Source organism: Mytilus trossulus, chromosome 14 (genome assembly GCF_036588685.1).
Source record: "Mytilus trossulus isolate FHL-02 chromosome 14, PNRI_Mtr1.1.1.hap1, whole genome shotgun sequence".
Lineage (NCBI taxonomy): Eukaryota > Metazoa > Mollusca > Bivalvia > Mytilida > Mytilidae > Mytilus > Mytilus trossulus.
Window position 1 is genome coordinate 37862417 of NC_086386.1, and position 144179 is coordinate 38006595.

The 144179-nt window shown below is 31.8% G+C and overlaps 6 protein-coding genes across 6 annotated transcripts; all 6 read left to right on the plus strand.

The window, feature by feature from the left end:
- Window positions 1-5105: 5105 nt before the first annotated feature.
- LOC134697716 (protein FAM133B-like) lies at window positions 5106-5552 on the plus strand. The gene has a single exon (XM_063560001.1). It carries the CDS (start codon window positions 5106-5108, stop codon window positions 5550-5552), a length of 447 nt encoding a protein of 148 aa, XP_063416071.1.
- Window positions 5553-13038: 7486 nt separating this feature from the next.
- LOC134697717 (heat shock 70 kDa protein 12A-like) lies at window positions 13039-18480 on the plus strand. The gene is made up of 6 exons (XM_063560002.1): window positions 13039-13065; window positions 13739-13879; window positions 14185-14484; window positions 14882-15106; window positions 16198-16354; window positions 17189-18480. Exons 1-6 carry the CDS (start codon window positions 13039-13041, stop codon window positions 18286-18288), a joined length of 1950 nt encoding a protein of 649 aa, XP_063416072.1. The 3' UTR covers window positions 18289-18480.
- Window positions 18481-31680: 13200 nt separating this feature from the next.
- On the plus strand, window positions 31681-36849 carry LOC134696037 (heat shock 70 kDa protein 12A-like). The gene is made up of 4 exons (XM_063557588.1): window positions 31681-31967; window positions 32698-32922; window positions 33188-33344; window positions 34415-36849. Exons 1-4 carry the CDS (start codon window positions 31785-31787, stop codon window positions 35587-35589), a joined length of 1740 nt encoding a protein of 579 aa, XP_063413658.1. The 5' UTR covers window positions 31681-31784; the 3' UTR covers window positions 35590-36849.
- An 11828-nt stretch (window positions 36850-48677) lies between these two features.
- On the plus strand, window positions 48678-49667 carry LOC134697274 (uncharacterized). The gene has a single exon (XM_063559440.1). It carries the CDS (start codon window positions 48926-48928, stop codon window positions 49544-49546), a length of 621 nt encoding a protein of 206 aa, XP_063415510.1. The 5' UTR covers window positions 48678-48925; the 3' UTR covers window positions 49547-49667.
- Window positions 49668-58757: 9090 nt separating this feature from the next.
- On the plus strand, window positions 58758-62198 carry LOC134697719 (neuropeptide Y receptor type 2-like). Its single transcript, XM_063560003.1, has 2 exons — window positions 58758-58894; window positions 61052-62198. The coding sequence occupies exon 2, from the start codon at window positions 61068-61070 to the stop codon at window positions 62196-62198; it is 1131 nt and encodes a 376-aa protein (XP_063416073.1). The 5' UTR covers window positions 58758-58894; window positions 61052-61067.
- A 7146-nt stretch (window positions 62199-69344) lies between these two features.
- Window positions 69345-98678, plus strand: LOC134697720 (centrosome-associated protein CEP250-like). The gene is made up of 15 exons (XM_063560004.1): window positions 69345-69431; window positions 71140-71203; window positions 71739-71794; window positions 82399-82515; window positions 84737-84952; window positions 86156-86284; window positions 87433-87705; window positions 88553-88717; window positions 90792-91097; window positions 92299-92499; window positions 93071-93139; window positions 94206-94413; window positions 95878-95985; window positions 97243-97308; window positions 98302-98678. Exons 2-15 carry the CDS (start codon window positions 71144-71146, stop codon window positions 98602-98604), a joined length of 2277 nt encoding a protein of 758 aa, XP_063416074.1. The 5' UTR covers window positions 69345-69431; window positions 71140-71143; the 3' UTR covers window positions 98605-98678.
- The last annotated feature ends 45501 nt before the right edge of the window (window positions 98679-144179 follow it).

Consider the following 144179-nt stretch of genomic DNA (forward strand, 5'->3'; position numbering starts at 1 on the left):
CAGAGCTATTGCTAATGAGAATGACAGACGAATAATAAAAAGAAAGTGTGAAAAATTTACAATTAAATTTGAAAAACTTCTAATTACTATTTTTACAATGACAAGAATGCAAAAGAAAACAGCTAGCGGTCCACTTCGACAAGTTACATATCGTATTATCCATATATCATGATGACAGCGGATGCCATCTTGATGTGTATAGTTATCAAGGTATCCGGCTTATAACTTGATCCGCCACATAAGCATCAGTGACGCTCAAATAAAAAAAAGTTAGAAAGCCAAACCTGTATGAAGAACCGAAAATTCCAAAATTGTACGCCAAATACGGCTAATGTAACCTATGTCTGGGATAAGAAAATACCTAGTTTTTTTTCGAATAACTCATATTTTTGAAAACAGAAATTAAAAAAAAAATCTCCATATAATTGATATTTATGTCAACACCGAAGTGATGACTACTGGACTGGTGACAACAAGACAGTGACAAAAAATACTTCAAAAATATAACATTCAAAACCTAAATGAACATGCAAGGAAATGTATAAAAAAACATGTGAAGAATGTCAAAAAACAGAACAAAAAGCAAAGACAGTAATTCCAGAACTATGTCCAGTGCCTTGCGAAAAGAGAAAATGGAAGAACATAGAGATTGATTTGATTTATATATATTAATATAATTTTTATCCTGTATATAAAGCATGTATGATGTCATTTTTGTTTTAAATAATGAGATTTAAATAAACCATAGAAACTAAACAAATTTTGTTCGTTGATAAGTTTAAATGTGACTCATATGGCCATGTTATGAGTATCATTGTGTACACTGTATGGCTGTCTGTGACTATGAAATTGGTGAAAAAACTGTGAAAAGATGTGCGTTCGAGTTCGAATTCACTAATTGACAGTTTGCGATGTTTTAGATACTTTGGAATTAAAAAAAAAATATATTTCTTTTGCAGAAAATTAATGTTTTTTTTTGCCATGGCATTGCTTTATAAAAAAGAAGATATGATGTGATTGCCAATGAGACAACTATCCACAAAAGACCAAAATGACACAGACATTAACAACTATAGGTCGTTTATTTTCAATCTATGAGATTATATGTCCCTCTGGTATCTTTCGCCCCTCTTTTATATCTATGATAGACTATGTTTCTAAATTGCTGGAATACTAATGAAGCTGATATTGGTCTTGTTTCTGCGGCACCAGAAAATGATTTGTCTGTAGAAACTATAAAAGAACTTTGTGTAAGAGGAAAACAGACTGAAAATTTTATTAACACACTTATTATGCTCAATATCAACAAAAGGAGTATTACATGTATTATGATAAACGACAAAACGTAGATAATAATTTGTAAACGATGAAAGGACAAGGTACTTGTAATGAATTTCCGTCGAAAACATGGGTTGGGAACTGTGGAACAGCACAATTAAGATACGAAGAGCCATATACATTATAGTGTGGAAAGAAAAATTATCTAAGACTGACTTAGATACTAGTAGCAGAAAAGAATTCGGTCCATATAACCAAAAGTCTTTAAACGTATGAAATGAATCACATTGTAAATAAAGGCAACAGTAGTTTACCGCTGTTTAAAATTTATACATCGATTGAGAGAAATCAAATCCGGGTTTCAAACTAAAACCGAGGGAAACACATCAACTATAAGGTAGAGGAAAAGGTAAAAATCACAAAAATACTGAACTCAGAGGAAAATCTAATCGAAAAGTCCATAATCACATGGCAAAATCAAATAACAAAACACATAAAAAACGAACGGACAAGAACTATCATTCGTCATTTGGCACAGGCATTTTCAAATGTAGAAAATGGTGGATTGAAACTGGTTTTAAAGCCCTTAACCTCTCACTTTGATGACAATCTGATCAAATGTTAAGCAAAATTTATTTACAATGAAAAAACGAATTAACACTGAAGTGTAACAAAATCAAAACGAAAATTCAGCATTCATAGAAACGGAATATTAGATAACAACTGCATTATTCCTGACTTGAAACAGGACATTTTAAGAAAACAAATGTGGATTGAACTTGGTTTTGTGTCTAGCCAAACCTCGCACTTGATAGAAATGTTAAATTCCTGTACCAAGTAAGGAAAATGGCCATTGTTATATAATAGTTCGTTTCTGTGTGTGTTACATTTTAATGTTGTGTCGTAGTTCTCCTCTTTTATTTGGTGCGTTTTACTCAGTTTTAGTTTGTAACCCGGATTTTTTTTTCTCAATCGATTTATGAATTTCGAGCTGCAGTATACTACTGTTGCCTTTATTTAAACATACTAGACTAAGTACCGCTGAAATTACAATATTACATAACAGGTACATGTAGATGCTAGAATACTCAGGGCAGGGTAATACATTATACATAAATAAGAAAACAGTGCATTTCGACAGGGTAATCACAGTAACACCGAATACCTAAAATAATTTATGACATAAAACAAAACAGCATAATAGAATTACGTACTTTGTGTATCAACGCCACAAACCGTGATACCACAGGTAATTTCCAAAGCTGGATATATATATATTCTACCACTGCATCGTGTAATACGATTTTATCCACTCGAGACAGTTTAATTTTCAATTTTAAAACGCGAGGCTTTGCCGAGCGTTAATCTAACTGTCGAGAGTGGATAAATATCGTATTACACGAGATTTGGTGGTAGAATCTGTTTCTCTAATGATTTTTAAACAATACGCAGGCAAACCTATTCCTTCTTTGCGACTGATCTGCAAAACGATGTGTTCTTTCTATGTGACGTCATCAGGCATGGTCGTCTTTTTTCATGCCGTCACAATAGGAAATTCAGAGAAAAGTAAGAAAATTAGTCGTCATAATCGATTTTAACCAATGAAGAACTGAGATCAACGAACCACACGTTGGTTAAATTTGTTTATACAACGGGTGCAGAAAGGGATAAATTGACGAAGAATTAGAGAAACATCGATATTAGTTTGTAATTATGGGTAAATTTTCAATTGATTTAAAGTACTTATTTCCATCTCGGATAATTTCGATATTACTCGTTACCTGTTTGTACAAAAATGTATCGTTCGTAATTTAATCGCATTTGATTGGTTAATAGAAATACCTGTTCACTAAATTATATATTCCCTGGTCATATTGAATAATTTACTGATCAATTCAACACGTTAAAGTTAAACATATGATTATCATTACTTACAAAAAATGGAAGCGGATGGAAAAAATCGATCAAAATTTATATTTTGACTGCTTACCCCATAATTTACTTCTTTTATAATTGAAGGCATATGGCCTGTCAAATGAGGCACTTAATTTAATTGATAATTATTTATCAAATAGGAAACAGTGTGTAAAAGTCGGTGCATGTTTTAGTACCTGGCAAAATATCTATAAAGGTGTACCACAGGGCTCGATTTTGGGTCCTGTGCTTTTTAATACTTTTCTAAACGACATTTTCAATTTTGTGAAAGAAAATGAACTGTACAATTATGCAGACGATAATACATTGTCATACTTAGGACCAGACCTAAATTGATTAGTTAAATCTTTGGAAAAGGAAAGTGCTGTTTTAATTGATTGGTTTGCTAATAACAAATTGAAAGCTAATCCAGATAAATTTCAGGCTATTGCTGTTGGGAATAAATCAAAATGTGGGAATATTAAATTCAATTTGGATGGGAATGAAATTTAATGTGACACTGAGGTAAAGCTCCTGGAGGTGACAATAGAATATCATCTCAAGTTTAAAACTCATATCTCTGATATTTGTAAAAAAGCATCAAGGCAGTTAAATGTTCTTAAAAGAATTGGAAAACATCTATCTAAATTGGGAAGGTTAACTATTTATCATTCATATATGATGTATAATTTCAATTATTGTCCTGTGGTTTGGCATTTTTGTGGGGAGGGTAATACTAAAAAGATGGAAAAAATACAAGAACGTGCCTTGAGGTTCATATATGAAGATTTTGATAGTGATTATGAAACTCTGACTGTTGTTAAAATCTGGTTTACCTTCTTTAAAAATAAGACGCCTAAGAATGATGGCAATAGAAACTTTTAAAATATTACATTAAGAATCACCGGTGTATCTCCATGATATCATTAATTTTAAAAATTGTATCTTATACTTTTAGAAAACAACAAACTGTTGAAATTCCACAGGTGAGAACCACACATTTTGGCCTTCATTCATTAAGATATGCTGGAGCTACACTATGGAATGAGTTGCCTGACACGATCCGTGAACAGACAAACCTAAACCAGTTTAAAAGTATGATCAACAACTGGAATGGCAACTCATGCAGGTGTGGCTCCTGCAGATCTTAATACCTTTATTTTATTTTGTGTTAAATGTTTGTTCCATGTAGCTTACAGAAATTAGTTTGCTTTATTTATTTCATTCTGCTTTGCATGTGTTTATGTTTCAGTTTTAGTGCTTTGCTTGCATGTGCTATGTGCTTTTTATCGATGAGCTTTATATGTGTGTTTTATGTATCTTAATATGTGTGTTGTTATTGTTATTAATGTCGGCAAAAAGCTCTACAGAGCTTATGTTTGTATTTAATGTAACCCCGACTTGAAATAAAATTTCTTATCTTATCTTATTCGAATAGTTTACTGGTCAATTCAACACGTTAAATATATGAATTCATGGTTTGGTTTACTTCTTTGTTGGTTAATTGTCTATGCATTGTGGTGTCCACGCTGATAGCTGGAAGATGACAGGATTGAATGTTCATTTTCTCCCAACCTGAATGATGCAGTTGTAATGCCGTATGATACACGAAAGGTTCAACGCATTTTAAAACTACAACTCATTACATAATACTGGTATTACTGGTGATTCGAATTCTTCGCTAGAAGATTTTTTTTGGCTGTTTGCTCCATTATGTTCTCCAGGGAAAGTGACAAGTTCAGGGCCGACTAGACTTAGTTTGTTATCGTCAACATATTTTCCGGCAGAGGGCGACATGGATGAAGTCAAAGAAATAGTGTCTGGTGGTCTCGATTCTAATGACGAAAAGGAAGATGATAAGATAGGGGCCGAATTGGCGTTGGTTTTAAAAGAAAAGGAGCTGATTAAAAAAGATGCGTAGTAAAAAGTTAAAGAAACATGACGAGGCGGTCGATGGCATGGTTGGCGGGAAGAACGGCAATAAAAAGGAGAAAGAAAAGAGGTCACAGAAAAAGAAAGATTCAGGTAAATTTTTGATAAAGCAAAATTTTGATATAAATGACCTAAAGTCCGACAAAAAAATATTAAAAGCTGTACATGAACAATTAAAGAGGTATCAGTTAATATCCGATTCAAGTCAAACTAGTGGTTTCATTTCGGGAGATTCCGATAGTGAAAGTTCTGTTTTATCAAAAAAGAAACGGAAAACTCGCAGTAAAAAACACAAACAAAGTCAAAGATTTCGGAAAGTTCTCTTTCAGATAGCAAAAATTCAAGTTCCGAATCGGCAGTTATACAAGGAGCATAAACAAGAAATACAAAAAGAACAAGAGAAAGTCGGGATTAGTGGTATCATCTAGACAAAAAAAAAACACCAAAGTATCCACAGGACTGTCCGCAGTCAATGTTATTTGATGTATTTTATAACAATAAAAAGAATTTTAATATAAAATTATTGTGCAATTATTTGCACTATCCAACTATGTCGGCCTTTCTTACAAATCAAACTGTGTAAAACTAATAAATCCTGTACACATAGTTGCTTTAAATTAAAATCCTACAAATGCACAAGGTGATTAATTATCATGACTTTTACATAGGAATAAAACATTTTTTATTTTTTTTTAACTACAAATAATGAGATGCAATTCAATATCCGATCAGAATTACAAATAATATAAAAAAAAAGAAGCTGAGGTATGATTGCCGATGGGACAACTATCCATAATAGACCAAAATGACAGACATTAACAGCTATAGGTCACCGTACGTTCTTCAACAATGAGCAAAGCAAAATTACTAAACTAAATACATAAATGCTGGATAAACAAATGCCGAGACACGTCTCATAGAAATGCCAATTCACATTCATCAAAACAGTCATGTTCGGGAATAGGTCACGTTAGGTACTTCAAAGACAAGACAACGTAAAGGGTAATCCACAATCTAAGACGTGGTAAAAATCTCCCCCATTAGGTTAGACACAGACACATTGAATGAATCAATCAATTCGTGATGTTGTCCATAATGTTTCCTGTGTAATTTTTAATCTTTCCTCCCAATAAATTTGTTGGAGCAGTTTCTGCGTAAGGAGTACACTCCTGTATATGCAGTCCGTATAGTGTGATCATGCACGAGCAGTACGTATCAACTGAAATAACACCAACATGATTAGACAGAGGAAATGTTACTGCTGAAAAATGGGAAATTGATAATTGGGAAGTTGAAATCGTCCCGTTTGTTATAGATTTTTAAAAGTGTGAAGTCCTCAATACTGAGGACGAGATCAAGGTATGAAGTAGTCCTTCTAGTATCAGAATTATCTTTAATTCCAATGTTCGTTTTCATTTTGTCTTTCAGAAGGTTCCAAATGGACTCTGCTTCATACCAGTACGTAAACAATCGACAAGCAGGAGTGTGCAATTAGTACCTATTGGAATATCGACTGTCTGTTGAATTATCAATTCTCCAAACTCAAATATTATATTGTCGATTTCAAAGTTAACGCTGGTCAACTTTAAAATTACCAGTTGTGCTATTTACTCTAAGCTGTTTTATGAGACATTGCAAATAATGGTGTTTACATACGAAGACAATATTATTAGAGACTGTACCTGCTGGAACAACGACATTTTGCCATACAAAGAGAATAAAGCATCCACAATCTCAGGGTTATTGAATAGGTTAAAAAATCTTGCGCTTCTGAATGTATTATCTAATAGCTTTGATCCATTCAGACAAAGTGTCCAGTTCTGATTCGTCTGGTTTGCGCTGACAACGCCATGGCTGAAAACGAAAAAGACAAATAATAGTACAAAAGTCACAACATAATATACACTTAAGACTCAGCAACAAGACCCCCCCCCAAAAAAAAATAAATAAATAAATAAATAAATAAATAATAGGGATGACCTCAAGTGCACCGGAAGGATAAGCAGTTCCTCCTTCACATGTTGGCACACGTCGTGTAGCTCATGTTATTAAAAACCTGGTAAATCGTCGAATTCAGTAGATCATATTCATGAAAAAAGAAGGAGATTGTAGTTACGACTTAAGGAACATATCCGTTATCATATGTTGAACAGTAATTCCATAACTTTCTTGATGGGTTCCGTTAAATTTACAAAGGGATGATTTTGACTTCATTATTTAGAACCCTTGTGAATAGCAAACCTCTTTCAAGGAAATCATGATAGGAATAACAAGCCATGGAATATTGTGTCAATTGGAAGATATAAACTCCGTATGCGTTGAGTCAAACTTATAAAAGAAGTTAAACAGTCAAATAATAGTACACAAGACATAACATAAAAGAATACTACCAAAAACTGGGGGTGATCTTAGGTGCCCCAGGAGAGTAAGCAGATATTGCTTAACTTGTGTTGCTCATGTTAGTACAAACCCGGTATAAGTTAAGTCTGCCAATTGATATTTTATCGTATGTTTTTATATGTTGTGATGTTATGCTATTGTTTCAGAAAAAGGGAGAAGGTTTGGGCCCATTAAAACGTTTAATCCCGCTGCAAATGTTTGCACCTGTCCTAAGTCAGGAATCTGATGTACAGTAGTTGTCGTTTGTTTATGTAATATATACGTGTTTCTCGTTTCTCGTTTTGTTTATATAGATCAGACCGTTGGTTTTCCCGTTTGAATGGTTTTACACTAGTAATTTTGGGGCCCTTTTTAGCTTGTTGTTCGGTGTGAGCCAAGGCTCCGTGTTGAAGGCCGTACTTTAACCTATAATGGTTTAATTTTTTAATTTTTATTTGGATGGAGAGTTGTCTCATTGGCACTCACACCACATCTTCCTATATCTATATAAGAAGTCTTAATTCGGAAGGTCATATTTGTGAAAAGGGAACGAGGTTGTAGATACGACATAAGCAATTGAGCCCGTGCAGAGTGAAATTAACGAGCATAACGATTATATAACCTTGTGTTTATTCAATGCTAAACATATGGAAATTTTAAGCCTTTCCCATTGTACTCTAATAGTTGATAATTCGGTAAAGAGACATTAATCTAGTGGATACAGTGTGTTGTATATAATTTTTTCTTTTTTTTATTGGTGGAGGACTTTAGAACAGATATATCTTTTTTTTTTTTTTATATAAATAATCCGTGTATATATATATTCTTGGTGGAGGATAACCATATTATTACTCCCAATAAGTGGAGGTGTGCCTTTATTGGCAGAAGTTAGACAGATACAGATACAGGTGCTTAATAGATAGAAGATTATTGCATGCAGGGCTAGCAATAACTACCTTAAAACAAGTTCATAAATTACGATATTGGTTAAAACAAATATGAATATGGAGCTATTCAAGTACATCTTATTTTAGGGTGTGCTTGACTTTAGTGACTCAGCATGATATTTTAAAGAATGTGGAGATTATTTAGGACTTTTGTAAAACATAAACGCTTACACATTATAGAAAATATAATGAGGCAATCTATGATAACAATTTTATAAAGAAAATCTCTGTTCACAAGTCTGTAGAGGATTTTTATTTAGAAAAATCTTGGTTTTATTTGACAAACAACCCCCCATAAAACATTGATTAAAACATTTATTTACCTGTTTTCCTCTTTTTTAAGCAAACATTGAATTTAATTCGATTCAAGTCATTAAGAAGTTTTAAATTTTAATTGTATTTCATTTATTAGTATTATTAGTGTCGATAAAAACAGAAGCCCGCTGCTCAAACATAGGAAAATATAAATTTCAAGTGTAATCGAGGAGGCGTCTTTGAAATGTAGCAAAAATAAACAAGGCTCTTACTGCAAGATATTTAACGGCAATTAATATCTTAATTAACATTGACGAGAGTTACAGATTTACTAGTAAAAATTCCCCTCGACCCGAGGACGCAGTTTAATACTTTGATACAATATACTAGTATGTAAATTGTCGGAATATTTAAAATTTATTTGTATTAGCTTTAGAAACAGGACGAAAAGCGAGCCTTAGCTTTTAACCTGTTCCGTAGCGAGTACAAATACATTTTATATTTCTGACTATGTATTATATACATGGTTTATATCCTGCAATTTACACCTGGAACACGAGCGTGTGTTGTTTACATCCAAATCATTGCCTCTGATGTTTTTTTTTTTTTTTTTTTTTTTTTAAAGAAAACAACATAAGTTGAAACGCGGACCGCGAAGAGGTCCCAAAATGAACTGTTACCCAGAAAGTTTAAGATATATATCAATATTACCGCTTGCTTACATGTACATTTAAGCGGGAAACAGGAGACTAAATTTGTACATGTACAAATACATGTACAAAAAGAAAGCAAACATATATTTGTGTAGCTGTTACTTGTACAATAGATGCTGATTGCAGGATGAATTATCTTTGACTTGTGTTGATGTAGCTATGGAACCATAGCTTATAGTCCTTTTGGTATTTTTGACAATGGTCCGCAAATTGTCAAAAAAATATCATAAGGACCTTATGAGCTACTGACAGTTTCTCCGATGATGTGGTTGCTGTAAACACTTATATTATCAAGGTAACCAAACAAAGCACCACTTTTAAATACTGAACATGTCACCACGACAAAGTTATTTTTGATTCTCAACAATTATATATCAAACTAGATTTTTTTTCTAATTATCTTGGGAAATGTATACTGTTATGTAATAAATGTGACGACTGAATCAGAACCATTGACTGTCGATAGCTTTATAATATCAAACATATGTTTATTAATGATCCATGCGTTGAACAAACAAACATTCTAGCATGCACCCAGTCACATCGAAATCGATTAAAGCGAATAAAGGAAATTTGTTTATTTGACTTTTATAAAGTTGATCAAATAGTCTAGGCTATTTTTAAAATAGTCTGTGGACTATTTGACGAACTATTAGTTATCACTTTTATTATAATGTTCTTTAATATCATTACAGGCATCATTCTTGATTGTTGTTTAACTTTCAGTGACAAGTATTTCAACCGTAGTCAGGACGTGAACAATTTAAAAGTCAAATCATATAGGAATGTACCCTTAAAAGAGCTGTTTTAGTTTTTTTAAGTATAAAGAGAACGTGGCATATTACCGTCACGGGTTATCGGATTTAAAGTCTATTTTTTGACCGGACGTTTATTAACTACAATTAATAAGTGTACAAAGTCATATATAAAGATATAATAGATTCATACCGCTGTACTGATTATGTATTTTATGTAATATATAAATCAGATAAAACATCTCTTTTTAAATATGATCCGGTTTGATCTTTCTTATGAACTATTCTAGTCACGAGTAATGATCTTATAACAAAATACCAACTCTCTCTTCTTTTGTCCTGCCCTTTAAAGTAGCTGTTTACAATATCTCGCTTCGGTAATTTTATAAGTACACATAGATTTACCTAAAGTATTTTGTATTAATTTCTTATGTGAAGTTATATGTCTTATATTGAGTTCAACTTGATGCCGTATCTCAGGACTGTTCTAGCAAAACAGGTAAATTGTTATTCTATATTTTTATGATGGTCATGTAGTACCATAATTTGATAATAGTAACACTACCGTTCTTTCAAATGTTTCTGTAATACATGAATACCGTAAAACCTCATGTTTTTTTTTCCGCGTTTTAATGTCATCACAATACCAGGCACTGATTGTAGACTACCTTGATTGTTTCTTTCGTTGAATAATAAAAAGGAAAGATAACTCCTATTTATGACTCGATTGGGACTCGGGACTCAGTCCGAAAGTAACCTACAGTTAACAGATGTCGGGTATGGGGGTGTTAGGTTTGCGGAACCGGATAAGTGGTTATGTTATTTTTGTATTCATACTCTCCTAGACATTACAGAAAAAATCTTCACATATTGCACATCATATGAAGGAATGTTTTCATTTGTATTGACATGGGATCTTGGTAAAATTGAGAATAATTTAGGACGGTGTCAGCCTTTTGTAATGAACTCCAGAGCTCATACACTTGCATTTGTAAACCCAGATAATTTGAACTTGATATAAGAGATTGCACGCATATTGTAGTTTTGCACCTTGTGTTAGGGGATTGTTTTTTAGAAATCCCCCCAAGTTTAAAATCATTACCCGGAATTCTCCAAACCGACAGTAGTATCTTTTAAAAAAAATACCAATGAGAAGTATTCGTTTGACTAACCAGGATGTATAAATACGCTGTCACGTTCCAAGACGTTACACAACAATTAGTCATGTGTTTGTAGGATGTCTCGTTGCTTCCTCTATCCAAAATACCTTTTTCAATATCAGCCTAAATTACCTGTCGAATGAATCATTTGCTGAATCAACCTTTTCAACAAAATCTTTTGTCATACATGTGAATGAAATACTTGCCACTGAACTTTAAGAAAATTAAATTGTCAATAACCAAATCAAGATGATCGAGCGTTAATCATACTACCCAAAATCGGTAAACACATACGAAATGAAAACGTGAAAAATGATACTTAAACATGTAACGCTGTATTCTTTTTCTATACTCTGATTTCGACAATAGGATGACTCATTGTAAATTATACGATACTATATATAACCGAGAATACATTCACTAAGCCGCTTTAAAACCTCTTTGTTTCGTGAAATGTCAATGAACAATACATATAAGCTGGCCAGGTCAAGATATATCCAGATGAATTAAATAACAAATATACCAAAAAAGATCTTTATTAAAATTTCAATATCCATTTTCATTTTCACTCGTAAGTTCCATGCATCCAATTGAGATTTATTATTAACATCTTTTGCAAACACACATTAAATTAATTTTATACAAAATTATTTACAAGTCGTATAGTTGTATTTAAATATATAAACATTCAAAGGTTGAGCACTGGATTTTGTGTGAAGCATATTCGGTTTTAAAATAATAAAAAAAGGACATTTTATATGTTAATGAGAATAATTCACAGGTACAAAAATTTAGTTCACCGTAACTTCCTGAAAACTAGAGATACATCAATTTCATCAAGTTAAACCTGTTTTCAATTGGCTTTTTGTTATTGGGACAGATGGGAATTTACTACCTGAAAATCTTTTATAAAAATACCAATGATTCATACAAGCTATACTGTAGTCTGAGATGTAGATACAACGAATAAATCACAAAAGATGAGATTTTTAGAAAGGGGAAAATGACAGTGTAAGAAGGGAAATCAACTTGCATCAATAAGTAATTAACGTTTGTTTTAAGTTATAAATTAAATTTCATTACTGCACGCAAGATTTACTCATAATACTGTATTCAGATAAAGATTGACCTTGACCGTTCTATAATATACTGAAATAAGTCCATCACACTAGACCACTTGGTCAAGTAAGCTTTATCGAAAACAAGATTGTCGCTAGTCGAGTGATGGCTTCCTCGTCGGGTTCATTTTGTGATATGAATCAGTAAATGGTGTCTGTTAGACCTTGCAGAAAAGTTATTACTTTTGTAAGTTGTGAATGCAGTTTCATCTATACATACGCGACTTTAAATGGCATTATTTTCTTTTTCTCTAGATAAACGATCATGGGAAATTGTATTTCAAAATCACACGGAGAAACAGATTGTGTAAGTAATTAATAAAAGCTAACATCCTTGAGAGTTTTCGCATTAAATAGACGTTATTTACCACATATTTGTTATGAATACCTTGGGTTTTGCAGTTGCAATAACCTCAAAATTGCTTCATTATATTGTTATAATTAACTGTTTTTTTCTCTCTTTTCTGCAGAACTTAAATATGTGATAAAAAGATTATAGCATGTCTTTTCCATATTGGCCCGGGTATCATCCCTCGACCCATATCGGCCCTCTGATAAAGCCTCGAGGCTGTTATGGGAGTCTCGAGATGGAACCAGGGCCAATATGGAAAAGGGCATGTAAGAATCTATACATATTCAAATAATTATTATTTCATAGAATGTTTAGAAAATTATTGAATAAATGAGTAGTGCCGATATGTGTTTGTTGCCAATTAAGGAAGTCTGCTGCTCAGTTTCATAATAAATAACTTTCCATAAAACTAGTATATATTGATAGGAGATTAATTGAAGAAGCAAATAAGAAAGAAAAAAATAAGGGGTCAATGTGCTTGTTTTTGAGATATTAGTCATTGTAATTTTGGCGGGAAAATGGTCTCACTTGACTTTTCATAGCTTTATCATTGACCAGGCAAAGTTCTCAAAAATTATCAAAAAGTAAAATTGCTTTTAATTATACATGGAAAAGATATATAAAAAGAAATAAGAGGGTTCATGGGCAAAGTTTTTTAAGGCATTGAAATGGATAAAACCAGAGAATTTCGAAAATCTGACAAAAACTCCAAAACATGACAAGCAAACATCCTTAAACTTATACAGTGCTGTAACAATAAATCATTAAGACTTATCGTGCTTCCTTTAATTCCGCCAAAGTACAAATGTACGTATCTATACGATTTTGTTATTTTACATTATTTTCTTATTTAAATTCTCTTCAATTTTATTATGCTATGAGTATTTATGTATTCTTAATTTAACCATTATGTTTTATCATTTGGTCCATTGCAGGATATCAATGTTTCCTGTTACAATGACCCAAGTGACGTCTATGTAACTATAGATGATAACGCAGTAAACGATTTTCAAGATAATATACATGTAACAGAGCCAGTAAATACTGATGAAAGCAGTATACCGGTATATGACCAGGTAAATGTTAAAGTCACTATGACTAGGTAGAAATAACAAAAACGAAAAAAGAAATACATTTTTTTCTAAATCGTAACTTTTCTTGTCATTATCGTTAATTGTTTTAATTCATTTTCGAGTTTTGCATTTGCAAAAAGAAGAGGTTGCATAATAATAATTCACGTTTTAGTAATTGATAAGCACTAGCCTTTTTATATGATCAACATATTTCAGATCCTTTCATGGTACCGTAAAATATATCAAGATAATCAGCTATAGTACAAACAAGTTTAGTTTTTTTAAATGTTAATTTTATCTTACTGCAGTTATTTTCAAACAACCATATTTTGGTGGCAGCGATTGATTTTGGAACGTCGTATTCTGGATACGCCTTTTCATTTCGACACGACTATCAACGAGATCAGCTTAAGATATCAACCAATCTGTGGGCACATAACAGCGGGCTATCACCAAAGGCTCCATCAGCAGTTTTGATTGGTCCAGATCGTGAAGTTAAAGCATTTGGATATGAAGCACACAGTAAATACAACGAATTAATAGAGAGTGGTTATGAGATAAATCATCTTTATTTTGAAAAGTTTAAGATGATTTTGTATACTGTCGAGGTATATATATATATATAGATTTATAATTGTCATTTCTGTATAAAAGAAATTTCTATCCAATTATGAAAATCAGTTCAAATACATCTGGAATTTTCATCCAGTCATATATTTCAAGGAATCATGGCTGCAAACAAAATTCACCGTAGATCTATTATAACGATTGTTATGCTCTTTAGTCGTTTAAAAAGTTTGACTTCTCAAATATTTAATACAGTGTACCTCAAAAACTCGTGTTTGGGTAGTTATTATATTTATATTTTTAATAGGTGTAAAGTGTTTACGAAAAAGCGTATTAACTTTTCTTAATATTATCTTGACTGCACCTTAAACCTCTCCAAAGAGAACTATACAGGTGCAGCCAAGAATACTTATTACATGTATGAACACATTTTTCCAGAATCTCAACAACTTAACTGTAATCCAGGATATATGTGGAAAAGAAATGCTTGCTATTGATGTGTTTGGCTTGGTCATCGAATATCTTCGAAATCACCTGCTTAGTCGACTGGAGAGCCAAGACTCTAAATCAATGCTCCATGAAGATATGATACAGTGGGTACTCACTGTACCTGCCATCTGGGGCGAGAAGGCAAAACAATTTATGCGATATGCGGCTGCTAAGGTACGTTTTTTTATTACAACATTACAAAACAAAAATCAAATTAAATACCTTTAAACACAATTTTTTAGTTTGATTGCCCTTTGAGCATCTTATAACAATAAAAGTAATAAAATTGAGAATGGAAATGGGGAATGTGTCAAAGAGACAACAACCCGACCAAATAAAAAAACAACAGCAGGTCACCAACAGGTCTTCAATGTAGCGAGAAATTCCCGCACCCGGAGGCCTCCTTCAGCTGGCCCATAAACAAATATATACTAGTTCAGTGATAATGAACGCCGTCTAGAAAAATACAAAATTAATTAACACCTGGTATTAAGCTACATGCGGGTGCTGATGTTATATATATATTTTTTTGCTACTTTAATAATATAGAAAGATCACAGTTTCAAACACTAAGTCATATCGCTTGTCTTAAAGCATGATCACTGGTATAAAAGCAGTCCAGACTTTCGTGTTTTGGTTTAAGTATGACCCGCTAATTGTTGACGAAAATTAAACTTAGATGGATTTGGCTATTTGTTAGGTCCTTTTTGGTCATACAGCTCCTTAACTGTTTCGATTCTTGTACATCAGTGGCTTTCAAATATAGAGATTTGGGCGTTTCTTAATAAATACATAAAAGCGCCTCTGACACAATTTACGAAGTACTAGTATTGTTTTCATGTTGTGTAGCCTTATTTCATAAAAAAGTAGAAGATGTGGTATAATAGCCAATGATACAACGTCCTAAAAGAGACGAAAACTACACAATTAACACCATAGAACACCGTACTGGTTTCAACTATGAGTCACCGAATACTAAATCGATCGAAAGGATATTGTATAAAACGCAGATTTAAAGTTGTAGGATATCTCTGACATAAATCTATAGTTGTGAAAAAATTTGAGTTTTGTGGAATCTGTCGATTACGTTTTTAGGACTTTGGTTTAAAAAGGAAAGGACAGATTAACAATTACATGCATATTTCGATATCGAATAATTGAATAAAGAGGACGATGCTTTAGAACGGGAAATGTAGCAGGTTTAAAATACCAATGTTCACAAATTATGATGCTCATCAAAGTGTATATTATCCTTTATATTTCAGGGAGGCATTCCAAACGAACATTTAATTCTCGCTTTAGAACCAGAGGTTGCGTCACTTTACTGTAGACATTTTCCACTAAGTCTAACAATTTATGGAACAAGAAGTTGCACAGACTCATTAGAAAATGGATCAAAATATCTGGTGTTGGATATTGGAGGTACTATTAGACAAAAAAAAAACAGAAAAAAAATTACACCAATCTTTTGTTTTGTAATTAAAACGAGACAAGGGTACAGTATGAAGAATGAATGATAACTTTAAAGCATAAACAAGCAGTGTTGAAGATTTGAGCGTAAAAAGAGGATGAATCAAAAGATTTGGTGTATTAATCTATCATGACACGATATTCCTACACGCTGCTTACAAAAACCAAATAAAAAAGGAATATTGGTCCTTAATTGCTGTTCTTCTACCTTTACCCGCTTGATGTATAAAAAAAGGTCCATATCACTCATCTGCTAGAAGTTAATCTTGCTACATATTTATGAACATAAAATAAGAAGTATCAAGTCGAATGAAAGTATAGCAACCAAACTAGATTGGATAAGATAAATATGGTTATTTAAGTTAGAACGACATCCATTCGGTTTTTTTGCTTTTTGGTTTATAGCTCTTCATATTTTCATTAAGCTTTGGGTTTTCAAATATTCTGACCACGAGCATAACTGAAGGGACGTTGATTGTCGAAATGCGCCTGTGAGTCAGATTTTTTTTTTATATTATTCTAATAGTGTTCAGTGATCAAGAAATGCAAGTATGATCATTTTAAAAAAAAACATATTTGTAGTAGAAGTTCATAAGTGAGTTTAATTTTTTTTTATTGCATATTGTATTATATTTCAACTCTAAAATGTGAATTTAAACGAACTTCAACCATCCTCCGTCTATACCGTTTTTACAGTGACAAACAGAGAGGTAGTGCTGGATATAAAAAGTAACAATTATGCCTATTGAGAAGCTGTTTACAAATCATATTTTGTTTTGCTTGTAGGTGGAACTGTTGATGTGACAGCGCATGAAATACAAAGTGATGGAACACTTAAAGAGTTGTACCAAGCCTCTGGGGGCTCGTGGGGTGGTACAACAGTAGATAACGAATTCAAGAAATTACTTATCACGATATTTGGTTCTGAAGTTATTGCTGAAACAACTACTGACTACCCTAGCGAAATGGTTGATATAATGCTAGATTTTGAAATGAAAAAGAGAACGTTTGAACCGGGCATTACTAAACACGTGAGTTTAAAATGTCCCACGTGTCTATTTTCTACTTATCAAAAGAAAAACAATGCCAGTATTGAAGAAACAATCGTTAACACCCCAATCGGTGACAAAATCAAATTTTTGAGAGATAAGCTTATTATAAATTCAGAGAAGTTTGAAAGTTTGTTTGATAATACTGTTAACAAACTAGTAATGCATCTGAGAAAACTTCTTCATTTAGAACATTTGATGGATATAACAACAATCCTTCTTGTTGGTGGGTTTTCAGATTCCATTATCATCAAAAACAGTATTTTGTCCAACTTTCCAAATATACGTATCATTAACCCTGAGGATTGTTCTCTGGCAGTCCTAAAAGGTGCCGTTTTGTATGGACACAATCCAAAGGTAATAAAATCAAGAATATGCAAGTTTTCATATGGAATCGGCATTCATGTCAAGTTTGAGGAAGGTGTTCATCCAGAGGAAAGAAAACGTACAATAAGTGGTAGTGATATTTGTGATGACGTCTTCGATGTTCACTTGAATCTAGGAGAAAGAGTTGAAATAAATACACCAAGATTAGAAAAAGTTTACCATGCACAAAATAATCCTGCCAATATCGCATACCTGGACGTATATGCTTCTACTTCTGAATCGCCCATGTTTGTGACAGATGAATCGTGCAATAAAATAGGATACGTCATCTTAGAACTCTCAGGAGATAAGGAGACAAACGAAAGTACAGAGGAAACAGAAACGAACATAGAGGGGACAGAAACTAGAATATTTGTCAGTTTTCATTACATTGGCTCCGAACTAGGAGTGGTTGTTAGGGAAGCAAAGACAGACAAAATGTTAAGAGCAAAATTTGATTTCATGGGATAAATATTGCAAGTTTGGGCTTAATATGAAAAAATGTCTTTGCGTGATTGTTTTTAATCTTTAATAGCATGCAGTACTGTATTGAGGTAACTGTACTATTAAGAGACTCTGGTTATATAAAGTGTTTTTACACGAACATCTTTTTCCATACTTGAAAACAAAATCCTTTTTTTTATTATTCGATTTAGTAAGGAAACCGACTAAACTATTTGAAATAATTAAATGTTATACTTTTGTTTATCTCTTATTTTTTTGTCTATAATATAATAGTATATATATGCTCTGGAAAAATTGTAAAGTTGTACAATTTTAGTACAAATTAAAATTTGTACAGTATTTTTGTACAAATTATCAGAGTTTTCTGATCTCTTTACATAATTAGATAGAATAAGCAGTGTCTTTGCTTAAGCTTGAAACTGTTTTTTTCTCGATATTTTTGTTTTATATAAAAACTAGTGTTGTCAAATCGTACATTTTTGCCTAACCGGTTACTCGGGTAATCGTTCGACCGATTAACCGGTTAACCGGTAGTTTAAGTTGATGTTTGAAGGCCTTATCTATAGTATCCTATACATAGATATAAGATGTGGTATAAGTGTCAATGTGACAACCTTCCACCAAGTCATACATTTTCGTTTTTATAATACGATAAAATTCAGTTTGTCCCTTGGTATTAGATGGCTTGTCTGTGAAGATTCCTGACGAAATTTGACTTTTGATCATCAAATTCACCGTATCAACTATGGCGTTTGTTCTATTTTCAGATTTAAAAATAAAACAAAAAATCTTGATCTCGTAGAATTTAATATGTCTGTCTGAAACCGATGATTCTCTCATTTCTCTTGTCTCCGAAAATAATGTGAAGTGTTTCGATTTCAAATTAGTGAGCCAAACTTGTTACTCGTAGTATCAAGTATACATTAGTTTGCATTTCACAATTTTAAGTTAGCATTTCATTGAAAGTATGACAACGCGTTGCACGATGGAGATTGAACATACGGAATATAAGGGGGTAAATGAAATAATAAGTAAATCGTAAAATTTAATTTTATTCCTGATTTAATGTTAGTGTTAAAAAACATGTATACTAATTATGTTTCTTTAATATCTTGCCCCGAGCTAAGAGACAAGTTCTAATTAATTTTATATTTTTGGATTAACAATAGCAATCAATATACTGGACAATTGATCTGTTTAGTTAATTACCACGACAATTTATAAAGAAAACATAAACAATTTCAATACAAATTTATAAATATAAATCTATCAAAATTGAAAAACAGTTCGGTTAACCGGTTAGCGATTTTGGTATTCGGTATTCGGTCGTTCAAACGATTAACCGGTTAACCGTTGACAACACTAATAAAAACACTAAAATATATTTTGTTGACATAAAATTTGGAATAGGACGAAACATAAAAATAAAAACTAAACCAATCGGGTGTCCTCATTTGTAGTTTTATGACATAGAGGGCAGTGCTTGATGTTATGTTAAAGTATCTAAATTTGTGAGAAAACTTCGAACTGGATACTTATTGAAGATAAACTTGTTTCACCTGGTGAAAGAAGGTGTGTGTCAAAAGCCTTATAACTTTAAAAAAAAACATGTATACAATACATTATCATTTGTACAACATAATAATTTGTACACAACATAACTATATACTTTATATGTTAAAAGTCAACATTGTGGACGTTTTAACGAAATTTTAGATTACTTTATCAATAGATTTACAGCTGAAAGCCTATGTCAAGGTACCCATTATCTAACAATAAAAATTCTAAATGTTCCTATTATGCATCATTTAGAACTGATAAATGTCATGCAATTACCTTTGCTATAACTAAATAACAATTAAATAAAAATGTAAGCAATGCACAAGCTATAGTAGTTTTATCGAAACTTAATATGTTAATTGTCTATCAAATTTCTAAAAAGAAACCTGATAGTCTCATAAATTAACATCGTAACACTATCTTTTCATCTTCCTTGTTGTTGAGAATATATTTGTATATATTTTCATTCCGGTGGTTTCATAAGAAGCCTTCAACAAAGTTTCAGCGTAAATAGAAGTAAGTAATTTTTAATGTTATTTCTGACTGGAACCAGTAATTGCTGTACATGCTCACATTTGTTTTTAGAAATTACTATCCAAATCCTAAAACATTCATAATCGGCGTTTCACACGCTAATAGAAGGGAACCAGGAGATATAAAAACAATTTTAATATAAAAAAGAAGATGTGATAGGATTGCCAATGAGACAACTATCCACAAAAGACCAAAATGACAAAAACATTAACAGTTTTAGGTCACCGTACGGCCTTCAACAATGAGCAAAGCCCATACTGCATATAATCAGCTATAAAAGGCCCCGATTAAACATGTATATAGTATATAATGTATGTATTTTAAGGAATTTTGCAATCCATTGACAAATCAAACAAACCCGTTGTTGTTGGTTAGATTTTACATTAATCGAAAATAGGCAGTTTCGAATAAAATCCATTGCAATAATCTCCCTTGATATATATTTTTACATTTACGTTTAGTGTCTGAAACATTTTAACAAAAATATCTATGTCTTAGGGCTGTGATTGTGATTGTTGATTAGAGCATTCGATAAATTTGTTCTTTATTCAGATATAATTTTGATGTGTTTTTGTCATGTTTTTATTAAGGAGTAATAACATGATCATCTTTACATATACTGTAAACCAACTTATTTTCGCGAGCGATTTATTTTCGCGACGTGAAACTAAACGCGAATATAAATCGTCGCGAATATGTTAATTTTGGATCTTTCCTTATTAAACTTCATCAAGTAAATCAGAAAATCGCGAAATTAAATAGCTGCGAAGTGATCAAGAGAGGATAAAACGCGAAATAAAGTATCCGCGAAAATAATTTGTTTACAGTATATGAGAGCATGTCACTTTGTACTAGTAATTGTTTGGCTTTAAAACTATTTTGATAAGAGCGTCACTGATGAGTGTCATGTAGACGAAACGCGCGTCTGGCGTATTAAATTATAATCATGGTATCTTTGGTTACTATTGACAACATGAAATATCAATAGGAATTCACAACTAGATCTACACAAAAAACCAGAGAAGATTGCTGACAACGTTTTTGATAAAACCTTGAGTAAACACTAAGGTACAATCAGTGCAATTGTTTTCCTTTTACTCAAATTACAATTGTGTGAGATTCACAATTGATTGCCTATTACGATGAGGTGTCCTTAATATCACAGTAAAGTAACCGAATGTTCATATTTAGTTTCTTTCGGAATCGACATCTTAATCTATGGTTAATAAATAAACTTAATCTGTTAATTGTCTATCAAATGTCTAAAGAATGATAGTCATATTTTTATCGTATTACTGTATCTTTACATCTTCCTTCTTGAGAATAGAAATTACAATTAGACCTTTTTCAACATCTCTCGACACCTTATGATGAACTTGGCCCAGTAGTTTCAGTGGAAAATGTTATTAAAATTTTACAAATTTTACGAAAAATGGTTAAAAATTGACTATGAAGGGCAATAACTCCTTAAGGGGTCAACTGACCATTTCGGTCATGATGACTTATTTGTAAATCTTACTTTGCTGAACATTATTGCTGTTTACAGTTTATCTCTATCTATAAAAATATTCAAGATAATAACCAACTAGAGGCTCTAAAGAGCCTGTGTTGCTCACCTTGGTCTATGTGAATATTAAACAAAGGACGCAGATGGATTCATGACAAATTGTTAAAAAATTACTTTAAAGGACAATTAATCCTTAGGGGGTCAGTTGACTATTTTGGTCATGTTGACTTATTTTTAGGTCTTATTTTGATGAACATTATTGCTGTTTACAGTTTACCTCTATCTATAATAATATTTAAGATAACCAAAAACAGCAAAATTTTCATAAAACTACCAATTCAGGGGCAGCAACGCAACAACGGGTTGTTGGATTCACCTGAAAATTTCAGGACAGATAGATCTTGACCTGATAAACAATTTTACCCCCATGTCAGATTTGCTCTAAATGCTTTGTTTTTTGAGTTATAAGCCAAAAACTGCATTTTACCCCTATGTTCTATTTTTAGCCATGGAGACCATCTTGGTTGGTTGACCGGGTCACGCCACACATTTTTTAAACTAGATACATCAATGATGATTGTAGCCAAGTTTGGTTTAATTTGGCCCAGTAGTTTCAGAGGAGAAGATTTTTTGTAAAAGTTAACGGAGACGGACGACGACGACGACGGACGCCTAGTGATGGGAAAAGCTAGGCCAGGTGAGCTAAAAAGGTAAATACTGGACTGTCCGTATGTCCGTATCACACTTGTGAACACGACCAAATTGGTATTTTTCAACCGGTCTTCACCTTAGTTGATGTACATATTCAATTTCTGGATGGATATTCAGATATAGATTTTGAAGGTCTAAGGAAAGTATCACATCTATTTTTATTTTTTTTTATCAACGGCAGACTTCTCTGCTTCAAGACATTTTATTTGAGTTTATGTTTTCATGATGAATTTTGAAGAAAAAAAATAATTGACTTCTCGTTTTAATGTTACAACATCTACAGCAGTACATACTTTTTCGTACATACATGCGTATGAAATTTATAATTCAAGTTGTTAGTAAACACTATAGAGCTCGTTGACATTGCAAAATCAATATAGTCAGTGCTAGGCAGGGGCTTGGAGACCACCGGCTGATGTCTCGAAAACAACATATCTTGTCCCTTCGTCATAGTGTTCTTCTCCTGTTCCTGAAAATGACATTTTGGTTTCTTACAAAAAGTTGATACACTGTCATTGGTGTATTTTGTTTTGTTTTCACCGGGTCAGAATGTTTCTCTATATTCAATTTGCGGAACAAAGCTTTGTACCTTTTTCGGTTCTTTTTTTTTCCATTATTTATGACCATACATAAGGGATGTTTTGGATCAAAATAAGGAGAAATGGTCTGCTGCATTTTCCGGAGCCCTGTGTTCTCCTTAGAGACAAAGTTTATCCAAGTCGTCATCCTTTAGTTATACCATTTACAACACCTCAAATTAATCGTAAGCTATAATATTTGATAGAAAGAGCAGAAAATTTAATAGCGTGATTGGTGAATACAGAATTCAAGTGGAACACCAAATTGGTGAATTTAAAATATATAAAGTATTGGGTACATTATGGAGGTACCCAAGGCCAAAACTAACAGACACTTTGGAAACATGTGCCGCCTTTGTCAACAGACATAATACGTTGTTTAATTGAATTTTAACAACAATTTAGTATGCTTTGTTTTTTTCATTTTCCAAATTCCACCAGGACAGCTAGAAGCTCTACGTCTCAAAAGATAGACTAAAAAATATCCATGTTATTTGGACTCTGTAGGAAAGTTGTATCATTGTCAATGAAAGTAATCTAATCAATAATGATTTATTTTTTTTTAATTTTTGAGACGACCATTCACATTTTACCTGTCGTAGTCGTTCTCACCTGTAGGTGTCGAGAGATGTTGAAAAGGTCTATTCAAATCCCTAAACATTCATAATCGACGTTTCACACATTAGCAGGAGATTTAAAAACAGATGTAGACATGGTTATAGTATATAATATTTGTATTCTAATGCATATTGCAATCCATTGACAAATCGAACAAACCCGTTGTTGTTATTATTTGATTAGATTTTATATTAATCGAAAAAGGCAATTTAAAAAAGGTTCAATGACATTTAATTTGCAAGATTAATTGCAATAATCGCCTTTGTAATATGTAAACGTTTAGTGTCTGAATCATTTTGACAAAATGATCTATGTACTAGGGCTATTGTTCATTAGAACTTTCGATAAATTTGTTCTTTAAAGACAACGTTGGTTATAATTTTGATGTTTCTTGGTTTATTTTAATTGAAATACATATTTCCTCTACACCTTTATATGAGAACATTATACATTTGATAATATTAAATATCAATATGAATTCACAACTTGATCTTCATAAAATAAAAATGTTTGGTGACAATGATTTTGATAAAAACTTAAGGTTCTATCAGTACAATAAACTTAGTCTCAAATTAAAGTTGTGGTTTTTGTTATTATTTAAACTTCATTAATTTCGCATCGATCTTGTTTGAGTTAGGTGAAACCTCCATCTCAAAAATATTACCCGTTCGTATAACAGTTTTAGTATATTAGGATGTCATGATTTCATATCTGCATGTTCAGTTGTTTTCAATTTGATATTAGTAAATTTGGACAGGTTTAAACTTTGATTCAGTAATGTGCAGTTTGTTCTGATTGTACCTGAGGTTTTCGTATGGTCAGGAATCCCTTTTTATGTGCGCTGCCTTGTGACTCTTGTGTGACTATTCATGCTTGAAAACAAGTGAACGATAAAAATTGAAGAAAAGTTTCTCAACTTTTATAAAAAATCATTTGCAGATAAAGAATGGGGAATTGCATTACAAAACAAAGAAGTCATGGCTACGTGAGTAATAACACTGTATAAATACTGGGATTTTAATGTCTTAAAATTTAATTTTAATGCCATATTAATGTATATAAAATACCAATTAAAAAAACACACTTAATACAAATTGTGTGCCTCCGAAGCATTTGTTATGATTAACCGCTCAGCCAAAAAAGCATGAGTCAAGGATGTATGAGTATGTGAATAAATACCGTGCCCTATGAAAAAAAATCGACGATATCGGTTGCATTACGGGTGTTTTGCATACACAATTTATCATTTAACAATGATGAGATTTTTGCGAATCATACTTCCTTGATGGCTTTAATGAACTTTACATGGAAGACCTACCTTGTTTGTATTGGATACCCAAGCGTCACAAAATTTCGTACAAATAATGGTACATTGCTGGCTCACCTGCATAGTCGAATAAAGAGTTGTACATTTGATTGACAAAAATTCTGTCCGCCGTGAAAGAGGGTCCTCATAAATACTGTTAACTCGCGTAGTTGTATAAACCATATCTGTATTAAAAAAACAAACTCGAAAGTACTTCTGATAAGTTCTATCAAAACTTTTGACTTTTCAACCCTGTATACAACCGTTCCCCATGTGAAATTGAAAAATCGTCTAAAAGAAATAATCCACAATCTTTTCAAAATAAAAAAATAGTTGTATACGCTTTAAACTTATAATTTTGGGAAACCATTCGGCACAATTTAATACTAATGAACAAAAAGATAAAACATGATACACAGAGGAAGAAGGAATCAGTATGCTGTAGTTTCTTCTTGGCACAATACTTGTTGAATATGGAGGTATACTTTTTTAACAAATTGTCGGCATTTCAATTGGAACGAACTTGCCGATCTTTTTATTTTCATTGAATCAGAGTTCTTTCAGACACGTGTCAAAAACAAGAACATCTAAGAAGCCAGAACATTTACTTACGCATTTAAATATATTGCTGGTGTTCTTCCCAGCAACAATACAAACTTTTCTGATTTTTTTATTAATATATCCCCCAGAACAAGACATTAAAGAAATAACAGACACGGCTCCTTCCGCCTCAATTTTATACTGAAACCTCGAATTGACATACATGTTCATCTTCGTACCAGAATATATGATAAACGAGACGATTTTAATTTTGAAATTATCAATTGCATTAGTACATATTGTAGCAATTAAATAACTTCACATGCATATGCGATATATATTTCCCAACTAATTCGGGTATCAAGAGAATGCAGCTGCTGCTCAGACTTTTGAAAAACGTCACCAGTGTCTGCGAAGTAAATTGATGAACCAAGGGGTATGTCAAAGAACGTTTCGTCGTTTCTAAAACATGTACATCAGAAGGTATAAACACCGTGTTGTTAAATATTCTGTATAAGAAAATAATACATCATGGTGTTGCAGAATAAATTTTGGGTACTGACGTTGTGTATCCTCCTAATAACGTATATATTCTTATATTTGTCTTAATGAATATTATTTTTACTGCTACATCTGTTTTTGATGATATTCATTTGACGGGGCTCTATACTTATACATCCCGTCATTGTAATATTGGTCTTTGGTATTTTTTATTGTATTCTTATTTATCATTTCCGAAAATTTACTTTGTCCTTATGCCTTTTTGTGTTTCTTTGTTTTTTTGCTCGAAACTTATACACCTTTCATTATGTTCTTTGTCGTTTTGCCTTTTTGAGTTTCTTACTTGCATATTTGCTAGTGTTTATAGTGATAAAAATTTTAACAAAATAATGACTGATGTACGCCAATTTTGGACATTTTTACCTATTATATCTATTTGTTTTGTTAACATATCGTTGTCAATTTAATAGAATTTTATGCGACTGTAATACAATTTAGAGGTTAAGCTAGCTATAAAACTAGATTTAATCAACCATTTTCTATATAAAAACTGAAAAAGTCAGAAGCTTGACATTTTTTATCCCTTCGTTTTTCGTTTGATGTGTTTGAGCATTTGATTAGTGACTTTCCGTTTGGAATTTTCCTCGGCGTTTGATATTTTTGAGATGTTACTTTTAACATTAACTTTATAAAATACTTTTGCTATTAAAGTGTGTAAAACGTCTTTGATCCAATATGGATTTTACATTTGATCAAAGCAAATACTACTATTCATTTTCTGCAGGTTCTTTCCCTCGGATTTTGATTTATAATTTCAAATAAGAAAAAAAAGCAATAAAATATTTAAAGCCCATAAAGACACATCAAACAAGTAAGATAATAAAATTGAGAATGGAAATGGGGAATGTGTCAAAGAGACAATAACCCGACCAAAGAAAAAACAACAGCAGAAGGTCACCAACAGGTCTTCAATGTAGCGAGAAATTCCCGCACCACGGAGGCGTCCTTCAGCTGGCCCCTAAACACATATATACTAGTTCAGTGATAATGAACGCCATACTAATTTCCAAATTGTACACAAGAAACCACAATTAAAATAATACAAGACTATCAAAGGCCAAAGGCTCCTGACTTGGGACAGGCACAAAAATGCGGCGGGGTTAAACATGTTTGCGAGATCTCAACCCGCCCCTATAGTTTATTCTCATGAAACCATGCAAGTAAAAAGGTTAAAGAGAGTAGATCATGTATTGATCAGAATCAAAATAACTAAAATTAAAAATAAACATTTCAGAAATTATGTCAATTGAATGGATTAGACAGTAATCAGATTCACCACAATTTCATAATCTTCTCAAAATTGATATATTGGATTAACGCAGCATTTAGAAAATAGGTTTTTGGGAATAGTCAAGATACGTGGTCTCCTCATCAATAGGTATGACATATTCCCAGAAAAACATTAAGCAGACAAAGTTCAATCATTTGTTAATATAAAAGAAGAATTTAGTTTGAAGTTTTATAGAATTTCAAAATTATAAGTAGCTTTCTTCAAGTCAAAGGATTCATAAACGGAAGGTTGTACAGACAGCATTTTATATTCCAAGCTGTTTAGAAATTGTTTAGCATTTCACAGCGGTATAATACTTTTACTATAAAAGTTCACTACTTATTTTAATTAACTTTGTATCATTTTTGAACAGTTCTACCCTAGAACTGATTCTGACCTGTCCTATGACATTTTAGAATGGCTTTATGATAGATTATTCCGAAAATTCTGATATCCACTGTACATTGTACCATATGTCAAATTTAATTGAGTCAAGGCATTCCAATTGATATTATATACATGTAGTGTGTATTTCTGTGTTGTGATGTTGCACTTTTGTTTCAGATAAGAGAGAAGGTTTGGTACCATTTAATAGAGGCAACAGTAGTATACCGGTGTTCAAAATTCATAAATCGATTGAGGAAAAAACAAATCCGGGTTACAAACTAACTAGAGGCTCTCAAGAGCCTGTATCGCTCACCTGATTCTACTTGGGTTTTTGAAATCATATAAAAAAATATAAAATTTGGCTAAAAGTAACACCACAACCTCATAAGAAAAGGAACATTCAGGCTATGTTTGACTTCATTCAATTCAGTGGTTCTCTAGAAGAAGACTTTTGTATGCATTTCCCATAGTGTCCTATGTTAAACTAAGTCCTTTGTGGGCAGCCATATTGGATGATGGATCGGCTACAAAATAACAACACTTGGTCAGCACCTCATAAGGAACATTCAGGCCATGTTTGGTTTTACTCCATTCAGTGGTTCTCTAAAAGATGTCATTTGTATGCATTTCCCATATGGTCCTATGTTAAACTAAATCCCCCGCTGGCGGCCATCTTGGATAACTGATCGGCTACAACGTAACAACACTTGGTCAGCACCTCATAAGAAACATTCGTATCATGTTTTGTTCCATTCCATTCAATGGTTCTCTAAAAGAAGTCATTTGTATGCATTTCCCATAGGGTCCTATGTTAAACTAAGTCCATCGCTGGCGGCCATCTTGGATAATTGATCGGTTACAAAGTAACAACACTTGGTGAGCACCTCATAAGAAACATTCGTGCCATGTTTTGTTCCATTCCATTCAGTGGTTCTCTAAAAGAAGTCATTTGTATGCATTTCCCATAGGGTCCTATTTTAAACTCAGTCCCCCGCTGGCGGCCATCTTGGATAATTGATCGGCTACAAAGTAACAACACTTGGTCAGCACCTCATTAGGAACATTCATGCCATATTTTGTTTCATTCCATTCAGTGGTTCTCTAAAAGATGTAATTTGTATGCATTTCTCATAGGGTCTTTTGTTAAACTAAGTGTCCCGCTGGCGGCCATCTTGGATAATTGATCGGCTACAAAGTAACAACACTTGGTCAGAAACTCATAAGGAACATTCGTGCCATGTTTTGTTTCATTCCATTCAGTGGTTCTCTAGAAAAAGTCATTTGTATGCATTTTCCATAGGGTACGATGTTAAACTCAGTTCCCCGCTGGCCGCCATCTTTGATGATGGATTGACTACAAAGTAAAACACTTGGTAACCACCTCATAATAAATTTGTGCCATGTTTTGTTTCATTCCATTCAATGGTTCTCTAAAAAAAGTCATTTGTATGCATTTCCCATAGGGTCCTATGTTAAACTAAGTCCCCCTCTGGCGGCCATCTTGGATGATGGATTGGCTACAAAGTAACAACACTTGGTCAGCACCTCATAAGGAAAATTCATGCCATGTTTGGTTTCATATTCCATTTAGTGGTTCTCTAGAAGAAGTCATTTGTATGTATTTCCCGTAGGGTCCTATGTTAAACTAAGTCCCCGCTGGCGGCCATCTTGGATGATGGATCGGCTACAAAGTAACAATACTTGGTCAGCACCTCATAAGGAATAGTCATGTCAAGTTTGGTTTCATTTCATTCAGTGGTTCTCTAGAAGAAGTTCAAAATGTAAAAAATTAACGACGACGACGGACGACGACGGATGCCAAGTGGTTAGAAAAGCTCACTTGTCCCATCGGGCCAGTCGAGCTAAAAATGAGGGCAAGACATAAAACGTTTAATACCGCTGCAATTATATGCATATGTCCTAAGTCAGAAATCATATTTAGTAGTTATCGTTAGTTGATGTGGTTCATAAAAAATGGAAACAACACGTTTATTAATTTATTGCGTCCGATGCGCTTTTCTGGATTTACCTTCATCAGGAACGCTCAAAGCCAAACATATGAAATCCGAAGATGTATAAGTACCGAAAGTCGTTGAAGAGCTGTATGTAATAAAAAATACATAAAATAAAAAGCCAAATACATCTAAAGCCAACTTTGCCTCAAGGAGTTGAAATCTTTGTTTCATAATTTCCAAATTTATAAACGGACAATTTTAGTAAAGTTTTTAAAATCATGTCAGGACCGACTACTAAACTGATTATACCCTCGGGGACTGATAGTCCAACGGCAGAGATATCGACCCAGTGATGTAAAAAATGGAAAACAACACGTTTAATAATTTATTGTTAACGTTTGAAATCCGAAGTGCTTCTCGTTTCTCTTTTTTTTAATTGACTGTTCGTTTCCTGTTTGAATGGGTTTTCACTAGTAAGTTTAAGGGGCCCTTTATAGCTTGCCGTTCGGTGTATGCCGCGGCTCCGCGTTAAAGACCGTTGGTTTTTACTTTTATAAATTGTGCCTTGGATGGAGAGTTGTTTTATTGGCCTGATACTACATCTTCCTATATCAATGCATATAGTATGATTCATTTTTATTAGGAAGATACACACATACCTGATCCAGATTATCCAGATAATGATGAAATATACTCCAGAATAGGTGAGATGAACAGAATACCATGTGCAGAATCATTAGTTTTTCAGGTAAAATTGCAAAAATGTAAAAAAAAATACAATGTTTTTGTCCTTAAATATCTGAAGTTTTTAAATGTGTGGAATTGTTTTAAAAAATAGAACGACGATTGTCCAGTGTCTTTATTTTCATTCAGAAACACCCCATTTATACTATAATACTGGTTATCAAAAGTAACGATACACAAGTTGAACTGCAATGTATTATAAAATTTAATGAACAAGAAAAACTTTTAAATTATGCAATTTTAAACGCATAATGATTAAAACAATCTGACCAAATATTAGAAAGTAAAAAAAAACCGTGTTATTGCACCCAGTGTTCAAATTTATTTTCGGAAATGATTTTTGGATGAAAATACGATTTTTGAAATAACAAAAATGTTCCATAAGAAATAAAAAAAAGCTATCGCGTATGCGTTCTTGTGCGCTTTTGCATTAAATAGATGGTATTATAAGAAATAAAACTGTATACATGTATATCAGAACAATTTGGCAATTAATTTCATTTGTTCATAGTATTGAATTTCATAATGTATGGAAAATACATTACCTTGTTTCGTTTCTGTTGTTGACTGGCCTATAGTCATAAGTATAGTCTATAAAAAAAACACATACAACGTCATACGTACCGTATCGTCCAGAGTAGGCGATACTGCCCAGAGAAGGAAAGAAAAAATATGAGTGTTAAGATTTGAACGATACCGATAAATTATGGTAATATATAAAAAGGATGTTATAAAATCGTGTTGACAAATTACGTCTGAACAAATAACCTTCTTTAGTTTCAAATGTAATACAATACAATTTGGTTTGTATATGTACAGTGATGTAGATACACATTTTGTTTTATCATCGTGCACCAAATAGTACACAGAAAATAAACAAAAAATGTCATGTGAGCATAACAATATAGTTGTATACTAGCTAAGCTCTTGATGAATGCAATAATACAGTAATTAGATTCCAATGAATAACGAACACCAGTGTAAAGCACGTTATACAGAAAGATAAAGCAAGAAGAGGACCATCAACAAACTCTTGTACTTAATTAGCTGAAGTTTCACTTCTTACATCCGTTTAACACCACTCAATTAAATACTTAAAATATATATTCTCCAGACGCCATCAAAGAATTACATTTTGGTGGCAGCCATTGATTTTGGAACAACTTTTTCTGGATATGCCTATTCGTTTCGACACGATTACGAAACAGACAAGCTGAAAATATATACCAATATGTGGGCACATAACAGCGGGCTATCGACAAAGGCTCCATCAGCAGTTTTGATTGGTCCAGATCGTAAAGTGAAGGCTTTTGGATATGAAGCACACAGGAAATACAACGAATTAATAGAACGTGAAGAGGGCATGGATCATCTATTCTTCGAAAAGTTTAAAATGATGTTGTTTACCACGAAGGTATACAAATTAAATATGAACCAAATTAAATTGCTTAGATCGACAATTTGTCACGCTTAGTAATACCCTTCATCAGAAACACTAAGGGCAACGGTTTTGGAAGCACAAAATGTATTAATATATGAGAAAACAACAGTGTGTACTACATCAATTAAATACATGTACATTAATTCAATTTTCAATACTAATAGAAAAAAATATTACAAAGTTTTAACAAAATGTATAATGAAGAATACTATTTAAAAAATAAAAGAATGGCATCGCGAAACGTTCAAATATACAGCTTGTTACTTTTTCTCAAATGAATAATTAGCTTGAACATAAATCCAACCTGATATTAATTAACGCACAGGTCAACTGCAGTTCAAGAATAAATTGGTGTTTAGAATATGCATACTGTTGACCTAGACCGTATATATTTGTCAACTATAAAGGGTCTCAACCTGACATAATTTGAAACAAATTAAAACGAAAGAAACAAAGGGTTTTGATTTATGAAAAAAACCATGCAGTCAACGTTAAACAATTAAGACAAACAGCGATAGAAGAAAACCTCCAAATAACAGTCTAATATGCGGTATGCTATCCAATGGGACGACTATCATCCAGTGATCAAAGAGGAAGAAATTAACAACAATTATAGTTCACCGTACAGTTATTTCGTTTTTTGTCAAAACATGTACATTTTATCGTCAGTTCTTGCTGCATTATAGTGCAACACATATTTCAGAATCTAAACAACACAACTTTGATACGTGATATTTCTGGAAAGGAGATGCTTGCTATAGAGATGTTTGCTTTGGTACTTGGATATCTACGGAACCATTTAATGCAAAGACTTCAGAACCGTGATACCGATGCCATACTGGAAGAAAACATGATACAATGGGTTCTAACTGTTCCGGCAATATGGAGTGAAAAGGCAAAACAGTTTATGCGATATGCAGCGGATAAAGTAATTAAATGAATTTACATGAATATGAGAAACTAAGTTGTTAATGAACAAATTACCCAAAAGTTTTGTTAATGGATATTTTAAAAAACATTTAAACAGTTTTAGTTGAAATAAATTTTTAAAATTAAATTTAACAAAAAATTGTTCGTTATTGCTTATAATTTAATGTAACTGATTTATAATGAAGACATAAAGAAAAGATTAACTGTACATTTTGTATGAATACAGCCATTTTAAACTTAAATCGAATGTACTTAATTTTCAGGGTGGTATTCCGAGTAAACACCTTATTCTCGCTTTGGAACCAGAAAGTGCATCGTTATACTGTAAATACCTACCACAATGCATCACCATGCAAGGCAAACGAATGACTGAAAACACATTAGAAAATGGAACAAAGTACATAGTGTTGGACATTGGAGGTATTTAATTGTATTATCAGTGTACATATATACAAGGGGCAGGATATTTCGAAAGACAACATTTTTTTTCAATCCAAGTCATAAAAATAGCACGATGAAGACCCACGTACTTTGACCTCTAATCATTGTGGTTTACTTTAACAAATTTTGACTTGGATGTAGAGTTGTCTAATTGGCACTCATATCACATCTTGTATTTATTTCAAACGAAAAAACGACTAAAGAACAATTTACAACTTTTGAAAGACTACATAGAAATATATGACTAAACGACCAGCATACTACACAAAAAACCGTGGTAATCTCATGTAATTCTGTAGGACAAGCAAAATTATCCTGATCTGTAACGTGCAGAAATACTGGAAATTATGTGAAAAATCCAGGCCAATATGAATAAGATTCTAAAATGTGAATATCTCTTTCAGCATTTCGCTCTGTTTATCTATCAAGAACTCGAAATGCCCATATTATAAAATAACAGTTGCCTGTTAAAAATCCGTCTGTGTTAAGCAGCTATAATCTTGACAAATTACGTCTGAACAAATAACCTTCTTTTGTGTCAAATGTAACACAATTCAAGTTGGCTATGTACAATCATGTATATACAAATTTTGTTTTATCATCGTGCACCAAATAGTACACAGAAAATAAACAAAAATGTCATGTGAGCATAACAATATAGTTGTATACTAGCTAAGCTCTTGATGAATGCAATAATACAGTAATTATCTCTTACTTTCATTTATGTCAATTCATCGACGCAAATTCTGTAAAGATGCATGTTTTATGTCAGAGATATTTAGAACTATGTTGTTGCATTACATGTGTCATCGATTGTGATTGTGCCTTTGCTATTTATAAGACTTTTTCCTGTACTGATTTGTGTTGAATGTTCCGTGTATATGTTGTTAGTCCAAACATAATATTTCGTAAAAATCCAAATATCCCGGGGGCTGTCTTCTTCATAGTATGGAAAACCTTCTATCTTTAGAGAACTAAAAACGATTAAAATAGCTGACAGAATATTCGGCAAACACTAAAAGTTAGAATCTACTAATGTTATGTTTCAGGCGGGACTGTTGATGTAACAGCTCATGAAATACAAAGAGACGGAACTCTCCAAGAACTATATCAAGCAACAGGTGGTTGCTGGGGTGGAACAACCATAGATCTGGAATTTCAGAGTTTGTTAAGCACGATATTTGGATCCGATGTCATTTCTAAAATAAATGATGAACATCCAAATGAAATGATAGATGTACTACTCGATTTTGAAATGATAAAGAGAAGCTACGAACCAGGTGTAACCTCTCACATCAGTATCAAATGCCCTTCGTACTTTTTCGAGGTTTATGAAAAGAAACATGGTGTCAGCATCAGGGAAGATGTTAAAAATACCTGTACAGGTGAACAGGTGAAATTTGTCAGAGATAAGCTACTCATATACGCAGATACGTATGAAGGTTTCTATACTAAAACTTTGGATAAACTTGTCAATCATCTCAGACAACTTTTACATTTAGACACATTGTCAGACATTACAACATTACTTCTTGTAGGAGGTTTTGCTGAATCAAAAGTGATTAAAAACAGCATCATTACAAACTTCCCCCTACTTCGTGTTATAAACCCAGACGATTGTTCCATGGCAGTGTTAAAAGGTGCCGTGTTGTATGGTCATGACCAAAAAGCGATTAGTTCCAGAATTTCCAAGTGTTCCTATGGAATTGGAACTCACGTTAACTTTCATGAAGGAATCCATCCGGAAACAAAGAAGCGTATTGTTAATGGTATAGAGATATGTGATGATATTTTTGATATGCACATGAGGTTGGGAGAAAGAGTTGAAATAAGTCAACCCAGGTTAGAAAAAATCTACCATCGGCGCGTTCGTCCTGATTTTTCAACTACTGCCTCTCTGTATGTCTATGCATCCACTTCTAACTCTCCCATGTTTGTTACCGATGACTCTTGTAATGTGTTAGGATGTTTGTCTATTGCGCTTTCTGGTGATAGAGATGGAAAGGTACAAAAGGCGCTTCCTGTCGATACTGACAAAACAGTACAAAGTGCGCTTTCTAAGGATACAAATAACACAGTACAAAGTGCGTTATCTGGGAATACAAATACAACATTACAAAGTGTACTCGTCAGTTTCCATTACGTTGGTACAGAACTAGGGGTGCTTGTTCGAGTGGCAAAGACCGGGAAAGTATTAGGAGCAAAGTTCGACTTTCTTTGTTAAAATTCAATAGTTGAATTTGAAAAATAATAACTTCGGTCGTTTAGCTATATATATAACTATATAAGCACAACTCTGATAAACAAATGAATTATATACGTTATAAAAACAATTGTGAAGATATTGATGATTTTTATTTATATTTTGTTGATGTAATTGTCAGATTCATACATGTATATAAAATACACACTACTTAAGAAATATTTGGGTAACAAAGTTCATAATTCCTTTGCCAAAAATGGCAAAAATTCTACACAGTAAAGTATGTGGTAAACAAATATGCAATATGTCATGACACAAAATCCCAACATACTCTTGACAAAACCCATTAGTAAAGTAACAGTGCTTCATTACTTCCCTGTGTTTTCAAAGTCACAATAAGGTATATATATTTATTGCATTTTCCTTTTCTTATATTTACAAAACAGAAGAAGAGATAGGATTGAATAGGTCAAAAAATGAGTGCGTACATCATGGTCCTTTTATTTAATTCTAAGCAAATGTAAAAAAAACAAACATTTTTTTTAGCGCTCTGATAATCAATTGAATAGATCGTATTAGGAGAACGTCCGTCTGTCATTCCCACTTGTCATATCGTACGAGTTTAAGAATTGTAGGCTCGCCTAAGGTTCTAAACGCCTAAATCCAATCATACGTTTAACAAGCACAGGACTAAACTTTGTGTGTTGATTTAAAAGTTGAATACTTAAACTTTCTATTTTTCTTCTCTTGCATCAACATGTACTTTATTCTTTTATACTATTTAATTCCCCATTGAAAGGCCTCCAATAGACCGAATGACTGTAAATTCATTGTTATCGATAGCCGATGACAAACAAGTTAAAGGCAAATGATTAAGTCATATAATAATATTACAAACATAAGTATTGTGGTTGGCCATGCTGTAATGCAAATCATTCTAACAGTTTTAAACTTATTCAACATGATGAAAGCACTCCCATAACTGTCTCCCTTTTCTACTTTTAAGATTACTTCCGCGCAATGAAAATTTGTATAAAATTTATTATAATTTCATTTATAATAAGCTTATTTTACAACGTGTAAGCATAGATGTAATACCATACACTGGCAGTAATACGATATGTAAACTAGAATCATTTTTGTATGTACATGTATTTAACTTAGAGTCAGTTTCTTCGTGTTGTTTGTTTAACTTTGCAAATTTTGAATAAACTATTTTGCAATAAAACAGTTCAGCATTCTTTTGAAGGAAATACACCTGTCAAATAAAGACGAAAATGTACAAAGATATTATATATTATCAAATAGAATAGAATAGAATGTCAATATAATACGCGTGTCAAATTTGTTTCTGCTGTCATTATGCTAACATTCCTTTACTAAATGATAACGGTAACAGTGTCATCGGGGGAATGGAGGATGGAAGATTGTTGATCAAAAATTTGAATGATTGGCTTCAAGTTATTGGATTGTGTGATGCCCCTGACCACACAATGGAGGAACAATCTGACTGGTAATGACAGACGAATGACTGATTGGTCGAATTTTTGGGAACTTTGAATATGAAACTCTGGTTCAATTTTTGGAACACGCGATGTATCAATAATTAAATTATTCTACACGGAATACTTTTGTTATGGATGGTTTGTGTTCAATCTAAAGTCCTTAAACCAATCAGATGAAATAAATTTGTTTACACACAGTCTGTATATAATAACTAATTTGACATGAATACTGTACATATAATAACCGACATTTAAATTAAGTGATATAATTCCATGTCAAATATTATACTATTTTTAAAACTTGGAATAATAGAGTCAAATTGATAGTCTGATAATAAATAAACCGACATCTTATTTCGAATCATGTTAGTTTTAAAGTCCTATATCATCAGAAATATATTAAAATACGGAATGAATTAAACGACTAAACACAGTAAATTAAAGTTCAAAATAACAAAATTGGAAATTGCATGATATTGCTCAGTCACAATTTTTTGACTTTCTTGTATGGGAAAACTACTTTTAGAATTTGCTTTGTGCGCAACTGCTTAGAAACATCAAAAACCGTTCTTATCATGTCATAATCAATAATAATGATAATAAACCAAGGATTTCGTTAGAATTATTTTACGACAACTTTAACCAAAAATATTGAGAAGACTTCAGTTTCTCAATATTTGTGTTTTTTTTAATACGGTGACCTATAGTTGTTAATTTCTGTGTCATGTTGGTCTCTTGTGGAGAGTTGTCTGATTTGCAATCATACCACATCTTCTTTTTTATATTGAAAGAATGGTTCCTTTTGTCTAGAATTAAATTCAGAAAGGCGCATATTTTCGTTTAATTTCAATGCTTATAATATACCACCAGCAAGGCAAACAAGACACTCATAATAATCTTTTGGATAGTTGTCTGTGCCGTGTACACACATTTCTTGGCAAAGTACGTTATAAATATACAGGTGGTGTCAAATATTTTGTTCGTAATACTGTTTTGTTATCTCAAAACAAAATAATTGTAGTTTTAAAAATTGTGCACTATGTATTTACCTTCTGTTAATCAAAATTACTAACGAAACGGGTGTTCAGATCTAAGAAATGCACTTCATGGATGGATCTTTAAGGGGCTCATAGTCTAGGTAAACAAACTCAAATAAGAATGAACATAATATTCTAAGCAGTCTACTATATTAGCTTTGCCATAGTTCGAAAAAAGTGAATAAGACCTCAAGATGCAAATAAAATGCATGTTCATGTTTTCACTGTCACTTTATATATTAAATTTGTATTTACTAAATGATATTATATGACAATTCTATCGTTCATCTTCGATAATTATGATCGATACATTTACATAGATATAGGAAGATGTGGTGTGAGTGCCAATGAGACAACTCTCCATCCAAATAACAATTTAAAAATTAAACCATTATAGGTTAAAGTAAGGCCTTCAACACGGAGCCTTGGCTCACACCGAACAACAAGCTATAAAGGGCCCCGAAATTACTAGTGTAAAACCATTCAAACGGGAAAACCAACGGTCTAATCTATATAAACAAAACGAGAAACGAGAAACACGTATATATTACATAAACAAACGACAACTACTGTACATCAGATTCCTGACTTAGGACAGGTGCAAACATTTGTATATCCATATTTTGTAGGGATTGTACAAATAAATTTATATTATGATTTTTGGCGCATACATTTGCTTTATTGACGTTTTTTGTTTACTGAATGCAAGATTACAAAAACATCACTATAGCAACACTTTCAAAAAATAGAATCTTGTTTCACTATTTCGGTTTGACTTTGTAGTTTTAAAAGTTGAAAAAGTTTTGATTTCATTTTTATCTAGTTTCTTATTGTCAGACTCTTCAATACCAATGCTTCTTTTTCTTTGAGGGAATACGAAATCATCCATCTTGTTCATTGATTTTTTTAAGACTTTCCGAACCTTTTGAGATCTTGTTCTCACACTTTCTGGTATAGTTTGGTAAGCTGCGTCTCTAAAAACTTTATTATGACTAAGATAAATTATAGGTTTCATAACATACGTCATATGTGTTATTGGTACGACCATAGAATACCATCCACCCCACATTGAAAACGAGGCATACGCATCAAGGTAGCAAACAATGACGTATGGAATCCACATTACCAAGGCAACACCCCACATGATTGTATAAGTCACAGTCAAGTGTAAGTCCATTTGCTCTTCGGATTTTTCATAAACGTGTTCTATCAATGTAGTATGATCTGCATTCGTTTTTTCGTTCGAGTGAGGTGCCGGGAACAGTTCACCCTGTATCTTGGCTTCCGATCGAGATGTTGCTGACCCTGGTAAATCACAATTCTGTAGTATCTCAGTACTTAAAACTTCTATTTCCGGGCCGATTTCTAGTCTTGAATTTATCGTATCGATATGTGATACAGATAAAGCTTCGGTGGTTTCCCTCGAAAGTCTGCAAGTATTTTTTTTTTCAAACATTAGCTCGTGATTATTGTTTATCACTTCACCCGCACGAAATTTATTAATTTTTTGGCTAGCTACATCTACTTCCGTCTGTAGCTCTGAGAGCATATTTAGAATATTTTTCCGTTTTCTTCCAATAAGAATAAGAAAAACAATGGATAATGCAGATGGAATATAAATAGCAAATATAAACAATAGATTCATACCTCTTATATTGTCGGTATGTCTGATATTGCAAATATGTTCGTACGAAATATACTCCAAGACACCCCATCCGGTAAGTGGTAGTATTCCGACAAACAGAAAAACAACACACAAACAAACAATTATAATAATTGAAACTTTGTTTCTGCCTAGTGTTTTGTCATAAAGATCAGAGCCTGAAATCTTCATCCAACGTTCTATGAATATAATCAACTGTAGATAAAATGTCATTAACAGACATCCGGTTACCAAATCTCCGCTTACGATGCACACAAAATCGGATAAAATCCAATCTTTTGCAAAAGAAACAATAAGGGATGGGAATAAAATGAAGAAATACGCAACGAAATCTAAAACTATGAGACTTATTAAATATATCCTTCCTGATGATATTTCTAGTCGTTTTCTTCTAATAGCATGCACTAAAACAGAATTCAGTATTATTCCAATGATCAAAATGAGGAGAATTGTAACTCCAACAACTACAGGGAAAACATCATTTTCTAGCCAACGATAAAATGGTGATGTTAATGTTTCAAAGGGATCGGAAATACCCGATGTTCCAGACGAATTACTTGACATTTTTGTACTGATATTCCGTCTCAAATTTTGAACATGATGATAAAACGGACATCCAGGATATTTTTTAGTTACAAATTACATACACATACACTAATAAAACGTATGTAATTCCCTTACCTTTACAAATATGGATCGAAATTGCACAATTATGTCCGACTGGTTTAAACACCCCAAATTAGCGATCTTTGTATAAAATATTGTAATAAATACCCACGGAGATAAGTATCTATAATTCGTCGTATTTGTTTATTTTGACAGTTATTAAAGTTCCGGATAATTCTAAAGATAAACAAACTGGCAACGTTTATTAACCTCATAAAACGCGACTATAACATAACTTTTATAAGTATTTCTTTTAACTAGATTATAAATATGTCAACCTTGTAAAAAAATCATAAATTGTATTTTTTATTATCACATTGGGAAAGTTAAAAGTCGTAGTTTAAAAAGGAGATATTTTGAAATACATCTGAATGACGTTTATACTACAGTACAAGTTGAAATTCATTAGAATCAAGGATTCTCCCAATTTAAAAGTGCAAATTGGAATAAAATAATGTATGAGTAGAACATATAATTCTGATTGATACTATTAGTCAGTAAAATGTAGATTAAGAGTGAAAATCAGAATTCCTATATCTACTTGTAAAACTATTTTACTATATTAAAGTAGAATCCTGTGTACTTTTAAATTATTGATGGATTCATTGATAATAATCATAAAAGTATATTCGACACTGCCCGCCTTTAAGCTAAGTGACAGAACCAAAGACAATACTTGAAGACTTTGAAGTAAATTTAAAAGGTTAAGAATTTCATTTGGTTATAAAGAAAGTAAAAAAAATGACACATTTGTATGAACGTCTTCTCAAGCAAGCACGTGCAGTGTTTTAAATCAACAATGGCGGCTGTCGGCTCAAAACTGATATAACTTGTCTGGATATACTGATCCGCTTACACATGTGGACAGCTGTGTGAGCTATATAACATTAAGAAAATGAGGTATGGTTATGCAATGACACAGATTTATGCAACTAAATATCACTGTGCGGCTATCAATAATGAATATATTATTAAACCCATACCGTATCAAAGATATAAGGCACCAACATGTATTGATCAAAGCTACGAGATATATAAAAAATCTTAAGTATTTTTTTTTGTTCAATCAAAAATGAAAGTAAAATAGTGAAATGATAATTCGCTTTTAGCAGCCAAAATGATTCAATTTTGTCAAATTAAGCTAAGAAACATTGATAATTACTGATTCACTTGCAAGTGAATTAGTACACCTCATTAAATCCGTATTCATGTGAACTTCAATTTAACCCCTAGCTAGAAATTGACAACGCATGCATTATATATACGTGTACGGGTTATTTAAAGAAAAAGAATGTCAATAATAAAAGTGAAGCTACGGTAAATCATTTGATTACTGATTCGATCTATATAAAATCATTCTTGTACGGTTAAAACAATGACAACCATATTTTTTAAATCTATAAGATAAAATCAAACAGACCTATAAAAATCTAATTGCACGTGTTGGATTGATCTATTCATATCGTTATTTATGTTTACATTAGACTAGTCAATCTAGCATGAATTTGACCCTAACCCTAAAGTAATTGCAACAGAATATTTTTAAGCTTTAATCTTTATCTTTACACCCCAAATATACACAGAAAAAAGTCCAATAAAATCTAACTTGAGGAAGACTTAAAAATCACCATATTGCATTGAAAAGGGAGATAACTCTTGCAAAAAAGACAGAAATATCAATAAAAATTGATACAAAATTATAAATTTACCGCTTCTAATCATCAGAATGGATTGATTCTTTATTTTTAAGCGGTCTTTAGAGTATAACAAACAACTCTAAAGGTGTTTTCATATTTTAACCAAGCTATAATCTAGATTTCGTAATTCATTAGTTGACCGTTTGTTGAATTTTCCAACATGTCAAGGTTAAAAATCTCAAATTTAATAAAAACAATAAAGCATGTATTCTTCTTTTTTTGGTTTAAAGTTTATTAAGTTTAGTAAGTTGCTGAAAAAATATAATATACAGATATAAACAATACCAAATTTTCACATTATTTTTTCAAAATGGTTACAAAGCTTCAAATTTGCAATTTCTTTTAAGAAAAATGCATGAAAAAAAAAAAACTACCCATAAAACTTCGTTTTTTTACATTTCATGAGCAGAAGATTAAATAGTTTAGTCAAATATAAACTTAAAACCCCATCAAAGTATCATACTTTACATAAATTTCAAGAAAAACAACCAAAAACTGACCAAAAAAGACTCATTTTTGCAAGAGTTATCAACTTATCTCCCCTTCCAATGTTAATTTCCATAGGAAATTAAAAATGCTGATTTTGAGTTTTCCTCAAGTTAGATTTAAGGGACTTTTTTCTGTGTATATAGAGAGCATAATGCTATAGATTAGAACTAAAAACATTTTCTGTTGCAATTAGTTTGAGGTTAAATCTTAGTTTGACTAGACTAAGACTACATTGCTTATATGGTCATCTGAGGTCAGATCGATAGTTAATTAGATGGCGTCTTGACTAACAAACACACGAAACGAACCTGCATATTATCTACACCATGCTCTGTATACTGTTTATTTTAGACTTTTGGTAGTTTGGATATATGTTTTACATTGTTATAAATCAAATATGAGTATTTGAGTCAAATCTTTGACAATGAATTTAACAGCTACTGCCCCTTTAACAATTCATACGTTAATACCGACGGCCTAAATTATGTAAAAAAACAGTAAAAAACATCAAATTCAATCAACGTATAACCAGTTCCTTTAAAAACTCAGATTGTGTGTGTCAGTTTAGTAAAACGTGTCTTATTCGACCTGTTGATACTGTTTATAATGCTTTTTTGTTATTTTTTATTTTATTTATATGGACCTTGTCTGAACACCAGCTTTGATTATTTGTAATATCTTCAATTTTTCACTTATTCTTACTCCATTTGTATAAACTTCAAGATTATAATTATTTTTTTAAAACCTGTTTTTTTTTAAAGTGAATATTGATTGGTAAAATATTTCTCAGTGATGTCCTGCCATGGCTTTGTTTGATTTTGTTTGTTAGCTTGTTGGTCATGAATGTTTGTCTCTAATATTTTTTGTATTCAGATATCGCAGATCAAATTTATTCGTTCATTGTGTAATCCGATGATACGTTTTTTGATTGAGGTAAGTCTGCCAATTGATATTTTATCGTGTGGTTTCTATGTTGTGATGTTATGCTATTGTTTCAGAAAAAGCGAGAAGGTTTGGATCCATTAAAACGTTTAATAACGCTGCAAATGTTTGCACCTGTCTTAAGTCAGGAATCTGATGTACAGTAGTTGTCGTTTGTTTATGTAATTTATATGGCACGCCGTTATTATATTTATTCAATTTATAGATATCTTATTTAGTTAAATAAGATATCTTATAAACTAATTGAGATATCTTAATAACAAAATTAGATATCTTAATATTAATTGAGATATCTGATTTATTAATTTATAAGATATCTTATTAGCTATATACGATATCTTTTATATAGTTAATAATATAGATATCTTATTTACGTAATAAGATATCTCTATTAGTTTATAAGATATCTCTATAAATTAATAAGATATCTCTATAAATTAATAAGATATCTCTATTAATTAATAAGATATCTTATAAAGTATGTATTTAAAAGATATCTTTATAAAGAAGTAAGATATCTTATATACTTTATAAGATATCTTATTACTTAGTCTAATAGAGATATCTTATAAACTTATAGATATATCTTATACACTTTTAGAGATATCTTATTAACTTATAGAGATATCTTATTAACTTATAGAGATAGCTTATAAACTAATAGAAATATCTTATTAACTTAAAGAGATATCTTATAAACTTATAGAGATATCTTATTTAATTGGTTATAAAGATATCTTATTTAATATATAAGATATCTCCATAAGTTAATAAGTACGGAAGCCTGGAGCTGCCTTGTGTAATTGTTTATAACTAAACCATATTTGATAATCATTGCGATAATGTTTTGTATATTGCAAAATGACGTCTTATTTATCGCAATAATTCGCTGTATCTAACACCAAGGCACTTTATTTAGCGCAATGATTTGTTAAATTTAACACTAAGAAGACTTAATTATCGCAATATCTGCTATATATATACAACAAGTCGCCTTATTTATGGCAATATTTCGTTATATCTAACAACAAGACGTCTTTGTTATTGCGATGATTTTATTGTGTAAAAACGGTACCACTTAATTAACGCGATTTACGATTTTTTTTCGCTTTAAATTTCGGAATTTAAAGCTAAGTCATCATAATTATGGCGATAGCACATTTCAATTTACATATGTAGCGTGAGCAGCCATTCAACGGCCATTTTCGTTATGATCAACACCCGATCAACCAGACCATTTTAATAATTTCTTCATTTGACTAGAGAAGACTAAGTGGACCTACATACAAAGGAAGCTACCCTCATTCTGAACAATGCTTTTGGTAAGTAAATATTTCATGGTATCAACATAATAGCTACTGTTTGTTCTTTTTATACCACCAACTTGAAACGTGGGGGTATATAGAAATCGTTGCCCCCACCCGTCTTTCCGTCCGTTATGGTAGCCATGCAGGAGGTACCTTTTATCTGCGAGACTCATCCTTGTCCATTGAACAAAACTTAATAAAAATTTCACAAATTCTTTATAATATAATGCCTCTGTGCACCTTTTATTTCATATATTGATTGAAATTTATATTTTTTGGGTTTGCCATAGCAAAACAAGGACTTTTCCATCCCTTGCCAAAGGGTATTCATTTCTTATTCGCAACTGCAAGATCAACCTTAACCACTGAACAAAACTGACGGACAGACGACAATTATATACCATAATACATTTGTAGGTCCGTCAAAGTTTCGACAGGCGTATAAAAAACAGTTCAACTACTTTTACAAGCCGAAAAGGAAAATAGAAACGTGACGCCAGTAAACAAGACTTATTTTAATCTGAACATGCAAATTGAATATTATGTTATGTATTTTACATTAGACACATTCACAGAACAACACCATCTATTATGAGAGTCCCAGAAACTATAATAGTTGACAGTTTTCCTACTAATTCCACGTGTTTCCGAGTCATAGTAAACTCGAAATAGCCTACAATGCATTGCAGTTCATTGAGTCGATTGGTCAGTATTTTAAGGCCACAACAGCCTTCCGTTTTTGGAAGTTACTACATTTTTACTATGCAATATATTCTCACGTCAGAAAATCTAGAGTTCCCGACCTGTTTATAACAGGCATATATGGTTAACCATATCAAATCATATACAATTTTAATTGTGTCCTCAAATAATCATTTTGAGTAGTGCTTTCTGATCCCAAGGGAAAAAGGGTAAATAAATTGTTTGGTTCCGATTCAGCCTGAAAAGAAGAAAGGAAAATAATCAACTTTAGTTTTTGTCGAGCCTGCAACTTTTGTTGCAGAAAGCTCGACATAGGGATAGTGATCCGACGGCGGTGTTAGCTCACTTCTTCAAAGGTTTATATTTTAGAAGGTTAAAGACCTGGATGCTTCATACTTTTTATATAGATGCCTCATGTTATGAAGTTTCCGTCATTCACATGTCCAATGTCCTTGACCTCATTTTCATGGTTCAGTGAACACTTGAAAAAAAAGTTCAGAATTTTTGTAATGTTGAATTCTCTCTTATTATAAGTAATAGGATAACTATATTTGGTATGTGCGTACCTTGCAAGGTCCTCATGCCCGTCAGACAGTTTTCACTTGACCTCAACCTCATTTCATGGATCAGTAAACACAGTTAAGTTTTGGTGGTCAAGTCCATATCTCAGATACTATAAGCAATAGGGCTAGTATAGTTGGTGTATAGAATGACTGTAAGGTGTGCATGTCCAACTGGCAGGTGTCACCTGACCTTGACCTCATTTTCATGTTTCAGTGGTTATAGTTAAGTTTTTTTGTGTTTTGGTCTGTTTTTCTCATACTTTATGCAATAGGTCTACTATATTTGTTGTATGGAATGATTGTAAGGTGTACATGTCTAGCGGGTAGATGTCATCTGACCTTGACCTCATTTTCATGGTTCAGTGGTCAAAGTTAATTTTTTAAGGTTTGGTCTTTTTATCTAATATTATATGCCAAATGTCAACTATATTTGGTGTACTGAAATGAATTATAATCTGAATGTCAGTCCCGCAGGTTTTATTTGACAATAATCTCAATTTAACGGTTCATTGCACAGTGTTAAGTTTTTGTGTTTTGGTCTATTTTTCTTTACCTTTAAGTAATAGGTCAACTATATTTGTTGTATGGAAGCATTGTTAGCTGTACATGTCTGCCTGACATGGTTCATTGGTCTTTGTTTAGCTATCTTGGTTAATGTTAAGGTTATGTGACAGTTGTAATAAAGCTTTATTCTTAGGACTATCAACATAATATCAATGATTAGTAAAGAAGGCGAGACATTTCAGTGTGTGTACTCTTGTTACACCTTGCATGCATATCAAAATGAGCAAAAATACAGTTTCTTTACATTTGAACTACTAAGAGCATGACTTATTTGAAATAGGTTTGTATTGATTATGACTTTCCGTGGTTTTATTTAAAAATGTTTTTAATTATTACTTTTATGTCAAAAAAACCTACCACAGAGGAAGTTAGAAATAAGCAAAAATAAAAAGGGGCGGATGTTAGTCTGGTCAACAAGGTAACTGTGATTTAAAAACGGTTGAAATTACAATCCAAATTTTCCACACAAACCTCTTTTTAATCAACATTAACATCATGATAGAATTTCAATATGATCTGTTTGGTAGAACAAAATCAACCTTAAGTCGTTTGCATATTTCAACATTAATCTCAAAATTAGACCTATAAATTGACATTGAAAAAAAAACCCAGTTTTTAGAAAGCTTGTACGAGTTCGCTAGCAACCCTTTGCGGGTTTTTAATTTGATAGGTGACTTTTTGTTAAATATTTATTTGTTTTGAGATTGTTACACAAGTATGACTGATATACCCATTTTATTGCTATGTGACCTATTATAAAATTGAGAATGGAAATGGGGAATGTGTCAAAGAGACAACAACCCGACCAAATAAAAAAACAACAGCAGAAGGTCACCAACAGGTCTTCAATTTAGCGAGAAATTCCCGAACCCGGAGGCGTCCTTCAGCTTCCTATTATGTCTGTTTTGTTCATACATGTACATCGTTTTATATAGAATGGAATTTGATACGACTGTCATACAAGTGAGAAGTTTGGTGCTATAGAACCAGGTTCAATCCTACATTTTCTTCATTTGAAAATGCCTGTACCAAGTCAGGAATATGACAGTCGTTGTCCATCCGTTTGGTGTGTTTTGTCATTTGATTTTGCCATTTGATAAGGGACTTTCCGTCTTGAATTTTCATCGGAGTTCAGTATTTTAGTTCCATTTGATAGGATAACGTCATTAATTTTCATGGCATCAATTGACAATTGATGTTATGATAATGTACACACAAGCGCAAACGATGCATGGCAGATTTAAAATTTATGATTTGAGTTTTCTCTCAGTTTCATAAGAATGAAGATAACAATATGTATTTTAAGCTCCACGGCATCAATTGGTGATTTGAAGATTGCAAATACCCATTACTGGCTCTGCCAACGCCAGTAAAGTTAATTTGCGACCATCCAATTACGAAATGCTGCCGTCGCAGCTTAAAATATAATACAGTTATCTACTGATAAATATCTTTGCATACATTCATTTTGATCCAATCTTTAAGGCTATCTGAACATCTTCCCCAAGTTTACTATACATCAAATAAGACCATTTCAGTGGAACAAATGCAATAAAATAACAGTCTAAAGTTCTAAGTTGTACACTTTTATGTTTCAGATGGTACTTGCTCTTCTCCTGTTCTGCAAGGCCAGTGCTATTCCATATCCAGACATAGATGCCTCATTAGACGAACTAGTTGTATACTATACAAGTTTTTCATTTACAACAAAAGAAGTACTCGGGTTTTTACTAAACATACATCATATAATGCTGAGCGAAAGATCATTTTATAGAATTAAAAAACGTTTGAGATTGCAAAAAAGAGGAGTTGAAAGTGCTATATCTGATATTGTTACAAAAATTTTACAGTTAAGAAATGCAGGATATACCAATATAGGTTATCGATCTTTATGGAATGTACTTCGCTGCCTAGGCGTAAGAGCTTCACAACACACGGTTATGCTAGTTTTGAAAGCTATTGACGGAGAAGGCGTTTTAAGGAGACAAAGACATAGGCTTACAAGAAGACGATACACTAGTAACGGACCGAGCTTTTGCATCCACGTCGATGGATATGATAAGTTAAAGCCGTTTGGAATATCTGTTCATGGTGGAATCGACGGTTTTTCAAGAAAGATACTTTGGCTGAAGGCTACAAGTTCAAATAAAAATCCCCGTATAGTTGCAGGACATTTTCTTGAGTATTTGAAGACAAGCAAGAGGGTTCCAAGGGTAGTACGCATGGATGCAGGAACTGAAAATGTTATAATTGAACGTATTCAAATAGCTTTGAGATCATTTCATGCTGATAGCATGGCAGGACATAGAAGTGTTTCAATAGGAAGATCAACTGCCAACCAAAAGATCGAAATGCTATGGAGTTTTCTGATGCGAAATTTCACAACATTTTGGAGGAATTTGTTTAAAGATATGGTAGATGAAGGTATACTAAACAATGCCGACCCTGTGCATCTTGAATGCATACGGTTTTGTTTCCTACCACTTATTCAGAGACATTTAGACATGTTTCTACAATCATGGAACTCGCACAGAATAAGATCTCAAAGAAATGTTGAATGTCCACATGGTATACCTGACGTTATGTACTACCAACCTTTTATTTACGATAAATATGACTGCTCTTATGAATTGCCGTGTGACATAGTTGTATTGGATTACTTAACTGATATATACGCGGATGCTGTTCTACCTAGAGGCACTAAAGAAGAATTTAGACAATTAATAAATACTCTCACGTTTTTAGATATCGAAGAATTCGATGTCATTGAAACTCCAACACAGGCCAAAGAATTGTTCAACTTATTATCAGGCGTAATATCACAACATTTGTTAAATCGATAAAAAAATTACAGATTTAACATTTATTATTCATGATAAGTATCTGTTATGTCACCATGTTGTCGAATATATGGACCCGAATATATATTCGCGCATGAGCTATTTGATCTGTTGATGCAAAGAACAACATTGAAGTGCATAATGTGTACATACTAATTTTCTTGTTTTTCGTCATTTTGTCAGAATCGATATAAATATTGAATGAAAATGTTCTGTTGTATTCAGTATTATAAAAATAGTTAAGAATAAATGCCTACTGTTTCTTTTAACAAGTCTTTCCTATGCCCGAGTCATCATTAATTTGATAACAGTCCGACACATTTAAATATGCCATACTGATCTATTCCTTCATGATGTAGCTGAGTATCATTCAGTCATTTTTCATATCTGTTACAATAACCAAACACTTTTCCATAAAATTTAACGTGTCATACATAATCAAAATATTAAGAACAATCAAATCTTTTTTGGTGTCAACTCAATCAATCCATTTCATTCTTAATGAACTGGACAGAGTGTAGCTAAACTAAAGAGAAACACAATATACGATGTATCATGTCTGTCGTTCACGTCACTGAGTATAAAAGGGGGCATGGTTTCACATACACCACGATATTTGGAAGGTATCTAACGTCACAGTACCCGAATCGCACCGAGTACCAAAATTGCACCTACTAGTATTCAACAAAAATACTGAGGAAATCTTACTTGTTTTCATTGAGTCTAAACCCTGGGTATTTTTCGGGGTATATGTATGATTTGATACAATACACGTCATTCTACATTGCTGAACATATTTAAATATACAAAAACAGTAAAAATCAACAGATTTGTTTTTAACCGACCCTCATTGTCAATTAAAGATGCAAGTTATGATATAAGACAGACTTAATTGTATATATGTTTTATCCTTTTATTTCATGATCGATGAGATCAATGCGTTCAACGTAACATAGTCATCAAACTTGACTTATTCAGTGAGATGCAAATATCTGTATAGCTGCTTTTCATTCGTCTTTAGAAGATAATGTAAACAGGTAAATGCATGAAAATTCGAGAAGAAGAGAAACATGTTTGTTTCTCATTACAATGCCGATTGGTTACTAAAGTATTGAAAAACACATCTTTCGAACGTAACAAAAATTAAGAAACCTTTATAGCATCAATTTAAGATATAATGATCATTTCTGATTTGAGTGGGTTTTCATTTTTCTATAGTACGATTTATCTCTGGTTAATTCAACGTCTTTGAATCTATATTGTTTTATGTATGTTGGTATAGATTAGTGCAAGACCAATTATTCAAATGTTTCCTCAACATCGGAATGGTGAATAGTCGTGTCAATTCTTTTACATCACTGCACAATAAAACAATACTTTGGTTATATGTAGTCTAAAAAATCTTAAGATTTTGTCATTATCCACTTTCGATTCCAATGTATCTAGGGCATGTTATTGTAGTTACACAATAGATAAAAGTTGGTGTAGAAATAACCTGGCAAATGAAATTCATAGAGTCATATTACAAGTACCTAATGTTGCTTTATTGTTACATATATTTGTCTGTTTAAGCCGTTTTAACTATTTATGTTTTTTTTCAACCTGCACATTACGTCTGCAAGCAGCCATCTATAGACTTATTAAAGAAAACATGTCAAGTTTTACTAGGGAAACAATTGTGGACACAGTTCAGAGTGGGTAGATTGTTTGAAGGTTTGCCTGTGTTTTCTGAGAAAAAAGTTCTCTCCTTTATTCAGCATTAAACTGTCCTATGTTCAACTGTAGCAAAGTGACACTCTACCTCTGGCCTTTGTTAGTCTTGTAAGATTTTTAATTTTAGTTTCTTGTGTATAATTCGGAGTTTAGTATGACGTCCATTATCACTGTACTGGTATACATATTTTTAAGGGGCCAGCTGAAGGACGCCTACGGGTGTGGGAGTTTCTCGCTACATTGAAGACCAATTGGTGGCCTTCGGCTGTTGTCTGCTCTATAGTCGGGTTGTTAACGTTTTGACACATTCCCCATTTCCTTTCTCAATTTTACCTGTACCAAACACTACAATTATTAGTGTGTTTTTGTTTCTAATAGTAAGTTTTATTGTTAAAGACTTCACGTAGGAGACGCTAATTGCATGCATTACCAAATGATTCTTATAAAATAACCGAAATTAAATGCCAGTTAAAACCAGAGAGGAGAGTAATATAATACATTAGGTGCTTTTCAGAATGATTTGGTTTAAATTTACGAGATGGTATCTGATAGTATCTGAGAACCTACATGCATGAACTATTTTTGGGAGAAATTATATTTGCTTATACAGGAAATGAACAAATTATGACCGGAGCGGGTCCCCACTTAGGCATTCAATTGGCCCCCATTCATGAAAATTTCTGGATCTGCCACTGAGTTTGTCAAATTTTTGTTTCACAAAAAATACATTTGCATAATAATGGACTAAGCTTAAAGCAACGCAATTTACTAATAGTTTTACAGAAAGAACTCATGATCAATACAGTGATATAATGAGAACTGAAAATACACGACATTCATGTACATTAATTCTTCCTATTTATACCACAACTATGATTTAAGTAGCACTTCACAGTTCGATGTGTAGTTTCGCATTTTGATCACTTTTTCAAATATAAGAGCTAGTGTTCAATAAAATTCTTTTTTGGATAGCTGATGATTAAGATGATTAAAATAGCCTTCATAGTGAGCATCAAGAGTATATAATGTATGAAATGTGGCCTGTTTTCTGTATGACAGTCTGTCTTTGCATATCCAGACCAGGCAATGGTTTGTCAATTATTGTAATATATTTTTACAACTTTTTGTTGCACGAACTTTGTGATTAATTTTGCGACAAAAATGGGTCGAGAGACACCCATTTTTTATTTGATCATTGGGTAGATTATTGTCAACAGTTTCTGAAAAGGTATCACTCAAAGGCATTGAACTTCTAGTTTGATTCAAATTTTTGGGGAATATGTGACATTTTCACCCTTCTTTTTGCAAAATGTTACGTAAATAAATGCAAAATGTTCCCATGGATACACAAAACAGGAATTATATTTCTCTCTTTTAACTTTTGAAAATCAAATCTATGAAAGATACATTTGAACATGTATAACACAAACAGTTATGTTAATGTATTTGAAAAATATGAATAGAGGATGATGAAACATTTTGTGGTTCAATTTTAATTAATGTTTTTCTAACTGTACAGTGCTATCTTGACATAAATGTAAAACTACGTGCATCAGAAGTCCAGCAAAAGACATGCACTTATCATATTATATGTTCGTACTATGGATAAACATTCGATTCAAAGCAAGTAATTGTTCAATAGGAAAAATACTGGTCAGTCCAATCGTACTAGTTAATGGGACTTGGTATGGTGACCTGTGTCCTTCTGCAATAAAACCTTTCGGAGAATCAAGTTAAAATAAAGATCAGTGTTGCTTAATTTCAAAGCGGGTTTAAATCACATTACATCATGTTCCATGATTGTGTTCGCTGCCATATTGTATAGACTTGATTGTAAATAATAAACATATGAAAAGCAATAACTTTCCTTTGCATACCTTTAAAACTCAATCCTTGTCACTAAATAATTGAAAACATGCATTTACTATTACGTTTACCCTCCTCTTTTCCCCTTATACGATTTCAAAGTTGTAACACTTGATTGTTTTGGTTCCCCTTGAGAGTTTGACTGTGTTTTTGGCAATCACACCACATGTTCTACTTGTTTTTGTTATACGTAGACATTATCTAACAACCATATACATCATATACGGAATGCATCTTGCAACCCAAGAAACCAAATACAGAGTGAGACTGTGCCTAACAACCACATACACCCCATACAGACATTATCTAACAACACAGACACCATATACAGACTTCATCTAATAACCAAAAACACCATATACAGACTGTAACTAACAAACAGTGACACCTTATACAGACTGTATCTAACAAAAATAGACACCATATAAAAACAACTTCTATTTTGTTATACGTTGATAGTATCTAACAACCACAGACACCATATAAAGACTACATATAACAACCACAGACACCTTATATATACAGACTTTATCTTACAACCACAGACACCATATAAAGACTACATCTAACTACCACGGATACCATAAAAAGACTACATTTAACAACCAAAGACACCTTATAAAGACTACATTTAACAACCAAAGACACCTTATAAAGACTACATCTAACTACCACAGACACCTTATAAAGACTACATCTAACTACCACAGACACCATATAAAGACTATATCTAACAACCACAGACACCATATAAAGACTACATTTAACTACCACAGATACCATAAAAAGACTACATCTACCTACCACAGATACCATATAAAGACTACATCTCCCTACCACAGATACCATATAAAGACTACATCTACCTACCACAGACACCTTATAAAGACTACATCTAACTACCACGGATACCATATAAAGACTACATTTAACAACCACAGACACCATATAAAGACTACATTTAACTACCACAGATACCATATAAAGACTACATCTACGTACCACAGATACCATATAAAGACTACATTTAATAACCACAGACACCATATATACACAGACTTTTAACTACCATAGACACCATATAAAGACTTTATCTCACTACCACATACACCATATATATACAGACTACATCTGCCTACCACAGATGCCTTATAAAGACTACATTTAACTACCACAGATGCCTTATAAAGACTACATTTAACAACCACAGACACCATTTATACACAGACTTCTAACTACCACAGACACCATATATAGACTAAATATAACAACAACATATACCATAATATGACTACAATTAACAACCACATTTGGATGGAGAGTTGTCTCATTGGCACTCACACCACATCTTCCTATATCTACATTCACCATGTATATATAGACTTTATCTACATACCACAGACACCATATCTATACAGACTTTATCTAACTACCACAGACACCATTTATAGACTACATCTAAAAACTATAGATGTATACCATGTAAAAACTACATCTAACAACCACAGACATCATATAAAAACTAAATCTAACCAAAGACATCATATCTATACAGACTTTATCTAAATACCACAGACACAATATAAAAACTAAATCTAACAATCACAGACACCATATATAGGCTACATCTAACAACAACAGATACCATGTAAAGACAAATCTAACAACCACAGACGTCATATATATACAGACTTTAACTAACTGTCACACCAGCATTATATATACGAAGACTACATCTTACAACCACAGACAACAGGCATATATAGACTACATCTAACAACCACAGACAACATCTTATAACCACAGACACCATATATACAGGCTGCATTTAACAGTCAGACACCATACATACAGACTGCATAAATGTGTTAGTAGAATACCCTGGTGGTTTAGGGAAACATGTACTTCAAGCGCCCCCATAGACTTTTATCTTGTTATTGAGCGAAGGGTTTACAAAAATATTCTCCTCTGAAACTAATAAACCAAATTTACCCAAACTAGGTCACAATCATCATTAGGGTAACTAGTTTAAAAAATGTGTCCGATGACCCGGCCAAACAACCAAGATGGCCGCCATGGATAAAAGTAGAACATAGGAGTAAAATGTTTATTTTGGCTTATATCTCTGAAACCAGAGAGTTAAATTGTTTATCAGGTGAAGATCTTTCTGCTCTTTATAGTCAATTTTTATCAATTTTCATATTTTTTTGTAAATTTTTACAAAATACCTTCCACTGTAATTACTGGGCCAAGTTCATTATAGATAGAGATAATTGTAGCACACAAATGTTCAGTAAAGTAAGATCTACAAACACATAAACATCACCAAACCAACAATTTTGTCATGCATTTATCTGTGTCCATTGTTTAATATGCACATAGAACAAGGTGCGCGACACAGGCTCTTGAGAGCCTCTAGTTTATAGTTAGTTTGGATGGCAGATGCTCATAACAAACATGGTGTCGTTTAGTCTAAATTACATTAATAAATTTATGAATGCGGATATACTAGAATGTGAGTAGTGTTTTTAAATGTTTTTTTTATGGATAAATATAAGACTACACGGAAACAACCAGTTGAGGTATTCTAGGGAAGGGATTATGACTGATGGTGTTTAACTCTACTTTCAACACTATTGTGCTATTTCGTGATAGTCGGTTTAAATATATAGATGAATTCGGAGGATGGGAAAGGGAAGAGGGCGTTATTATTCATTTTAATATGTCGCAAATTATGTCTATTTTTCAGCTCTTACAAGGTAACCATATATGAAATCTCCTATCTCCCAACCTAACAAACGAATAAATTTAAAATGGTTTTCCTCTTTATTAACAAAAGTGTAATTTGATTGACTGCTTTTTGCAAAATTTAACCCCCAGTGAAAAATATGTCATGCTTGTTCAGGAAAACAAGACTTTAAAAGTTAGATTTATAATTTAAAAACAAGGAGATGTGATATATTTCTAATTTAAATATGATGGATTCAAACAATAAAAGGAAACTTTCAAAATGGTTAAACCCGATACAGTAAAGTCGTCTATAAAAGGCTTGACATGAAAAGTGGGAAACAATTTACACACGCAATTGGCCAAATTAAACATAAAAAACAGTTACAAAATATTAACTGTGGGTCGAGACAGGAACCACCGACAACCACTAAACTACAGGTTCCTGACTTGTGCCAATACATACAGATACAAGATACAAGGGATTTATAAAAAAAAAAAGAGAGAGGGAGAAAAATAATCAATCTAAGAAACGTCTGGTATACGTTGTATACTTGCATATAGATCCATGATATACAATAAAAGATTTTATTCAAAGTATTGAAGTACTGAACATCGGATGATCGCAAATTCTTGTGGTTGGTCAAAAGCACATGTCATAGAAGACTATATATAATTGAAATTGAGGTTAATGTACACAAGAGTTGATAGACAGTCTGAAGTGTGGGAATATATATTAAAATCAAAATCTTGCGATAACTAAGTCGTCTTGTTAGTATGGCGATATATAAGGTGTCTAGAGCAAATCATTGCGATAACTAAGACGTCTTGTTGTTAGATATAGCGAAATATTGCGATAACTAAGGCGTCTTGTTATTTATAGCAAATAATAACGATAAGTAAGGCTTCTTCTTTTCAAATATAGCAATGCATTGCTCTAAATATGGTGCCTTAGTGTTAGATATAGCGAAACTATTGCGATAAATAAGTCGTCTTATTACATAAAGCAAATTCTTGCGATAATTAAGTCTTCTTACTGTTAAATATAAAAAATTATTGCGCTAAATAAAGTGCCTTGTTGTTAAATATAGCGAAATATTGCGATAAATAAGTCGTCGTATTGCAATATACAAAATATTATCGCGATGATTATCATATATGGTTTAGTTATAAACAATAATACAAGGCAGCTCCAGGCTTCCGTAAATAAGATATCTCCATAAGTTAATAAGATATCTCTATTAGTTTATAAGATATCTCTATTAATTAATAAGATATCTTATAAAGTATGTATTTAAAAGATATCTTTATAAAGAAGTAAGATATGTTATAGACTTTATAAGATATCTTATTAATTAATAGAGATATCTTATTAACTTATAGAGATATCTTATAAACTAATAGAGATATCTTATAAACTAATAGAGATATCTTATTTACTTTCAAATTAAATAAGATATCTTATAAAAATTAAGATATCTGAATCCTTAATAAGATATCTTGTTAAATAAATAAGATATCTTCAAATTTGAATAAATATAAAAACGGCGTGCCATAAATATATACGTGTTTCTCGTTTCTCGTTTTGTTTATATAGATTAGACCGTTGGTTTTCCCGTTTGAATGGTTTTACACTAGTAATTTTGGGGCCCTTTATACATGTAGCTTGTTGTTCGGTGTGAGCCAAGGCTACGTGTTGAAGGCCGTACTTCAACCTATAATGGTTTACTTTTTAAATTGTTACTTGGATGGAGAGTTGTCTCATTGGCACTCACACCACATCTTCCTATATCTAGTAATTTACCGCGTAATAATAATTTACCTTGAAGAATATACGTGGTATATTTTCTTCTGCACGCGACACAGCGATCCACAGCAATGATTCAATCGAATTAATAGAATAAGAAACTTGTACATAAGTATAATGATTGTTGATATCGCGTTTAACAATTTTTAAGAGATTTTTTTCATATTAAATTGATGTCACATAAAGTTAATTTAAAGTTCAATCCTATATTTCTGCTTTCATTAACACATTCAAGAATACATAAGAATGTGTAACTATACATTTACAATGTAGTTTCATAAATATTTTGGGGATTTGAAATAAAAAGATTAAATAGAGAATAGAAATTGGAAATATGTCAAAGAGACAACAAGCTGACCAATGAGTAAAAACAGCCGAAGACCACCAATGGGTCTATAACGCAGTGATAAAATCCCGAACCCGCATTGGACTTTACCTCGCCAAGTCCGTTGTCAGAATAGGTAACAAAAGAAACTAAGCAAAATGACGATGATTCATAAATTAACAGAGAAACTATATGCTATCAGTAGTTACTGACATGCCAGCTCAAGACATCAATTAAACGTATTGAAAGATAATGTCTTTATAATATAAATTTCAAACACATTGATCCCTCCCGTTCGGGGTTTAGAACAATGTATCATACGTATATCCATCATTACATATAATTATGTCTTTTTTTAGGAGAACTTTGCCCGTATCATGGCAACAAATGGTTTTAGAATAAATGTATTCATTTCTGATGCAAAGACACTATGAATGAATGCCGACATTTTAGCGCTTTGAAAAGAATGATACCATAAAAGATTGGATGTGATTTACTAATTTGATACATAGTATTTGTACGTGAACAAAAAAAACACACTTTTCTTTGACGCTAAATTATAAACAAATGTACAATCAAGAAGCCGTTTATTATTGCGGCTGACGGGGGCAGAACATTTAGATTAGGTTACAGATAACAGGAAGCTTAAACCATCATGTTAGACTAGTAAGTAATATGTTCGCAAAGAAGTACGTAGCATTTCGAATTATCGTCAAAACGCAATTAAGCTTAAGCTTAAGTAGTTAGGAATACATGTACATACATCATTTGCAAGAAAATTTCCAAACTCAAGCTCGGATGCGAGTGAGAATGTCGGGTATTAATGGGGTCTGTATGAGCAAATAACGTCTTTTACCTGGCATCTTTGCATTAACCATTTAATTGAGTTGTAATGTCTCTTCCATTCGAAAAGGTAAGCGAAATCTTTTTATCTCTTAATATTTTTATAATTATACTTGTATATTGGAATTATTACAAGAAAGAGAAATTAATTAAGGTAAATTATTAAGAAAGAAAATATTGTCATAATAAATGTAATTTGGTAAATGCAATTAAACAATTTAATTCTTTAATTGATAATACATTATCTTTTTTTTATTTCTATTCCAAAAAATGAATTATATTTGAGGAATGACTGCTACATTTTTTCTTCTGTTTGTGAAGAAATTACATTAAACATGTGGTGCACACTGGTTAACTCGCTTAACGGTTCATTTAAAAGTGGGGACAAATTTTCAGGTTATTTCGAATAGAAAAGAAAATAATACAGTCATTTCTAAACATGCCTAATGTAGTAATTTTTTAAATGCTTTAAATTTGTTATAGAAATTAAACAAATTGCCTGTTCAATTTCTGGCAAATTATATATATATTATAGACATGAAATAGATATTAAGTTCATGTTGTAAAGCGATGAAATTTATGTTGATTAGAATAAAGATTATTCCAACAAAATGTAGCTCGCGGGTGAATTTCGCGGCTTTTATAGTTTTAATGTTCAAAACTAGAACTCCGGCCGAATAGAAAAACTACTTTTGATCTGTATTTCAGTTGGCCATTTAATAACCTGTCCTTACCTTTACAATGACAGATGGGTACATTGTCCTAATCATAGAACCTAGATTTAAAAACCAATCAATTGAAAACAAGACAAGTGTAATATGGAAAAGAGAAAAATTATGAAACAATTTTGAACAGAATCAAGATTGGAATAAAGGAAAATCCTTTGAATTATTGGCATTTACAAAGGTATGTTTATTTATGATGCAAATCTATAATGTAATATTCATAACAAACATTATGAAACTTACTTTTCAAAAAATGCAACTAAAATCTGATGCATTCGAGGAATATGTCTAAGAAAGATCAGTCAAATAAGAACAACATCACATATATGATAAGTTAGTGGACTACTTAAGATATTGTATAGCAAATTTCTTATCATGTCTCTGCAAAGACCGTTCTGAATATGCATGATCATATTTGCCACTGGACTGTAACATATACATGTAATATCTGCCAAAGTGAAATTCAATTTCATTCGTATAATCTGGATTTAGTTTATGAAATTCATCTATTAGTCATATTTAATATACACTAGAACACACCCGTGATATCGCGGGTCCGTAACTGAATTAAAGTATATAACTATGCGCAAGACTTATTTTTGTATTAGTATTGTCATCTGATAAAGTCATGTCGCCGATTTTAAGATAATTATCACAGTGAGTTTTCTCTGCTTTCAAATCTTTCTGTTTGAACCCGTCTAACTGGAACTTATCAATTATTTGTAATATTAATTATTTGGAAAACAAAAGGTCCTGGGATGGAGTATTTTTTTTAAATCAACAGCATTGTCCTATATTAGTTATAAATAAAGTTGAATTCTTTGATTCGCTGTTTTCATGACGTCATGCCCGCTAACAAATTAAAAACTGTACCTATACGCCTTATTTTTAGTATTCGTAGTGTTATCTTATAAAGTCTTACTGATTAAAATACTACAATAGGTAACAATTTGACAATTTAGTAGTGTCAACCCTGTGATAATTTATGACCCATGTATATAGCATATTTATCCTAAATACACCGTTTGGTGGTGCGCCTGTCAGATGCGGAACGTACAGATAAAGTAATAGGTAACAGGTGGCAGGTGAATATGCTATTGGTATCGGTATCGGACTCGACCCGGAACTTCTTTATTATTGGCAATATTAATTACGTGGAAAACAAAAGGGCCTGGAGTGGTGTAATTTTTAATCTACACTTTTGTACTATATTAGTTATATATACAGTTGAATTCTTTGATTCGTCGTTTTTACGTGATGACGTCTGACAAATTGGACCTTGTAATTTTAGTATTATAGATAACGTGTTTGTCATTTAGTAGCCGTTGAAATTGTAATTGATTGTAATAACTTGGGAAAGGTCAAATAATTTATGTATAATATATGAACCACAAACTTGTTCTTAATGTATTGTCTATTGAATGGAATATCGTAAACACATAATACAGACAAGTTTACTTAGAATACATACTTAATAACTAAAAAGATTTTTTTATTATTAGAAAACAGAAAACCGAGATGCGTTACAAAAGAGAATCGCCGTACAAATTTACAGAATACATTTTCTTGACGCCTGTTCCAGAATATCTAAATGACATTGTTGGACCGATTATTTCCTACACAGCTATCTTATTTAACATTGTGGTCATTATCATTCTTTTTCATAAAACTTTGAGAACACCGTCTTCAGTTTTGATGCAGGGACTTGCGTTGTCAGATGCTCTTACAGCACTATTTTCTTATGGATTAGAACCATTTTTGTTAAGTAGCTACATTAGAGATGGATATTCTGGACAAATGGGAACAACAGCTATTTATTTTCTAATCTGCAAGTTACATCATTACAAACTAATGATGGTCGATCTATTTCATTTATCATCCGTTTTGTTGACAACAGCTTTAGGAATTCAAAAGTTCGTAGCAATAAAATGGCCAATTTGGAGCTACATCAAAGTAAAAAGGAGGGAAATGTTAGCAGTAGTTGTTGTGATATTTGCTATTTCTGTCGGATTGCATATTCCTAAATTTCTTGTAGCAGATTTTAGACGAGGAGAGTTCGAGGCGAACGAATGTACAATAGCAACTACATCAGAATCACTTTTGAATTACAGTTTTATATATTACTCTTCCATGACCGCAATAGTTTTACTTTTATCATCGGTAATTATGCTTTTCACGTCTATATTTATTATATGGTCTCTTATACGTGAAAGGAATATTCAAAGCACTAGTAGTGTAAATTTACAGAACATTAGAAGGAGATCATCTAGGTTAATTGCTGTTGTAACAGTGACGTTTCTCGTTATTGAGTTTCCTAGAATTTGCATGTTTGGTATAATGCAGCTGTTTTCGGAGAAGGATTCTCATAGCAGTCAACTCATTGTTGATCCAAGCACACAATTGATGGTTTCAGCCTATGTAGTTTTTAAATTCGAGGATAATGATATAGACGTATTGTTAAAGCTGAAGCTGGTTATTGAAATAACAAGACTGTTGGTAGTAATTGCTTGCTTATCAAACTTTATAATATATGTTATAATGAGTAAACAAATACGTGGTGTTCTCAAAAGCAAGCTTGGACTCTGTAAAAATAGACACACCGTCTCTGAGCCAGCAGTTTCTTCGTGCTTTTCGGTAAATAGTACGTAATATCATACTATCTAAAATGTGTTGTCACGTGATTTGTGTCTTCTTTTCTTGTTTATTAAATATAACTAATTGTAAAGAGTTAATCAACTTTAGTCCTGTGATAATTCGAAGACCTATATAACGTGCTTACATTCATTGCACAAGACTCGTTTGAATTGGACTACGATTTGCTTTGTCTGTCAAACGTTCCATACATAACAACAATTGCGCGAATACAATAACACTAATGGTGCATTTTGTACCAATGTTTCTACATGTACACTAGTTGCGCATTTAAACAACACATACTTCGTGGTCGATGCTCAATGTCAAATCATTTGAAAATCCGAATATGTATTTTTCATAAGCTATACGACGGGTGACAGATGATTAAAATTAGTATGTTAGTCAGTCATAATTTAGCAATCGTGTCAAATACTTTCAATGTAAGTATAAATTTCCAATGAAGAACGCAAATTGATTTACAGTTTGTCAGAAATTATCTAAATCTCTATATTAAGTTTGCGCCCTTCCAAAAATCTAGTAACTTGAACATAAACATGATGACAAAAATATTTGACCTGCCTATATTTGCACCGTACCATACTGTTGATAACTATTGCCTAGTCCCTTGTTTAAATATGTTTGCAAACTAGTTCATGTTTTACTATCTATAGATATAGGAAGATATGGTATGAGAGCCAATAAGACAACTCTCCATCCAAGTCATATTTTTTTTTAAGTAAACCTTTATAGATCAAAGTACGGCCTTTAACACGGAGCATTGGTTCACCCCGAACAATAAGTTATAAAGGACACAAAAAAAATATTAGACTGTTTAACAAATTCAAACAGGAAAACCAGCAATCTAATCTGTATAAAAACGAGAAGCGAGACACCATCAAAATACGACAACCACCACTAAACAACAGGTTCAAAACTTAGCCTCTGTGTTTGTGTACTCTGGCAAACTGTATTTTTACATGGTATATGTACATGATGTATACATCTGTAAAAGTGCTCAAAGATCACCATTCAATACACGGGCCGTATACAATAACGATAATGGGTTGTTGCAAATCTTACAACCAGTCAGACCAGAAAAGAGAGATCAACTACCCGCCTTCCTTCCTTGATTTTTTTCAACAAAGGACAAATCGTCAAAATTTGCATTTTTTCAGAGATCGTAGTGCGATTATGTACTAGTGTGACCGCGGTATAATCATTTAAGATCATTGTTGTCTTCCTTTCTTAGTAAATCCCTCCTTTCTCGGAGCACCCGAAAAAAAAAAATGCCGCCAATTAGAATAATAGTACGTGTCAGGTACACAGGTAGCTAAAAAAAGCAATTTTGTAGAGTAATTTACAACAGAAATATTTTTTGGAAAAATAAATAGTTTTGTTAATTGTAAGAGGGAAAATTCATATTATTAGCAAACAATTATCAAAGCTGGTATAATTAAATTACAAATAGAGAGACCATATATAACCTTGAATAAGTAAAGTGACCAAAACATCAAAGAACAATAACACAATGCAACTATATCAACAGGTACGATTTGAGAGTACGCGTAGTTTACTGAAAGGTATTTAAAAGCCAAAAATAATTAATGATAAAAAAATCATGCGTCAGAGACTAAAATCAACTTAAACACATCCCAGGGATAAGCTATTTCAACGTCATGGACAGTCAAAGAAGACATTACTTGTGCAATGCCAAAAATTGAATTTAGAGGTTTGATACGTTCTACATAAAAATTAATGCGAGTGTGTATTTATTTAACCCATTTGAAAAGAATACAACTTTTATAGTTGTGTTTTAATTTGCCGATGACAAAATCAATCTTAATTATTTTTTTGCACCTGTTTAAGAAGACGTCAACAATCACCATTAGTGTTTTCCTTTACATATTTTCTACAATCACCAAAACATTTCAGGACAAAATTTATACCAGCACAAATATTCTCCCGCAGAGCAACCTTATCGTGATGTAGGTCTTTTTGTATGGATTTCCTCCCTGTTATACATTGTAGTAGCAATGAAATTGACAACACTAACACTGTGAGAAGAGTATATAAAGTTAAAACAGCAGGAAGGATTCAGAAAAAGCCGTATATATAATAATAACAGTCTAATTAACTTCTGCTTTCAAATATGTATTGTAACATTTTTTATATAGTACTTTACGTTTGTTGAGTTACTTCCCTTTGGTATCAGTCTGATATGATTTATGTAAACCCCATATATAATTATTTGTGTGATATACAAAAGAACATGTTGCTTCCAAATTTTGTCATTCTTATTTTCGCCACACGGCCCCCGGGAATATTACATGTTTCAGAACATTAAAGCTTATATGGATGCTCCATGTACAAAAAATGTATATAATCCAGTGTATATGAAATAACCATGTACATACAACATGTAGCTCAATAAGGGAGATCGGCATACTCTCATCCTTAAGTTTCCCCTGATAATCCCATTTCTGGAAATTTACGAGCACTATGAATGCACCCTAGTCAATATGTTGACCTTGATGAACAATATGAAATGTTTGAATAATAAATGATAAAAGGCGTCCCATGATATAAATAAAAATAAGATGTGGTATGATTGCCAAGGAAACAACTTTCCACAAGATACCAAAATGATGTACATTTCTAACAATGAGCCTTAATCAAAAGATGGTTTAAATAACTGTCATTTTTTTAAAGTAATTATAGCAATTATAGCCTTTTAATACATAATGTCGACAAAAGTGATATGAAATTGTTCGACCGATTATTTCGAACGCATTTGTAGAATGTAGCATGCTCTTCCTAAGCACTGGTGTTAATTCCTACATTATATGTACATTTTGCTATAAATGGGTTCTTGTTGTTTTGCTTCAGTTTTTTTTTAGTATTTGGTGCTATTTTTATTTCCAGTGTATGTATGTTGTTTCCATTTGTCCCTTGAAACCCTCTTGATAAACCATTTCACACATGAAATCGTCTTTTCAGGTTAAACAATAATTATTGGCAAACATCATGTACAGTATACCAAATTTGAATCATTATATTTAAAAAAAAAAATTATAACAGCTAACTTAAAGGGTTAACTTAGACAAAAAGCAGTTTTCAATTTGCTACATGGCACTCATCACTTAATTTAACTTGAGTAAAACGGCATATTAAACTAACTATTGTGGGAACTTCTATGCATGTAAGTTTACCATTATGACCATCCCGGAGCGCCTGAATTTGCCTTATTAGCTCACCTGGCCCGAAGGGCCAAATTTCGGGCCAAGTGAGCTTTTCTCATCACTTAGCGTCCGTCGTCCGTCGTCGTCGTTAACATTTTACATTTTGAACTTCTTCTAGAGAACCACTGAATGGAATGAAACCAAACATGGCAAGAATGTTCCTTATAAGGTGCTGACCAAGTGTTGTTACTTTGTAGCCAATCCATCATTCAAAATGGCCGCCAGCGGGGGGACTTAGTTTAACATAGGACCCTATGGGAAATGCATACACATGACTTCTTTTAGAGAACCACTGAATGGAATGAAACCAAACATGGCATGAATGTTCCTTATGAGATGCTGACCAAGTGTTGTTACTTTGTAGCTGATCCATCATTCAAAATGGCCGCCAGCGGGGGACTTAGTTTAGCATAGGACCCTATGGGAAATGCATACAAATGACTTCTTTTAGAGAACCACTGAATGGAATGAATTCAAACATGGCTTGCATGTTCCTTATGGGGTGCTGACCAAGTGTTCGAACTTTGTAGCCGATCCATCATTCAAGATGGCTGCCAGCGGGGAACTAAGTTTAACATAGGACCTTATCGGAAATGCATACAAATGACTTCTTTTAGAGAACCACTGAATGGAATGAAACCAAAAATGACATGAATGTTCCTTATGAGGTGCTGACCAAGTGTTGTTACTTTGTAGCCGATCCATCATTCAAAATGGCCGCCAGCGGGGGACTTAGTTTAAGATAGGACCCTATGGGAAATGCATACAAATGACTTCTTTTAAAGAACCACTGAATGGAATAAAACCAAACATGGCATGAATGTTCCTTATGAGGTGCTGACCAAGTGTTGTTTCTTGATAGCCGATCCATCATTCAAGATTGCCGCCAGCGGTGGACTTAGTTTAACATAGGACCCTATGGGAAATGCATACAAATGACTTCTTTTAGAGAACCACTGAATGGAATGAAACCAAACATAGCATAAATGTTCCTTTCTTAATGAGGTGCTGGCCAAGTGTTGTTACTTTGTAGCCAAATTTTATCCTTTTTTTATATGATTTCAAAAACCCAGGTAGAATCATGTGAGCGATACAGGCTCTTGAGAGCATCTATTTTTTAAAGGGGTCCGTGTTTCTTGTGAAGTAATTTACAATAGTTGATTTCTTTTGCTTTTGTTTAACCATCATGTTTTCCCCAGTTTTTAACACTGAAACAAGTTCTTTATTGCACTCATTGGTGCTTCATGTAAGACGTTCATACAAGTTTCCCTGAAGATCCTGAACATAACTTTTTAACTAAATATCCAGGGAGAATATTTAGTTAAATCTATATTATGTTAAACATGACAGTCATTATAATACAATGTAACAGTTAACTGACTGTTCTATTCATTTTTTAATATCTGTAATTGCTTTATAACCACAATTTAATTATATTCAAGCATACTACTCAAATCTATGGTGGGTTCAAAATCTATGGCAGATTCCTAATCTATGGCAAATGTGACGTCATGCCATTCCAACTCTATGTCAGATTTTTTACAATCCTAATCTATGGCAAGTTTTGTAATTTCCTAATCTCTGGCGGATTTTTAGTGTGTCTTAAAGTATATGGAAAACGAATTGCAAATGGGAAATAATGCAGTTCACATACGACCATTAACTTGCATTATTTAAACAAGTAAACATGTACGACAACGGAAGCATGTCTATAAACATTTGTGAAATAAACAGTAAATACTGGTCAACAAAATCATGGCGGCAAAAAAACCCAAACGTAAATGATGAATTTATAACATAAATACAGACTTCAAGATTGAAATGGTGTGCCTCGTAAAAATAAACATTTTCTAATATGTGCATTCATTTCCCTTATGAAATTTTAAATGTTGCTGCAGCATTGCCGCAGCATTGCGGCTTTAAAGCTGCATCCTTATCAGGTTGCCAGATGATTGTTGCCGGAGTAGTGCCGGATGATGCTGCTAGCGGCATTGTCCTGGCATCATTGCGACACTAATTCATTTCAAAATTAATGAGCACCCCACTATAGCCAGAAAATTTGATGATGTCATTTCCAGCGTTTCTAGCTATTCCTGTACTAGTGTGTTAGAAATCCACCATGTTGCTTGTGATTATAATTGTATTGAAGAATTTGGTGTTCTAGCTGTGGTTTTTTTTGAAGATTTGAAGACCTTTAAGTAAACTCATATCAAGTAATTGCATGTATAGAAAAGATCAATCTTGCATTGTGTATTTCAATAACATGGCCTCATCTGAGTTCACTATACATGTATCGGTGAAGTTTGTGTTGTTTTTTTGCAGCAGTTTAATGCTACACTTAGGGCACATTAAAAAATTTCATTATTTTTTATGCAGATACCGCTCAGTGACATTTATTTTATGTGCCTGTGCATACAAATTTATAATGCATGAATGCATGTCATATATATGCATTGACAACTTGTTTTTGCCGGCACAATACATTTTATACAAAGCACGGCCTATTCGCATGTTTTGTCACTAAAATGATGCAAGAATATAGCCGTATTAGCGCCGCAACAGCACCACAATCGTAATGCCAGAAAACTAATTTGCATACGAAATACGCTATAGCCGCATCAGTGCCGCAACATGATGCCAGAATATTGCCGCAACGGTGCCAGAATATAGCCGCAATTATGGTGCCAGAAAACTAATTTGCATACGAAATATGATATCGCTGCATCGAAATCGCAACAGTCTGCAGCAACAAAGCCGCAGCATAGCCATACTGCTGCCGCAACTATGTGCCAGAGGGCTTATATTTCCATAAGGGTTAACCAACTAGTAATTAACGTTAAGTCCCTTAACAAACAAGAAGGTGGATATTTTAATAAATAAAAAAAGGGGGATAAATAAAAATGAACAGTTTGAATGTTCAAAAAATATTTTATTCATTTATTTTATGACAATTTAAATAAAATTGGCATCTGTTAATTTCATGTTTCGCTTTGCCAACCGTAGACAGTAAAATGTTTACTATAATAACTCCTTTTCTGAAATATCCGTTACTGAAAAAAGCGGTGTCCTTGTTCATCGCGGACTTCGACCGGTACAGCACATTGTGTCCCTTGTCTGGATAATGGGTCACATTTTTATGTAAACCATCGTCAAATTGTTGTCATCTAGAATGGTGTTCAAATCTATGGGTTCCGCCATCGTTTGCAGCGGCGACGATGTAATATGGCGTTATTGAATTGTGACGTTATATGTTAGATTTACCATAAATTTGGAGAAAAAAAAATCTGCCATAGATTTGAATTGTTTGCATGGCGTTTGTAACGTCACATTTGCCATAGATTAGGAATCTGCCATAGATTTGGAACTCGCCATAGATTTGAGTCCTACACTGTACATAATATAAATAATAAATATGTTTCATATAGACCATCAATCAATATGTTAAACTTTTACACGAATTTTGTGTAGCTCAAGCTTTTAAGATAATTTTTGTCGACTAGATAGATGCACATGATTATATACGTATATGATTCAAAGCTAATTTGATTAGCGAAATACTGCGTGAAAAATTATATATAATATAACAACTAATTTTATAACACTCTTTAGTGTGTTAAAGTGATATTCTTAGACATTTATATAATTTAATTTAGTAACTGCATCACTGTATTTACAAACAGATCCACACCTAGATAGCTTGAATGGTGATTGTTGCTATTTTTAGACACTATTTATATATGTAAAGACATATATTATTTTTGGTGTTTTCAGTGTGCGCATGCGTTTTTTCTAATTGGTATTAATTTAACTCTTTGAACAAAGCAAGTGAACAGTTATTTTTCCCCCCCAAAACAACACCAAAATCGAATAATTTTTTTACAATTTTCTTGTAAACAAATGTAAGTTATCTACCCTTTCTTACCAAGAACTAAAACAGGGAAGTTAAATCCTTGCCACAAAAACGAAAGCAGGTGCTGGTTTGTTTTCTAGAAATGTAAAGAAGCCATAGGTAACATATTTATAATATTTATATTTGGATCAAGATTGTTGAAATACAAAATTTGATTTTTTTTTAATTTCGTATATTGTATTGTTATTATACTGTAATGTTTATATCTTTATACTGAACTCGTTTGTTGATTGTTGTTTACACATGCGTAGCTAAGACAATATTCTAGTATATTTAAAGATTTTTTGATAAATTTATTTGAAAAAAAATTAGTAAATGTAAATAAAAAACTTAAATTTTAAGATAATAATGTTCATTTGAATTAATTCAATATATGATATAAAAAATAGTATAGACACGAATGAGTCATTAATTGTTATCAACACAATGATCAACTAGGGTAAAACACATAATTTTACTTATATGATATTGGAGGCATATTAGACCATACAGATATTTGTTTGAAAAACTGATTTTTCTAATGGCATAAATCCAAGGATTAATTTTCTTTAGTCAGCAGAGTGCGTGAAATTGATCAAGTTTCACAAAAAATATATTTCCCAGAACAAGTAGTGTATCATCAAAACAAAATCAATACAAATTTCAATGATTCATTTAAATTATTGTGACGGGTATTCAATAATTAAAAAAGTAGCAGTTATTGTAAAAAGCTAACTTTTATACTCAATCTATCATGGGCAGAATGTTTTAACCTCAATGATGACTTGGACGGGTCTGCTGGTCGCCTGTTGCGATGCAGAATGTCCGTCTCCATCACACAATATTTTCCTGTTAGAGTTTAAATTCCATTCCTCCGAGCGGAATCTACGATGTTTATTAATAGTCAATGTGGTCTCCTCCTTAACATGTATGACATATATAATATAAAGACAGTGAACGTTAAGCAAAATACAATTAATCAATCCACTAGAATGTTTCATTCATTATGTGTAGTCTGTAAAGAATCAAATAGCTTTTATTACAACAGTATGTCACCTTTTTGTATTTACCTTTGAAAACTGGAATGCTTTTTTCAATACTAATATAAAACAAGAATTTGTTGTAAAATTGCCAATGAGACACGGTGACATCTTTACGAGAGACATAAAATGACACAGAAACCGATTAACAACTATAGGCCTTCAACATGAACAAAACCCATACCGCATAGTCATATTTAAAAGGGCCCGAAATGACATACAGAAATGTATATCATACATATCAAACGAGAAAACTAACGGCCTAAATAATGTTCAAAATAATGAACGAAAAACAAATATGTGACACAGCAGCAAACGACAACCATTGAATTACAAGACAGGCACATACTGAATGTGGCGGTGTTAAACATGTTAGCGGGCGCCTTACTCTCCCTTTAACTTGGGACAATGGTGTAACAGAAAAAAAATGTACAACATAGGAACAAACTATAAAAATCGTCTGAAACAGACTTAACTCTTCAGTTGAATGTAAAAAGAAAGACAACAGTACTAATAAAAACACAGAGCGGAAGTGGTCTGCTTTCAAAATATAACACCAAACGGGTTTAAAGATATGCGTTATAACTCAAACATGTATAGGATGACATATACAAAATAATGTGTTGCGCTAATACGCTTATGTACCTTACCTCTGAAAGAATAATAAATGGTTTTCAATTACACAAATTGCAAACATACCCTAAACTGAAAAATGCACAATCGTTTTTTCGAAAATCTAGGTTAACAATTTTTAAAAATCCTAGTATATATTTCATTTATACATGTAGGATAATGAGTGGAAGTTATAAACCAGGTTCGGCGGCAGGGGTACATAAACCACCAGCGAATAAGGTACGTGACTGTGTACTTTTATACTATAATACATAATCTGAAAAATAAATCATTTATTTTAAAATCGAAAATGAAGTTAGTTTATTTATTAGTCACGTTGGAAAGAAACATTAATTTCAATTTTGATTTTGAATTATAATGGATATAATTAACATGGTTACATATATAGCAAGCTCACTAGTATCGATAATACAGATTGCTATCTGCTGGACTACAAAATGTATATACCGTATAGCCTTTAAAACAGTACGTACAATGTAGCATGAAGAATAATCCTGATTTCCGTGAACACGACAAATGTTTGTAAAGTACAGGTATGCTTCTCATATCCGCTCGAAATCAATAATTAATTTTGAAAAATGTTAAGTTTGTTGAGCAATCATGGAACAAAAAGGATCTGCACAAAGCAACTAAACTTTCAAAGATCATCTCCAACTGAGGAAGTCTGAGTCGGTTATAATTGAAATGATTTAAGTACGAATTAATTTTACCTGAAAACTTTTCTCAACATGTAACTGTACACTGTCTATTTCAGAAAAATAAAGCCCCAACTACGCCAATACCAGTACAATCTACAAATGACCCACAGCGGTAGGTATATAGCTAGAGTGGTGTTTATTGGTATTTTTATGCCCCATTTTTGGGCATTATGTTTTCTGTTCTGAGTGTCCGTTCGTCCATCCGTTCGTCTGTCCCGCATCAGGTTAAAGCTTTTTTCGAGGTAGTTTTTGATGAAGTTGAAGTCCGATTAACTTGAACTATGATAATTTATGATCTTTCTAATTTTAATGCCAAATTAATGATTTTCCCCAATTTTCACTTTTCTCTGAACATAGAAATGATAGTGCGGATGGGACATCCGTGTACTTGGGACACATTCTTGTTATTGACTAACTTGGATGTTGAACCTATTTAAAAAAATGCTTTGCTTGCTGTTCGGCGCGAGCCAAGGCTCCATATTAAAGACCGTACTTTGACCTATAATGGCTTACTCTTAAATATTGTGACTTGGATGGAGAGTTGTCTCATTGCCATTGGCACTCATACCACACCTTTTATTTTTATTTTATTAGGTCTTCTTGATCCCTTTAATTTGTAATTAAACTTCGAAAAATAACATATTATAGAAGGATCGTCGATCAGATTTTTCACATAATTTTAAAAAACGTGACATTTATTGGTTTAAATCACAAAACTGAAATAATTAGTGCAAATAGATTCAACAACATTTGCATGGTTTTCCGTTATCTTAAGGATATCATTGGTTTAAATACCAATTTTTTTTTGAATCTACTGCAAGAGTTTATCAACAGGATATTCATCGGTTAAGATAGCATTTTCCTATTCTTTGCTAAATGAAGATTTTACCATGCTTTTCAAAATACAACGAACATTGTTGGTCACCGTGCTATTTTTCAATCTACAAGTTGTGCAAAATATTGCATATATTGATTATATGCACATATTTCTGTGAATAAAAAGAAATCTATGAGATAGATTTGTAAAATTTAATATCTTTAGAGTTAGTATTATTTCTTATCCCTCTTAAAATATTTTGGCGATGAACCGTAAAGACAGCTCAGTGTCTGACAGAGGCTGTTGTGACGTAGAACAACTTTGGACAAGTGTATCCTCGAATATATTCTGACAGTTCCTACCCATAAACAATTTTAAACAGTCTACTATGGAAAAGTATCTGACATTTCTACTCTTGAACATTAATGGACGGTTTTATCACAGATTATATTCAAACAGTTCGATCGATAGAACATGATGAATACATCTATTTATCAACTCATTATCTCAAATAGTACATACAAAATATTTTTTTGAAATATCGATATTAAATGTTTACTTGCAGTTTAGCTTGGTTAATTGATTTGAAAAGAAGACGATATCAAATATTATAATCATGCAATTAAAAGTTTTCAATTTCCTGTGTATAAAGACATATCACGAAGGAAGTTAAACACGTGGTCACATAAACGTAGCTTTTATGTGATTCCTAGATAGCTGTTTTCTTCTCTCTCTGGAGGAAGAAAAAGTTGTATCGCTTGATATTTCTGTACTTCTGTCCAGTATTTCACTCAGGCGAATACAGATTTGAAATATATTCCATATAAATAATCACACATTTTTACTTGACCCCTTCCCTTGATGAAAACTTACCGGAGGTAAACCTCACCAATTGATGTTTTTATGTAGACGACGTTATATTGATCCCAACACTGTAAGTTTTCTGGAGAATCAAATGAATATTCAATGAAAAATAAAATCGCCAACGGGAAAACGGACTAATGGCGACTTTAAGTATTAATTACTCTGATCTGAGTAAAATGTGTACATGTAGGATCAATATTAAACATCAAACATAAAATCAAAAATACATAGTCACATGTAGTGAGATATTATACATTTTTTCTTATTTTTTTATATAGCATATTTAAAAACAACATAAAAAGAAAAATATGACTATATACCTGTCCTTGTTTAGTTTCTGTGCTTCACTCGTTGTTTCCCAATTTTATGTAGATCAGGTAATAGATCTCCGCTCCAGGTGGATTTTTGTCGCCCTCTTTTCCGATCACCCTAAGGATTCATATCAAACGCCTGTCTAGTTAAATTTGTGTTGTTTTACCTAAAACAACACGCAGATGGAAATGGATTGAACACAGTGTTATTCTATCGTACTTTCGATTGGTTGTATGTTTTCCTTTTCCATATCTTTGTTGCAGATTGTGTTTGACCACTGGATCGATCCCAATGATGTTTCTTAGACACCTGTTCATGAAAACTTGTAATGTTTCTGGCCCATAGAGAAGTACTTTTGAGTTGAAGATACTGATTTTGGTGTTGGTTCTGAGTGCTTTTCTCCTCCAGACAGGTTTTAAGGATACTAAAGGCTTGTTGAGCTTTTCTTTTTCAAGAATGAATGTCCTCATCTCTCCATCCTCATGTACTGCTGACACTTCCAAGACATGTAAATTCTCGGGCATCTTCAATTTCGGAATCTCTCACTTTGATTTTGTTGAGTTGGTTTGCGTTTACAATTACCCTGATAGATCTTGTATTTTTTTGCATTTATGTACAGTCCTACTTATTTTGCAGTTGTTTCAAGGTTGGTTGCTTGGTTTGTGAGACTTCATGGCAATGGGAAAGCTACATATATCGTCTGCAAAGTCAATGTCTTTGAGGCATGATTTTAATATCCATTTAATACACAGAGGAATATTGTTTGATTTCCGACTCACCCAGTCTATAGCTATCAGAAAAGGAACGAAAAAGTAAACATCCTTAATGTTTGTGTCATTTTGGTCTTTTGTGGATAATTGTCCCATTGGCAATCATACCACATCTTCTTTTTATATTGCCTGACTCCGGTTGATACAGGAAATAGATATGTCGGAGTCTCTGTATGGCTCACTTGAAATTTAAAACCGTCACAGAGCTGTTGGGAGGAGAATATGATTTTTTTTCAATCGTTTTAATTGTTCTTCAATGTTTGTAATTACATTGCCATTATATCTTTTACAGTATCGTTATAGTTGGATCTTCTGCCACTAAGTTGTTAAGTTGTGTTGTAGAGAGATTTTACATCTCCTTTGCTATGAACACGCATTTTATGTTTCGTGTGCTAGTTGTTCAGCATAGTCTCTTATGTCATGTTTACAGTTTTTCATCACTTCTTTTGCTGGTGTGTTTTGCATATGCGACTTTTTGTGTTTCTTTGGTTCTTATAACGTGACTCTGTACTTTAAAAGATCCCGTCAGTATGATATTGTTCTATTATATGTCATTATGATATATTTCTATTATGAATTAGAAAATACGCTGAACCACAAACGTCAAAATTATTCAATCGCGTAGTGGAATGAAGTATTTGTGGATTCTTTAAAATTCTATTTAACTTTTAGACTTTTTTAAATATCGGTCTATTTCTGAAATTAATTCTTACATACTTCTTTTACCCTGTATGCTAACATTGCCCATGTGAAATTATGAAATTGTTTTTTTAAACATTGAACGACAAAAATATGTGAGGTATAAAATTTTCTGACGTCAGACTCACTAATTAATGAATGTGTTTGTAGATGGTTTTGTTTTCTGTTATATTGTTCCTTTCAAAATTGTTATACGATGATGACTGCTGTACCCATATTTTGACTATTATATTAATTATGTCTGTTTAAATCACCCAATGGTGACTGGGGAATAGAAATATGGTCACTTGGTCTTCTTCCGACCGGTAGTAAAACTTTGGCCGAAGTAGGGCGTCCGTTTGACCGTGCGGGATGTATCAAGTTCGCAGTCACGTCCGGTCATATCGGAGACGTTAAATCCGATGCCTCGTGTAAGGAGAGTGCCACGCTCTCTGCACGTTAAGAACCCTTTCAACATCTCTTTGAGGGGTCCGTAGGTGGCCTGTTGCAATGCCAAATTTCTGTCTCTATCCAATATACCCTCATTTTTCAGTGGCAGTCCAAATTTCCTAGACCATCATCCCAGATGGCTCTATTATTTTAAGACCTACCTATAGTATTTATTGTGAACTTGTTCTCGTCCTGAATATGCATGAAATATTTGCCACTGGACGTTAAGCAACCAACAATCAATCAATGAATCAAGTAAATATAACGGAATTTGATGAGACTGTAAAAAAAGTTAGAGATTTAGCGCTGTGAGACCAGGTTTGAACTACCATTTTCTATATTTGAAAATGTCTGTACCAAGTCAGGAATATGACAGTTCTTGTCCATTCGTTTTTTATGTGTTTTGTCATTTGTTTTTTCCATGTGATTATAGAATTTCCGATTACATTTTTCTCTGGAATCAGTATTTTTGTGATCAAATAATAAAACACATCAAAAACGAATGGACAAGAACTGTCATATTTCTGACTTTCAAAAGATATTTGAAATTCTTCTCTTAATATGTTTAGTATTTACAGTTTCCCAACGTTAAACTGTCTTCTTTTAACAACTGTTTTTGGGGCTAAAAGTTTCATCTTTATTGACCCTATATCTAGAGAATGGTCTGATGCTGCATCTGCTCCTTTTTTTCCCTTACATCTTGTAATGAAGACCTCCATTTCTAAGAAATAGTTATGTAGTCTATTTGGTTTTCTGGATTTCCTGCTAGTGACTCCCAGGTTACCTTATTGCAAGTGTTGTGTTTGAAGAGTGTTCCTCCTATGACAAGTTGGTGGCACATAGTTCTGCAAATAGTGCACTATTTTCGTTATTTTTACCTATCCCATGAGGCTAAATTTCCCTTCCCTCTCCCATCCACTTCTTTCTGATCCAATCTGCATTAAGGTCACCATTGAACTAATAGGTCTCTTTTTAAAACTTTTTCTATTATAGTTATTTGTAATGAGTGGTAGAAGTCTTCCTTTTCACGGTCTTCTGGAATATGACAGTTCTTGTCTATTCGTTTTTGATGCCTTTTGTTATTTGATTTTGCCATGTGATTATGGACTTTCCGAATTGATTTTCCTCTAACTTCAGTATTTTTGTGATTTTACTTTTTTCTTCGCCATAGGTTGGGGCGACTACTTATGTCTTGATTTACTTCTGTAGCATTTGATTCAAAAGTCCAATCACAAGGCAGTGATATAATTATTTGAACCGTAGCTGGGACAAGGAGGATGAGTGCTAGGGCGTGTCTACACGCCGGTTAGCGTACACACTGCATTTCTAGGGCACTTGATGCTCTGAGATCCTCTACATATGACGCCTAGAATAATATAACATAGTTAACCATGAGGAGGCACTGTAGAAGTGTCGGATAGTGAAGGGGCTTTGTACGTGCAGGAAATATTAACACACTCGTCTTTCTTTTCACTCACAAGTGAATTAGCCAGCGACAGTGATAGAGTATTAACTTCCCCACTGCACTGGTACAAAACCACTGTGGCAAAACCAGCAACACACACACTTTGTTTAAAAAGAACTAAATTGGTACTTCTGAAATATTAGAATACGTTTCCTGTACTGTTTATGCATGAATGAATATGAATGAATAACTCACATAAATATGAGAAAAAGCATGATAACAAATACTGCAGTCCCACAAGTCGCACGATCTGTAAATGAAATGGAATTTTTGAAGATCGTAGTGCGATCTAGTAGGTCGCAGTAAGGTTGTATCACTGTAGTGTTGAGCGTGGCTGGCCAATTTTTAACATGTTCAAAACAATCGTAGTGTGGTCGTGGCGAAATCAGGTCGTAGTAGCAGCGTAGTTAGAGCACAGTAAGGTTGTGGGAAGATCACAAATGTCGCAATACCATCGTAACGAGAGCGTAGCAAAAGCGTGATAATAATCGGAGAGACTGTGCTACGTTATAACGACCTCACTACGGCCACCACGTTCTCACTGCGACCCAACTACGCTTCCACTACGACTATACCACGTTTACAACACGCTGTTCAAGACCATAGTTAAATTCTAGCACGCCCAGGCTGTCCTTATCACGCGCTTACAAACTGCCTACGTTCATACTACGACCATCATGCTCATTCACATAAAATATATAAAAGCTGTCAAGGTTTAGTGTTTTGGTTTGTAATTTGGACATGTTTTCCTCTTCACCTAACGGCGGCACAACCATGCTTGACACATACTTGTAGATTTCTGTAATCCCTGCTATCGATCACTAAAACATCGTAATTTGAGCGTGATGGACAAGCAATAGGTTGCTATTCAGGTCCTCTCTGCTGGATCAGGATTCGTTACTATAAGAGCTCCCTCAGCCTTAACATCTACCCCTACCACCATGCCAAAGTGTTGTGGTAGATTTTGGGGGAATTGCTGTTTCCGAGAAATCTTAAGTATTATCAGAAATAGAAGGAATGGAACAATATTGATACGGAACACGATGTTGATGTTATTGCTAAGAACGTAGTGAGATTGCGATATGAACGTAGTATAATCGTGGTAAGAACGTGCTATAATCGCAATAGAATCGTGGAAACTCATGGTATGGTCGTAGTGAGAACTTGATCAGCGTTGAAGAATCATGATAATTGTAGAAAGAGCGTGGCGAGAATGTGGTGTAATAGCAGCGGGATCGTTGTAGACCGTAATGAGGACGTTGTGTCATCGTGAAATCAACGAAAATTGACATTTCATGCCGCTTATACCGCGACTCCACCACGATTTGAATTAATTTTAGATTGCAGTGAGCGTTGTGCGATCGTGGTCTAGTGGGACTGGGGCGTAATACGCATTCCAATTTTAAATAGTAAAGTTCAGGGAGAGTACTAGTACATTAAAACTATGGATATTAAAAGATCTGAAAATTAATACTCGGATACTCGGTCATGATACTCGAGTACTCGCGAGTACTCTGATGAATCTTAAACGTCTATTGAAAAGTATAGACTTTAGATGGTATGCAGTGTTTTTGTTATTACCTTTCATAAACCTATTAACAAAAGACAAACGTACTAAAAACATAGCTTTTTGTGTCTATTAAACAATGAACTACCGATCGCCGTTTCTATAAATACCCATTATAATAACAATAATTGTTTGTGTACGTGATCATGAATCAAACTCTAATATAATCAGCAATATTTTTGCATATAAAGTCCGACAAAGTAAACAATACATGTATCATCTGTTCCTGAGGAGTTGGTTGTTTTTATAATACGATTTATCCATTAATTTGTCAATAACAATATTGGACTTCAAATTACTTGTGCGTTTTTGTGTTGCTCAGTCTTATTTTTTTCTGTTTTTTTTGTTTTTTTTTACACTTTCGGATCGTTTGTCTGATTTTCTTTTTATTTAGCCATGACTTTTTCAGTTTATTTTCGACTTATGGTTTTAATGTCACCCATCTACTTTCGTCTATCTTTAAATTGTAAATGAAACAAATATAGTTAAGTTTCAAATACAGAGTAATTGAATTAATTTAAATGTTCCTCTTAAACCTATAACGTTTACATATATTTATTGATTAACAAACACAGGTAATTTTTTTACGGCTTGTGATGAGTAAATAATTAATCCTCGAATGTGTTGATCGGTGTACAAACACCGTTAAAAATTTCTCTAATAAGTTGTGTAGGGTTCACGGCAGGTCACTTTGATTTTGTTCTTGTTTACAAATATGATTCCAGACAAACAAATGTTTGACTTTCTATTTTGTTACAAGTAGTGCATATGAAAACATTGCCTTGAAAGGAAAAAAAAACGGTGCAGGTATTACCATAACAAATAGTATCCTCAGAATAAACTTATTTATGTTCTTAATTGATTTTCTTAAGTATTATTTACGAAGGGGATATTTCAACGAGACTAAAATGAGTGGAAATGCGGAGAGAAATATCTCAAGATGTATAACAGACACACAAGTATCCGGGTACTTAAACTGTACTCTAGTACTCGGCCTTCCAAGCAAGTACCCGAGTACTCGAGTACTCGTTGTCATCCTTAATTTAACCAAAATAAAATATAAACACTGTTTAGAGATTTGCATTTCAATCGTTTTATAAAAATATTGATCAATGCTTATCTTATTTTGATCATTCATAACTGTTCTATTGTTTGACTGCGCCACCCTTGTCGATTATGTTCTAGAACAGTTTTAGACAGATCTAAAATGGAATATATGTGAAAGGTTCTAAAGTAGAAATGGTTCGAACATTTCTACCCTAGGAGAGATTAGGACTGTTATACCATAACACAAACTGGCACAGTTAGATTTTTTAGCATGCACTGGAAGTTCTAACATAGAACTGCTTTGGACAAGTCTATCATAAACATAATCTGACATACACCATATTCTGATAGTTTTACCGTAGAGCAGTTCCAAATTATATTTGTTTTAGAACATCTCAATGAGAGTTTATTCGGTCAAAACAAATAATGTTAGAAAAAGTAATAAACAGCTGCGCCATGAGCGCATGATACGCCCGACGTCGTGTTTGGAAGTTGTATGCAATAATCATAAATAGTTTCTGAGAAAGTTTTAAGCAATAACCATATATTGTTTTGAGACACGGCGGGACATGTGAAACCCCCAACCCTGTATTTTTTTTTTACAAAATCTAAATATCACTAAAATATAATTTTGCATCAAACCAAAAAGTATACAGATCTTTAGATTATTATGACAAAGAAGCGTGTAAAGTTTTAAGCAATAATCATAAATTGTTTTTGAGATACGGCACAACATGTAAAAAAAACTCCTCCTTTTTTACAAAATACTCAATAACTCAAAAACGAAATTTTGAATCATCACCAAAAAGTATACAGATCTTTAGATTAATATAACAAAGACATGTGTAAAGTTTGGAGCAATAATCATAAATCGTTTTTTGAGATATGGTGCGACATGTAAAAAAACCCTCCCCCTTTTTTACAAAATACTCAATAACTCAAAAATAAAATTTTGAATCATCACCAAAAAGTATACAGATATTAAGATTAATATAACTAAGAAGTGTTTAAAGTTTTAAGCCATAATCAAGAATCGTTTTTGAGATACGGTGCGACATGTGAAAAAAGCACACCCCTGTTTTAGTTACAAAGTGCCGTAACTCAAAAAGTATTAATCTCACCAAAAAGTATACAGATCATTTGACCATCATAAGAAACAACTGTATAAAATTTCATGAAATTTTGACAAGTCGTTCTCAAGTTACGGTGCGACATGTTTACGCCGGACAGACGGACAGACAGACAGACAGACAGACGGACGACAGACACCGGACATTAGTATACCATAATACGTCCCGTCAAAATTTTGAAGGACGTATAAAAACACAAAAATACTAAACTCCGAGAAAATTCAAAAAGGAAAATCAAAAATCAAAAGTCCAAACACATAAAACGAATGGAAAACAACTGTCATATTCCTGACTTGGTACAGGCATTTTCTAATGTAGAAAATGGTGGATTGAACCTGGTTTCATAGGTACTCTATCTCGTTGAAATATCCCCTTCGTAATACTTAAGAAAATCAATTAAGATCATAAATATGTTTATTCTGAGGATACTATTTGTTATGGTAATACCTGCAACGTTTTTTTTCCTTTCAAGGCAATCGATCCAAACTTCACAGCCAATTTTGCATAGGTACTATTTTTGTACTTAAAATCTGTAATACTGAAAATTTACTTTTGATATTAAGTACTATTTCTTTACTTTAAAATTATTGTATTATGTACGTACCTGTATTTTACAGTACTTGATTTGTACTAAAATTTTGGTACAGAAATAATACCAAAAGCGATCACAATATTCCATGTTTGAAAATCACAATTTTAAGAGATTTGAAAAATACATACTATGAAAATGCTGAAAACGTAACGTTGTAACCAAAAGTATGTAGAACTAAAATTTTCAAGTACAAATCAAGTACTGTAAAATACAGGTACCCGAATTACAATAATTTTAGAGTAACAAAATAGTACTGAATATTAGAAGTAGATTTCCTGTACTACAGATTTTCGGTACAGACATAGTACCTATGCAAAAGTAGCTGTGTATATGCATTGTAACCTGTTAAAAAGTCGGACTATTTATAATTTCATAAACTGCATGTAGTATGTGGAATAATGGAACACACACTGTAATAATTGAAGGATAACGTAAGCCATCCACAATAAAGACGCTAAAAGAAAAAAATAAAAAAAACAACAGCAACCCTTCATTAACTTAAAATAAACGCATTGAAATTATTCAATGGCCGGCAATTCATTTCTTTACTAAGTCTACTTGCATTATGTCTACATTGTACTCGAATAGAAGCTTTAACCCAAGTTAATGTTTATGTTCAAAATCTACTTCAAAACAGGTTAAGTCTTAAAGGCTCTTAAGGATTACAATGTGTTATTTACTTTGGACAAAAAAGACCAACCCCAGCAACGCTCGTATGCAGTAATTCCATGTGTTTTGTACACCGAATCCTTCCTTTATCATTTCATGTATGTCGTTTCTTTCTGTAATTTACTTACTTTAATTTATAAAATTTGGTTTATGTTCACATGATTTACATTTAGTCAGCGTTAGAAGCAATATTAATTTAACCTTTCTATAATAAAACATGTACGAATTACTTTTCTTTGGAGTTATGTAATGGTAAGTATCCAGAGAATTTGAAATTGATTAGCAAAACATTTATTGTCTTAAGGGAATTTTAGAATCCAATATTTATTTAACTATTTTTGATTGTTGAATTAAGGAACGATCAAGAAGAAATATGGGAATGCATCTGTTCTCTTGGAAAGAAGATACGAAAAGACTTTAAAAAATCAGGAAAAGTTCAGACAAGTGTGAGAGAAATTGAGAAATATATACAGTAAGATATTTTGCTTCACATAAGGATGACTTTGTACTTGGGTCAGGTTAAGAAATGTTTATAAGATTTTCGAACTCCTTGGTTTATACCTACAATACAAGGCAACATAGTTTGCCTCATGTAACACCCAATGTTTTTATCTATATACTTTGTTCTTATGTTTGGGATTTCATTCCATTCTACCAGGTTAGGGTGCATATAGCGCTCACTAAATTGTTTTACCCCGGTGCATTGTTCATGTGTCTGTTCCAAGTGAGGACACGTTATTTGGCAGTTATTGTTTTATACATATATAAATGAGGAGATTTAGTATGATTGTCAATGCGACAACTATCCAACAGATTTTAAATGAGGTTAAACACAGATCGTATAGTCGGCTACGCATACATACTCAATAACTAGACGTGTTATTTATCTTTTACAAATAGTATGCAATCTATTATATCTTAAAGTATCAGCTACAATATGCGTTACAACCACATTTATACAGGTCAAATATATGGATTTAATCTGTATATGCAATATTTTCTCTCTCACTACTTCAAAGGACCTGGTCAATTTGTACATGGTTATACCTTATGTTAAGTTATATCAATTTCTTCATAAAGTCTTTGCAAAAATGTACAGCAAAAGTACCGATATGCAAGGCAAATTAAAGAGAGAAGTCTATAAAAACTGTCAAAATCAAACGGTATTAATAATAAAAAAAATGGTGAAAAACTACTGCCATATTGGTGGATTACACATTTTATTGTTAGCTTAACCTCCCACTTGTATGACAGTTGTATTTTGCTACATGTACGTTGTAGTGATAACAGTGGATCGGAAAACTAAACAGTCATAAAAGGTTTACAGTTATATGACAATGATTGGGATCAAGCAACGAAAATTGTTTGAACATACCCATATACATATTAAAACAAAACGGACGACGAAATTCAACAGAGGTCTCGACAAAATAAAAATTAACATTAAATTTATACTGTTCCAGTTTTTGATAATAATTAATAAATAATGAAAGTGTTTTGACTAAGATTTATATCAAACATATTGTTTGAGGGTTTTTAAGCATTTCTACTTATTCAGTATATTTTGTGGACAATATTGACAAAGTTCTTAATTAGCATAACATTTGACACAACCTCCGATTTCCGGATTTTTTTTTTATAGTTTGAGATTCCAAATAATGATTTCATTGAATTTTGTCTGTTTCCGTTTTTTAATTACGTTTACAATTAAAGATATACATTGTAATAGACATTTTTCCAGTTTCCTCTTTTCGAAGATTTTATGAAATACTAATTTCTAGTTACGCTGTTTTATCAAATTCCGTATACTATCGTGTTTTTTTATGATTCAAATATAGCTATATAGTATATGACATACATGTATTTCGATCCATTAATATCATTAATATAAACATATCAAGTTTTCATTGATTGAAAAACGATGTTTTTTTTATCAATGCTACACCAATTTCCATCACTATTTACTCAGTCACTTATATGATGTTGAATATTTTGTTTTAATAAAGTGATAACGAATAGCTATATCCAGGATACAAAACACTCAAGTTTCTGTTCCAATTTTATTGGGCCGTTAAAATCGGACCTTTAATTTTATCACTACTTCTGGGTCGATACTTGTTCAATATTAGTCTTGAAAGATGTGTTGAAAATGCACAAACAGGAGAACAAAAGTGTTCTGTATGTTTAGCAGACAAACAAGAATGTTTAAGAACAAAAATATACCAAGAACAGAATGGCATTCAAAACAGAGTAACACTTCTGAATTTAAATCTTCCAAACAACTTATAAAAACTTTATTATAAATAAACATTTTATTCACATAAATCATGAAGACCGCACATATATGTATAACTGTTCAACGATCGATATCACAATATCTATAATATTTTATAAATCTAATTTGAAGTAGAATTGATCTCTTCACTGTGACAACGTAATAATAACAAATTTCTGAAATCGCTGAACCTGCATTTCTAATGTTCAACAAGTTTTGAGAATCTGTTTATTATGCCCCACCTACGATAATACAGGTTTTGATAGTTCTATCCTATGACACAACAAGTTTCGAACCTATAACTTATTCTACCGGTTCCAAGTGAGATACATTATCAACAGTTCTACCGAAAAACCGAATCACGGATATAGTACGCATTTATTAGGTTGTGCTTACTTATGTATCTAAACTATTTCAGAAATTTGATAGATAATGTAGTAATAGAAGAAAAGGAGCAACATGACACTAAAGGAGCTGCTATTAGCAAAGACAAGCCAAAAGAAAGTAATAAATACAAAAAGGATACTACGCAAGCGGCTAAAGAGAAAGAGGGAGACATCGATTTGTCAACTTTATTTAAGAAGATGACAGAGGACAAGATGAAATTGAATAAGGATTTAATGTTTGCGAGGAAGTATGATATTTATAAATGTAGTGTACTGAATTTATGTCCAAAACACACCAAATGAAGTAAGTAAGGAAAATCACCATTACATATAATAGACAATTGCAAAAGTCATTTATAAATACACATATTAGTCATCAATTTAATCAAGAAAATTGAAAAAGTTGATCTATAAATAGAAGACCTTATTGAAAAGGTTTTTCACCAGAATTTGATTGTTCGGAGATGTGTTTAATGAGTTCCTTTCAAAATGCTAAGACACATGATAATTGAAATCAAATTTTCCTGAAAACAGTTAAAATAAAATGCATTCTATATAACTATTTTCACGAATGTGGAAGTCTGTTTCGTTATAAATGCTTGCATAACTTTTTCATTGTTAGCTCTTACAAGATTAAGAATGGTTATACTAGTGCAGTGTCTACTCGCGAACAAGTGATTGTATTTTAAAAATGAAATTCGATATCTTTTATATATATATTTTCCTTTTTGGCAGTGGTTTCTATCGAATTTATAAATTGTTTTTATAGATTATGTACACGATTATTTGGTACGATTCTCAAGACGAATATTGTTTCTGACTCCTGTCTACTAAGTCTACTAAGTGTTTTATCGTGTTTTATTTAAGTTATTACTGATCGTCTCGATGTTCGCAATATTTTGAAACAATAGAAAAAATGTCTTAACAAGAAGAGACATAAACGTTTAAACTGAAATATTTAACTTTGTACCGTTTTGATTGTTAAGTGTTTCAATTTAAATTTCAGTCTTCAAATAAACACTGAAACAACTATTACTAGTTTAAATTACAAAATTCAGCCATTATAACCAAATTTATTATTTTCATAGACTTGGTATTATGACAGCAAATACTATTTAAATCATGTGCAAATCATTATATTTGTTGTCCTGCAAATAAAAATAACATTTTATACACAATTTTGTGCGTCACACGCTCTTTTCTTGATTACCACTCAGCAGGATAGCTAAAATCCAAACATTTGAAAACCAAGGGGTGTTTAAATACCCAATTGCAACACATACATAAATTTCGCCAAGAAATGATTTATTAGTGTTCAAAGGTCTACAATTTATCAAGTTTGATTCAAATTTACAACATGAGGCTTAATACCTTTCAAATATTATATATCCTTAATTTATAAAATGTAAAATGTATTTCCAGTCTATTTAAATATCACTTTATTGCTGTAGAGATTTAAATACAATCTGTGAAAAAATATCTGCAACTGGAAAAGATTTAGGAATAGAGATAGTTGATGGACAACCAAATGATGGTAACAGTTCAACGAAAACTATTACTTCAGTATTAGAAGAAAATAAGTAAGTACCTGATTTCTGACATAAAAAAACCAGAAGTGGTCAATTCGAAGAAAATCCTGTCATTTGTATTCAATTTGCCTATGCACTATTACAAAATCTCTAAATCACCACCAGTCAATAATTAGTGCGAAAAAATATAAAAGAGACACCCAAAATATCTGCCCTAAACATTATAATCATTATGATGATTTTTTTTTGATACATGCTTTTAGTTCGGAAGTAAATTGCATAAATATTGCTTTTAAATTCGTTATCATTCGTGAAATGAATTACGAGCTCAGAACCGTTCAGTCATAAGACTGTCACGAATGCTTTGCCTGGTTTTTTTTTTAACAAACTTTGACAAATTAACAATGAGTTTTGAAATTTGCTTTTTAACTATGCGTAAACAATTTATAAAAAGCGAAAAGAAACATTGGGTCAGCTGGCAAAATTTGTATTGGCAATCAAAACAAGCTAGCCAAAATTAATAAGTGTGAATTTCGATTCAAAATGTTATCAAACCTTGCAAAATCTTTTTTTTAGCATTGCATATATATCATCTTGCTGAGTAATTGGTAAAAAATAAGGAATCAATGTGCGTCTGGCGCAAATATAAAATTTCAATCCTAATATCTATCATGAGTTTTTTTTATTACATTATGTATTTTATTTACTCTCAAGTGAAGTCATTTTTTCGTCCGCTCACTTTGTGCTGTTGTTAACATAGCATATGATAAGTGTTAGTGTTTTAAAGTTTAACAAACAAACAAAATACATAGAGGACATCCTACAGTGGTCAATATTAAACATACTTATGGGTATATAATACATGTATGTTATGTCGTAATATACATAAATATCTGTTCATGCATTTTTGCATGTAATGTATATAGTACAGAGAACAGATCTGAATGCCGATAAATATGATTTTGAATTCTTTACATGTTTCACTGAAGTATTTGGAGAAGCTATAAGTAATTGAATATGGTCAAAATTGTATTGATCATTAAGGTGAACACATGTTATGATTTCTTAGCACTACATTACCTTTGTGCATTCTGTCAATATTCTGTATGTATGTTGGTGTATTTATATACCCCTTGGTAATATATTCAGTTCTTTATCTTTACATGTTTTGTTTATTATAGTTGTTGATTTGTTTTTAGGAAATTGAGTAAAATTCTAAGTAAGCTGATCAGAGGGATCGAGACTTTCGACATGCAACAAAAAGATTCTAGTAAAGACCAACATAAAAAAAATGCTAAAGGTAAACAGGAGGAAAAAGACAAAAAGAAATCGAAGTCCAGCAAGCAAAGTGACAAACAACACTCAGATTTAAGTGATGAAACGCCTTTTACCGTTTTCACGGCTTTTGGCAATCATGCTTCAAGAGTAACTGAAATCCTTAAAAATGAGTCTATGCTACAGGAGCAAAAAAGGTATCTTATTAAACATTATAGAAAATTGATAAACAACATGTATTAAAAAATCTATATAACAGGCAAAGAAATTACTACAACATTATAATGAAATGCTGAATACGTTGTAGCAACTTTTTCTAAATCAGAACGAAGGATTGATCTCAGAAAACAACAGTTAAGAAGTTACTTAATAATAAGAATAATACTTTATTCCAAAAGCCTGTACAGCTTATAGGATATACATTCATTTTTTGACAAATTAATTATACATGTATATATAGCTTAATCTGGGATCGTAATCAATGTCTATCTGTGAGTGATCATGTAGGGCATCACTTAATTATAGCATATTCTCGCCTATAAATGCACTGAAACCGATTGAAATAAATGATAAGTGGGAATGCATAAGATTTTTTTTTAAATTCTAGGCGATAAAGCAAGCAAGTGCCATGCATATCTAAACGGACGCCTTTATGTTGAAATAATGTATGAAATTTTAGTAAAGCTACCATCTTAAATGAAATGTTATATATATTTTTTTGCTTCAATCGTGGGAACCATTTGCAAACTGTAAAACATGGAAGGAGGTTCTTGCCATAGGCATCTGCAGGAATGTACAGTTGCAACGAACGGCAACACAATACTATGGTTAATTGCATCAAGCTCGTAGTCATATTTTAGTATCTCTAAGTTGCTAAAATAAAAATGATATGGGAATGTGACATAAATTCTTGAATTACAGAATATAACCCAATTCTAGAAAGCAATTGATATTACATATTATTAAAGGAAAATCCAATATGTAACCAAACATTTATTGAAATGTGAACACTGTTAATGTTTATGCAAAAATGATTTTTTTCAGTCAACTTGATAAGATCAAAGATATTGCTCTTAGACTTTGTAACCAAGAGGACCAACAGAATCAGACGGTAATTTCGTTGAAAGAAACAGACAAGGCAGTGGATATTATACAGAAAGAAGTTGAGAAACTTTTACAAATGAAAGAACAAATTGAAAAAGAGAAAATGTAAATTAAGTTATAGTTTATTTTAAATATACAAAATAAAAAAGAAGATGTGTTATGATTGCCAATGAGACAACTGTTCACAAGAGACTAACATGACACAGACATTAACAACTATAGGTCACCGTACGGCCTTCAACATTGAGCACAGGCCAAAACGCATAGTCAGCTATAAAAGGCCCCGATAAGACAATGTAAAACAATTCAAACGAGAAAACTAACGGCCTTATTTATATAAAAAATGAACGAAAAACAAATATGTAACAAATAAACAAACGACAACCACTGAACTTAGTTCTCTTCTCAAAATCCTCTCTGAGCTTTTGCTTTCAATTGTCGTTGTGTTGTTTGTCGGCGTACGTTGTTGACAGTACATTCAATATATTTTCGAATAAAAACTTCTCAATTAATTATCTAGCTTTTTTTGAATATCTCTTGAGGAATTGAGTTTGTAGATGTTCTCTGTGGATTCGATCTGTACGGAACAATTATAATCCTTAACCAGAATGTAATTTTTATCAGAGTTCCTAATTTATTGCAATTTTCAAATGATTCCTTATGATTGTTAAACATCGTTTCTGTATGTATATTATTATCGTGAAATTAAATGAAATAGGAGAAACTGTGAACACCGAGAAGGAGACAGCTTAGTCAACAAAAAATAAATAATAATTGAAGGACTTTTTATAGGCGTTATAGCCATAAAATAAAGATTTTTAATATTTTTTGGTTTTGGCCATTTCATTGAAGTATTCTTATATGGGTAAAAATGTTAACTGCAAAATAATCAGAAATTTAAATTTAAAAAAAAAAAAAGATTGCAATGAACAATCAACTCACTATTAGAATATTTTCCTTCTGTAATCTTATAGTTTGCTTTTATTCTGTTTTGAAAATGATTAAAGATGAAGACAAAGTTAAACAGTGAAATTAATCAGTCAGTTAAGGGCTATACACTGAACCATTCCTTGTTGTTTCCCCTTTTACCGGTTTATTTTATCATTATTCAGCGAAACTATGAAACAAAGAAAGAAAATGTAAACAGCAACAATTTGTTTTAAAATTTAATCACAAGACATAAAATGACTTAACATGTTAATATACTCTGTATAAGGGTTAAAATTAAGAATAAAACAATAATCAGCAAATGTGATGAGCAAGAATATATCAACAAGACGATGAATAGTCAATAATTGAAAATTTCAACTTATTTAAAAGTGTCAAACATATATTTTTATGCACATTATTACAACAGTTCCATTTTAGTTTAAGTCTTTAAAATCAAAATACAGTAGGTATTGAAAAACTGAAAACAGCTCAATTTGCAGCAACCAAAAATGTGTTAACCAACCAAATAATTAAAATATCGATCAAATAGTTTTAGCTTTAAAATTCTTGATATTACCCTGATTAAAAAAATGGAAAAAAAAAAGAAAAGACAAAAACAAAAACAAGTTTATGCGTCTTATGTTTGAAAATTTTGACATTGAAATTTGGGTATTTCTATATTATCAAAAATAACTTTATCTTGGCCCGATGAGACAAATCGTTTTTGTTTTTTTTGTAATTTATAATTTTAGTTTTTTCATTTATAATGTGAAATTGGAAAAAGGAAAATCTCTGTGTCCCCAATATTACAATATCCGTCTCAAGAATAACACTCAACATTAGACGCTCGAGAATAAAAGTTGATCAACAAATAATAGTTTTAAGATGCTTGTGAGGTTTGCAAATTAAAAACAAAATAGTTATGTTAACACAAAACATTTGTTATTGGGGTTGATGGTACATTCATCAGCAGTTGTAGGAAAACATTTGAATGATATTAATTTCCATACAAACAGGACGCAATTCGAACAATGTGTATCTATATATAAGATACAAATATCTTGCAGCTTAATCTTTATTGGTTAAATTCGTTAAGCATTTTTTTTATCTCAATTATTGAAAATGAATATGTAAGTTAAAACAACAAGAATGAAATGTTCTAACACTAACTGATCTAGATGCAATAATTGCAATATATATAACAGTATTAATGAAAAAAATGAATAAATTTTATCTTTAATAATTTCAGGAATCTGGAGTATTGCTTAACTAAAGCTGAGGTTGTCAGTCAAAACATCAAAACTTCTACAAAAAAACCCAGAGATTCTGGAAAAATTACTGCAAATACTACTTCCAGTAATGTTAAAACAACTGGAAAAAAGATCAAACTCACTGATAAAACTCAGCAGTCAAACGATGACAAAAAAATTAAAGCAGAGGAAAGAACAAACACACCAGATAAAGCACATGAATATATATCAGAAACAGTGAAGAAATTAGAGCAAATTCTTAATTATATAGAAGATGAATTTAACAAACTAGACCATCAGGAAAGGTACAACTACTATTTAAGTCTTAGACTCAATTTATGACAACAATTCAGTTATTATATTAGTACATTTGTAAATAACTATATAATTTTTGCAGTACCCACAAACACTTCAAGAAATACTATTACTATTATTAAGGGATGATAGCAAATCAGCAATTGTTCGGATAAAAAGGCATATACTGATGACCTCCCCCCTATATTAAAATTAATATGGCAGGTATGTTCAGAAAAAAAGGTCTTGTCCTATTGACTCTTACCAGGCATTCACCTCAATTTGCCTTTTATTTAATGTTTCACTAAACTGGTTAAATATTTTGTTTGAAATGATACTTAACGGTTAATAAATGTTTTAATTTATATGCCTCAATATTAGATTTTATAACTTAAATCGAGAACAAATAGCATTTAAAAAAGTGTTATTACGTGGACTGTTCCTATATTTGCGCTAGGTTCTCGAACAGCTGCATTTGCGCTAGACTTTTCGAGACTCGGGACATAAACAGTTAACATTGAATCTCTTTTATGGCCAATAAGGAAACAGTTGGAAATTAAATTTTGTAGAACAATATACGCTTGCAATCAAAGACTCTTATTCCCAATAAAATAATAACCATCATAACTATTATATTATCATACACTTGCATGATTCGAAACTGAAACACAAGAAGACAGATTACCTGAAACCACAGTCTCATTTAAACGAATGACTGAAATGTCAGGTGCAATAACTTACATATAAATCAGATATCCGCAAATATAATTTGGTAGTAAGAGCAAGGTTTGGTCTTATTGATTTCTTAACGATCGATGTCCCGAATGTGACCTTCCTAATTAGACTTATTAAAGTGTATGTTCTAAGATAAACAACAGTACTGGTGCAACATATGGATCAGGATTTGCTTATCCTTTCTGGTCACTCGAATTATCCGCCAGCGTTGCTTTAGTTATTTATGTTGTGTTTCATGTACTATTTTTGTATGTGTGTCTTTTTATTTTTGTGTCATGGCAATGTTTGTTTATTTATGATTTATGAGTTGGATCAAAAGATTTTTTTTTTCTATTTTCATTAAATTTCTTCTAATATATAATATATACTTAGATATTACACTAACGTGTATGTTCAAAATGATACAAGTATATGATAGCTTGTTATCCCATAAGAATTATACTGCTTTTTTATCTTCTTTTTTTATTGATGTGGTAGAAAAAAGGATAAAATGCTCAATCATGTACTGAACACAACACAGACAGCGACCTCTCACGTCAAAAACAGTATTGAAAATATGGAAATGGAAGGGAAAAAGTTGAATGTTGAAGATTTTGATGATTTGTCATCATTTAATGAAGATATATTAAATCTTGTCACAAATCTCGAGTCCTTGAAGAAAACATATCACAAAAATCTGTGAGTAAAATAATTAGATTGGCATATAAGACTATTATATACAAAAAAGTCATTATATTAATGACTTATTTTAGTTGGTACAATAAGACAACACTTGTTTTATAATAATGTCTATAGGGAGAACACGTGTTTCTAACCTTTTAAATGGTCGTAATGGTATAAGTCTCCTTTTTAAGGACGACATAGTGAAAATATCTAATGATAAATTGATGAAATTATTTTGACGAATATCTTGGCCCATATTGAGCAAAACAAACATTGTGACATTTTCAATTTTAGGTCAACAATATAACGTTTGTCTTCTTTATTTTCAAAATTGTGTACGGACTACTCTTTTTAAACAAAGGAAGCTAAGCATCATTAATGAAATGCATTATTATCCTAATATAGACCAATTAAATATCAAGTATTGCTACAACCCTTTGACCTGAATAATTATCCCAGTGACCTTAAGTTTAGAATAAAAATGACATTACAAATATAATATTAATATTGCTTTGATTGACACATAAAGTCGTTTATTGTTAAAGAACCTGCGTTCATATTATAAATATACAATACATTATTTCAGGCAAGAGATAAGTCAAACAAAGAAACAATTAGAGGAAGCAAAACATGAATGCGAGACTTTACAGCACAGGTGAGTATATGTAATATTTGATATCTAAATTGCTATATAAGAATTATAAAGAAATATACATATTTATTGTATATATTTTTTCAAAAGGAACTGAATTGTATTATTGCTGTCATCTTAAAATCTTTTATGTTGTACTTTTTTGGAGAGGATTATTTTAAGTTGTTATACCTTGTATCCAATCCTCCTGATAATTTAGACAATAAAATATGTATAAATTAATTACTTTTAACGAAATTAAAATACCTTTCCTCTCATTTAGTAGTCAGGGAATAATACTTATCATCGGAGTTGTACTACATAAGCAACAAGACATATGCCACTACTGGAGCAGATTTTCTTTCACGTACGAAGCACCGGAGATCGACCCCAGATGAAGTTTGCGTTGCTCCGGCTTTAATGAATTTCTTGTTTTTTTTTGTACTGTGTTTGTATTTTCTATGTTGTTTCTTGTTTTGCAAAGGCATTGTCAGTTTGGTTTTGATTTATTAGTTCAAATGCCCTCTTCGTATCTTCTGTCTCCCTTATAGAAACATTGATGACGAATGAGAAGTTTTATGCTCTTCTTGTGATACCTGACAGCGACGTGTTAATCTGAAAAATAAAAAGAGTAGTAAGTCCTTCTAGATAATAATTGATATCATAAACGCATGGTGAACGATACATTTTTGAAGTTGACGTCTCTTAACTCGGAACAGTTTGTTAATACCAACTGCTTTATACGGATTCATCCTGTATCAAAATATCAAGATTTTAACAAAAATAAAAAATTATACAAGAATTAAATTATGTTGGCAGGATGCGCTTTTCGGTGCAAGACTCATCTGTAACACTAGTCAAAAAAGGAAAAACGTCCACAAAAGAAAAGAAGTTGAAGAGCATTACATACGCGAACTTAAGAAGGGTTTGATTTAGGATAGAAACTATATCACACACGCTGTTGATGTTATGTTAAAGTGTAGATGGGAAGTATTATTTTGTCTTGAGAAGATGACACTCTTCCATCACGTTACATAGCACCTCTCTAATTCTCATTATTTTAAAATACGAAAAATACATCATTGAACAGGTTGAGTAAGATGGCTGGAGCTCGATTAACTGATGGAAATCCTAACATTACAAACTTAGGGGATCCAAACAGACCTATGAAAATAGGAGAAACTTATTCTGAGTTGTATGACAATGAATGGACTGACACAATGGACTTGTGTATACAAAAGTTTGGCAAATCATATTCAGAAGACACTATTATTCAAAATTTGTTTAAGACAATAGTTGTAAGTATATGGTAAAACATATTGCAATTAACCTGTATGTAATGGTTGAAATTAAAGGTGATTTGGGTAGAAAAGGGTACCCAACCGTTCATTTGCTTTGGTTATATGTTCGATTTGAGTCTGTTTTCTAAGCAATTGCATATATAAGACTTCAGGTAATTATAGTCATGGGGGGAAATAAAACACCCTAAGATAAGTAAAGATGAATGACTTTATATTGATAATTTATAAAGGCATTAACAGGTACGTCAGCGTATATCGCATTTATCATCAAATTAAAGCATGGTCTTGCCTTGGTCATGAAGATAAAGATATTGTCATTAAAAAATAGTTTTCCAAAATGGAAGTAAAACATTATCACTCGCCATTTGTCTGTGAACATGTCGGCATTGTTCATTTTAGTAACTGTACAGTCCATGTGCTACTGTAAAAGGACGTTTGTCACATACAAAAATAACTAAAAAAACTTATCAAACTGTATGTAAATAGAAATCGATGGACCAAATTTCAGGAAAAAGAATAAGAAGATGAGAGGAACTATAAAACGAGACCAAAATCGCAAGAAAAAAATAAGAGAATGACGTACGATAGACAATATATAGTTTCAACAAGTTATCGTTAATTATATTATATTTCAAGCTCTATAACATAACTCCTTATCGCATACTCTTGAAGTCTAAATATAAGTGAAATGAATACTCAGTTATTTATGATTAAATATCGGAAATGGTATTATACATTTCTTTGGAAAACTTTGTTGACAGACTCATGAAACAAACTTCTTTTTGTAAACAAACTTGGGTTTATGGGTTTGGGATTTGGTTTGTCCGTTAACATTCATTCCCACTGGTAAATGCTCCATATTTAATTGCAGTGGCAGATACAGGAGTATAGTGATTGCCTTAGAATTATTATATCATGTTTTTACACGATTCATATGATTATATATATGGTTTTCCTAAGTAACTTAACTTATATCGACATTGGAACATTTGTTATATTAAAATGATATTTGACAATCCTTGCGCAGGCTTTTGACCAAAGGCAGGCACACGAGGGCGTTGGTTGATTAATTGATAAAAGATAATGGTAATAAACTTTCAGAATTTTCGAAATAATAAACATAGACCAATTTAAAAGATGATCTTAAACTGTTTAAATGTATGTTTAAGTTTTCTCAAAATATTTTTTATTCGAATTGGTTAGTTTCATAAAAAAAAAGTTCAAAAAAGTTCAAAAAATGAATTACAACATAGCTTAATGAGATGTGTTCCTTGTAACACACTCCCGATATAAAGTGCACATGAGATATCGTATCACAATCCTTTCGCCTCTGTAAAATGTTTTTTTTATAGATTTTATAAGATACGTGACACATAACACCATACATGATACTAGTATAATAATGAGCATATTGACAAATTGATGTTCATTTATTGACATTTACAATTAAAACCTTTTTAGGGTTGCCACAAATTTTGCGAGGAAAAGTCTGCAGTCATGTTAATAGCCGGAAAAGAAAGTTTACAAACTGCAGTTAAAACTTTAATGATTGTGAGCAGTGAAGCTGAGGTAATCGTTTATAGTTATTGTTTTATTAAATGGAACAAAAATAAACACAATGCATATTAAATGCATGACATGACTAAAAATTGTCTTCTATATTTATCGGACTCAATTACAATATCATAATACCTTTTTTTCTCTTTATATATCATTTGTATTAATATAGAAATGGTCCCTTTAAGATCAAAGTACTTTATGCTGCTACCTCGTATTAATATTTCATTGACAAATTTTGATAGTCATTAGAGCTTGATTTTTTGTCCAAAATGACGATGCTTTTCTCTTCTGGAAATCGTTTTAATGCTAAATTACACTCTCAAAATTGTTTTATACGCCAGTCTAACAATCTTATGTGTTTAAAGAATAATATTTATCTTAACAAGCGGAAGTCACTAGTGAAAAGAAAAGCATTTATCTCATATTACCTACAGGGGAGTAATTATCGGAAGTTTAATTAATAGATTACTTCATACGTTGGTTGGCCGGTAAACTATTGACTAGTTAGTTGTTTACCTATTCATGCATCCCAGTTGTTTATGGGATTGGTGTTGCTCATTCTCCAGTTTTATATGTTATGTTTTGCGGGTTTGTTTGTCTCGACGTACATCATTTGAATAGACTTTAATCCGTCCCGCTCTTTCTAAAGTAAAAAAAAAAATACAATGCTTCTGTTTTTGAACAAAAATAATTTACATATTTATATCTAGATATATTTATGCCAGTATCATCATGATCATATAATACTCATCAATATATGAAAGTAATAAAACAACGAGTACATATAAAATTAATTTATACGATTATAAATTACGCTTCAAAATAACGAAAGGGCTTTTTTTGAAAAAAAAAGAGATGTGCTTTGTTGCTGCTGAAACAAATTTTCACAAAATACCGAATAACATAGAAGTTACCAACTATAGGTCACCGTACGGCATTCAACACTTAGTTTAACCTATTCCACATAATTAGCTATATAAGTACAACATGAGAATACACTACAAATCTGTTTAAAAAATTAACTCATCAGATGAAAACAAAACACAACATATCCCTACCAAAAACACGAAAGACACAAAATTGACAGTCCGCGGGGTTTCTCAAAGCCTTTTTTTAAGCCAATAACAACAACAATGTTATATAAAACTTTTTATCTATGACTGAGAAAAGAATATTGGATATTCATTCAAATTTCGATTTATCATAATTCATAAAATTAACAGATTGTTCAAGTTATTTCTTGATGTCTATTATTTCCTTGATTAGGTTGTAAAACAAGCAATGGACATGAGAAAAATGGCAGCAGAATCAACGTCAGATCAACTGTTGGATGTAAGTGTTTAGGTTGCATACATATCTTGTTCCTCCGTGATATGACCATCATAACCTTAACACTGATAAATCAGCGTGCATTCATTTCCATATCTATATATTCCTCGCTTATTTAGATTTTTAGATAAATTAAAACATTAATTACATTTGTAAAATACTATTGGTATTGTTTTAGATTAAGGTCTTTATTTTTTATACCCCAACCGTAGCGAAGGAAGCGTTAAGTTTACCCTTGTCAGTCTGTATGTATGTACATTTGTACGTCGGTCAGTACTTCGAACATTTTTTGATTACTCTCTAACTTTAGTTTGCCTCAACCAAATAATATGAATCTTATACACAATGCTTATTACCACAAAATAAAAGAAATCCAGATCACGTTTGAGTTATGTTGGCCTCACTTTTACTATTCTGTTTTGATCGCTGACTTTAATATGCCTCAAGCAGATGTCATAAAAGTTAAACATAATGTGTATTACCACAGCACACAGATTTCAAATTTGGTAGTGTCACTTTTACTTAATCCAAATTTATTTGCGATTGAAATCGGAGAATTCAATCTGCTTTCAGAGTAGCATTTTCAAATAAAAAAAAATGGCTACATTTCCGTCCATCTCAAAACACTAGAATGTAGACGTTAAAATTAGTTCGGTAAAAATTATTGCGTGATATGTTCGTCGCATTTTGCAAATGAACCTTTTAGAATAAGGGCTTCCTGATGCTTAGTAAAATTGTCATGTGAGCATTGTCTAACGTCTGACGTCTATTTTTGTTTTAAAAATCCATCCGTCATTATCTTTACTTTAATCAAATACTTCAACATGACACGGGGAATTATTAATGAGTAATAAATTACAGATCATCATTTAACAATAAAGGTGTTCTTTGGAACAGAGTAAAGAGCACGTCAAGTTATGAACTTGATTTCTCACATATCAGTTTCCCAATTGCAAGGGTACTGAGTAAATTGTTTATTGTATATATTTATTGCAGAGTATTTGCAAAGGTAAAAAAGAGATAATAGCACCGTACTTTAAGACAATGGAAAAAAAGATTCTTGAGCTGATAATGTCGACATCATTCTTTACCAAATGTTTTAAACTATGTTGGAAGATGGTAGTTCAAGACCCTCCAATGTTTCTTGATGAAGGACCACAGAAAGACAAAGCTTTCGACAAAAACGTTTTTAGAGAATATACAAATAGTGGAACTAAAGTGGTTTTTACGGTGTGGCCAGCATTATACTTACACAAAAATGGAGCACTGTTAGTGAAAGGTGTAGTAAAAGTTAAGTAAGGACTCATATGGAATAAACATTTGAAATGTTTTGATATATTTTCCTATCACGATAATAAAGAAATGAAACAATATGTTTTGCTATGTGATATATTTTTAGGTTCCTTGACAAGTACACAAATATAAAATCACAAAATAGAGAAAGAAATACAATCCGTTGTACTAGACTGACACTGCGAGTGGGGTATTAAGTCCAACAAGTAATTGGTCACAGAATGATATGTGGCCTTTCTCTTTTATATTATGATAAAGTTTTACAGATTTTCAAATACTGTAGCCTCAAACACCACCGAGAAGACATTCGTTCCGATATGCACAACTGGTGCAATGAATAAGGTGCTATTTACATGTACCTTATGTAAAGCAAATATATGTATATGCTTCACATTCGGACAAATAATTAGTATTATTGGCTAACAGTTCGTTCAAATAAACCATGGTAAGAATTATCTCAGAAAATCGTATTCCAATATTTTAAACAATCCGTACATTATTTCAATGTGTTTGAGGTTTTGATTTTGCCATTTATATACTAATAGGAACTTTCCGTTTTGTAGTTTCTTCGGAGATGGGTATTCTTGTTATTTCACTTTTTTAACACTCTTAGAACATCACAATATTATGTTTGGAACTAAGTTCGTTACAGTGCGGTTGTTACTATTAAAATACATGCACATACATGTATAGTTCTAATGGGACAGAGTGTTCACAGACGAGAAACAATTATAATAAATATGACAAACGCGTTAAGTAAGTAAGTCTGGAATATTTTTGGTTTTCAAAAAAATCCAAAAAATATTTTAGCTTTAAAAAAAAAAACTTTTGCAAGGAGACTTGGGGTCATTGTTATTGGAATCATTAATCATCTGTAATCAATAACACATTTTTAAGTAGTTATTGTAATAATTAATCAGTCACACATCTGATTATATGTAATTTTATTTCATCAATTACATCTCAAAATTACTTGTTACGGATTACCTTTTGATTACAAAGATTTATAATTATTTAGTCGTAAATTGTTTAGGGCCATAATCAGAGAAAATATGTCCATGTATATATGTTGTAAATTTTTTGTTGTATATTAAATCAATGATTAATCATCGATTTCTGAATTGAACATTTATTAACATATCAAAAAGTATAACTACAAAGTACCTTACTCCAAGTAAAATTCAAAATTGAAAGTCAAAAGCACAAACACATCAAATGATTAGATAATTAACAACTGTCATATTCCTGGCCGAGTACCGGCATTTCCTAACGCTAAACATTTAAAGTAATCGGACCAATCTCTGATTGCAAGTAGCAGCATTTTGCAGTATTGGCTACCGTGTTAGTCTTGTCTGAATGGTTTTCAACTATTGATGTAACTGTATTCCTTGTGGAGTGAACATTAGTTATTTAAAAAAAAAAACAGATGTCAAGAGGACTGATCTGGTTTTCTATTGATTCACAAAAGAATCAATTAACGTTCAGTTGCTCAATACTGTAAATCATAGTAACTTTATTCCACTATTTTATAGAAATGAGATAAAATAAATGCATTCAAACGAAGATTGAAAGTCGTATACAAAATAAATGTTGAATTATTTCATATAACGTAAATTACAACACAATTTCTTTCTTACATACAAACTAAAAATTAATATAGCAGTATAACATCAAAGTAAAATAAAAATAAACATCTTTTTTGCCTGACACTTCAAGAATATTGAGAAGGACTCAACAATATAAAACTTGATCCCCCGTAAATCAAACGAACACAAACTAAACTCACAAAACAGCACACACACTAGACAGGTTTATCTTACATGAACTTGCAAATTAAAACAATTATATGTGTTGTTTTAATGATACTTATCATAACAAAAGTACATAAATAATAGTACTCGGAAAGTTTTTGAAAACAATCAAGCTCTTTGTCCTTACGGTAGGATAATACTATAATCGTTTTGTCTCTAATACCCATTCAGTTTAAGTTCGTTTTAAAATAATTATGAAAAGAAAATATTTCAAGATGAACTGTCGGTTTATACCTTCGATATAAGTAATTATTATAGCTCCTGGACCCTTCAATTGATTGTTATTAAAGAGAGAGGGTTAGCGCTATAGAAACAGGTTTAATCCACCATTTTCTACATTTAAAAATGCCTGTACCAAGTCAGGAATATGACAGTTCTTGTCTATTCGTTTTTGATGCGTTTTGTTATATGATTTTGCCATGTGATTATGGACTTTCCGTATTGATTTTCCTCTGAGTTCAGTATTTTTGTGATTTGACTTTTTTTGAATGATTTGTCACTCAAAATGTCCAAAAAAAGCTTTATGTCCATTTCATATTGATCATGACTGTTATATTTCAAGAAAATGCAGCTTTCGTTTCTGTTGTAAGAATTGCCTTGTCGAAGATGACGTTTGGAATGTATATAATTATTTAACGTGTTGTTTTCAATTTTTTGTATATGGTTCTGAATTGAATATTTAAAAATCCGATTAGAAAATTTCCATAATTATTAACTGCATCAGTTATGAAAGACACGTATTAGCTGAGCTGTTTTTTATTCCATTGCAAGATAGATTATCACATTCGTCAATATTAAACAGTAATATATCCTACCGTAGTCTAAAATCGTCCATCTTGTCAGTTCGTTAGGTATTTGTGTTTGAACTTAACACACGGGGAGCTCCGCATTGATGTCACCACGGTACTTCCGGCGTAGAAAAACAGTGCAAAATACGTTTTTTCTGCACTTTTGAATAAAAAAACATTTCTAAAGGTAAGTTTTCATTGTTGTTCTCAATTATTGCCAAAAAATGCCAATTTTCTAATGCCCGTTTCAATCCCAACTTCCGAATATTTAAAAACATTCTAGAACTTCACAAAATACCATTTCCGGCCTCCACTGCTTTGTGTACATTCCATTCAGCGTCATCAATCTTGTGGCAAGCAATACAGGTCAAGCAAATCGTATTTTTAGGAATTTAAAAATGACATGCTCCTTACCTCTTTCGCGATTTTCCCGCGAAAAAAGCCCAACCAAAATGAAAGGAAAACTATATGAAAAAACGATGTCCATGGCATAATTTTGAACAGGCATATAGAGTTGGTTAATAAAAAACAATTAACATTTATTTTTCATAGAATTTTCTTTTTATTCATTATTGATTGACCATTATGACTGTAGGTAAATATTCATACAAAATTCCCTTGATGTCAAAAGGGATGGCAAAAAAAGAGTTTTCCTGTTGAATAAAACCCAGAACTATTGCAAACTATTTTAAAGCAATATCCCAGAAAGAAATAACGTAATTGCCGTAGACTGAAAAATCCCCTAATTGACAGTAGAGCAATTTGATTGGATATAACGAATTGACATCACGTGATTTTAACGCCATTGAATTATTAATGTAAACAAACAAGGTCAGAAGGTTCCGTATGAGCATCATCGTACATTTAGTTACTGACAAACAATTACGAGTTATCAAGCTTGCCAATGCATGGTTATAAAAAATTAAAGCTAAGTCTACAGAAAAAATAAGAATAAAATAGCCTTAGTATAACGACTTATCATTACACCTGGATATGTTTAATTTAATTCAGAAGTCGACAAGACATAATCACAATTGAAGAATTTAAAAATGACAGCAAATCTAGGTAATTAAAAAAGAAAACAGGTAACACGCAGAAACATGGGTAGAAGTGTCAAAAGCTTCGCTGCATTAAAAAAAAATAGGTGTCGGCGATAGCAATACATTTAAGGTAGATTGATGGCATACCGCCATCTTAGATTGTACAATCACAGTACAAAAGCGGTCTAGTTATTTGCCCAAATCAGCAAATTTGGAAACAGATTTGCAATTTTATGGTTAGACTGTTTATTTATATGAAGAAAACTTGGTAATTTATTGTATTATTCAAATTATTTTAAAAATATCAATCTGTTTGGTTTTTAAAATCATTTTTTGTAAATGAGCCACTTAAGGGGAGATAACTCTTTTAGTACAAAATTTATACTAGGCTAATAGGGATTTTTTTATTTTTACTTGTGGCAAGAAAACAAGTTTGGTGACACCATGTTTTCTTAATTGTTAATTATTAATTATTGTAATGATTATATATTTGCTTGAAACCCAAAACAAATGTGATTTTAAATGTGCACAAGGTACCTTATTTCATGAAATTCCACATCCACCTAGATTATGTTTTACTATATACATATTGTTATCCACATTTAATACGCTGGCTACTATTTACCGTCAAATCTATAGTTGACATGTTGTTAGTAAGGATTGAGTCGCAATGTTGACTAACTGAAATCGAATAACATGAACAAATTGCAGACAGTATAAAGAAAACAATCAAAACGCAATTAAAACGTCATGAAGTATTATTTGTAAAACGAATTTTCAACATCATCTGTTAACATTCATACGAATTATAATGCTGCCATAATGAACAATAGTACATAGTTTTAAATTCTCTACATTCTGACCATTACATTATCAAAATATAATTTAATGGTTTTTTTTTGTGTGTCTGTACAATCTTTGGTTGTCCTCTGTTTTTTTTGGTTTAATTTGGCTTATTTGTATGTTTCGGAGTTAAATGTGGTTTCCTTTTAGCTGAACTGGTATCATTAATGTAAAGAGGCCAGCTAAAGCCCGCCTCCAAAGGCGATAGTTTTGCTGCGATGAAGAGCTTTTTGCGCTTTTGCTGTTGTTGGTTTGTTGTCTGTATTACAAATTTCCTCTTTCAATTCTCTATTCTATTATGGTTCCGGAATTTTTGTATGCGTGTTGGCCGTTTATAAATGTTGAAATTATTAAGAAACTAAGGTTTCATCTCCCTCAGGCAATGTTGACCTTATATGAATTTGGCTTTTTATTTAGGTATTTTTGTCATATAGCTCTTCAACGGTTTCGGTACAAATACATCTTCGGATTTTAAATGTTTCGTATAGAGCGTTCAGTATGAAGGTATATCCAGAAAAGCGCATCGGACGCAGAGAATGATCAAACTTTGATGTTTTCATATTTTTATGCCTCACTTTAAAACTTTCTCCGTTTGATTTGATTTAGATTTTTCACTTGGAAAAGTTCTACTCTAGAAAGTACTTTGAGGCAATCCATATGATTTTGTTTTTGTTTTTTACAGTTTGCTCATGATAAATATGGAAATTTCTACAAGACGGACATTCTATTTCTGTCAAATTTATAATTGCTTTATAATAATAGCATCAAAAAATTTCTCATACAACATGTGTGTCAATGAATACGTACAATGTGTTCAGTTATGACAAGTGAAAATAAATGCATTAATCATATATTTTCTACATTGATACATTTTAATTGTATATCATTATATATATAATATATGAGTACTTGTAGCATTTAACACCGAATTGGTTAAATCGGCAGATATAATCACTATCATTATAAAAGTAAATAAAACTTTGAATACAATGAATGAAATCAATAAGAAAACAGTTTCTGACATGGTTGACGTACATCGTATTAGTTTGAGAATTATTACTTTGTAATTTCATACCTGTAAATATAAAAAGAATATAAGATATAATGACCAATGAGGCAATTCTCCACAAGAGACCGAATGTTACTTATTTCAATATTAAAAATTTCTGCGCTTTTATCGCTGATTCACTTATGCTCCTTTTATGATAATAAAAACGTGAAGCACTCTTTTTATGCTTTTTCCTAAATAGTGTTTTGTAATTTATTCATTTTTGACAGAAACCAATAAGTTATGATTTCATCACGTTTGAACAGCTAATAATTATGGTCTTAAAGTTATGATTATATAACTTCACCTCTACAATAGAAAGAAAGAAGACAAATATAATTTTCGTAAATATAAGTACATGTACATTAAATTTTGTCTTGTTTTTTTTTGTCGTTGTTGCACTCATCAGTTCTAGAGCCAAAAACTACAACAATGTCAATTATTTATAAACAGCTTTGGTTGTTGAAAATATATATATTAAATATTCTTACAAAAATCTGAAACTAAGTCTAAGAAGTCAAGCGCTTTATTTATTGATGACAATTAACCAATATCAAATAAAAGGGAATTTGGCATCTTGAAACAATTTTGTACATTTAGATTTCGGATGAAAGAATCTTTTTGACACCTACGCCAGTGCAGAAGTTAATAAAAATTGCATGTTTCTCCGATTACAAGAGTAAATTCACCTTATTTGAATCTGCCAAAGTGATAATGTTTTCATCCAAATAAACGTATTACGAAAATGTAGTTATATATTAGGATTGACGAGTTTACATCTTAGTGTTAAATTGAAAGAAAATCATCATCATCATTATTATTATTATTATTATTATTATTATTATTATTATTATTATTATTAAAAACAAGTCTTAAAGTACTTTCCTTATTCAATTCAATGAGTCAAATTACTTAGAATATAATTTTGTGTGTTTTATAATATTAGCCTTCAATAAGACTGCTTTGTGTGCCAATGATTACGTATTCTTTTTTTTTAATTTAAACTTATTGTATTAATAATTATTATACTTTCGTTATAAATACATTACAATGGAATATCAAAATGCATAATTTATGAATATTTGTTAAGGTATCCGATATAATTATAATCTCTCAAAAACAAATATAACTAAAACATGCAATGAAAGAAATCATTAAGAAACCAATGTGTGCCATGGTTTCTTTACAACGTTTGAGTTCGAGACATTTTACCCTATAATCTCGTCAGCTGTCATGCATCGAATAAAGTTTTACAATAAACCTTTTAAGGCTTTTATCATTTAATCACACATGCTCTTTAATTATGATAATGAAAATAAACTTACTTGGTTAAATCCATCATTTAAGTCATTGGCCAATGCCTATCACAAGTCTGGAATTCGACAATTGATTTTACTCGTTTAACGTGTTTAATCTTTTGCTTTTTTATTTGGTTAGAGATTTTTCGCTTTGAATTTCCCTTGAAGTTCGGTAATTATACTCCTTTTTGTTGAGTAGTCTGTTAAATATGATTGCCCTTTATAATTGACATAACATACAATCGTCTTTTAGCGAATCACTATGTTTAAAGTCTTTTTCGTAATTCTTATATCCCTTATTAGGACACCTCAATTAAAATCAAAATGTTTGATATTGAGCGCGTAACGTTTTACAGTAACCGAAGTAGTATAGAAATTGACAAAACGTTAAAGGTAACGAAAATGATAGTATTGAAAACAAATCACTTTATAAACCAGAATTTAATATTTGTAAACAATTAGAGTCATGTTTAAATTACTATTCCATTCGACTATTATAAAATGTCAATTAAAATCAATTTATAATCATTTGCTTTATACTAAAACTTTTAGTGTTTTTGATAACAAATATAAGGGCTCGCAATCGATATATTTTGTAACATTACTAGTCGACATATTCTGTAAGCTTTTACAAGGTTTCAGAGGCATAAATGCAGCTTACAAATGTTTAATTACATTTCACAACTCACGAAAAAAACCGGAATGGTTAATATAAAATTTCGTTGAACGACGCCAGGATTGTGTTGGATACATTCATTTTTTTTTATCATTTACTTGCAAGTCAACACTTTAACCTCATGTCAGTGCGTTTTCATGTGACCTTCTTTTTAACTGTTTTGCTGACACGTGATTACGTATGTACTAGGCATGTACAACCTTTTCAATGGAACGTATGTCAACATTCGAACTGAAACAAGGGTGAAACAATTTGATAAATGATTCGATCAATAAAAATATTCTTTTACGGGTAGAAATACAGACATCAGTAGTATTTCGCTGTTCAAGAGTCATAATTTGATTTTGAAAAAAAATAATCCAGGTAAAAATTATAATATGTAACACATCAATTGTAAGAACAAAATAATTGAGCAAAGTAGAAACATTGAACTACAACAAAAGAAAACAAGATGCATAGAAATGGACGGTAGATAACAAATGTCATATTCCTGTCTAGGTACATGATATTACAAGACTAAATGGTGGGTTAAACCTGGTTTTCTGATTAGCCAAACTTGATATGACAATGCAACAAATAACCACTAAAATGACAACACAACGTAACAGGAATATAGTATAAGCAAACCAAAGAACACTCCACACTGAGAAATACATACATAGATAATATATAAGTAAATTATAACATGTAAATCTCAGAATAACAACAAACATCTCTTATAAATTAACGATAGCACACCATAACACAAGAAAAAAATTATAAAAGAGGGACGAAAGAGACCAGAGGGACAGTAATAATCATAAATCGAAATTAAACTGACAACACCATGGCTAAAAATGAAAAGGACAAACAGACAAACAATAGTACCCATGACATAACAATAATGATCATAAGAATAAACAACACGAACCCCACCAAAAACTAGTGGTGATCTCAGGTGCTCCGGAAGGGTAAGCAGATCCTGCTTCATATGTGGCACCCGCCGTGTTGCTTATGTTATAACAAATCCAGTTAATAGTCGATAGGTCACATTTATGAAAGGGAGGGGGATTGTATTTACGACGTTAGGAACTTATCCGATATGATTTGTGAAACGGTTATTCTATGACGGTCAACCAACTCGTGATGGCGTCTTTAAAATTTTCGAAGAGATGATTTCAACTTCACCATTTGGAACTTTTGATTTGATAGCTTCCTTGTGAGCAACAATCCTCTATCAAGAAAATCATAATAGATATTATGAAAAACCAATAGGATTTCAAAAATTGGACAACATATTTATCTTGGAAATCAACACAAACAAAAGACAACAAATGCTAAATTATATCTTTTATTATATACAAGATAATAAATTCAAAATGTTAAGATGGACATTTCTGCATTACATTTTACCAACCAAACAATTACTTTTCTCTTGGAAAATAACTAAAACTCCGCAATGTAATATTTGTGATGTCATCGAAGATTATGAGCACTACTTTTTAACATGCAAATTTCTGAAATCATTTTGGGATCAAATAAAACTATTACTTGATAAACGTAAAATAAGACATCATATCATATCAATTAAATCACTTTCATACGGATACAAAATAAACGATACAAGTTACTACAGTATTAATGATTTAATAACAATTATTCTTTTTACTGTATACAAAGGATACTATATATCCGAACAAAAAACAAAACAAATTAATATGTTTGACATTTTCAAAAAAGAATTTCTTCAAAATCATGACATATTGACAAATAAAGAAGGCAAATATGAAAAATTACATAATCTGGTTGCAACAAAAATTAAATTAATTTCATAAATTAGAATTTATTATATATCATGTTATCATATTTCTATTCAGCTACATACATGTCATTACTATATATACACATTGTGCACTAACAAGTACTAACTTATCAATAAAATGCTATATAATAACGTTAACGAGGCCGGGATAAGGTACCGGTACTTCATGTATCTCTAACAAATGTAAAATTCAAATAAAATATTATAACTTAGAAAAACAACAAAAAAAAGCCCGAAAATAATAATAGGAAATGCAAGCATCTTCACAGTTTCATCATTTTAGTTAAATTTTAGACGGTTTCCGTCTTAAATGAAAGTGGCCGCATTCGGGTCCATTCTTGATATTGAAATGTAAGTTGTGTTAAATTCACATTAAGATAAGACATGTCACGGTACTTATCTATACCAAATTCATATATTTGGTTTTGATGTTATATCTATTATTCTCAAAGGTTTTTGTTTAATGCTTAGTCCGTTTCTGTGTGTGTTACATTTTAATGTTGTGTCGTTTTTTTCCTCTTATATTTAATGCGTTTCCCTCGATTTTGGTTTGTTGCCCCGAATTTGTTTTACTCCATGTATCTATAAGTTTTGAACAGTGGTATACTACTGTTGCCTTTATTTTATGATAACACATAACATATATAAAGGTCGAGGATGAACACGGATGTGGCCACTTTCATTGTTGACAAAAAAACATTTGAAAAGTGACAGTTTTTGGCATATTTGATAGATTTTTCATATTTAAGCTTGAATCAGAGCATTTTGAATGAGCGAAACAGTTGAAATCTTTCAAAAAACATAATTGAATCAATTGAAATAGACATTTAAGTGTTTAAAAAGTGTCCAAAATCTTTTGTCAGATGAATTTGAAATTTGAGGCCAAAACCGGCCCTTACTGGACCTACTCCTTTTGAAATATTTAGTGAAAGAACATCAATTAAAGGATATTGCTAACTTCTTATCTTTCTTCCTAAGAAGTTCCTGTATGAAGTCAGTCTCATATTAATAAAGAAAAAAGTCGACGAGAAGAGGCAAACAATTCGTTCCCATTGGTTTGCCAATAGTCTTTTGTAAAACACGTACTTCGAACATAACAAATATGTTGTCAATCAAGAAATCAAGCATCTTGATATTGTCAGTTTCAGAGAATTTTTTGTTTGAAACAGACTCATTCCTTACAAAATAGGATTTATCCCTTCCTAAGACAACATACTTGTATCTTCGTTGACCATTCTTTTTAATGAAACAAAGCAATACCAACTCTTTTAATTTTTAAGTATCCACATCTGATTCACGTCACCTCTAGAATATGCAGTCACAATAACTTTGAAGCCCGTCTTTGATTGCTGATAAAATATATGTAATAATTTAGAAAGAATTTTCGTGGAGCACTTGAAAGATCCAGCAATATGCCGTTGTGTGTAAAGACACGTATGCTGTTTACGTATCTAATACAGTGGTTGGAGATCCAGTTCATCATCTGTGGTTAAAATTCCAATATAAACTGCGCGTCATATATATTTATCAATTCACCAAAAAAAGCCAACAGTAGTATACCGATGTTTAATAAATGTTTAATAGAAATCGATAAAGGGAAAACAAATCGTTACATTTATATAATTACATGTCTATTTTAAAAAAATAGATATTTTTTATGGATAGATATGGACTAGAATATCAAATTGGGATTAGGTATGAAATGGTATTATTCAACTCTTTATACATATTGATAATTTTAATGATATTTGATTTGTTGAGACTATACAACATGTCATGGAACAAATCTTCATATTCCCTTCTGAGGATCATATTCTCCTCTGAAATGTTGACTATATCGTGCGACGCTATGCGCGGTTAATGCACATAACGTTTAGACCTTTTTATTTTCCAAAAAGCGATAGCAAAACTCATCATAAGGTTAAAATTGATACGTTAAAACAATAAGACTTATACTTATCTTTTGATCCGTACTGTTTTTTAATGTGTTTGTCGTGTTTAGTAACCAAAACAAGCGAATTAAGAAGAAAGGTATGCAAACTCATATTTTATGTTCAGTATATTGACAGTGGAATAAAACATTCATTTCCCTTAGCTTCCTTCGGGCAAAGCCATTGTGAAATATGAATATTCTTGGGTGAACAAATCGTCATATCTCCCTCATACACAGGAAATAAATGTGTATAATTTTATGCCTTTTTTCTAACTATGACAAGAATACTTAAATAAAACTGTGTGTTTTATAGTGTTAGTAATTATATTTTCTAAGCATGTTGTGTTTTCGTCTTTAAAAAAAACCGGTATATAAACAAAAAGCCCTTAGAATATACGTTGATTTAAACTTAAAACATATAAGTGAAGTAGCATTATGTTTTGTTCAGTCTGTGCGTCTGACTGTTCGTCCGTCCGTTTGTCCCGCATTAGGTTAAGATTTGTGTTCAAGGTAGTTTTTGATGAAGTAAACGTTCAATCAACTTTAAACTTGATACATATGATAGTGATAAGAGACCCAAATATCTCGATCCAATAAAGATAGAAAATGATAGTGCGAGTTGACCATCCGTGTGCTATGAATACATTCTTCTCTTAACTTTTATAATGATGAAAAATACCAATAAAAACACCGTTAAATTAGAGCAAACGTTAAAGACACTTAAAAACAAATATCATAAAAAAAACCATGTAGATGAAACTCGAGTAACTCTCCTATACCGACAAATGAGACATATAAAAAAATATCTTAAAACACAGAATTAAAACAACAAACGAAATAAACAAACAGCAAATCAGTACAAAATGACCAAGCGGAAACTCATGTAAAAGAAAGTAACACACAAATCCTCGAATTCGGGATATATAATTACCCAACCACGTCTTCTCCAACAGCGATATATTATAAACCAAAGAGAGACGAAAGATACCAGAGGTAGTCAAACTCATAAATCGAAAAAAAAATGGACAACGCCATGTCAAAAATATCCAACCGGACTTACATCAGAAACATCATTACTAAATACATACATATTGGCTATATAGATACACGTCGTATAACAATGCGAATTCACACTCCACAATACAGTGATTTTCGGGATTAGGTTACATTCGCGATCGGTACTACGTGAACCAGGTAACATTTATGGTAAACCATAGCAACATTCTAGAACATAAAGTAAAAATATCGCTAATTATTTAAGACAAAAACATAATATTATCCTATAAATTAACCAATTTGTGATGGTGGCAATAATATTTACGGAGTGTCATTCTTTTATTTTCCTCCTCATATATCTGGTGAATCAGTTTCAAGTTAAGATTCACACAATAATACACTTATTACCGGCAACATAAAACTAAACATACCAAGATCATTATATTCTACGCTGTTTAAGTACACTCTTGCAATAAGCTTACACTAGTGTAGGACGAATTCATCGTTTCGAAACAGTGATTAAAATAAAAGTTGTTAATGAGTAACACTATATAACTATATATATTTTTCGTACATTCTGAAGAAAAACAAATAATGAAAGTCTCAGATAATCAAAATAATGAGGATTTGACAATGCTTAGTTTTGTCATGAACGGACATTCTCATGTTTTTTTTATATATATCTTACTGTTTTATTGATGACGCCTTGTATTAAAATAATAATTCTCAAGAAAAGCAATAATAACAACGTAACAACGAAGGGATTCTTTATTGGACATATTCAACAACTGTCTGCACCTACAATTAACAACACGACACCGATAGTTAGAGTGCGAAGAATGTAAAGGTAAGAATATCAGAATATGACTATCGTATATGAAAAACAAAGTTTTGTTGTACGTCTTGTTGTAAATGATATCGGATATGTTCCTTACGTCGTGACTACAATCCCCTTCCCTTTCATAAATGTGACCTACCGAATTAGACTTTATACCGGATTTGTTATCACATAAGCAACGCGACAGGTGCCACATGTGGAGCAGGATCTGCTTACCTTTCCGGAGCACCAGAGATCACCCCTAGTTTTTGGTGGGGTTCGTGTTGTTTATTCTTTAGTTTTCTATGTTGTGTCATGTGTAATATTGTTTTTCTGTTTGTCTTTTTCATTTCTAGCCATGGCGTTGTCAGTTTGTTTAAGATTTATGAGTTTGACTGTCCCTTTGATATCTTTCGTCCCTCGTTTTTGATACTTACATAAATGTACTACAAGGATGTTTTTCATGTTGTGACTGTAAATAGTCTTTGAATAAATTCAAAAAGGTCAGAAACGGTCACACCCTTTTATTTCATCTATTTTTCAACTATCTTGATGGATTTATTATTATGAATATCATCTGGTATTTCAGTAATAAAAAAATATGATTTTATAAAACAATGTTACGTCTATTTGTAAAGGTGGCACGTGCTCATTCTACAATGACTGTTTATTGTAGCCTCGGTAATAAGGAACTCATTTCTTTATAATTTTTATTTCACCAATTTGAAGTACAATTTACATTTCTTCAAGATATCTTCAAGATCTTCAATAACATTTAAGTATAGGGAATATTTTATCAACCAGGATAACTCTAGTCTGTCTTCTCGTATAACTGATATGCATTATTCTGCTCAGGAAAATAATCAGCGCGACCATACACTTTACAAAAGGATTAAGTCGTAAGACAACAAACCGCTGAAGTATATATATTAAAATTATTTTTTATCTTCATCAAATTTGTAAGTATTTGCTATTTAACGCTAGAAAACTTTCCTTATCCTTGTAAACGTACCCATAGCAATCAATGAATTCACGAAACAGTAATTGTTAAAAGAACAAAAAATAAATTTATTATTAAATATACAAAAAGTCAAATCACAAAAATAATGAAATCCAAATAATAAAACACACCAAACTAATGGACAACAACTGTTATATTCCTGCTTTGATTTAGGCATTTTCAAATGTAGAATTGGTGGTTTGAACATGGTGTTACAGCTCTTAACCACTCATGTGTATGACAATCGCATCAAATTTCATTATTTTTACATTAATGCGTGAACAAAACAGACAAAGTACATGTAGGTAAAATAGTCAAAATATGGGTACAACAGTCATCATTGTGTCACAATCGCAAAACAAACAAATATTTTACAAAAAAAGCATCTATCAAATTTAAAACCCACATGAATTGCTTCGCGTATTTGATGTCGTAAAATTGAAACGTCACATATGAAAAGATATGAAATAATTTTCCCGTTCAATGTTTTTTCAAAAAAAAATAATTTCACATGGGGAAACCGACCGAGATTAAAAGTCATCCAGAAGTTCTTTAGAATTTTTAAGAATCCACATATTGTTAATACCCTTACGCGAGTAAATAATTGTGCCGTTCAAAGTATATTCAACTCTATAGTAGAACAATAACAGAATGACACAAAATAGAACAGTAATATATTGGCGGGATCTTGAAAAGCACAGATTCACGTCATATGAACCAACGAAACACAAAACAATCGCACATGTATACAAAACACACCAGCAAAAATGAAAGATAATACAAACACATTAGCGGAATGTATAAGTACCGAGCTACGTCAAATTGATATCACAGAAATCAGACAAAACAGTAAAAGTATTTTTAATAATAGAACAAAGACAAATGAAAGAACAATATAACACGTTGTTAAAATGATAAACATCAGTACGCATAAGCTTTACATCAAGAAAATCATGTATTATTTGTGAAGTTGATACGGAATATTTATCAACAAGGTCTTGGTACCTTCCGATTATCTTGTTTAGATTAAGGTTTGGGTTTGCACAGATTTGAGCATATATAGATAAAATAATTAAGGTAATATTTGAACGATCAGATATTGCAGTTCTTCCAACAACAGAATGGGTTTCAATTTCAAAGCTTAAAATTCACGAAAAAAGGGGGGGGGGGTCATAAATGGCCCTTATCATACCTTGACCTTTAAGGAAAACTATTGGCTTTATTTTTGTTAATTATTATTGCATTACAATAATAAGTCGTAATTATTTGTCAAGATGAAAATTTAAGGTTCCATTCTCTCAATACAATTTGGTGCGGTACTATTTATCTGCATAGCAGAAAAAAGTTTTAAATTAAACGTGAAAAGTGCATGATAATATTTTATGTTTAACATTTGTAGGGACAAATAATTCATTTGATTGACAAGTTTACGACGCCTTTTTTGTCGACTAATTTGGTATTTAAACTTAAAATAGGATACAATATTTCAGTCGCGGAAAATCAGCGCACTATTATAAGAATGTTGCAGGCATTGTTTCTAATAATCTTTTTAGAACCATTACTTGTGTCAGGTAGGTAAAATTATATGTGCACTTTTTTAATATTTTTTCTATTAAATTATGGTGAACATGCATGTATATGTTTACACTTTTTGCACTAAAAGATATCATTCCTCTTATGTAGTAATGACATTTAAACAGGTCTTTCCATCTGAAAAAGTGTTTTATTTTATTTTGATAATTCAATATTTAACTAGTTTTAAAGCATCAGTTCAGTATAACAGTTGTTCGTGCACTTTTTTCATCATTAACAATGTTCTAAATAATTAATGATCAACTACTTATATTTTGAAACGTTCTGCTATCATCATTTATTATGCAGCTTTATTTGTATCATATAATTAGGTAATGTGGTATGATTGCTAAATGACACAATCATACATTAGAGACCAAAAGATGTTAACAATAACAGTTCATTGTACGACTTGCTCACAATTATCAAACCAATACCGTAAAGTAAACTAAATAATGCCATACTTGAAAAAATGTGAAACAATCAACTTAAAGAACCAATTATCCTTATTACATTTTCAAATATTAAAATATGTCTGTGATTTTTTGTGCCGACAAACAAATATTTTAAAAGCTTAAACTGTCATCTGAAAGAAAGTTGCATTAATCTTCAGGTCAAATGAAAAACGTCGTTTTTACTCCATTGCAGGTTTATTTCATGTCAAATTAGGGTTTGGTTTTGGTCAAGGATGATTTGATACATATAAGTTTTAAATGACTATTTATAATTTGTTTGAAGTTTTGATTTTAGCATCATTTGAAAAGTTTGAATAGATAATAATGTCGTATTCAGTCTTTCAGTAAAGTTTCAGACTTCGATTGCGGTACGGTGAAGACAAGGTGCCCTTATTGACTTATTTTGTTAGGTAGATGGGTGTTATCTGTTAACTGTACATTTAACGATCTTTTTATAGATCGCCTTACTTGACAAAGGCATATCACGGTTGTTCTGTAATTCGATGAAACTCTTTTCCCCCTACAATTGTCTCAGTATGTTGGTTACTGATTATGTTGGCTGATACAACAAACCACCAAGTCTTTTTGGTTTTTTTTTTTTGGGGGGGGGGGCAGATTTGAGCAACTAATCTGTTTAGTTATTTGCTGAATTTCTGCAAATTTTGAGACAGATTCACAATTTATTGGTTAGACTATTTATGTATATAAAGGAAAAGATTGAAAATTTAAAAAATTGTCACAAATGTCATACACCCAATATTCCACGAAGATTTCTTACATGAATTAACAGTCTAGCCTATGAGTTGCAAATCTGTCTCAAATTTTGCGAAAATCTGCAAATTTGAAGACAGATTTGCAATTCATTAGTTAGACTGTTTAATAAACAAAATTAACTTGGTGGTTAATTGTTTCAACCAAAATTTATTTAAACAAATATTAAAATTTGTGTTTTTCAATAATTTTTTTACTCAAATAATTAGTTTAAGGGAAAATAAATATTTTCGTAAAAAATATATATTGGGCTGATAGGAAAAATTAAGATTTTTTACCTGTTGCAAGAAAAAAAAAAGGTAACACAACTTTTTTTTGTATTCTTCGTACAGTACTTGCAACCTTAGGCGTTACTGTTTGACGTGAACTTGACTGATCGGTGAATGATCGGTGACGGATGTTTGACTGATCGATGAGTGATCGGTGATCGGTGACCCATAGGATCCGTCAGATAAGTCAAATTACCTATGTGAGAGTTACCGTGACAACGGTCATAGATCAGTCAGTATATCAAATGTATGCACGTATCGGAAGGATACGTATATATTTCAAAATCTTTTGTAAACCGAACTCAACAGTGTTTAAAATCCATTTACGCGGACCTCGACGAAGACACCATAATTTACACGTTAATTTGTAATAAAATTGGTTGCAATTAAAAAGTAAAAACAGTTTAACAGTAGAAGATGCTGAATTAAAGCGTTAATTGTTTGCGTTGATTAATAGTTTTGTATTAAATATTGTAAAAATCAGAGACATGTATAATACATAATTGTATTACATGTGTCAGTTAACATGAACTTTTTCCTACGAAGATTGGTTGTTCTTCATAGATTACGCTTACTTTGAGGAAAAAGATAAAAAAAAAATTGTACGAGTTACCTAAAATGAAATTATTTCTTCTCATATTGCAAAATATTGTAATTTCAATTGCAATCAGTTGTTATAAATGATTTTCATATTTTTTGTAGAAAATGTGAATTATTCAAGAATAAACCTGCTTAAAATTCTTTCTTTTTAAGGAATATATTTGCCACCATTTTTGTACTTTTCATTGTTTAGGAGTAGTTTATAAAGGTAAAAAAAAAGACTATCAGAAAAATATAATATAATGTTGTTTGCATTGTTTGGAATAATTTATATTTCTTGTTAAAAAAACAGTATTTATTTTTGTAATTTGTTATTTTAACGGCTTCGATTGTGAAAGGAATATAGAAAGTCTGTGATTATGATAAGTTTTTTTAAAAGAATTTTATGATTATAAGCATACAAAAATTTAAAATATTGAAAACAATAGACTACATTTTTTCAATAACCGATTCTTTCATTTTGTTTTTCCCCGAGTATGTTTGGAAAATAATAAAATCAAAATCGCGATGTAGACACCGTTTTAAAACTCGCCGGGTTTGAAAATATATTACCTAAATAAAACAAAAAAGACCATTCTTTAATAAAGATATGTTAATTCAGGTTTTATCTGTACATTTCTTTTCATTCCAATGCATATAACTTTGCTAAATAATTAATAAACAAAGTGTATCATTGAACGTTCCATTTTCACAAGTCGCCATTTTTATTAAATTAAACGAAACTTAGATTCCGTAATTTGTATTAGTTTATCATGTGACGTATTCAGGTTCAATCCGTCATCAAGGCCGATCGGTACCATTTGTCCGATCAGTCCGATCAGTCAATTACTTTTCCTATAAGTCTGACGGATTGCTGACGTGAGTTTGACGCGAACTTGACTGATCGGTGACTGATCGATGACCGCTGATTAATCGCTGAAATAGTAACGCCTAAGGTTGCAAGTACTGTAACACATATTATGAAACCTATCTTTCCACAATTTATTTTAAAATTTTATCTCATTATATTTGTTGAACACAAATGTGTTTTTTCATGATCAATAAACTAAAATTAGCCACTTTTCAACAGCTAATAGAATGGATATAAAGATATGATTTCACATCCCCTCACGCATTCACTATGTCCTCAATCAGAACCGATCCCCTCACGCATAAAATAATGAAAAACTGTAGTTTTTATATTTATTAAGACGTCTTTCAACACCGGACAGCGTATACGCCACCAAAAACGACATTCATACTCATTGACCGTAAAAAAACCCAAACCTGAACCTGTTGGTCTGTTAATATAACCATTTCAAAATTCAAATTTCACTTTTTTATGCAATTTTTCGTGGGGCAACTAATTTTGTAGCATTTCAACTCCACGTACAACAGTAAATGATACATGTATTTCTTTGTTAAAATATTCACCACAGCATAGCATTCTCCGATTTTCAATATTTTGATCAGTTGAATAAGAAAATTTCTATTTAGAAATGTACATACCTTTTGAAGCGGTGATAATTACTCTACTCAAGCACAACCGGAAGTTCCTCTGACGATTTTCATTGCAGAACTAAATGTATTGCGTGTGTAGATTACCAGCCGTGTTTGGCCGTTTAAATATTTCATTTGATATTGTTTTACTGGTCGGTTTTGTTATTTTTGATTTTTCTTCATCTACATGTATATACAATTGACCTGTATCAAAAAGATATCTTATGTTTTCGCCTCATTAGATTGTAAGCAATACTCTTAAACATTAATTTCATGACGGTCTATAATTTCATAAGCAGATGTGGTTGATACATGTTTTTTCAATAACTTTATTAATTTCAAATTATTTGAATAATTATATCATACTTGATAATTTGCATTACCAATTTTATTCCATAATTATGTATGATTTGTATGAATAACCGAACTCAACAATGACACATATGAACTACTAGTAAACCATGACATTATTTTACTTAACAAGTACAAAAGATTTCATGAATAAAAATTAATTTGCAATAAGAGCGATCTTTATAGAATAATTAAAAGCAATTGAACGCTATCATGATAAAAAAGTTGTTGTTACACCCAGATTTTTTTAAAACTGACATATGTTAGAATTATTCTTTGTCAAATTATTACCTATTGAAAAAAATTTACTAAAATCTTCATTTTGGCAAATTATAAGAAATTTCTGTCTCAAAAAGTCTGTACTTCTGAGCAGTGCGCATGGTACACTGTGTGAATGCATGAGGATATTTTTTTTTCTAGTGGCATATAATGTTTCACTGGGTTCTGTCAAAATTCAAATTAAGAACACAAAACAAACCATATGACACCCGCAGTTGACACGAAACACAAGCAGCATGAACAAGTTATAGTACATAACATGATAGTGTTTTCTCGGATAATTAAGCATAAATTGCCTCTAAAATACTGTGTTTGGACTAGCCGCATATCTTTCACAGAAATACGTCACCGTAGGGGCATATGCTGTGTACCGCTACCATCCCATTTCATCCCAGAGTATTTTAGCAAGCTGTTCTCGAGCGGTATAGCATAACTCGATTGTTAACGCGATACCGTATTAGAATGGATTTAGGTGGGTAGAGACCGACGTCAAATAGAGTTGATGAGCAAAAAAGCTAAGATCTATTCCTTGTAAAGGTAAGATGGCACCCTTACTACTCATGAGAATTTCGAGAACAATAACCTATTTGGCCAAATACATTATCAAGCCCAATAAGAAATATTGCACATAATGTTGCCTGCCAAATTAACGATATGGATTACCCTAATTGAATATGGCATGCCTTAAGAAGCCGTGGGTCGAGTGCATGAATTCGATAGTTGACCAAGACAAAAAGTTACAATATATGTACCTATCTTCTGTACTGAGATAAACTAAATGTAGAAAAAAAAAAGACACAAGGCCAGGACGAGGAACATGATTTAAAGTAAAATATGATTTATATAACATAGATCACATTATAAATTTCGGAAAATATTAACGAACGAATTTTACAGCAATATTGGATTGTTGCAAGTGCAGCTTTAACGTCTGATAAAAAATTGATAGCAATTCGATTATCATCATTCAAATAATAATTTCCCAATGTTCTTTAAACTTCCACGTCTGATTGAAAAGAATGTCCGCTATAATCGTTTTTGCTATATCATTATGACATATATTGTTCTGTATCGTGTTATTGAAAAGGTTACAGTAAGTGTTTTCCCATATTCCTCAATGAAAATCCAATCATTGTCATAGTGTTTTTGTTTCGTCTAAATGTGTGACTGAACAAAATATCTCTATGCAGTCTAAATGGACATCGTTTTGGACAATACATGCTATTCTTGTAGCTGATACAATATATTTGAAAATCCTTCGTCGGTGAAAACGTTAGCTATCAATATGTTAAATGTAAATATAAACTGTGATGTAGATAATTATTAGCTAAAGTTCTAAGTTGTAGTTTTTCGTATATTTATGCCTCTTCAATAACTTCATGCAAATAAATACGCAACAAGTATCATTGACACAGTAGTATGAATGAATAATTATAGGCGTTTTACAATAAAAGTGCGATTATCAGACCTAAACAATGGAAAATTCTACTCGTCTTTATTTCAAGATTTATTTTAAATACCTCTATTTTAGACATGTTTGTAAACAAAAAATGCAATCATATATACTCTTCCAAATGATATTTTTTCATAATTTATATACTGTTTCGTGGTTGAAATTTGTCACCTACAAAACTGTTTCTAACCGCACATTTTAAAGCATTTTTATGTCTACTATTGACATCTAGTTTGTTTTATTTTATATGTTTACTGAAAATATCTCATTCTTTTCCTAATTGAGGAACAATTTTTTATCGATAAAGATAGACAGTACTTGACAAATGAAGGTACAACTCATGTTACGTATAGTGGACATTTTGAGTTTCGTAGTTGACAAAAACCGTTTCGCAGTTGACAAAAAGTTTCGTAGTTAACATCAACCCGATTCTTTGTTGATTAAAATATATTGAAAACTACATGAAACTTAGTGTGAATTCATTTCTAACCAAAGTTTTCTAAACGTTGTGTGGCGTTTGATATTGTTTTCTAAACTATACAAAAGTATAAACAATTACATCGTTTAATCAGTGTTTATTTACCCTGTTTGAATTTTGAATAATGCATGCACATGTTGTTGGTAAACAAACTTATTAGAAAAAAAGAAACAAATAATCGTTTAATCAGGTTGAGGTTAGAAACAAATGCAGCGTTTGTTCTAACAAACGATGAACGACAAACTGTAGACGTAGTTTTAGCGAGTGCATAGTATGTCAAAGTTTATGTAACCTTGGCACGCGTATGTTAGAAACAAATGATCAAGACATGTTCGCGTTTAGCCGTTTGCATTGTAAACCGTTAGCCGTTTGCATTTTGCACGAATATTATTGAAAAAAGAGTAAAAAACGACTGCATGGTAGTGGTAGTGTCCATTACGAAACGTTTTCTTTCTCCCTATATTGCAATAGTAACAAAAATGATTCTTTTCGTCAAAGCACATGTTAGCTGTACTCTGATATTTTTTCATAATTTTGTAACCAGAAACTAAAAGAGATTTGACCCATTTTGTAGTAAACCTAAGAGAAAATACGGTATCAATCTGGTACATTTGATGTGCTCAATTATTTTTGCAAAAAAGTGCGGTAATAAAAGCATCATTTCTAAGACCCTAATGTTTATATCCAGCAGACATTGATCATATAAAACTATATGCAACATTGACTTACATCATAATCATTACTTCGAAATATGAGATGGAATTTTTCAATGTCTAATAACGTATTGTTCTGGGTTTACTTTTCTGAATTGGCTAGAGGTATAGGGGGAGGATAAGATCTCATAACCATGTTTAACCCCGCCGCAGTTTTGAGCCTGTCCCAAGTCAGCAGCCCTCTGGCATTTTTAAGTCTTGTATTATTTTTAATTTTAGTTTCTTGTGTACAATTTGGAGTTGAGGATGGCATTCGCTATCACTGAACTAGTATATATATTTGTTTAGGGGCCAGCTAAAAGACACATTCAGGAGCGGGAATTTCTCGCTACATCGAAGACCTGCTGGTGACCTTCTGTTGTTGTCTGCTCTATTGTTAGGGTTGTTGTCTCCTTAACACATTCCCCATTTCCATTCTCATTTTTGAATTGAAAGATGGTAAAATATCTGAAATATTCTGATTTTTTCCCCGTCAAATTACTGAGTTTGGTACATTTAATAGTAATTCATTTTCAACATCAAATTTACATACGGGCATTATCTGTTTTCTAAATATTTATTTTATGTCTCTCTTTTTCAATCATAAGGATATTATTACCATTACTTATCCCTCGGTTTTGGTTTGTTGCCCCGATTTTGTTTTTTGTCCATGGATTTATGAGTTTTGAACAGCGGTATACTACTGTTGCCTTTATTTATCCTGATTCCTACTAAGTTTGAAATATCAGCTCTGTCTATATCTAATTTTAAAAAGTTTTCCATATCAAATTTCTTCTTCAAATCCTTGTAGGTTCCTTATTTGTTTCATCTTTTATCAATAACACTTTTTGAATGAAATGGTCCTAAAATTTAATAAAATCATATGTCAGTATTTTTTTGTATAGAGCAAAAGTTAAACAAACGAATTTTACAAAATGAATTTGGATTTTCCAAGACATATTAAAAAACAACGTTTTCCAATGAAAATTTCAAATTTGTTCTTTTATTAACACAATGAAAAAATCTTATTTACTTAAATATCTGGATTTGAATTTTCTACAGAATGCCAATAAACTACTCAAAAGTTTGGTAGCATCAACAGAACATGGGATCATACCCACTTCTCCCAAAAACTGCCTAATATGATGCAGTTTTGTTAGCTTCTAAGATGTATTTAGCATATTTAATTTGTACGTTTACAGGTTGATTTAAAAAATATCTCGACTCCATGGAGGCATTATTTCTCTAAGAATCTAAACAAATTTCACTGCAGTAAAGAAGTATAGGTTTTACACATGAGTCAAATAATTTAAGATTTGGTAGTTTATTTAGTTTGTCTGAATGCACTGTTTTGCAAATGAAAATGATGCATTGCTTGCTTTTTTACATAAATAATCATTTTGTTTTGGGAAAGCTGCCTGAAGGTTTAAATAATACTCCTATATATCTATATTCTTGTGTAATTTATAGTACATATTCCTTAATTGTACTTGAAATTATCTTTTATAATTACTCTTCCACATTTGTTATTAAATATACTATTCTTAAATTTGTCTTTATGTACTGATTAATTCCATGTGTCACAATATTTTGATAACTTACTTGAACAATTTTACAGACCTTTTGCAGATTCCGACATCAAAACAATATCATCTATAAAAAAGAAGATGTGGTATTGTTGCCAATGAGACAACTGTTTACAAGAGACCAAAATGACAGAGACATTAACAAGTATGTGTCACCGTATGGAATTCAACAATGAGCAAAACCCATAACGCATAGTCAGCTATAAAAGGCCCCGATAAAACAGTGCAAAACAATCCAAACGAGAAAACTAACGGCCTTATTTATATAAAAAAAAATAACGAAAAACAAATATGTAACACATAAACAAACGACAACCACTGAATAACATGTTAGCGGGATACCAACCCCCTTATACTGAGAAAGTGGTATAATAGTACAACATAAGACAAGATAAATACAATGTTTAGTATATTGATTTCACATAAGGTGTCAAATATTTTTAAATTATCATTTACATATAATGAAAAAAGAATTGGACATTTATTTTTCAAAATATTGATATAACATGGTAGGTTTTAAAAAGACAATTTATATAAAAATACTCCTCTATTAACTGTATTCAACGCCTTTTTAAAATCAATAAAACAAACATATATAGTGAATTAGATACTTTGAAGACCATATATTATATTATCTTAATACCCTTTCACTTTGCAGATGCTAGTAGTGCGTTGTAGTGGCATTAGCCTGTTCTTTTTCGAAATCTACAAGGGTGTTCTTTTACGTGCAAAAAACGCCTTCAATATGACAACAACGTAGCCCCCTGACTGTACAGTAAAACATCGTCCTACCGAATTAAAGATTACATAACGATAATTCAACATTTGCCCGTTATAGAAATCGAAACGCGATAAACTATAAATATTATACAGCTATCTCACTATTTTCAAATTACTCTAAATATTTCATGCACGATGTTTTTTTTTCTTTTTTTCCCTTTTCTGTCATTTTCAAGTGTGTTTAAAAATGTTTGGTTTAGAAAATAAGAATGTATTCGTACTTTATTAATGAAACTGCTTGATATCACAAGATTTCGCTTAGTTGCCAATATTTTTATTTATAGGTATCTGTTTACATCAAATGGCCAGTGGATGAGGTATTTAATGTTTCACTTTTTGCATCCTTTTCTTGTTTCGATTTTTGCCGCCATTTTGAATTAGTTTATTGCAATTTATTTTGAAGAATATTTGAAAGATTATTAAATGCAAACGTATTCTTTCAAAAATTGTTTGGAAATAATTTTTCTTTTGAAAAACGCTTTCCGTATTCCTGTTTATTCTACGTATACATGTTATACATTTTGATAAATTTCATGGAATTCATCACATTCATTCTCCTGGAATTCATCACATTTGCTTTAAACTGTACTCACTTCCGCTTCCTAAACTGAACATTCTATTGAAAGCGTGTAAAGAATGTCACACTAAAGATAGTTGATCTACGAAGTATAAAAAAGTGGCCATGATGATGGATATTGCTAACCATAGATTTTTCAAACCCGTTTTTGAACATTCGAAGGAACTGCAAAAACGTTCATTCAATTTGAAGTTCACATACAAGGCCTACTGATGCTATAAAGATAAGTAAATTTCGTCACCATAAAAGCATTCCTTCTAACTTTAATGATCTATCTTCTCCTATAGTATCGTATTTCTACATCAACCCTGTTGCATCTAAGAATTTTAATCACCAAAAAAGTGTTGCAAAATCTAAATATTGACGACCTCAAAGCTAAACCACTTGATTGTGTCTATTCAAATTCCCATTTCGTGTATAATCCATGTAATCCTGCTGTCTATGTAATTTCTGGAGACCTAAACATAGTAAATGACTACAAGTTGAGACAACTTGTGTCCAAGGGTCTCAAATATTGAGAGTCACAGCCAATCAATTGGAAGCAGAACTTCAAACAAAAAGAGGAAATTTTGAGGTTGACACTCTTTCGGAATGGGTATAATCATTGAAGTCATTGATTCAGACAAGAGTAAGTAAGCTCGAAGGGTAAACGAGCACCAAACCTCTTTTCATCGTTAAAGTCCTTCAGGTCATAGAGGAGTTTTCTTGCTTCCATGACACATATGTTGTCGTTCCAGCTGACAAAGCCTTAAATAATATTGTTTTTGTTTGCAAGAAACACTACATTGACTGCTTGACTGCTTGATTAATGAACTGGGGATAAATAACACATTTGGAAATCCTACATATACACTACGCTTACGAAGCAGGAGATCCTGGAAAACCATAAATCGGTTCTAATCTCCTTTGGTTTTAATCCAAAGGATGAAGACCAGGATCTCCACCCTTATATTGGATTCCTAAGTTTCACAAGAATCCTTATCAAGAAAGGTATACTGCAGGTTTTACCAAGTGTTACATTAAACCCCTTTCTAAAGTTCTTACTGCCATAATCACTGCAGTCAAGGACGAACTTCAAAAATATTTCGAAACGGCATATTCAAGAAGTGGTGTTAATCAGATGTAGATACTGAAAAATTCAAAAGAGTAATTGGTGAATTTTCAATCTCAATCATTAAAACTTTGTACCAACATTAAAATGTTTGATTTTCAACTATTTATACTACTATTCCACATACTAAACCTAAAGCTCTTTGTTTGCGTCTTTTTTCCTCTTTTGTGACTGTTGTCGTTTCTTTTGTTTACTTCATATGCATTTATTTGTCTTGATTACAATGTTTTAATGACTGGGAAAAAAAGCTGAAGATACCCATTGGACATTACAACTCATAAGTCGAATTGGCTGTGATCGTTCTTGATTAGGGTACATCAAGTATTTGCTCTTTGCAGGTAGTTAGTTTTACATGATTTAAAATATAACTTGTTGACATCACATTTGGCTTTTCTATACTAAAGTGTCCACATTATGTTAACATGTTCATGACAAAAATGTACATTAACCTCTAGACTACTTATGGATGGTGTCTATGCATCGTGTTGGTTGCTGTTTCATAAACGTATACCAACATGATGGTCATTTCATTTTAAAAGTATTATGTATAAAAGAGATAATTTTATGAGATATAATTGGTCATACTCCTATACAATACAGTCTGTTTTGTTTTTTAATATATAAATGGTCCGTGCTTTTTTTACAATTCAAACGTTATGAAAGTGTTCAGACTTCTGTTTTAATATTTTTTTTATTTTCTTCGTTTTCTTGGAAAAGTTTAATAATAAATAAGATATTTAAAAATTCAGAATAGTTTTATGTTATCTAATTTTATACTACAAAGACAAAAGCTAATAAATAACAGGAATACTAAATTTGAAAATCGTAAAAGTGAACTTCAATTTGAAGGTCTCACAATTTCGATACTTTATTCCAACGTAAAATTTAATCTTAAACTCGATTTAAAATGAATTTAAATTGATAATATTTCCAACCACTGCATGAAACAAATTGAAGTTAACCACAAAAATTACTATGCAAATAGTTATCAAAAGTACCAGGATTATAATTTTAATTTTATACCACTAAAATAATAATACGTTACATACCAGGATTAAAAAAGATGTCTGCCATAAGCAAGTTTGGTATACAACAGCTCAATAGTGACTCTCAAATTAAAAACAAACTTAAGGTGGTACCTAACACTACAGGGAGATAACTCTGTAAAATCAGCTAAATGTTTTAATTACGTTGTGTTGTTGAGGGAATACTAAGCTTCTCAATGATCAAAATAAGTGTTTGTCAAACTGCTATATAACCAGTGTAATTTTTCTGATAAAACGGTTGGTTCAATTTTTTTGAAATTCTTATATTTTTGCCCAAGGGCAAAAGTAAATACTTTGTCAAAATTTTATGCATATTAAACGAGCCAAATTAATTTTAGTTAAAATGTTGGGTACCACCTTAAAGGTCACATAAAGTACAAAGTTGAAGAGCATTAATGACTTAAAATTCCGCAAGGTTTTGCTTAATACTATCTGACTTCTATGCATGTGTGACTGGACTGTGCCTTTCAAGTACACAACGAGTACTGTTGCATACATATATGGCCATTTTAACTTCTTTCGCACATACTAGCTATACAGGAACGTGTGCCTAGTAGTATAAGATGTATACATATGCATCACACGTCATGTCGGATTGGGGACGCCTAGGAAGTGCCATACTCTCTGAAGGCCAAATAACCATTACAATAACTGCTTTTAGCTTGGATTAAAACGTAGGTAGCCTTAAAACATGCAGTCGAAATCCAAAGGTTTAACCTGGTCGAGTGGCAGACGAAATTCCCCACATTTCACCCCCTCGATCAACTTTGCAGGCCTACCTATTTGATTGTTAACTAGATGAAGCATGAACTGAAATTGCTTAAAGATAGAACAAGTTTCATTTACAGAAAATGATACCAACCCCATTCATTGAAACTTGGCATTAGATTTAAGCTCAAATCAAAGAAATAGTTACATTTATATGTACTAGTGCAATTTGCTGATCTGTTTAAGTTGAACCTTATACATGTATCAATCTATTTAAAAGTAAAAAGACATTTTTTCCTTTTAGGCACATTTACATGTACGGGATCGGACTGGGTGTTGGATGGATCAAAATGTTTAAAATTAATTGCTGGCAGTCCTCAGGATGGACAAGCTCAATGCAGCAACGAAGATTCAAGTGCTAAATTGGTGCTCCCTCCAACAAGTCAAGAAGCTGCCAGTGTTGCTGCTAAGTTGTAAATAGAGTGTTATATTTTATTTAATTAAGTTAATCAATGTTTTGGTCTACTTATTTCAGATCAAAATATCAATGATTATGCGTACGGTAATCTATAATTGTTAATTTATGTGTCATTTGGTCTCCTGTGAAGAGATGTTTTATTGGCAATCAGACCTCATCTTCTTTTCTAAATGATATAAGTCTGTGCTCAGTAGTAATTTTACGAGCTCAACATCGTGACATGATTTTCCTATTTATTTGGTCTGATCATAAGAAAATGTCTTCCACTTTTTCAAATTTTCCAATAATTATAGAACAAAGTGTCAGGTATAGATATTTTCTTCATGTCTGTCGTTAGTTGCTGGCGTTCTGACAATAACCTCATTACCTATTCCCCAAATCGTTCATATGTGAATTAGTGGTTTGAGTATTAACCATGTTTCGGAAATCATCTCAGCTATGCATAACCTTTTAGCAGTTCCTGCTAAATATATGCACATTTATGGGAATCAAATTTCAAAGGCAGTGACACAATCGTCAATTCGAACATAGCATAGTTCTGAATGAACACATAAATGGCTTTATATTGCTTTACACAGCGAAAATATAAAAAAGAAGTTGTTGTATGATAACCACGAGACAATTAGTAGTACTAATTTCATGCACAGAAATTAACAACTTTAAGTTATCAGACGGCCTTCAATAATGAGCAAATCCCATATCGAATAAGCAGCTATAATAGGCCCCGAAATGACGAAAGTGAAATAAAACAAACGAGAAAAATAAGGACTTTACGTATGTACGAAAATTAACCAAATATGTTACATAGCAACAAATGAAAACCACTGAATTACAGGCTCCTAGAATTCACGACTCTTCAATTTTATTTCAGTGCTTGTCATATTGTTGATTCGGATGATTAATTAAAAATCTACTTGATTTTTGAATAGTTAGATCATTTATAAAGAAGTATGGTCCTTGAAAAAAAGTTATACAGGAAGGCTCAAAATTGCAGTTTGATTAAGGTTTGATGAAGTTGTATTTAAATACCCTGTATACGATCAACCGTGAACTTAATATTTTTGTCTTTATGTGTGCAACAAGATCAATTTTGACAAAAGGACTGTACGTTGTTTCAACATTTGATTTTATTGATACACGAATTTACTTGTGTATAGTTCATAGATCAGAACACCATCCCTTTTTCATTTCCAATGGTTAAAAGTAAATATTTTTGTTTTGAGATGTGTCTCTAATGTCCCATTATATATTAGGTTAGAGTTAAATGTTTTCATTTATTATTGCTAATTTTCAACTACAAACATTGTGTGATTAATTGGTGGTGAATGCAGTTATGTCTACACATAGGGTAAGACATGTATAATATAAATAGAACAATCTGGTCGTATTTGAAGCGTAAATTAAACATCGCTTTAAATCTGAATCCGGATCATTTGCAACGTAAATTGTATATGATCCTATCAAGTTAGTAAAGATGCACAACCTACAAATGTACGGATCGGGCGTGATATTTTAGTGTCAGAACGATGCGAAGATAATCGGTGTTTTTCTAATGCATGCTTTTCCCTTACTACAAAATGTGTGCTATCCCTCATTATTCTTCTGGAATAAAACACATGCATCGTTAAATGTAAAGCAATGGGAAGCACATATAACGAAACGAATTTTAATGTGAAAGGATCGGAAGTTGCAATACCAACATTGACGATGCACAATGTCTTGCCAGAAGACAATAGGAATGAACGCATTTTATAACCAAATGAGTGATATTTTAATTTCCTTTATATTCAACAGATGGGAAACAGGTAATTTCGTCATTAGTGAATACTCAAATTATAAGTGAAATTGAAGAACGGAATTTAAAATAATGAAGTTGTAAAAAGGGGGATAACATAGATATATTTGCAAGTTCAATACTGTTTAGTCATATATTATCATTTTAAGCAAATGATGGAAACTGTGACTCTTTACAGGAATAAGTCAAATTTGAAAATTGCAGCACTACAGCTGCCACTTGTTGTTACAACAGCAGATATAAAAAGCGTGATTAGTAGAAATCCGTAGTGTTAAATATTATCAATATGATTTTGGCTACGATGTCAAAGAACAAGTGCATGACATATATTTAATTGCCAAAAATCTGTAATTACAAGTCGTTAATATTTCCAAAATTGCAAAATGCACAGGAATATTGTTCATGTAAAACAATTCTCTATGATAGAGGAAATGGAGTGATATATTTACCTGGTATATGAAAATAATTTAGGAGAGCCGGTGTCGTCTCATCCGCCTTTTTGAGAACTTGAAAATGGTCGAGATCCCCAACCCTCAACCATATATATTTATTTATTGGACAATAAAACAAATCAAATCAAATATAGGGGAGTCCCTAGAGTCACCCCTCCTCCTGTTTGAGAACTTGTAAACGGTCGAGATTTCCACCCCTTAACCATATACATGCATGTAAAAGACAATAAAACAAATAAAATAAAATATAGAGGGAGTCCCTTGGGATACCCCACTAACCAATGGGTCTCATTCACAGCGAGAAAATCCCGTTCCAGGAGGAGGGATTCAGAAGGGCTCTAAACAAAATGTGAACTAGTTCAATGAAAAAACGTCACACAAAACTCAAAACATATAAATGAACTAAAATTTGAAAAAACACACAAGACTAAAAAAGGCCAGAGGCTCTTGGTTTTGGACAGGCGACAACATGTGTCAGAGTTCAACAGTTTTTGTGAGATCACAACACTACAACTATAACTCTGACACAAGTAGAATAATCAAACACACAGTTATACGCACAGTACAACTCAGTTAAGAAGAAGTCGGAGTCCGATAAAAAGAGATCAATACATGGCCTTTTCCATATCAGCCTGGGTATCATCCCGAGACCCCAATATTAGCCCGAGACGGAGTCGAGGAAAATGTTTTCCGTTCTTTTTCATTAACATATCAATATAAACAAAATAAAGGGTTTAGGTTAGGGTATAAGTTACCTTTGATCATTTGTTTTAGTTATACACCTCTCAAGATACGGTGTGTCTTGATATGGGACAACATCCCTAATACCCCTTGAAATGAGGAACTCAAAAGTCACGTGTAAAGAAAAAATCTATGTGTAGTGATGTTGGACATGTTTCTATTTTACCAAATGACTGAACTTAATTATGTGTGTTGATTAGGAAAGTAGAGGAACATAGAATAAATGTGTAAAAAGTATGGAGCCATTGAATGTGTTCAAAGTATTAAATTTTCAAAGGACTTATTATGTTAAAAAGGGGATATTTTACAACAAGGAGCCGCATCACAAAAGGATGTTCGGGGTTTGCTAATTTACAGCAAAAGTAATCTTACTTCGTACCCCGACAATTTAACCACATATGTGAAAATGTCACAGCTTCGAAACGAGCTATCATACATATTCAGGTTTACGATGTGGACTGAGCTTCAGGAAAAAACGTTACCATTACCGCCTATGTAAAACAGTTAAAAAATCACCTTTGTTCTTAAGAAGGGGCTGGCTTCTTGTTGTTGATAAACCCGTTACTTATGTAAAATACATTTATAATTACCTTAAACAGGTATAAGTTCTAAAGATTATAATATAACCTTTATCTTTAGTCTCTTCTACCAAAGCAAACGCATGACTCAAAATGTCGTTCGACTTATCTGACTCAGGAATAGATTACCTAAGCTGTATTTTGCAAAACGTTTAGGAATGTTTAGATCTAAATGCTCCCCTATCGGCTTTGTACTCTTTTCAGCCGTATAAAATGTTTTGGTTTGAGCGTCACTGATGTGTCTTTTGTGGACAGGGCGCGCGTCTGGCGTAAATATAAATTTTTAATCGTGGTATCTATGATGAGTTTCTTTTCAACCACTGGGTCGATGCCACTGCTGGTGGAGATTTATTTTCCCGTTGGTATCACCAGCCCAGTAGTTAGCACTTTGGTGTTGACTTGAGTTATCATTTATATGTAGTTTACAATTATAAATTAGCTGTAAACACAATTTTTATTTTTTTAAATACTAAGGCTTTTTCTATCTCGGGAATAGATAAACCTTAGCTGTATTTAGCAAAACTTTTAGGAATGTGTGGTCCTCAATGCTGCTCGGCTTCGTAATTTGTTTGGCCTTTTTGTCAATTTTTGGTTCGAGCGTCACTGATGAGTCTTTTGTGGACAGGGCGCGTGTCTGGCGTAAATATAAATTTTTAATCCTGGAATCTATGATGAGTTTATTTTTAACCTCTGGGTGGTTGCCACTGCTGGTGGAGATTTATTTCCCAGAAGGTATTACCAGCCTAGTAGTTAGCACTTTGGTGTTGACTTGAGTTATCATTGACATGTAGTTTACAATTATAAATTAACTGTAAACACAATTTAGATTTTTTTAAATACTTAGGTTTTTTCTATCTCGGGAATAGATATACCTTAGCAAAACTTGTAGGAATTTGGGGTCCTCAAGGCTTCGTAATTTGCTTGGCCTTTTGACATATTTTGGTTCGAGCGTCACTGATGAGTGTTTTGTGGACGGGACCGTAAATTTAAAATTTTAATCCTGGTATCTTTGATGAGTTTATCTTATACTCTAGCATATTGAGAACTGCATACAAAGAGCAGGGTGTGTTTTGTTTTGTAATGAGAATGCACGAAACAGTCAACCTTGACCTGCTGATCCATGTTAGCATATCCGTGGATTTAACGGGAAAATGCAAAACAGCAACTATAACATTTGTGAAATCTCCTGACTTTTCAAAGTTTGAACGAAGATATATATATATATATAACATAGTGAGGTTATTAGTTACTTAGGTTTCATGTAACTAAAATAAAAAAAAATCTCATAAATCATGGTTTGATATTGCCAAGAAAATTGTAATCCGTTCTGTTTCATTAACCAATTAATATAAACAAAATATAGGGTTTAGCTTAGGGTGTAAGTTACCTTTGATCATTTGTTTTAGTTATACACCTCTCAAGATACGGTGTGTATTGATATGAAACCCATTCGGCCTCCGACCTACGTGGATTTTATTCCAGACACACCTTTCCCTCGGTGTATAAGTATTACTGAAATATTATTTCATTTAAAAAAAACTAGCGATTTAAATGTCATAATGTTTCGTTATTGCAAAATACAAGTTTTAATGCCTTTTGGAAGCTATTTTGCTCTTTAGCGTAGTACCTGAGGTCACTGGGGTTCGTGTTGTTTATTCTTTAGTTTCCTATTTTGTATCATGTGTACTATTGTTTGTATGTTTGTCTTTTTCACTTTTGGTCATGGCGTTTGTCAGTATTTTTTTATTTATGAGTTTGACTGTCCCTCTGGTATCTTTCGTTCCTCTTTTATATCATATCGAGGATCTATAATAAGTATTTTCATATTTGTTAGTAAGGTTATTCAAGAAACATATGTTTCTCTCATGGAAATTGCTATCTAACATTTTAACATACCTGGTTAATTTGTAACTGATCTAAAAAAATGTTTGTATGCACCCGGCGATAAACAGCTCCTGCTATTTGGCGGGTGTAACCCCCTCCCCCCCCCAAAAAAAAATAAAATAAAAAAATACTGCAAAGTTGGTTAACGGTTTTGACGATATAACATTTTGATTGACACTGGTCAAAGAATGTATGTTCGGTAGGCACGTTCATTTTGCATTTGTACAACCAGTTGTGAACAGCGGTATACTACTGTTGCTTTAATTTACACTTAACAATTGATAGAGATTTTTTTTACACAACTTCATTAGAGTTATCGCCCTTTTTGTTTACAATGAGTTCAATAAAAAATGTCCGATATTGTTGTCGATGTTGCTTTCTTTCGATGCCGGACAAAGTTTCAAATTTTTTTTCTGGATAAACAGCTATAAGTTAATAATAGGTTGTTTTTTTAATTTTGTTTTGATGACTTGTTTTTTTTTCACAGACCAATTGTATATTTCAAAACTAAGAGCAGGTTATTAAGTAATAAAGTGTCTTTCAATTCAAAGCTATATCAACGCATGACGAATTTGACAATCTTATGACTATATTTTTTCATTTAGTGATTGCTGGTTATGTGGATTATTTTTCTTAACGTCTAGTGTCACATATTTTATACTTATTTAGGATAAGATGTTCTTTATACATTGACATCGTTTTTACGGACGTACGTAACACATTGCTAAAGTTTATTCATTGAAATGAAGAGAAAAATAAGTTAAATATATTTCTTATCACTTAATCGTAAGATATCATTCATCAGAATTATTTTTAACATGTTTACATATCTTATTTTGAATCATACAAGGCGATATGTTGTTCCGATAAATCAACATCTCACACTTTCTGGTAATAGAATGAACAGCGCTTAATAATCTTATTACCACCTCTAGCATTAAAATTTCCATTACAGATCTGTGCATATAAGGAACACATTGTTTGTTTTAAACACTGGTTCATTTTTTATTCAACAATAAAAGACTTTAATTTTGTTTGGCAGCAGATGTATATTGTATTTACAAACGGATGAGATTTCACCTTTTGTATTGGGAAATAACTGTTTCTTAATTTTGATACGGCTACCATAGTACATGTTTGAATAAAACTAATAATTTTTTAGATACTTAATTTTGTTTGACTATTATTTTCGAGCAGGATAAGTCCGTTTTGTTATGCACTAGCACTATGTCCTAGAAATATGAATAGATAACAAATTAATGTAAAAACAAAGCAAATATTAAGATTATGTGTCATTTGTTTGTATTTACTCTCTTATAAACTTCCTTCCATCAATTGTAAATTCACAATCAATAATAAAATAGATTGTCTTAGTTTTAGCACGCATGCCACTATCCTATTCTTCTTTCATGAGTGTTAAAGTTTATTTTTTTTGTAGCCCGAGTAAAACTATATGGGTTGGACTTCGGTTCCAAAATGGCGAAGATTAGATCTGGAATGATGGGACAACAGGACCAATCAATTGGGACAGTAAGTATAGTACTTCAACATGTGTAGCTACATTATGGACACAATTGTATACTTTGAACGACAGACGAAAAAATGATTTCAATTGCGTATTGTAGTAGTAATAACCATATTTGAATCCTTTAAATCTCTTAAGAACTGATGGATATTTTTTTTTTTATCTCAGTCTGTTTCTGTAATTATTTTTATCATAACTGTTGATTTTATAACCTTGCATACCACCATATCTATGTGAAATAATAATTGTTTTGTATAGGTTTTGAACGACAAAATGTCTTTGGTGTGACTATTGTATTAATGACGCCAAACACGCGAAACAAGTGATGTGTTTTTTTATTTGATAGATGCTTTTTGTGTTTTTTGTATGTTTGTTTGCCTTGAGATTGTAACACAGTGATGACTGCTGTAACCATATTTTGACTATTATACCGATTATGTCTGTTCTTTTCACGCGTCGTTGTAAAAATAACGGAATTTGATGCGCCTGTCATAAAAATGATAGGTTAAGCGCTATAAAACCAGGTTCAATCCACCATCTACTACACTTTAAATGCCTGTACTTAGTCAGGAATATGTCAGTTGTTGTCCATTCATTATTTATGTGTTTTTTCATTTAGATTTTGCATGTGATTAGGGACTTTCCAATTAAATTTTTCTCGGAGTTCAGTATTTTTGTTATTTTACTTTTATGTGATCAAGTTTTATCATTTTTCAAATTGAACTGATGTTATATGGGAAGATGGGGATGAAGTGTTAATTGATAATACCACTTCTAAAGATCGTATTTCCTTTGTTGCACTCATTTGCAATGGTCAGAAAGTTGATTTTTTTAAAACTATTCAGGTAAACGTAACCGATAGATGCAATAACACTAGGATGACTTCTCTATTAATTTTGTAATAATAAGTGTCAAATTTATTCACAGATATAGTCGTGATTAGGGACTTTCCAATTAAATTTTTCTCGGAGTTCAGTATTTTTGTTATTTTACTTTTATGTGATCAAGTTTTATCATTTTTCAAATTGAACTGATGTTATATGGGAAGATGGGGATGAAGTGTTAATTGATAATACCACTTCTAAAGATCGTATTTCCTTTGTTGCACTCATTTGCAATGGTCAGAAAGTTGATTCTTTTAAAACTATTCAGGTAAACGTAACCGATAGATGCAATAACACTAGGATGACTTCTCTATTAATTTTGTAATAATAAGTGTCAAATTTATTCACAGATATAGTCGTGATTCCATGGTGTGCTAGTGTTTTTTTAATCTTTTAATCATTTAATCTCTAAATTCAGAAGGCTATACACCAGACAAACACAGATATAGGATTAGTTGCTCGCAGTAAACTCTTATTTTCTCTTGCGATACAATATTTTATTTTACTTTAATGTACATATTACTTCGATTGAAACAATATATAAATACATGACATAATATTGTTCCTCTTTCGCATCGTTTCTTTCCCCCCGACTAATACCTCCAATACCTGTACGTACAATAAACATAACAGCATCTGCACATATACCTATGTAACCAACTTCAATTCGACGTAGCTGCGAGCACCTTCGATATTTATACATTTTAATCCCAAACTTTATATAGTACCATTAAACCCCGCCCATAAAAACCGCCAAAACTTTCCTTTTGCCTATTGTACCTAACATCAAACTTATAAATAGTACATGCTGTTACAAAACCAGTATCCGAACTATCTATACTAGTTCCCATCTATAAATAATAACTACAAAATTAGCAAACGGGAAAAACCCTTTTTCAAACGAAATAAAAAAACATATATACATAATTAGTTTTGTTGAAAAACATTTGATTTTCTAAATTAAAGCAAAATGTATCCAGCAGTTCAAACTTATGAAATATACTCAATTATACAATATAAAATTACAATAGTAGTTTAATATAATGGACGTGAATATAAAGCAAACAGTTTATAGAAAATGATACTAGCTTTCATGGGTAAAAAGAGGAAAGAGAGAAAAAAAACAAAAAAGAAAGTTTAAAAAGTCGTTTAATTCTGTGAAAGTGACGTGTGTTTTAATGCTGACGATGATTTTCTGTGCCGGTAACAATAACGCTCTATCAAGGCATAATAAATCTGATTGACCTTTTTATGATATTTTGAACATGTTCACTACTGCAATTAACTCCCAGGTGCTTATGAGATGCACTTAAAGGTATATTGTTTTGTATTTAAGGAAAAGCGAAGGTCTGGAGTCTCAATATTTGAAGAAATCACAATTTCGGTTTTATCTTGGTTAAATGACATAAGTCATTTAGATAACCAAACATTCAGCTCTTTCAGGTCACGATCGATAATTGATTTAATCTGTTCTTCGTCGTTACCAGAGCAAATATTTCTTCTGTGTCAGAAAATAAATATTTATCTATGTATCTTTTTTAAAAACTTAGACCTTTTTCAAGAACAAACTTTGATTAAATATCCTTTTTCAAATTCAGTTGTTATCCCTGTGGTTCTACATTGTACGGATTTTTTATTGTAAGTTTGACGACAGATGGTATAAATAGGCAAAAGGGGAGATTGTGCTTCGAAAGACTGTTTAAGCCCACTAATACATCATCTCTCTGTAACAAGTGAAAGGTGATTTAGACCATGTTTTATTCGTTGTTGCTTTTCTTTGTTTATTCATTGATTTTATAGGAAGAGGTTAGTGTTGATTGGTGTACACTGTAAATATATTCAATAGTTTTGATCATTTACTTTTGATGCATTTGTGTTTAAATTCTTGGTTTCATACAACAACAACAATTAAAGAATAAACACTAACAAATAATATAAAACACTTAGAATTACAATTAGACACAATTTATGAATATAAAGCAATGGGGGCTCAAATTAGATCAAGGGAGAAATGGATAGAACTAGGGGAAAAGAATAATTCTTATTTTCTGGGATTAGAAAAACAGCGACAAGTCAAAAAATCTATTAACAAACTCAGAAATGAAAATAACGAGGTAACAACAAATCAAGAACAAATTTTAGAAATGATTAAAAACTATCATAAAATATTATATACAACCACGGCTCCAGATAAAGATCTACTGCATACATATGTAGGTGATACTATTATGGAAAGGGAGATAAATGTAAATGACTTTAAAATTTGTGATGGGGAGGTTACTATAGATGATTGTACTAAAGCTATTAACACGATGAAGCTAAATAAATCACCTGGTCTAGATGGTTTAACATTAGAATTTTATAAGACGTTCTGGGAAAAATTAAAAACAATGTTAGTTAAAGTTCTAAATAAGGGACATGAGGATAAACTTCTTTCATATACACAACGAACAGGTGTTCTTTCTTTATTATTCAAGAAAAATGATCCATTACCTTTAGACAATTATCGTCCAATATCATTATTAAATGTAGATTGGAAAATACTATCTCATGTTTTAGCACAGAGACTAAAACAACTTCTTCCTAAATTAATTAATGAAGATCAAACCGGATATGTAAAAAATCGTTTTATTGGATTTAATTTACGGCAAATCCAAGATATAATGGACTATGCAGAATCAAACGGAATAGATGGGGCTATAATATTTGTTGATTTTACAAAAGCTTTTGATTCTTAGGAATGGGAATTTATGTTAAGTGTTCTAAAGCATTTTGGTTTTAATGAATCATTCATATCATTGGTTGAAACATTATATAAGGGAATACAAACGTGTGTAATAAATAATGGATGGGTATCCGAAATTTTTGAAAATTCTAGGGGAATCCGTCAAGGGTGTCCTTTATCGGCTTTACTTTTTGTTTTATCAGTCGAACTTATGGCCGAGCGATTGAGGCAAACCTCAGACATTAAAGGTTTTCGTATTACTATAGATAATAAAACACATAGCATTAAAATATCACAATTAGCTGATGATACAACTCTGTTTTGTAGTACAAAATCAGATATATCTAAAGCTATGAATATAATTGAAACATTTGGCTCTTTCTCAGGGTTAAAGCTAAATTGTAATTAAACAGAAGGAATTTAGATTGGGGCGCTTAAAAGCAGCGTAGATAAGATTGAAGGCATACGCTGGACCGACAAACCCGTCAAGGCTTTAGGTATTTATTTTGGTCACGATAAACTTCAATGTGAAAAGTTAAATTGGGAACCTTAAATAGATAACATGAAATCATTAATTAAAACATTGGAAAAAAGAAAATTAAAAATGGTTGGGAAAATATTGATCATAAAATCTTTAATATTACCAAAATTTACATTTTTGGCTACTTCGTGTAAAGTTCCAGAGATTTACTTGAAAGAAATTGAAAGCTTCTGTTTCAAATACATTTGGGAAGGAAAAAACGAAAAAGTAAAAAAAAACACACTTATTGGAGAATACCAAAAAGGAGGGGTTAAGAATAATCGATTTTGACAGTTATTTTACAGCACTGAAAGCCTCATGGGTCTCAAAATAAACAACAACCATTATGTCGAATTGGAAGATTATTCCTACTAAATATTTTAACAATCTTGGTAAAAACTTTCTTGTTTTTAACATGAACTTAGATAATATTAAATCAATAGATGGACTTGAAAAAATACCTGACTTTTATTTACAAGTAATTTCAAGTTGGGTTTAAACAGGAGGAGGTTTATCAACATTTTCTTATCACTTTTCTAATATTAGAAAACAGATTATTTGGGGAAATAAATATATTAAATATCGCAACAAATGCTTGTTTTTCCCGAACTGGGTTAAAAGCGGATTGGTTTATATAAACGACATGTTGGATAGTAAAGGAAATTTATCCGAAAGTTTTATCTTAAAAAAGGTAATCAATAAAACAAACTGGATTGCAGAGTTGAAGATGTTAAAATCCTGCATCCCAAAAGAATGAATGCAAGTTTAAAAAAAAGAAAACTCCGTTAAGAGTAAAATCAATATATGTAAGGTTAAATTAAGATGGCAAAATAAACGAATTGAAACAAAAGATATCAATAATAAAATACTCTATAAAACTTAAGTAGATAAAAAATATACAAAGCCAATCGGTATCAACATTTAGACAAGATATTTAAAATTAGAATACGTACCACAGATGCCATTTGTATATGATTTTATATTTAAAAATTTTCAGATGGAAACTGCTTCAATATATTATTCCTACAAAGCAGCTACTATTAAAGTGGAAAATATCTGAGAACGATAAATGCAACTTTTGTAAAACAAAAGAAGAAGATTATTTGCATTTCTTTATAACATGTTCATTTTTGAAAGATTTTTGGGAGAAAGTATATTATCTTCTAGCAAAAATGAATTTTCAAAACAAGATATTGGCAAAACATATAGTATTTGGATACAAAATATCAGATAATGGATATAACGGTTTAAATTATTTCTTGACAATTTTAGGTTTTTGTATTTACAAGTCGTACTATGTGTCAGAGCAAAAACTTAAATTTTTAGATGTGTATGCTATGTTTATAAAGGAACTACGAAGGTTTATGAATGAGAACAAAACAATATCCCAAAATGTATTTTTCATAAAGTTAAAAAAGATTGTTATAATTGATGGAAAAAAAAAATAATGTTTATATTTTATTATATTCTGTGTATTTTACTGGATACTCAGAAAGTATTTCACAGGGATACTTTATTGAAGCTTGGACAATGAAGTAAAATTGTAACAAGCAATTTGATGAATAAAGAATATTCATTTGTTGTTAAAAAAAAACCAATTAAAGAATAACGAATCTATTATATCAAAACACATTCGTTGGTTCTGTGTTACCAATTGCACCTGTAATCCCTATAACCTGTTATATGGTGGGTACATTAACATTGCTACGTTTGTCATTTTATCGTATTTCTTAATAAAAACCCATTGGCCTCTGGTGGAAATTTTTCTTTTTGACAATCATACCACATCTTATTATTATCATTTTAGTATTTTAGAACGTTATTATCGATTGCTAGGTGAAATTATTATTTATAAAAAAAATCTTCTGCATATAAAGCATGGGTTTTGTTAAATGTTGAATACCGTATTTGATATTTTTTATATCATGTATATATCATGTGGTCTCTGAGTTGGGGTTGTCTCATTGGCAATCATAACACATTTTTCTAATTTTTATCTTAACTTAGTTGTTTAAACAATATTATAGATTTGTAAGTCAATAACGAATATAAATGAAATTACATTTTTAGTAAACATCCTTTGCCGAGACAGCAATTCTTAGACACAGACATTAAAAATTCATATTGTATTACGTAGTTCAACGAAGTTTTAAACAATTTGTTATGCTATATATCGTCCAGAGTCCGACATGATAGTGATACATTAAACATAAACAATTGAAGACCTTATATATATATATATCATGCTACAATTTATTCGTGTTGTACAGGACAGGTACATGTATTTTTTTTAATAATATGAAGACTTTTTTTTATTAGGTCAACCCCTGTTGCCTCAGTTGTGTACTGGTGTTTTCGGCGATTTTATTAGTAATTTAAACATTGGGGACATGTATGATAGATTCTGCTTTAGTGAAGATGGACTCATTTGCCAGACTGAAACAGACGTATTTGGTATATATACATTATCATATACTTAATATTTATAATGTGGACAGTGACAGTATAACAGTTTGATATTTAATAAAATGCACAATGTTTTATTTTTAGGAAATATTATGATTCCGAAATCATAGCTCAGTTTTAAGAACATCATCTAGTACATGGAGAACGTACTCTATTCACAAAAAAAATGTAAAACTTATTTTTACATTTGTCGTTTTGAGTTAATGTAAAATAATCACCCATAAACCAGCGGTAGAAACAAAATTGATTTTGATGTATACACGCCTACTTGATATATTACTTATCACTGCATGCACTGTAAAGAGAAATTGGAAAATGTATGATTATTGGGGTTAAAACCTAAGAAGAGTTCTTTATTATAATTTGTTAAAAGTAGCCAATAAAATATTTTCAAATATTGTCTTCTATTTAAAATACATTTTTATCACATGTATAAACAAAGATAGACGTTACCTACTCTGAACGTAATTTGTTTCGTGGGTTACTATTTTCGCGGTTTTCGTAGATGGCTTTATGTCCAACGAAAAATAACAAATGTTTTCCTATTCCAGACATGTAAAGATCCCAATGAATGTTTGACTACGTGGATACGGTCATTTAAGCCAACACACTTTGAATTAAATTTCTTTTTTTTTTTAAATAACTACAGACAATATTTCACCCATTGTATAAGAATCTAAAATGTACGACTGTATACGTAAACCTTTAGAAGCTCATGATAAGTAAGTTTTGATCGATGAAAGTTAGATGTCTTGTCATGTTTGCGATTTGAAATGTTCTCATACCAAAAAGAAATCAATTTTGGCTTGCTTTGTTATTTTCGTAATAATTAATTCTACCATTCAAAGTACATTTGTATTTTTTCTTATATGTGACCGTTTTCTTTGAGTGACATGGTTATGGCCCAATTAATACGTTTGATTATGATTGATCTGTTGATCATTCGATCACTAATTATTTAGTGTCAAACCTTTTGATTACACGTGCGCGGCACGTTACATATTTACTCTGATTGGTAGTTGCTTAACTTCCAGTAGCAAATATTGCATGCATGTTCAGAAAGAGAACAAGTTAACAATAAGTACAATAGGTATGTCTTGTAATGAAAGAGATCATACGGAATGATGGTAGGGGAAATATTGACTGTCACTGGAAAATAAGGGTATGTTGGATCGGGACAGACATTTTGCCTTACTTTGTATTTTTCCTTCAATCGAGAAAAATTGTAAACATAGGTAAATCAGGTCATTTCCAAAAGCAATTATTCTATTAGAAATATTATAAACACCTTAAGCGTATTTCACAATGTCCCCGAAAATAGTAACACATGAATAAAACTGTTATTAAAAGTATTGGGCAATTTCAATAAGGCATTTACCAAATATGTTATTAGGCTTCAATGTGACCCCAAAAGTCAAATGTATGAGACCAGTTTCCAACGATTAAGTTAAGTATTTGATTATTATTTATTTGTGTTTGCATGCCAGCTTTACCCTTTTAATTAGACATCTTATTCTTTTGACTACATACAGGTTCCTGTGAACCAAGTTGGACAAAAATTGGATCTCTTTGCTACAAAAGATTACATGAGATGAATTCTGGTGTCACCTATAGTGTGACAAGGATACTTTGTACTAACGAAAATGCGACGGTAATGATGCCGCAGTCAAAAAATGAAGCGGAATTAATTGTAACAACTCTAAACTGTGGTGTGTAAGTAATTAATCTAATGATTTGGGGAGGAAAATAGACAAAAGTGATTAATGAACCAAAGTTAACTTTTTTTAGGCTGGTGGTAAACATCAGCTTGTGTGAGATTACCCCAGTATATTTATCATTTTAGTACAGGAAGTACAATGTTCAGCAAAATTAAAATAAAAATTACATCTAATTATTGATAATTCAGAGGTGAAATTCCTATCGCAGCTACCTACATTAGTAAACCTAAAGTGCGTTCCATTATTCACCCTTCATTTGTATTTTGATAAAGATAGCATTTAATTAAATTGAATATGCAGAAATTTGATATTGATTGATCCCTCTAATACAGTGTACTTGTAGTCACTGCTTTTCTTGATTAGGATGTAGTTTTTACTTGCAATATTGTATACATACATTAGATATTGCAGACGATATGATGACATTTAGATGCTAATTTTTTTCGTTGTGTGCTTGTCAATGCACAGAATATAATCAATTGTTTTCTATAAGCTTAATAAACGAGGGTCTCTTACCATTGATTTGTAATGTTACAATATGTTGTGTTTATTGCTTTTATTTAATCATCGACATGTTCGTTCGTCTCTCTGTTGTACCTGGGTTTTCAGGTGATGAATAGAGAATTATTGTTTCACATTTTAAAAAATATTAGTAGACTGTTTTTGATGAACGACTGACTGCCGTTATTTTGAAGGCTTTGGCGTAGTAATATACTAATTAATTAAACAAATTCCCAACTGCAGTATGCATTCAACTCAACAATTTGGTTATCTAAATTATAATTGCTTTATTAAAAGGTAATGACAGTGAAGTCAGTGCAGTGAATTCAAAAAAATGCTCACCATACAAGTTTGTTTTATCATTACCAACTATTTCATGTTTGTGTCATTATCATCATGATATCGAGAGAAACAAAATCACCTTCTATAATATAAGGCAAATGGTATAGCATTAATAGGCCTAGGTCTTTTAGATAATTACGGTAATATATGTTTACTTTGAATGTGGTCATTTTCATTGTTACCTTATAATACCTATGGTACTTGTTTTTTTGAAAAAAAAACCAACTTTTTTCTGATTAACAGAAATGTAGAACCACTTTTTGAAATACGTTTTGATGTTATATTTTGGTTTGACCTTTACTGTTGCAGAGTTATGTATTTTATTGTTGGAAAGGTCTTTTCGTGTGGTATGTTTTCAGATAATAAATAAATAAATGCTGTTTGAAATTAGTTAAGATGTCAATGGAACAGTATGTGCCACTACTGACTGGTTACATGTAATAGTTGCTTTCACTTTTACCGTTCAAGCGTTAAGGGTAAACTCAATGTTGGAAACAATTTTTAAATATGTGTTTCCAGATGATAATTTGAGAACAACTTTTTAAAGTAAAATTAAATTTGAATTGAAAGTTTTCATAAACTTAAACCCGGTTAATTAAGTTCGATTTTCGTTGTTTTCTAATTTACCGTTCATTTGTAAATTGATGTAGGTAAAATTCCAGATGGCTGTCGTTTTGTGTGTTAAAAATTGAAAGCCACCCTTTAAAACACTTA

Excerpts from the sequence above, each read along its gene's own strand:
- LOC134697717 (XM_063560002.1), top strand. The coding sequence starts at position 13,039 with ATGGAACCAGGGCCAATATGGAAAAGG. Across the intron at positions 14,485-14,881 it reads TGATTTTGTATACTGTCGAG|AATCTCAACAACTTAACTGT; the intron begins GTATATATATAT and ends ACATTTTTCCAG. Across the intron at positions 16,355-17,188 it reads TCTGGTGTTGGATATTGGAG|GTGGAACTGTTGATGTGACA; the intron begins GTACTATTAGAC and ends TTTTGCTTGTAG.
- LOC134697716 (XM_063560001.1), top strand. The coding sequence starts at position 5,106 with ATGCGTAGTAAAAAGTTAAAGAAACATGACGAGGCGGTCGATGGCATG.
- LOC134697719 (XM_063560003.1), top strand. The coding sequence starts at position 61,068 with ATGCGTTACAAAAGAGAATCGCCGTACAAATTTACAGAATACATTTTC.
- LOC134697720 (XM_063560004.1), top strand. The coding sequence starts at position 71,144 with ATGAGTGGAAGTTATAAACCAGGTTCGGCGGCAGGGGTACATAAACCA. Across the intron at positions 86,285-87,432 it reads TCAGTATTAGAAGAAAATAA|GAAATTGAGTAAAATTCTAA; the intron begins GTAAGTACCTGA and ends ATTTGTTTTTAG. Across the intron at positions 95,986-97,242 it reads TTGTGAGCAGTGAAGCTGAG|GTTGTAAAACAAGCAATGGA; the intron begins GTAATCGTTTAT and ends TTCCTTGATTAG.
- LOC134696037 (XM_063557588.1), top strand. The coding sequence starts at position 31,785 with ATGTGGGCACATAACAGCGGGCTATCGACAAAGGCTCCATCAGCAGTT. Across the intron at positions 32,923-33,187 it reads TGCGATATGCAGCGGATAAA|GGTGGTATTCCGAGTAAACA; the intron begins GTAATTAAATGA and ends CTTAATTTTCAG. Across the intron at positions 33,345-34,414 it reads CATAGTGTTGGACATTGGAG|GCGGGACTGTTGATGTAACA; the intron begins GTATTTAATTGT and ends GTTATGTTTCAG.
- LOC134697274 (XM_063559440.1), top strand. The coding sequence starts at position 48,926 with ATGGATGCAGGAACTGAAAATGTTATAATTGAACGTATTCAAATAGCT.